This window comes from Tyto alba, unplaced genomic scaffold, assembly GCF_018691265.1.
Source record: "Tyto alba isolate M040663 unplaced genomic scaffold, T.alba_DEE_v4.0 Super-Scaffold_10, whole genome shotgun sequence".
Taxonomy (NCBI): domain Eukaryota; kingdom Metazoa; phylum Chordata; class Aves; order Strigiformes; family Tytonidae; genus Tyto; species Tyto alba.
In genome coordinates, this window is record NW_024881262.1 from 20,242,981 (window position 1) to 20,386,674 (window position 143,694).

The following is a 143,694-nucleotide window of genomic DNA, read 5'->3' on the forward strand; positions in this document are numbered from 1 at the left end:
AACTATCTTATACATATGGTTACTGTGTCACATATCGCTCATGCAAACCTGAAAGCAACCATCACATGCAAATTGATGCAGGCTCTTACCAAAAACAAACAAACACAAACAAAAAATCCCCTCTCCCCCTTCTGGGCTTTAAAGAGAGAACTTACTGTTACTTACTGTTTTTCCCACCACAATATGCAAATACTATTTTATTTTTTCTGCAGTAGGACCTTACAGTGAGGTCAAGCCCTGAAATGCTCACCCCTATGTTTGCAGTCAGGCATTTAGGTACTCTGTGGACCAGGATGTGGTCATTCTGTGTCCTGCTGTGATAGAAATACTTTTTTTTTTCTTTATGCTTGTGTATTTCAATGGTCAGATATCACTGATGGTTGCAGGGGTGGGGGAATATGTAAGGAAGACCTGAAAATATGTATGTACGATTCCTAGGAAGTGATGTTTACTTTAAGAAAAATATCTTGGTTCCTGGCTTTGGTGGAACACAATCAAACCTTACCAAGGCAAAAGTCACCATTTGAAATAGATCATATTCTCATAGGTATATAGAGAGTATTTTTCTGTAAGTTAAACATAAGACATGTTCTGCTTTCAAAGGTCTGATAATAAAAATGTAAATTTAGATTGATTCTAATGTAATGTACTCTTAATGTTTTTCTAAAACTTCTGACGCCCTTCACATGATTAAGGTAAGGGCTATATCAGATTACAAAAGCAGTGTTTAAAGAATTAAAGACTTGTTACCACCTTCAAGATACACATGTCAATGAAAAGGGTTACCCTTCTTGTTCTGATAGAAACGTCATTCAGGTGGAAATATTCTGTATGGATTAGTGGGCACCTGAGCAACTGCCACTATTATTTAGTGATGTCATCAATATCTAAAATCAGAGTACCGATAGAACCTCATAAAAAAAACCCCAGTAAATGACTGCTGAGCTCTTCTCTGCACAGAGTAAGTTATTTTGGGGGCCTTAGTACATCTGCATGTTGTTGTGGTTGGTGTAAGATGCATTTAAGGCTGCTACAATGCACAGACATGAACTTTCCAACAAGGTCAACCATTCTTCTGCACAAGAACCGTTACTTCACTGCCGGACTAACAGAAGATGTGTAAGATATGCATGTATGATAGCTGAGATGACCCAGTTAAGCAACAGGGTGGCTAACTTTTCCTATGCTGATCTGTCATTCTCCACCCACCTGTCTTCCTTCCGGCTCTGACCCACATAGAATTAACATTATAAGCACTTAACAAACCTCTGAACTAGTTCCTTGTGTAAAGCTCAAAGGCTAATTGCTAGCAAAACTTCATTTTGTACATTGTGTATGGAAATAGAAAATTTGCACTAAAAAAATAGTAATTGACTCTACTTTGGACAGCCACAGAACAGACCTTAGGCATGAAGGGAGGAGCTATGGGTGAATTTCTATATAGCAGATATCCCCACTGGGTCATAAATTGCACAAAAATGGCTCAGACTGCAAATTCAGCTTTTAGTAATAAAGTTAGAAGTAGAAATATTCTTATGCTAGTGTGTTGTAGCTGTAAGCTCACATTGTAAAATAAAGCTGCTTGATGTGAGAATTGAGATCAGTTGGTTGAGCATAATGTGCTGAATGAACAGTGGCGAAGGGTGAGTCGGCACTTATCCGACTTTTAGATAAAAATGTGCATTAGTAGGAACTTAGATGAAGAGAAGGCAAGAGGCTGGTGGTCCAGAGCTGCCATAAGCATAAGGCCAGTATCAGAGGAAGCACAAAATCAGTAATTAGAGAAGTTAGTCTAGAGCAATCTGCGGTAATGGATACAGTAAAAGTTGTTCTTTTCCGTCATTCTTGAAAGAAGAAATGCCAGTTCCTCAAAAACACTTTGTGGGGAAAGTTTTGGTTTTTGAAAACCAAATTTGTTGAAAAGTACTCTTGTAACATTTTCAAAATGAAAACTCTGTTTCAGTACAAATTTACTTGCCACTTCAGTTTTGCAAACAGTTTTTCACACGAGTCAAAACTAAATTTTTTCAAATTACTTGATCTCAACTGTCATAGAACAGAAGAAAAAACCCATATTAATATCAGAGATTGTCCTCATTTGGCAAAGGAAGTACATAGGAGGAGAAATAAGATTGAAATTACATTGAAACAATGTGGAAGCCGTATTCTTCTATATTAACAAACAGCAATCTTTCCCTTCTCCTATCATCGTTGTTTCATCTGTGACTATCATGCAATTTTGAAAAGGACTGGTTCGTATCACATACTCGTGTTGCAATCATTGTTTATTGTGTTGCTGTTATATAACATCTTCTCTAGGTGTATGTACTTAATTCTGATCAGGAGATTAAAGAATATGTGGTATATGAACATGCAGCATCCCAATGGGAAATGGTTGTAACAAACTCAAAGGGACAAGAACGGTGAAATTACTCTCACAGAAGGTAAACTAGCTCAGAGAAGGTATGTTACCTCTGTGCCTTGAGGGCATGTGCTGCATAGAGGCACCTGTAGGAGAGCAGTGATGATAGAGGGAAGTGGTGCCGGATGCAAGACGTGCATCACAAGATGCTGTGTTATTCAGAGTCCAGTTGAAGAGTCACCTAAATGAAATTCTCTTCCTGATTATGCCACATACTTCCTCTGGGCGATGTCGGGCAAGGCACGTTTTGACCCAGATTTCAATTTCGTCCACTAACTTTTCAGTCAGTCCCCTGGTGACCGAGACCCAGATTTTTTTTTCTGGCTGACCAGCCCAACTTTCGGGGGTACTACGCTGCTACTTACGGAGTCGGACATTTTCAAAACATCCTTCCCTTTTGCAGCAGCTGCCCTTCCCTGAATGACCTATATTTAACTCTGGGCTCATATAAGCGTTGCCTCAGGTGGCACCCTCATTTCTCAGGCACGCACTGCGACGAAAAAACAAAACATAAATAAAGAGAAACGCCTCGCATCGTGCCCGCCCGCGCCTCCGCAGAGGGACACGCCTCCCAGTGACATGGTTCAGAGGGGCAGCACTGACATCCGGGAGACATCAAAGGGTGAGGAGTAGGAAACGGAACACGCCGCCTTTCCCCCTGAAGCTGTGCGAAGCCAGGTTAAGGCCGCGCCGGCCGCCCCCGGGGCAGGCGGCCGCGCTCCGGCCCCGCTCCACGCCGCGACGCCCACCCGCGCCTCCCAAACCCCAGAGGAACTCCCGCCCCGCGCGCGCGAACTCAGACACGGGCGGGGCGGGAAACTCCGCCACAAAAAAAACCAAACCAAAACAAAACAAAACAACCCAACACCACCCCCCCCACCCCCCAAAAACCACCAAAAACCCATCAAAAAAAAAAAACCAAACGCGACTCCGCCCCCGGCCCCGCCCCGCCGCCCCTCACTGGGCGGGACGGGGCCCCGCCCTCTCGCGGCGTCGCTCCCCGCCAATCAGCGGCGCCCGCTCCTCCCGCGCGCCTTCTCCCTCCCCTCCCGCCGCGGCGGTGACAGCTCGGACCGCCCGGCCCCGCCCGCCGGAGCGATGGGGGCCGCCCGGCCGTCTCGCGAGAGCGGCGGAAGCCTCGCGAGAGCGACGATGGCGGCCCCCCCGCCCCCCGCAGGCGGCGCTCCGCCCCGCGGCCCTCCCGCCGCCACCGCCCCCGCCCGCCGCCGCGGCCGGATCTGTCTCTCGCTGGCTGGGCGGTGGGAAGGGAAGGGAGAGGAAGGTGGTTGAGGGGGGGCGGGGGGGCGCTCGGCCCTGCGCACTGAGCGATGTTTGTCCGCCATCGCGGCGGAGGAGGAGGGTGAAGGAAGCGCCGCCGCCGTGAGTGAGGGGCCTGCGCCGCCGCCTCGCCCCTCGCCGCCGCCTCCCCCCGCCGCCGCTCCTCCTCGGCCCGGTCCGGCCCTCCCGCCTTCCGCGCAGCCCCGGGGGGCCGCAGCCCGGAGCGAAGGTCGCCAGCGGCCTCCCCCGCCCGGCCCCCGGCCCCGCTCCCGGGGTCTGCCGCCCCGCCGCGCGTCCCCTCGCGCCCCCCCGGCCGGGAGGCGCCGCTGCTGCCGGGCCCGAAGATGTCGAACCTGAGCAAGGGGACGGGCAGCCGGAAGGACACCAAGATGCGGATCCGAGCTTTCCCTGTGAGTACCGGGCCTAGGCTGGGCCGAGCGGCCGCGCCAGGCCCTGGCCTCCGACCGCCCGCAGGCCCCGCGGCCTCGCCGCCCTGTCAGCCGCGCCGTGCGCCCGGGCCGGCCTCGGGCCCCGGGGGGCGGCGGGCGGTGCGGGGGGAGCTGTCAGCCGGCCCCGGCGGCCTCGGGCACCCCCCGTGCGAGCGGCCGGGCGGGATCCCGGGGGAGCGGTGCTCCCCGCCGCGCGGCCGCGGGGAGGTGGTGGAGGAACTGGTCCCCGCGGTTATCGGCTCCCTCATCAGTCGGGCAAATCAATTACGAAAATCCACGTACGGCGTTGGGGGGCGGGGGAGGGGGCTGCTTTCTTTGTTTTCAAGGAAAAGGCCTCAAAGAAGGAGTCGAAGGTTGTACGACTGCATCAACAAAAATAGTGAACCCCGGAAAGGGGGGGTGGGGGGTGGCGGTGGTGGCGTGTGTATTTATTTATGTCTTCTGGAGAGTTTCCTCTTGGTGCATTCATTTCACTCCCTGCTCTGTAAAAGAGGCTATAAGTCGTATGATTATAAGATTTAGGTGGCACAATGCCAGGTGTTACAGAAGATGTTACTATAAACATCAAGGCATAGGTAACTTTCATGCACGTTTGGTGGAGCCATAAGCATGGCATCCCCTTGAGTTAGAGGGGAATGAGCCAGATTATTAATTTGTACAGCCGTAAAGCTTGCTGTGTTTTGACAGTTGGTTCAATTAAAGCTTACAACAGAATAACAACTACAGTAATATTAATGACATTGAGGTATGAGAGAAATAGAAAAGCTCCAGTCTGCCAGAGGATGTCCAGGAAGCGTGTGTGTTCATCGCTGTATACGTTAAAAAGAAGATACTTAGTTGAGTCACTGGCTTCTAAGGTTTAGCGTTAACTTTTTGATGTTACCTCTGGTCCCAGCAGGGACTAATGTAGAACTAATGTGCCTGGCCTTTATGGAGAAACTGGATGTACCTGTTTATCTTATTTCACTGGCAATGAATATATCAATATATTTGCTTCATCAAAACTCTGATGAAATTAGAGAATTACATATATTCTCAACAGCTGGTTTAATCATAGCAATCTGATTTATACTGTTTTCCTCTTACTCTTTGCTTTAAATCATTTACAGTGGAATTGAGTGATAAAAGTCAAAAGAGCAAAACAGGCTATGAAATAATGAGTTTTATCTCATGGAAGTTTTTTGATCTTCAAAATGCATTTATTTCTTTTAACAGCCTTTTTCAAGAATGTCAGTTTTGTTAGGACATGGTGGATTATAGGAATAAAAAAACCTTGCTGCAATGTGGCCAGGGCTTTACTAACAAATAGTAGGAAAACCTGTACAAAAATAAACCATCACAAACCCAATATGTGTGTTTTATAACAAGCTACACCAAAAATACAGCAGTCTTCTAATTTGATAAAGATTCATGTATTCCAACTGTGAATATGTAGATATGGGTCAGCCAACAAAGGCACACTTAACAATAAGATGAACTTTAGTTTGTGTTTTACTTTTTTCATCACTTATGTAAATGAGCATATGGTGTTAGTTTGGGGGATGAAGAATGCTCGTACAGAGCCCTGCTCTTAAATAAAACTAAACATTGTAATTGGGTGTTTTCATCTGAAACTGTTTTTGTTAGCATTGTCTTTCTTTTCAGTTACGTAAAGAATGTCTGGGTTAAAAGTTAAAAAAAAAAAAATCTCTATAATAATTCAATAAATAAATAGTCATCAAGGCCTACAGACCTTAAATGTTTGGTGACATCTGTTGACTGCAATTTTTCAGGTGTTCCTTTCAATAGGCTTTCTTTTCTAAGCAATTTTGTTGTCAATCTTCTTGATAAAGTGTTTATAGGAAAGAAGCATGCGCCTGGTTGAGAGGTTTGGAGGGCTCCCTCTTTCATAATTGCACAAGTCAGTAGCTGTAGTTCATGTAAAAATCTTAACGCAAATTTTGTGGAGGCCTAAGTGGTTGTATAGCTTTGGTCCTGTCAATAGTGCCAGTGACTGCAAGTGGGATTATTCATGTCAATGAGGTTGCATTTGTGTGTGGGATAGAGTCTATATTTAGAAAGTGTACTATTTGTGCTTCAGCTACTGATCTTCACTCTTTTATCTCAAATTTGGTGGTTCTGCTCTTCAGTTCTGAATTAAGAGTGCTTCCAGAGGTGACTTTGTAGGCTGCTTCGATTTGTCTTCTTATTGATCATCTTTCCTCATCAGGTCTACCTGTTATAGTTTGCTTCTTGTGTGGAAGTAGCTGTTTACTATTATATAGTAGCCAAATTGGAGAGGTAAGGTTCCTGGAATATAGCAGTATTGTGGTAACTCCCTCCGTTTAGGTTCTGTCTCTTTAGTATTTTCTATTTTCTGTAATATGTTTGCTATTTCTGATAGTTGTATTTTACAGTAGCTAAAGGAAAGGAGAAATAGCAATTTGCAAAACAGTACTACTCCAAAGTTTTCTATCTTGCTAGAAATTAAGTAAAATTGACCAAAATGTTTTAAATCCACCCATGTTGTACCTAGAGATCTTAATGTTTTGGCATTATTTTTATTCTAGATTCCTTCTTTATTATTTCTTGTAATTAGTGGCAGATTATCTGTCATCCCAAGTGTCCGTTAATATTTGCTTGCTCCTGGTGCGTGCTCTGATGTGTTTTTTCTTACCTCAAGGGCAATGACTGAGTACGTGGTGTACTGTTTTCCTGAAGTGGGTTGCAGAGTAATCAAAAGTAGTAGAGGAAAACAGTTTTCTATAGATTCATGCATTTTTTTCTATCGTGAACAGGAAAACTGCTTTTCTTTTCCCAATTTAAAAACTAATTTACTAAAAAGTTTCTTGTGTGCTCCTGTTGGCCTTGATTTACTAATAATCTTTGCATCAGAAGTAGTCCAGATGAGGATGCATTCTTTTTTGAGACTTCAGACTTGGGCATTCTTTTAAATCTAGAAGGAATAATAGAAATAAATTTTTATGAAAGTTTGTTGTGTATTCAGTAGAGCAAACTGATGAGGTTAAATTTATGCAGTTAGGTAACGTTATGTACCACTGTAGAAGTCTTCCATTATGCTTTCAGTAACCGCTTATGGTACTTTTAAGGGCTTCATAATGTACAGCTGTTCTATATTTGTATAAGGTCTATCCAGATAGCATTCAGAATAGTGTTAAAGTGAAAGATGCAATAGCATAAGACAGCTTTTGAGTGAGTATAGGTTGTTTTTTCTTAAGCAATCTTTAAACTTTCTTGTTTCAAATTCATACACACTGCAACAAATAGGAATATGTTGTGGTTGGACACTAAAAATAACAAAATAATTTCTGAATTGTCGAGTAACTGTTGGCGATGTAATTTGGTTATAGATTGTAAGTATTTTTTTTTCTTTCAACTATTTGGAGGACTGCAGTAATATTTTTGCTGAATACACAGTATGTGCATTATGTGAAAGTGCAGGTTTGTTACTCCTACAAAACGTGAACTAATTGCACCTGTTTTGGAGAAGAGTTGAGGGTTGTTTTCTTCCCTTCCCTGGTTTAATGTACTCTTGGGGTCTCATATTGGCTCTTGTTGCTTACCTGTCAGTAAACCCATTACTGCTGGCTAGAGGAATACTGTAAAAGCTCTCAAATAGGCTTGCAGCAAATCTAATTTTAAGATTTAGTTGATCTGTGAAAAGTGGTGCTAAAGAATGCTAGATTTGCACTTAAAACTTCGGGAGAGATGTTATGTCTGTAATGGGGATCTAGGAGGTATAAGTTATTTTTCCTGCAAGTGTATTTGAGCTGTTGTGCTGTAACTGTTTAGGTAGTGGAAAACAGTAGCCTTAAATGTGTTTTGATGGAAAAGTTGTACAAAGTAAAAAATGCACATTTCTTACAAAAATGAACAGTATGTGAGAACTCAGAAAACATTTTGGGAATTAATTTTCAACATTTATACAAGTAACATTAAGCGGCATTGAATGAGCTTTTTTGCGAGAACTCATCCTTCTCTCAGCACGATACCTCAGTTGTCACCATAAAATTGGTTGGACACATCTTTCTGAAAACCAGCATGACCCGATGTAGGTTACTGGGTTTGATCTTTTTGTAGCTGGGGGAGCTAGGGGGTTTGAGGGCTTTTAATCGTTTTCATTTCCTGCGGAGCTATCTCTCCTCTCTAGAGCAACGCTACAAAATAGCATTTTGCCAGTTCTCAGAACTATTCCAGTAGATCAGTATTATATGATTACCTTGTGAATTCTGGAAGGCATTTAGAGAGATCCTACACATGCACTTGCAACAGAACGAGTCTTTCAAGTGTGTGTGTATATAAAAAAAAGCTTAACTGATTCATTTTATTTGAAATAACTTGTGCCCAAGAAAATTCTCATTTCATTTGGTCTTGTGCAAAAAGGCAGACAGCATTTTGTTTCTTTCAACCCTCTTTATCAGTTGATGCTACTTCTTCCTCAAAGTTCGTTCTATAAACTTAGAAGTAGCTTCAACTCTTTCATGAGAAAGTATTAAGAGTCATATTTTCATTGCCACAGCTCCTTTTTCCTCAGATCTAACAGCCACTTGTTTTAGGCTTTGTGTGGGCAGAAGGCTTTTTTTTTCTCTCTCTCAGGGAATGCTGACTGCTTCAGTGGTTTGTTTTGAATCTTGGGGATTGATGATGCAAGTTGATGAGGTTTGTTAAATTTATGCTTCAACTTATAATGTGTAGATCTACCAATTCAAAAAGTTGATGTAAATTTTGTCTTGAGCACCCTAGAGTGGATAGACCATAGAAAACACATTGTACTGTGGTTAAGTGTTCAGATTATGTAAGCAGTACATGTATTTCTGCTTTGTCTTATAAACCTTAGAGCATGTGCGCTATATGGGTGAGTGAATGGATAGGCATGGAGGATGGGATGAGGATAGACTTGGAGGATGGTTTACTGCAGGCTTCTTCAACTCTGATTGTAGTAATGTAAGAAATACTTGCTGTTTACTGGACATTCAATCTTATGAAGGCATTCTAGTTTTCACAGGTGTTTTTTTAATGAAATGCTATGAGCAGACTGATTGCCCTAGTACTACATTTAGAATTTTTAAGAGATGCTTACAATTTTTAAGGGATGATAACACTAATTTGAGGGTAGACTCTGAGTAGTTGTAGGTGGTTTTTGTTTGGAGGTTTTTTTTTTTTAATATGCTGTACATAGTTTATTTTAGTTGTGGTCTAACCTAATCTCATTAGAATTTCTGAGTTCTGTAGATGCTTGAGTTTCAGTTGCAAGTTTTCTCGATTTTCCTTGTTAGTTGGGTCTCAGGTGCTGAGCAGTCTTCTAGTTGGTATGAGTTTTGAGTAAGTGCCTCTGCATGGCATTGGAGAGTACTGTTCTTTATGTATCTTGCCTGTATTTGAAATTTGCTTGATTTTTCGTGCAAGAGTGTAAATTAACACCACTATCATTCTGTTAAGATTTTTATACTGGCTAATTCAATCTGAGTTTTTTTCAAGTGGCTTGGTAGGTTTCTCCACCCTCTCATTTTTGTGTGCATAGTAGTGCATTATTAAACAGGAATTACCATTTTTCCCTCATAGTGTCAGGTAGAAGGGTTTTATGAGAGTTTCTGTAAAACTGATCAAGAGTTTTTGGTATTCTACATAAAGAGTTATAATAATAGTAAGTAACATAAAAAATGTACGTTTTTTTTCTAGAGAAATTATTACAGCTTTTCAAAACGTTACTTTTTTAGATCTCTTCTGGGCAGGTGTACATGGTGTAAGTGGCAACACTTCCCAGAATTTCAAATATGTATTTTGAAGTCTTTAGCTTTGATCTGTAGGGCAGGTAGTCTTAATGCAGGTGCTCTTAAATTTTCATCACCACAACTCATCTGCAGCGTCTGATAATCTCTCTGTATGTTTTCGTGATAGACTGGGACAGATTTTCTTAAGTTGATTGAGTCCATTCATAAAATGCACAGTGATTCTCTTACAGTCCAAAATAGGTTCTTGACCTTAGGCATGTGATCACTGGATGTTATCTTTAGCTTCTAGTAGCTGTACATGTGGAAGACCAACTCTTGAGAAGTGAGCTCGTGTTTCTCATTCTGAGTCAGTTTTTGTGGAAACAAGTAGTAGGAAGGTACTCTAGTAGAGAACTATACCATGGCCAAGCATACTTTTTATCATATGATTATTTTATTTTTCTGAAGTTCTGTTAAAGCCAGTAGAATTTTTAAATCACTAGTGGTTCTTTTTTGAAGGTTCAAGTACTGGCATATCAGCAGGAGTAAGTACTGTTAGATGATTTAACAAAAGAACTTCCATATCAACATTTTTAACATATGCATTTTAGAGAAGGAAAGAAGTGTGTTTAATACCCGAGTACAGGCAGGAGGACAAAACTGTAATAAACAGTTACATTTGGATGGTGCTTGTTGTGGAGTTGCCTAGATTCTTTAATTAGTTGTGCATAAAATGGTTGTTTGAGGGATGAAACTGTCTTGCTTGTAGTTTAAATAAGGTATAATAGTATGCAAAATGTACACAGATAACTTGCTTTATTTGTTTATGGTTATGGATGAAGTGCATTTGTGGAAATGCCAATTTTTTGTTTAATAGTAATGCGAATAAACATAATCGAAGACAATAATAATTTAAATTATACATGTGAAAGATACAAAATTAGACTAGCTTGTATCATCAAAAATTCATAACATTCATTTCTTATCCTGCATGTACAAGCAGTGTGTGTTTGTTTCTTACATTTTGTTTGTGAAGAATCTTTATTGAAATAAATACTTTCTTTCTACTTTCATACTACTTTTGTTCTTAAAGTGTTGGTAGCATCTCAGCAGACCTATTTTTGATATTATATATGTGGATATAATTTCCATATCTAGCTCTGGATTTTTTTTTCTGTTGTACTCTTTTCAGTGTTAGTCTTGCTCTTCCAGGCACTGCTGATTTGTGCATCTGATCATCATGGCATATGCACTTTACAGAGCAAAAAATTCCCCAGAGAAAGGTTATTGTCGGCATGCAGCAGTATTGATTATCTGTAAATGTATAAGTGATTTATTAAGTGTATCTTTCTTCCCCTCACCGAAGTAAACTGAGGAAAAAAATTATCCTCTGTTGGCCTCTGTCTACCATAAAATTTTATCTTTTATTTACTATACAAGTTCTCAAGTTGTTATGCTGTTAGCATTATGGAAGAGGAGTTGTCATCAAGCCCCAAAGCCTCTAAAGGTCCTTTTACATTCTCCCCCTATCCCCTTCTTCCTTTGTCCTCCCCAAATCGTTCATTGTGTTCCTTGTTTTGAAATGGCTTTAGGAAATGTGTCTGCAATCTGTATAAATTGGTGTGCATTTCACAGATTTCCCCTTTAAATAGTGTCAATTTTTGAACAATTGTAAAATATTGTACTACTTGTAGGTTAATTGAAAAAACACAGAAATAATTCTTATGGGTTTTGCATTGAAGTTGAGTGGGCAAGGAATGGGCCATTTGTGGTTCAGGGAAGCTTTCTGAATCCAGGTCATCAAGGCCGGGAAGTTAATGAACTAATGGATTTTTTCACTTGGAGAGATGGTACCCCTGAGGAGACTTGGTGCCTTCCACAGAAAGTACAGATGTGCAGAGCAGCATTGCTTTTTTCCCTGGCAGTTCTTAACTGGGGTTGAGGCGCACAGCATCTCTGTTACTCTTTAAAGTCATTATAATGTTAATATTATACAAGTCATAAATATAAAAGATTTGCCAAAAGCCTCATGAAATTGCCGCTTTCTTAATTAATGGTATTTATTTCTATTTTGTAGTATTGGGATAATGTTCTTAAAATGAATAGAAGTACAATCACATACTGAATCAAAGTTTTAAACCATTTTGACTTAGGTTAAAAATAAAAAGAAGTATTTCTGTTGGTTTAGAGTTAGGAGTGATGTGAGTAGCAGGCTGGGGTGTAACAGTGCTGCTTCTGTGGACAGTGACCTGTCGTCTGTTATGGCAGTTTCAGGACAAACTACTGCACATTACCTGGAATGTTACAGTCCCACACTTGGGTTTTAAAGGAGATTAAGAGAGTCAGGGACCTAAATCCCATTGAAATTTGAGAAATCCAACAATTTTTAATCTTTGCTAATAAATCTGGTTAGGTTATAGGTAAACAAACAACTTTCCTTTCTGCTCTTAAGTCTTTAGTAAAGTGGAAATAATTTCAGTGGAAGAGGAATGAGCTACCTTCCTTCTGTAAGAGAAGGAGCCTTAGAAGAGCCTGCAAGTAAGCTACTTTGAGGAAATGTGTAGCTGAACTAACTGTGGCAGTTTGCTCATACTCCCATAATCCTCAGATTCTGAAAAACATGTCCTTGGCTGTTCTAAAATTTTATTACAGTGCAATGCTAAATGACTTGAATGAAATTGTTAGGATCTGGCCCTTGTTTGTAAATGGGGAAGAGCATGCCCACTAGTTTATAAAATTTTGTATCACTGTTTCTACTATCTGTCATTTCACCCTTGACAAGATCCTGTTTGACAGCTGCGGACACACAGTTGACCTCTCTAAGTGCAGAACTACCTGCCTCTCCCTGTGCCTTCTAAACCTCCAGGATCCTGCTGTCAGATGAGAGAGATGGTTTACTCCCAGAAATTCAGCTCTTCTTCATTCCATTTCTACTGTTCTAATTAGGTTCATATATTTTCTTCTAACACCAACTTTGTTTAGGATAGAAACCTTAAATCTATTGTATTTCTTTCAGGAACATATTTCCTGCTGTTACACAAGCCGTTCAGAATTTTTTTCCCTTACTTTAATCTGAATAAAGTTGTTTTAGGATTGCTACCTCTAAAGTGAGTCAAAAGAACTCGGAACTTCTCATTAGTCTTCAAAATATTGATGATAATTTTTATTCTTTTGGGGAGGAGAGATGAAGTAGGCAGATTTTTGGTGTCAAAACTTTGTATTTTATTCCTCTGTTTTTGAGTTAAGCAATCCTGACCTGATACACTCTTCTTTTTTTTTTTTTTTCCCCAGGCATGATATTTGCACCTTAAGTAATGAATACAGCTACTGAAATAAGCCAAAGACTTATTTCGTGTCTGAAAATGCTTCTGTTACCTTGCAAAGTTAAACATGAAAGATCAGACTTTCTGAAGTGTAAACTTAGATCTAGACTTCAGCTCTAACAGTTTTCAAATTAGTAAGTATAGACGGTTCTTCTTTACTATTGTTAGGTTGAAGTATTCTTAGGAAATAAGTAGTTTCATTATAGGTGTTTTATAATCCTCTTCCATTTTCAGGCACTATAGTAATGAGCACTGGTAGAAATGCCATTGAGTGTTTTTAAAAGAACCTTGGTTAGTAATACGGGCAATATCACTATTTTGGTTGTATAAGCACTTCCATTCTATAGCTGTGACAGCTATCTGTTGAACTAGAATTTCCTATATTTAGCCTTTTACCAATTCAGTTCTTCTAGAAGCTTGAACAAAACCAGTTAATTGTTATTTTTTAAATACAACTTCTTTAAAAAAGAGTTTCATAACGTGATGACAGGTGGGCAGAAGCTTGCACCATGGCTGGGGAGATTTACTCATTTACAGACAGTGCCTTTTGGTGTTTGAAAAGTCATTTATATTTGTCTGCAGATGCTTGGGGGGTGGGGCAGAAAAGGTAACTTAAAGGATTTCTGTATTTTTAATTACATACTAAAAGGTCAGCAAAGCCAGAAATTCTAGAATAAAGTCCCTACTGTAATTAGTAGCATCTTTGAGAATTTATGTTTAAAAGAAATTAATTTTAGTCTATTTTCTTTGTTTATCCCCAGTATCCAACTCTACTGGAGGACAACATCCTTCAGTCCTTGCTGACTAAAGCATGTGTGTATTTCAAGGGGTTTGGGTCTTGTGGAAGATAAATAATAAGACAGATGAGTGTATAAGAGACAGAGTTAAGCTTTGTGTAAGTAATCACAGGCACAGTATTTACTGACTTTGATTACCCCATGTTGTTACTTCACCTCCTGCTACGGTTTTTATACAGATCCTTAAAGACTGGTCTGTGTGACTCCGTATCTACCAATAAGTGAATGAAAAATGAGTCTGGTAAGCTATCATTCATTTTTCATTGACCCACTCAGACAAGTAATATTCTGCTTCTATTTGTATTAATAAGAGTTCTGTTTTCATCTATATTAGTGAGAGTGACTGTTTGAAGGTCCGTTTTGTAAGTTGAGCATAATAAATTGCAAACTGAACCCATTAAGTTGATTTTTAGACAGTGTAACATAGTTTGTGGACTACCCTTAATGGACCTGCAGGAGAGAAAAAACATAAGTCTTGTTCATGGACTTAAACATGTCATGTAGAAGTCTGCATCTTTAATAGAAAAATTGAAAGAATTGCCAAATTAGAGTTTCAAGGATATTAGACAATAGTGAATACTCATGAACCTTGTTCTGAATTAAATAGGTGCTGTTACATACTACACTTCTGCTGTTTACTGCTGACTAGATACATTGTCTTCTACAGTTGGGTTATGCTGTGAAACCATTTAATGAAAGACTGTTGACCTTAGTCTTTGTGTATATGATGTATAGTTACTCATTAGTAGTTACACTCAATACGAGTTAGTGTTGGGAAAGCGTATGAAGGTCTATAAATGGAAAGATGTCCACGTTCAGAGACTCAGGGCTGTGTAATTTTGTGCTTCAGTTTATATTTAGTTGTCTGCCTCTCCAGCTTGTCTCCATTGTTTTTGCATTTTTGAAAGAAATGAAACAAAAAGTTTTAGATCATGTTCTGCCTTGTGTTTATTCAGTAATTGATGAATGCTCAAATTTACATAGTTCATAGTCACAATTCAGATGAAACAGGTGTTTGGGAAGAGTTTTTTCTCATTTTTTGCCCTTTCCTCCAGGTAGTGTGTTCCACGTATTTACAACACTGAAGTTGAGGCGAGACATTTGGGAAAAACGAAAAAATTGTATTAATAAAAGGTGAAATCTAGAATAAGTGAGATATGTTGGCAGTTCAGGATTAGTCTCATTCATCTGAACTGTCTCCAAAAGTATGAAAGAGAAATGAGTCTCTCATCTTTCTTTAAATTTGTTCAGTCTCCTAAACATGTCAAAGCTTTTGCTGCAATATGACATTTTCTATTAAAGACTTGTTTTAAACTTTTCATATAGGCTGTTAAATTGCTACTGTGTGCTGCAGCTCCTGTCACGTCTACCTATGATGCAGACAAATGTTACTTCTTGAGAGGAGGAACAAATCTTTTTTCCTGGGTTTTAAGTTTACTAGAAAAGGAAGTTCCTGGAGGATATTACAGTTTGCTGTAGAGCTTATCAAAACCAACCAACCAAATTCCATCCTCTTCAAGCCCCCACCCCAAAGAAGCAATTGTTTTGTGATGGGACCAGCAGTGCTCTGAGACAATGCCTTGGAGGTAGAACGAATCTGTCAATCACTACACAGGAGGTACCACTCCTTCTTTTAAGGAACAATCACTTTTTAATCTACTTATCTCTTCTGCTCCATGCTGGCAGAATAGCTTTTCATTGCTGCAGAACCCATTTAAGCAAAGTGGAGAAGGAAAGGGTTTTACTGAAAATTCGGCAGCCCTTGTGTGCTTCAGTTGACAAAGAAGATTCCCTTTTTTGACTTAATTGCACGTTCTGGTTGCTTCTGCTGAGGTGAAGCCTCACAGAGCTGGGAAGAAGTGGATATTGCCTTTCTGCCACTGGCTGAGTACTGCCACGGAGCCCTGCCTATTCTACAGAGGCTTGAGCATTTTTTGGGGTCAGACTAGAGTTGATTTTTCTGGTGCGAGCCTTGAGTATTCCTTGCAGGAGGAATCTGGAGAAGTTTAGCGTAGAGACTGCCCACTGAAACAAGGGTAAGGCTTGAATGTCAATGAATGAGTGAAGAACAAAACACAGATAGAAAAAAGGTGTCAATGCCATAAATAACTGGCAGATGCCATAGGCAAACTATAGGCAGATTCCCTACCACCACACACACCCTCTGAGGGAGTATAATAGTGTAGTAGGCATTTCCTGACACTTCTAGGAGATGTGGATAAAACTGAATCGTCATCTTCAGTTGTTGTTACAGGTCATCTAGGAGCAAAAGCCTAGTTATTGGGACCACGTTTGGTAGCACTGTCTTTGATAGCACTGTGGCTCTTTCAGCAAATGGCCAAAGTGGAGTAGTAGCCCAGATTCAGGAGAACAGCAGTAAGTCAGGGTTCCCCATACGTTCTTCATGTTCCTTCTCTTAGCTTCCAGTCATGTTTTTTGGTGTGTAAACAGTCAAACTATTCAGATAACACTATTGAGGAATTTTGTGCCTCATGTTCTTGGTTGTTCAGAGATTACTTATTTTTTTTTGTGCGTGTGTGTTATGGAGTTCTTTGCTTCTTGACATACTGATGTACCTTAGGCAGTGAGGTGTAGCCAGTGTGACCTCTTCCAGATATGCTCATTGCTACATGGTGATGAGAACTTAAAAAATCAGAGAAGTCTGAATATTGAGCTTTCTGTTTGTTAATAGGAATACATTTTATCTGCTCTGTAGTTGAAGGATACATAGCTCCCTATCTTAGTATGTCATTTTTTCATATATACTATTGGATCAAACACTAGACAATATCTCTGTCACTGTAAATTCTTGTCTTTTATATTAACAATATTGGAAAGGTTTATAAAAGTTCAAGTAGTGATTAGGTTTTGAGACAGGAAATGTGCTGTTCTTTCCCTTTTCTGGATAACCTCCATAATGAAGGATCCAGAATAGGGATGCTGAGTTATTGTGTAACTGACTATTTAATACCATCTTGATGAATGCCCTGTCTTGAAATGGAGGTGAAGACTGTTAGTTTCGAAAGCCTCTTGGCTTCTTGGATTGTGGGTCAGTACCCCTGTGGTGGTGGTTGTAGATGGCAGCAGTCAGCTCCTGCTCATTTTGTCTGGATAGGAAATGGGGGAGTGAGAACAGACTGCAATTACTACATGCAAATGTTTACTCCCAGAGCTGCTAGCTAACTTTAATTGTCGGTATCCACTCACTTCCTTCAGGGTAGAGAGCATAAACATTTTTATTCTGTAATTTCAATGGATTCTCAATCCAATGCTCTGGGGTATTAGACCTAAAGGAATAAGGCAGGTGATGGTCACATGTTTGAAAATTTTGAGAAACATTGGTCTACAGTAATAATTTTTAAATTGGTGTCTTTCACTTGGTAGTATGTAGAATAGCGATAAACACTCTGCAGCTAGTTTGTAGAAAAATAGAGTAATAATTTTTGTGACTTTTTAAAAGTAAATATGTCCTGCAAGTGTGTTTACAGTGTTAAAACTTCAGAGAATTAGCAACAGCCTGTTTGGTCTGAGATCTTTGTGAGAACTTGATAGAACTCGCATAGGAACTCCTTCTGCGAAAAGCCTGAGAAACGGTGTCTAGTCACTAGTCTTGTGAATACTAGTTCATGTGCATCCTGTTTCTGCTGGTTGGTAAAGTTCTGTTGATACTCCTACTGAGATTCTGTAGGACATTTATTACCTCTTCTTTACTCCCTTCTTAACCATCTATTGCTTAAGAAGACTAAGTAGCTACTTTCAGTAAAAGTATGCTGGTGTAAACTGTCATGAATTCAGCCAGTTCTTAACAGTTTACTCCTGTAACTGCCTTTCATTACAATTCACAGCACTTGAAGCATTCATATATAAGAGGGAGCAAGTTCTGTAGCATTAAGGGCAAAATGACCAACTGACAAGAATATGAAATGAAGTTGCATTCAAAGGAAACAGTGTTGTAAAAACTAATTGTATAGAATGGAAATTACACCCCAAAGTATTTATTCCTATGCAAAGTAATCTCAATTTCCAGCAGTAGATCTGTTTGTTCTGTGTGAATATGGGAGTTTTAATATTGTTCTTTAACTGTAGCTGGTATAAGCTATAGAACAAATGTTCCACTGGTGACCACAAGCATTTTGTTGCTCACCTTTGTTATCCTGCAGTGTGTTTTAGTTGGAAGACTGATACTGGCAGTATTGATAGGTCGCACTCAGGGAGCCCTAGTTTTCTGGCTTCTTCAGTGTATAGCTGTAATGTGTATCGCCAAATCACAGAATGGTTGAGGTTGGAAGGGCAGCTCTGGAGGTCATCTTGTCCAACCCCCCAGCTCAAGCCGTATCATCTAGAGCCAGTTGCTTAGGAATGTGTCCAGATGGTTTTTTAATATCTCTAAGGATGGAGACTCTAAAACCTCTGGGCAATCTGTGCCAATGCTTGGTAACATTCATGGTAAAAGTTTTACTGATGTTCAGAGGGAATTTCCTGTGGTTTAGTTTGTGCCCATAGTCACTGGTCCTGTCACTGGGCACCACTAAAGAGAGCCTGGCTCCTCTTTCTGTACAGCCTCCCCTTAGGTGTATTTATATACACTGATTTGATCCCCGCGAGGCTTCTGAGCTACAAAGGCCTGACTCTCGCAGCCTTTCCTCATAGTAGCTGCTCCAGTCAGTTATCTTACTGGCCCTTCACTGGAGACTCTCCAGTATATCCATGTCTCTCTTGTACTGGGGAGCCCAGAGGTGGACACAATACCCCACATGTGTCTCTCAGTGCTGAATAGAGCCCTTGACCTGCTGGCAACACTCCTCCAAATGCACCCCGAGATACTATTCTTTGCCTCAAGTGTCCATTAGCTCCTTGTCAACCTGTTGCCCACCAGGAGCCTCGGGTTCTCTTCTGCCAAGTTGCTTTCCAGCCAGTTGGCCCCAGCATGTGTTGATGTAGGGGGTTGTTCCTCCCCAGGGACAGGGTGTTGCACTTCTTTTGAACTGTGACTAGAAGGGAGATGATAATATTTTGTATGAAGTTATATGTTAATACCAGAACCGTTGGAGCTTAGCTGTTCACCCCTTTTGATTTAACTAATGGTGATAAAGTTCCTCGGAAGAGGTGGTGGCTGCAGTGTTAGCCTCTAGGAGAGAGACGCTGAGAAGTACATTCAGGACTGTTACTAGCTTTACCTGCTGGTGTCATGCTCTTCAGGTGATAATGGCAATAGATTGCTGACAGGAATTGTTTGTTCAGTCTTGAGGATTTTAATAGGATAGACAAATATTATTAAAGAAAGGGCTTGCATCTATCTGATCCTGCACTGTGGCTATATGGTGGAATAAATGACCTTTTGAGTCCTCTGCAGACTTCTTTTTTGTGAAACAATTACACTTTCATGTACACTGATATTTTAGACTAATTTCCTCAAGATGTACTGCTACACTTTGAGTTCAGATGTTTGTGTTCAAGTTGCATCTTTGAATTATTAGCATTTGGGCAGCGGTTTGTGGAAGTTTTCCAACTAGCAGCTTCTTACAAACAGCTATCTCTGCTGCCAGTAACAGACTTCATCTCTCTCCCATTCCCCAAGAAAAGTAATGTTCAGATAAACTGGAATACATTAACACATTTCCTCTTTGGACACTGGCTTCTTACTATCTTGGTGAATCTGGATGTAAACACTACTGAAATTACTGGGGTTTTGCTTTTGAAAGCTTTTCTGAACCTGGGTGGTTTTTGTTTTCAGAGCACCATCAGAAGCAGTAGTCTAGTTTCTGCTTAAATCTGTTAAGAATAGAAGGCACAAGCAAAGCAACTGTATAACAACTGTGGAGTTCACTTTTAAAATACAACCCTTAGAAGAAATCGGGGAGTCAGCATGGAAGAGCATTTGGGCTTTGATCCTGTATTCATATTTGTGGAAGTGGATCACTTAGAGGCTTTGTTGTTGATAGTGATCTAGAGAGTTACATAAATCTTCACTGTTGGTTTAGATTGGGGGCTTAGGATCACAGTTCTCCAGCAGTGTTTTTAGAGATCCTTTTGTACAGAATTCTGAAAGGTGCCAAAATTATTCCTTAGGTGTTTGGGGTTTTTTAAAATCTGCATGCAAGCCTGACTTAAGGAAGAAAGATGAAAAGGGGTGAACATCTGAGTTAAATAATTCAAGGATAGGTTTGGTCATTGCAATTCTTGCATAACTTTGAGAGTAGTGATACAGGAAGACCTGTTCTGTTCAAAAGCTAAACAGCTTTTCAGCAGTGGAGAGGAAATAATAATTTTTTGCTAAAGCTTTACTACTGTGATTTACTGTCTGATAGAGTGGAGATATTTAAAGTATTAGAAGTCTTTGTTAGAAAACGCTGCTGCAAACAAGGTAGCTATGCTAGATGTTTTTTGGAAGGTGGTGCTCTTCTAACCTGATAACCCAGAACTTCAGCAAACCTGTTCCCAAAAAACCTCACAGATAGTAATCTAATGTAAGTCAGTAGCAGAATAGGAAGCTGCACTGAGAAGCAGAGTCCTTCATGCTTAATCTTAAAAGGTAATAAGTTTATAATACTATTTCAAATATTTCTATAACCCATGGAGATGTGTACTCCTTAAAATTACCTTTTATGGATCTTTTTTGTGCTTCCAGAGCAGCTTGTGGTATGTGAATTGTTAAGTGGCAGAAAGCTCTGTGTTGATGTTTGTATTCACTGAGTTTGAAGCAAATAATGTTACAAGCATTCCTTTTTTTTTTAATAGCATTTGGATTAAAAGCAGAAGAATTAAACCATTCACTTTTAGCTTTTTCTATCCAAATTATTACAGATCTGAATTATTAGATGTACTTCTTATCTATAATATACAAAAATGCTTACAGGCTGACCAACCCACAAACAGCAGTGCTATAACACCTCTTCAAATTAGTGGCCGGTGGTTTGCCTGTTTTTACAGATGGTACTTTTTTTTTTTTTAAATACAGTGAGCAATTAAATTGCAGTTGAGATAAAAAGGTTGTCATGTTGGCTGGGAGATTTTTGATTAGCAAGGGGAGAAAATGGCATTGGGAAGTGTTCGTTTGAGTCTTTGAAAACAAAACCTCATTTCTTTTGAAAGGAAAACTGAAAACGTTTTACTTGGGTTGCTTTTTGCAATTCTAAATGGTTGCCTTCATTATCAGTACTTGTAAAATTGCTTGTTCAGGAAGGCTTTAGAAAATAATTTCCCTGAAGAGGCTCCGATGTGGCAAATGCAAATTAAAAAGAAAATAACTGACCTTTCAATATTATACATAGCAGAATAAGCAAAAAGCAGGGGGAGATGACGCTCCACCTCTGTTACTTTGAGGTTTTGGTTTTGCAAGATAGAGAGCTAAGAATTTTTTAATGTGTTTTGTGATTTTGTTGGTTTTAGATATACAATGACATATCGCTTAAGTTTTGGGTACATACAGATTAGTTGGCTAGTGGATCTGGTATCAGGAGAGTAGAAAAAGTGTAAATAGGATTATTTTTATCATGAAGATATTTGTATTTAGGCAGAACTCCAAAAAGATGAGGAAGATGGAGTATGTGTCTCATTTTGATCTTGTTCAGTAGCCCATTCCTTCCCAAGGCAGTGTGAATGGCTTATCCTTACTGTGAGCTGTACTTTTATTTATAATGCCTAGAAAACTTGATATTTTGAAATTTTATGTAAAAATGTGCTTTAAATGAAAAAAAGTTCTGCTAATCATTGTGTTTGATTACAAATGCAGGCAAAGCTATTCTTCCATGCCTTTCCTCTATTCACTTAGTGTTTTTTAGGTAGAAGGGGGAGGGAGAGGTAGATCACAGCTGGTCATGATTTTCCTCTATAATGTCATACCACTATTTTTTACTCTTTGACTACTTTCAGCTCTTATTTTCAAGGCTGCTCTGACATTATTGGCAGACTCAGGGATATTTTTTTTGTCCACAGTAATTCTAGGAATATCAGTTTTTTTCCTCTCTTCAGCCTTTTTATTTAGATCTAAAATGCCAGATCAGTTCCTTTTTGTATAAGCTAAACCAAACTTAACTTTAAACACCGTGTTTCAAATTTGGTTCCGTTCAAGAGTGGGGTTCTTTCAGCTGAGTAAGGAAAGTTGGCTAAATCACAAACTAAGCAATACTGACATCTGATGTTTCGTTGCTATGTTTGTCACCCCAGATACTGCTTTGTCTGTAAAGCATCATATTTTGAAGCACCTTTGTATTGGTAGAGCATAACTGTAAATGGTTCACACTAAGCACTGGGTAGTAGAGTACAAAAGTTGGTTTACTGTTATATTAAGACTCTTTCTTGTGAGAGTTTCTCTCTGAATTTTTCTTTATTGCTCTAGTTTTTACAGGGTGTATTTACTGAAGTATATAGTGTCTGAATAACAGATCAAGTGGGTGCATATTCTGCTTAGTGCTTGATGTATATCCTGTAGCAACTTATATAACCATATTTGTGCAATGGAAATATATTGAATACAAATGTTAATTTTTTACATTTGTGGGGTTTTTCAGCAACACCTGTAAGTATTTAGATTGTAGGCAGGTAATTCTTTGGCCATTAGTACATTGTTGTAAACAAAGAATACTGAGGTAGCTCAAGCAGATGACTACTAAAGTTTTGTTAACTGTGTCGGGTGTTATTAGCTTTTATTGTACAAGTTGATTTGGAGTCTCGTTAAGCAGATCATTGTTGCTAGCAAAGGAAAGTTATCTGACAATCATGAACACTGTGGGGGAGGAGTAGGGAAGATACTCATGTCCATGATTACCAGCCTTCCTGCCTGCACATGCTCTGGAGTTGGGTTCTGTGGATTTGCAGCTCTGAAGGAGAAAAACATTAAACTTTCAAAAATTAAAATTTTCATAACTGTGTCTTAAAATCCCTACTAATTTAATAAATAATGTTTTCTTTTGATAAAATTTGAAAAAACTTGTGATAAAGGAATGAATACATTTTTGCAGAAACAATTACTGTTCCTGGAATTGCAACTTCTAAAGATAACTTTCTGTAGTGATCTTCCTTGATTCTAAATAATAATAATTGTTTCATTTTTATAGATGACTATGGATGAGAAATATGTGAACAGCATTTGGGATCTTCTAAAAAATGCAATCCAAGAGATCCAGCGTAAGAACAATAGCGGTCTCAGTTTTGAGGAGCTGTATAGGAATGCATATACAATGGTGTTGCATAAACATGGTGAAAAACTCTACACTGGACTAAGAGAAGTGGTCACTGAGCATCTAATAAACAAGGTATGTCATTTTATGAATTAAAATTGAAGTGTCTTGTATGAAAGAATCCTGGACAGTTATTTTAATGACAAAAAAAAAATCTAACTTTATTACGTTATTATGTTGCTTTGTGTTGGAAATTGTATTGCTACCCTTGAAAATGGAAGTTTAGAGCTAACATCAAGTTTAAATGAATTCATATTGCAGATACTGTTTGTTGTAAGTTGCTGATGGAGGGTGGGCCATAGGAAGTATTTGAAAGTGTCTAAGAGGAAACAACTTTAGTTGGATCATAGCTGTTGAGAGCTGGGAATTTTTAAAAAAATGTTTGTGGCCTTTTGGTGGTGTTTTGTGACTTTCTCAGAATAAATTTTGGTTTGTTCTCCAGTCAGTTTTTTCATATGTGCAACAAAATAAATACCAATGTAAGAACCTATTTGTTATGGGCTAATGAACTAATTCACAAGTTAATGAGAGAGTTGTGCTAGGATTACGCTATTTAAAGAGGCGGTAGGCAATGTACAAAAACATCAGCTCAGCAGCAACAAAAGTCCTGAGTAGTCTGCATTCTATCATTTCAGCCTTTTCAACAAAATGACATGCAGAAACTTCTTGTTTCTGAAGATGTCTCATCTGAGGAAAGGGCTCTTCACATCTTGTGTTAGTTAAACCATGGAACCACCTCCTCGGTGTTTTTGAGGAACGTTTAGGGTTGATTAAGTAGTATGTCATTGAAAAAAAGTTAAAACTCACTTTTTAGGAGTCCGGATAATATTTTGTGGTAATAGGATCCTAAGCCCTAAGTAGGGAGGATACCTTCCTTACTTCTTGCAGGGACATCCATAGCTGCCTATCTTCGAAAAGAGATGGGTGTCCACTTTGATCCTATATACTGGCTCTGGGTCCAGATGGAGTGTCAGGTTTTTGTCCTGTTATTACAAAGTTTGAAAAGGAAAGTCATACACCATCATATGTCTTGGATGATTACTTCTGGCTGAATTACAGAAGGTGGATGGGAGATTTATGTCTAAATAATGCATAATGCTTGGGGAACTTTTTGCTCATTCTAACTGGAGTTACTGCTGTGGCAGAGAAATGTGTTATTTCTTTTCTAAAATCTTAGTTTTCAAGGGTGTGGCCCAGACAAGTGTAGTATTAAACTGCTTTGAATATGGATTTTTTTTTACTGTTTGCACAAGAAGAAACATCCTGTATGAAGTGGCTAAATATTTTATGGCTCTATTCTATAACTGTAGCACATCTGTGACTCTCAAACACTTCTGTCTTAATAATCTGTGCAGTCATAGTCTGTACTATTCATATAAAATGTGGAAAAGGGCTAAGGCTTTTTATGTCTTGTTCTTGTATATGCCTATGTTTACAGTCTATTCTTAATAATAATCATGATACTAGACTTTCAGTTTTCCTAGACTTTAGTTTATCCTGGTTTAATTTGAGGAAAGCTTCTTATCTTTGTTCCTAACTATGCTGCATATTAAAAATTACCCATATGCAAAATTAATTATTCTGAGATGCTGATTGTGGCAAACAGACAAAAGAGCAGAAGATCCTGTGAGTTTGTACTGTCACTGCACTGGCTGAAGGGGTTGCACTGATACAAGTGTAGAGAAACACCTTTCTGACACAGCCATTGTATCTGATGCTTAAAAAAAACCCCAAACCTTCTCTAATGGTCTTGTATTCTGATCTTTAACATGCTTAATCATATTATATCTCTGTGTATGGATAACATATAAATAGACGACTTAAAGTTTTTTAAATAGAAGGGCTAACTACTGAGTTTTAATAGTTAAATGCTGTAAAATTAAAAAGACTAAACTATTCAGATGCCTGATGATGTCATCTATGAATTAAATAATCCCAGGAAGAGATTAAAAAAAAAGAAAATGTGACTTCTGTCCAGAAGTTCTGAACATTAAGAAAACTTCTGTAGGCTCTCAAAGCTATTCCATGTCCTTTTTGGTGGTTTGCTTAATGATGTTATGTTGAGGCAGCTATAGATAGAAGTATGGAAGAAACAGTTCATTGTTTATTAAGAATAGGATCGGTTCTATAATGGCATTTTATGATTGTGCCATTAGTACTTGTAAGACAGATAAAGTTTTTGTTTAACCTCACACTTCGTGTAACAGAAATTTTAGAGGAATTTTGTGTTTTCAGTGTTACTTTCCAAGAGCAATTCTCTGTTAAATGTTAAGTAGCTAATTAATAATAAATGTTCTCATCACAAGTGTTTCTAAACTTCTATTCAGAGAATCAATGATGGATGCTAGAGTTCAGAAGAGGGAGATTTTGCCAACTGAAGTTTTGTTCATGAAATCTACTAAATTTTATCAAAATAAAAATGTGCAAAAACTTAATTTTAGTAAAGGACTGCAGTCAGTTCAGGGAATCTCCTGAGGAGCCAAACCAAAATTTTGAATTGCTAGAATCCTTGAAACAGAATTGCTGTTTACTATCCATATCTGCTGGCTATCTTTGTACAAAAAAGTTACATTCCTCTAGTAGTCTAGTCATTCTGGTTAATTAAGAATAGATGAAGAGACTAGGTAAAGGCATGGTATTTGTTCAGACGTTTTTACAAATAGTTTTCAAGCTTGGAAAGCAAAAGTTTTTATTTTTGGTGTGGCACAGTTAAGAGCTATATTTATGCTTTATGCTTATTAGCTAGATGAAAGTTGTGCTTCCTCAGCATTTTTATTAGAAAGAAACACAGCACTTTAAAGAAAAAATTATTTAACTTTCCAACAAGAAAACATAGTACTGTGCACTGTCTTTACAGCCTGTTTAATTGTAAATAAAATGACAGGTGCAAACATGATCAATGTGAGATATAAGCATGTGAGCAAGTTACTATAAAGCATGCTTGGTTTTGAACTTGCGGACTCCAGTGGTGTGTAGTTACGGCCACTGGCTTGTGGCTGCTTGATGAAGGCAGTAGTAAGCCAGGTCGCTTGCACTACACCATTGACAGGAGCCAGCTGTCTTGAGCTACCTTGTTTTTACTGCAGGGTAAGGACATGCTAAAACTTGTCTTTGTCTGTGTATTGACATCATTATTAAAGTATAGTACATGTAGAATTGTATTTAAAAATGCCATTGAATAAAAAGTACTGAAACCTTTAATTCAGGCATTTAATTCTTGAGCATCTGGTGCTTCATTGTTCTGTTTCTTGTTTTTTGGCAATCTTGTAGCTTGATATGGACTCTCTTCCTTTGCACTTGAGCTTAATCTGTTGCTTCTTCACACAAACGCTGTAAAAGTGTTTTTTAAAAAAAACACACAGAGCTTAGTTTACAGCACTCTAAACCATTTGACAATAAGCAACATCACTTGTGTTAGAATAAGAAAATCTTGAAGTTAAGTTTGCAGGATAATACTTGTAAAGTTCCCTTCGTTTTTATGAACACTTCATAGTCTAATGAAATCTAAACCTATGACATGCAACATCATATACATCCTGTAAATTGTGTGTGTATGACAAAGAAATTGATTGATTTGTTGGCCAAGCCCAGTACAATTTTGTTGTTTTTTCTGTGCAGTGTATGTGAGAGCTTCAGAGATGTAAAGCACTGTCCTAAACTTCAGTGGTCTGAATGGAGGTACTAGAGCATTACTGAAAAGGAAGAGATGTTTGTGATATTCTCATGTTCTATAAGATGTCTTGATCTTACCAAACATTTCTGTTACTGTCGCTGAATGTTTTACAACGTGGTGATCTTTGCTGATACAACTGGGGGAGTTTGCTAGCAACTAGTGCATGCTATTTCAGAATAATAATAAATGCAGACATGCAAGAAAGCCTTCAGTAAGGGGGGCATGGAGCCAGTCATTATGGCCGTGTTGTTAAGTGCACAAGGAATTGTGTGGGGTGCTAGTGCAGAAGGTATGAGGTGACAGAAGCATGTCTACTCTGGGGCTTATAAAAATGTCTAGGATCCTGGGCAAGCTTTAAAATTTGCTGTCGTGGTGTTGCAGAGAGAAGGGGAGAAAGAAGATAGGAATCTCCTACAGAGAATTTGAAATTATTTCCATAACATCTATGAAACAGGGAGGAATGACGTGAGTTGTGTAAGAGAGAAATTAATTAGTGAGCATTAGGGTGCACTGTAAGCCTGACTGACAATGTATGAAGTGTTATCTGCCTTTATCTTCCCTTAATGATGTTTTAAGATGATCTTGTGCAAGTCTGCAGTTACATGGAGGGCAAAAAGAAGTAAGGAAATTGCCAGAAAGTAAAGGCAATTCAGAATCATCTGTATTCTTCAGTAGTTTTTTTCTTTCAGCAAAAAGATAGCTGCAGGGGTTAACAGACATTTCTGGTAAAGTCATAGTTAATATGTTAATTTAGTTAGAACTCAAAGATTTTAGAATACTATCTTTCGGACTACTTGGACTTCTGTATAAGATGAAGAAATTCTCTAATCAAAGTCCTGAGATGTTGAGGTGTTAGTTCAGAAAGTGCCATTCTATACTGCTGTTTCCCACAGAAGGTTCTGGCTGTCCTTACAGTAGTGGAAATTACATAATTAAACTATTCGTGCTGCTGCGTCAGACCAAACACTGTAAGAGAGAAAATATTAGGCCATAAGTCTGCTTTGTGTACACTTAATAGAGAGTTATTTAAAGGTATTGAAAGCTAATGCCAACAAACTGTTGTTAAGAGATTGGTGGGGGAGTGTGCTATCTTTCCATAAGAGCTATATCCAGTATAAAATACAGTTGGACCTGGAGTTACATACAAGATTTCATCCTTGCAAATACAAGACCACCTTACATAGGTCATGAAACTGCTAATTTATTTCTGAAACTATATATGGACAGCACTATTTAAGCTGGATATGCCTGCCAATTTACTGCATAGCTGCAAAGATTGTCACAGAAATCACTACAAGCTCAGCTAATTGAGAATAACATTCTGCTGATAAAAATCTTTGAGATCAAAATTTTCTTAAGGCTTTGGAAGAGCAGCAGCTGTGTCTCTGAAGGGCTTCCTTCTATAGAAGAGTGTAGATATCCAGGTTTTTTAACTTCCTGTAGTTTATTCCACTAAAGTGGTTTGACTCTGTGCCTTTGCATGGCTAAGATGTTTTGTGTGTTATTGTAGTTTTTCTCTAATATTGTTGTATTCATGGCCCATACAAGGAATGTGTTCAAAGCTTATTAACTAGACAGCTGTTGCAGGCAATAATTCGGTTGGCTTTTGTAACAAGTAAAGGAACGGCTTCCCAAATCTGTCTGCAGCTTAAAATAAACCTAGGAGAATGTAATTGAGATGCTTCACAGACTCTTAAAGTAGTTTTGTACAGCACCCATTCCTGGATTTAAAACACATTTCCAGAAAGCTACATGGCACGTACTGTATGGAGCATGGGTGGCACAAATCCGAGCATTCCTGTGTCTGCTTCGAAGCAAGTTGTCATTGCTACCTCATGGTACCATTTTGCTACTAGTTAGTATGTGATTTGTCGCTGGCTGGTCTAAGTAGGATTATAGTGATGGATGTATGTAATTATGAAGGCACACTGCCTCTGTGTTATTTAAAAAAAAAAAAATAATAAATCTTTGACCTTTCAAGAATTCTGTGATGGCCTCATACACTTGGGTAAAATTGATCAATCCTACGCTGGTTATCTGTGCTTGTGAACTAACCATGTTTTTAGTTTTGGTTTGGTAGATTTTACTAGTGAGGGTGATCTAACAAATAATGTTTTCAGTGTTTCTCCATATTGAGTAAAGAAGTGAAAGCAAGCATGTCATGTTTGTTTCTCTTGTTCTGGGAGTTTCTGTGTATTCTTTACAAGGTATGGCTGGTGAAGTTTTTAATGCACATTTACATTTTAGCTAAAAACTACATAGATTGGATTACAATAGGCCACACATTTGGGAGATCAAAAGGGTAAATGATGATCATTATCAGAAAGGATGAGGCAGCTAAGCAGTGCTGGTTATGACTTACAATTGCATATTGTGTTTTCCAAAAGCAAGGAGGAGAGGCCTTACTCAGATGTGGGGAGTAGGTGTTTGAAGATTTCAGAAACCTTTGAACAACCTACAAGCATACCTAGATTAAGTAACAAGGTGAATATTACGGGGATAAGTTTCCACAGCTTCTCGAGAAGAGACCATTGTGTTCGTATGATATGCCATGCTGTGTTTCTGGTTTGCTCATCTGAGTTTATGGAGTGTATATAGTAGTGTGGCAGACTGAATTTTTTGTTATGCTGGTTTTGCCTAATAACTTAATAAAACTTAAATGACAAAGTGAAGTCTGTCAGGTGGTTGCTTCTGATGTTGGTGCAACTTGTGGCTGCTTGTTGTGTGTGTTTTGTTTCCTGTTTGCATTCTCTATACTGAAATGTATGCTATTGCACAAGCATAAATGCAAATCTATAAAAGCAAAAAACAAAACCAAAAACATTCAGTTAGAACAGAGGGCAGAACATATTCTGCATGTTATGTCAAAAGTCAATTCACGGATTTTTTTAACTCTGGAATATTTTTTTACGTTCCCTCAGGTTTCTCTTTACATGAGTTTAAAGCTTGAGCACTGTAGTATATGCCTATTGCATGAAAATCAAAACATGAAACTGAATGTTCTTTTTATTAGTAAGGAGTAGTATTGTCAAAAAGAAATAAAACTTTAAGTTGATAGTACAAATGAATCAACTAGCAAATAAGTTCGTAAAAACAATGATTATTTTCTTTTGTTTCCTGGAGTTGTCTTGTTGGTGATTATGAACTGTTAGTAGAAGAGTCTGGTCTTTAACAGGTGACTGTTTCCTTTCAGGTCGGTTTGCTGTAACTTTTTGCTACCTCAAAATGTCTTTATAAATGTCATCATGGCCAATTTTCCACGTGTACTTGTTCCTGTTTGTAATATTTACCAGTGCTACCCAATATTCTGAAGTTACTTGTGAAAGTAAAGCTAACATTAATTGAAACACTATAGCATAGGAAATTAAACCTCTGAGGAGTTGTAAAAAATTACTTGTAGCATTTGAGATTTCGGGCATTCCTTTGAAATGTAATATCCATGTTTATTTTGTTGCTCTTGTTTTTTTAGACTGGGTTTTCTTACTTGTGTGAAGACCTATTTTTACACAGAAGTGAGTAGGGATTGTCAGCACCCAGGAGGACTTCGCAAGAATGTGTTTATAATATTCAGGTTCACAGAGAAGCAAGATAGTTTGTTTTTGTTTTTTTTTTTTTTTTTTTAAGCAAAGCGTGTTAAGATTTAAATGATGCCAGAGAAACTGACTTGGATTTATGACAATATACTATTTTTTTTTGCTTCAGGTGCGGGAAGATGTGTTAAACTCCTTGAATAACAACTTTCTACAAACACTAAACCAAGCATGGAATGATCATCAAACTGCAATGGTGATGATTAGAGATATTCTGATGTATATGGTGGGTATTCAGCATTTTCACACATTTAGCTTGATGCAGTAAGTTGTCTTTTGACAAATGCAAACAAATTAGCTGGAGGGGTAAAAAAGCAAGGCATGTTTATCAGTCTTCTTCCAGAGGTGACTGTCTGTCCCTTGTTTTGAATTCCGTGTGTGCATGTGAGACTATCACGGGTGTGTGACAAATTATAATTGGATTCTTCTTTCAGGTTATCTCATTATCTCTTAAAAAATGCATCTGATAAATGGTTGATTTTTGCAGTTCTTAAAAAATAATCTGGTCAGACTCACTCTGGCATGTTACAGATGCTACTTGCATGTTTTAGTTCATATAGTGGTGGTTGCTTACTGTGGTGAGCCTCCTCGAACTTCCAATGTAGTTGCTGTTCTTCAAGCTTAAGAGTTTGAAGAGGATAAATTTATTTAGGTAGTTTATATGTTTAAATTCCCAGAATGGTGGGCATGCTCTGAGGATGCAGGAGAGTGTTTTTTTGCATAGCTTCTAGCCAAAGGCTTTAACTTCAGAAGGAAGAGAGATGTGTGTTGAGACACTGTGGGGTTTTTATGTAAAATCTTTTTTTTCCAAAATATCATGCTGAAGATAGTACTTTATGCAGCATTAGACAGGTAATGGTACTGACTTTTTTTGTCAAAAAAGATGCTTAGCTGAGATTGAATTCTGCTGAACAATTGGAATTAAGATTTTGTAGCTGTTAAAGATTTCATGATATGAAATTAAACCTGTTTGTATTAGCTATGAAGAAATCCTGTTTGGTTAATAAGCTACAGAAAGTTAAAGAATATGGGGTAATTAGCCATATAGCTTAATTTTTAAATTATTTTTGAAAAATGAGTTTACTGGCTTTTGTGTTATGGGTTTTGTGATTTTTTTTTTTGTGTGTGTGTGTGTTTTTTTTTGTTGTTGTTGGTAGTTGGTTGGGTTTTGTTTACTTTTTTTTTTTTTTTTTTTTTTTTTTAAGTTGGGAAAAGACTACATATCTTAGTATCCAGAGGGCTGGATAAAATGCCTTCAGTGACACTTAATGATCTGTGTGTCTTATCTTGCCAAAAGGAGGATTGAAAGATTATTTTGAAGATGTACTATCTTTGCTATGAGAAATACTGGAATCTCTAATCTGTTTGTGAAGGACAAATACAAATCAATTTCTGCTAGCTGCACCTGGGAAAATTCAGGAATAGTTAACAATTAGAATAATTTACCAAAGCTAGTGGTGAATTGTCAGAAACATTAGAAGATGAAATCCAGAGCTTTCTAGTGGAGTAGTTGTTGCGTTTTAGTCAAGTAGTATGTATTATTTCAGTACAGGAAGTGCTGGATGCTCCGAGGTCCATAGGTGGTCAGAGTGGATAATAAAGTGTTATGTGCTGCTCTTAAGTTCAATACCTCTTTGATCCCTCAGTGTCAGAGAAAGTTAGCTTATCGGCTGTTCCAGTCTGAGTGTATTGATCGGTGTATTGAGGACCAAGAAGTCCCCTCTTTCAGGAAGGGTTACATGCTTCAGTTAGCACTTTTGGAGGGAGATGGAGAGCTGTTTCCTAAGCATTTTTGGTGTTCAAGAGGGCAATGCCTTGAGTTTTGTTTGAAGCTTGTGAGTGTTGTTAGAACAAACAGCCAGCCTTCTCTTTTCCACCAAAACTCCAGAAGATGGAGACCTGCAGCATTCCTACAAGTGCAAATTGGACTTAATTGGGTTATATTTTAGATTCAGAACAGAATAATGAACAAATAAACTTACATACCTCTGGAATATATAGTCTTTCATGTGTTGCTTGACAGTTCCTAATTATTTCACGTGGGTGTTCAGTTGAGTCCTCTACTTGACTAGTTATTTGCCTCCCATAGACTTTTTCCTTGTACTAAAATGAGGCTCAAAGAAACAGAAAATACACATCTACAATAACATATTTATAGTATTACAGTAATACATTTTTATTTCAAAATGATTATATAAACTTGTCAAACTTTAGGAGCACTGATGTCTATCTGCTAAACACCCATAATGTAACATGGGTTTTATGATTATAAATTTAATCTTTATTAGAACTATGTAATGCAAGGAGCTGATACGATGGGCAGACTCCCTCCTTTTCTTTGACGTGGAGGAGCATAAGACAAATTGGCATTAGAAAATACATGCTTTGATTACAAATTAAACTATAAACTATGGTTTAAAATGGAACTAGCCTCAAAGATTTGCAGTTTCACCTTTGTCACCGGGATGTCCTGTTGAGTCAAACATAATTCTGTTCATTGAAAAGAGACTAAGAGCAGGAAACTTCTAGTCTTGACTATGTGTTCTTTCAAAAAGTTTGAGAAGGCTACTAGTACAACAGAATTACAGAGCAAAGGAAGATGTGTCAAAGATGAGACCTGACTGCTCTTCAAAGAAACAATTCTCAAGAACTTTATAAAATAAGGAATGCTTTTTTCTTATTTTATGTCATTGAGCCTGAACAAAATGTAGTTTTATTGTGATATGCTTATGTCAGAAGTTGTTTATACCTTTTTATTTAAGCATAGCTAATATAATTTACACAGAAAATAGTTTATCTTGAAAAAACCAAACCCTGTTGTCCTGATTTTGGCTGCAATAAAGTTAATTTTCTTCACAGTAGCTGATGTAGCGCTGTGTTTTGGATTTAGGATAAGAATAATATTGATAACACACTGATGTTTTAGTTGTTGCCAAGCCGAGTATACTAACTCAAGGACTTTCCAGCTTCTCATACTGCCCGGCTGGGGGACGCTGGGGGTGCACAAGAAGCTGGGAGGGAACACAGCCAGGACAGCTGGCCCAAACGACCCAGAGGGGTATTTCATACCTTGTGGTGTCATGCCCAGTACCTAAACTGGGGGGAGTTGGCCTGGGGGCACTGTGGCTCGGGCATTGGTCCACGGGTGGTGAGCAATTGTATCGTGTATCAATTGTTTTTTGTATTCTGTTATTATTTTTTTTTTATTATTATTATTATTTTCCCTTCCTTTTCTCTCCTATTAAGCTGTCTGTCTCCAACAATGAGTTTTACTTTTTGAACCCTAATTCTCTTTGGTATCCCACTGGGGTAGGGGGGAGTGAGTGAGGAGTTCTGTGGTGCTGTACTTGCTGGCTGGGGTTAAACCACAACAGTCCTTTTTGGTACCCAACATGGGGCATGAAAGGTTGAGATAATAACAGATCTGACCAGGGCATGTTAAAACAAATTTGTTATAAGTATTCATTACGTTAGTTTAATAGTCGCTGGTCACAGTGTTGATTCATGGGCTCTTGGAGTTGTTGTGCTTGTTCTTAGTGTTACGTAACACCTTACTTGTCGTATATATTCCCTGTGTTGCTGCTTATCATCCCTGGGAACTGGATTAAGGTTATTGCTTTGCTGTACTATGTAACTCTGGTTTATAGTATGATAAAATTATTGGTTGTGGGACTAATTTGGTACTTACTCAGCATTGCCCCTGGCCAGTTTCCCCCAGTTTATATACTGGGCATGACACCATGTGGTATGGAATACCCCTTTGGATCATTTGGGCCAGCTGTGTCCCCTCCCAGCTTCTTGTGCACCCCCAACGTCCCCCAGCAGGGCAGTATGAGAAGCTGGAGTGTCCTTGAGTTAGTGTAAGCACTGTTCAGCAACAACTAAAACATCAGTGTGTTATCAACATTATTCCCATCATAAATCCAAAACACAGCATTACACTAGCTACTGTGAAGAAAATTAACTTTATTCCAGCTGAAACCAGGACAACTGTATAAACTCAGTCACCAGGTTAATTGATATGCTTGTGTTCCACCAGGAGAAGCATATGCAATTATAATGTTTATAAATAAAGGATAGCCCTATCCTTCTCCTCTTAGTTTGTAGGTCATCCCAATTACCCGTCAGTTTCAGGAAATGTACCCTGTTGGTACACAACAAGATACAGTCTGATGTCAGTGAAAGTAAAACATTTAACATCAATTCTGGTGTTACTTTCTTAAATTCTTGCTTCAGCCCAGTGATTGTTCATCTTAAACTAAACTATATCTGTTTGTTTTCCCGCTTATTTTCACCCATTGGCTCCCATACGATCTAGGTCAAAACAAACACTTCTCCAACCATGTTAACCTCTTTCCTCTGTTTAATTTTATACCCTTCTAAAAAAGATTTATTTTGTACAATGGAGTTTGTGCGTTGTTACAGTGTTTAATGACTAGAATACTTGCTGTTTGAGGTTTATGACCGGATTTCATTTTACGTGCAGAACCCCTGCCACAAGACACTTGTAAAGCTTGCCTTATAGTTGCATTTTTTTAAAAAGTGTATTACCTTGTCTCTTGTTTTGTGGTTGCTGTCTGGTAGAAGTCTGCTTGGTTTCGTGTCTCTTGTATGATGTAGTTCTAGTGTGAGGTTTTGCAACCTGGAATTGCACAATAAAGGTAAATAACTTCCTTGAGAGATTCCAGTTTCCACAACTGAATTTCAAGTTTACATAGTTCCACTGTATTTTGTAGTATATGTGCACTAGCTCTCCTTTTGTTTTACATGTTTAGGTTACAGTAATCAGTGCCAGAATAGATGTAATATTCTCTAGAAATTCATGGCACTGTCCGCAGCAAGCAGTGAGGTACCAAAGCAATGAAGTCATGTCCTAAGTAGTGTCTTCACTAAGTCAAGTCATGTACTAAGACATGTTGAAGTAGTGAAGTAACGTACTGCATTTGGGCATGTCTGAAATTCAGTCTCACTTATGATGGCAGCGGAGGTAAGCATACCTACAATAGTTTTTATTTAGCTACTGTAACAGTAGCAGTGGAGGTGCAGTTGTTCAGTCTTCTCTTCCAGCTATGTGAGTGTGAGTATTCTTGGAAAGCGTTATGGAAACTGGGCTCCACTGGATTTTGTGGTGTCCCTTCTTTACTCCTTGTAATTGATAAATTTAAAGCAATTTCAGGTATGCAAGCGTAGCAGTTGTGCTCTGGCTGCATTATAGACACATGGGTAGTGCCAGTGTCAGAAGCGAACAATTACTCTTGCAAATGCAGCTGTGTGTCTTGCAGGGAGCAGAACATTCCCTTCTCGACTGTGCAGCGCACAAATCTGGTGTCTTGATTTAGGCCAGCACTGACAGATTGGCTATGTGAGTTTTGACCTCGGGGCATTTGACTTTCACTGTTCATGGCTTACGCACAGGGTAGTAGGGAGAAGTGTTTTTATTTTTGGAATTAGAATCAAAGACACTTGCTATATATATACACAACAGTGTCTGCAGGCTACGTCATCCAGGTAGCGCATCCATGCAGAGATAGGCAAATGCATCTGGTGATACTTTACTGAAAGTAACTTGCTTTAGTTGAGATCAGAATTATTCTGTAGTGTAAGCAGCATTGTAGTTTATGAATAATTGCTGTCTGAAACTCCACCCTTGTCTCCTGAGAGTTACTCTTACCTTTAAGCACCTGCTGCTTCTCCCTCTGGGAAGTGATTGCTGTTCAGTAGCATGTAGCCTTGTCAGTCAAACCTGTTCCCAAATGGGGCTTCCTGTCTCTAAGATTTTTTTTTTTTTTTTTTTTTTTTTTTGTCTGGGATTGCTTCCAGTAAACAGTAAAAGTGATCTGTTACCAAGGGTAAGCAAATTGGCAGTATCAGAAACAGTAATGCTGCCACTCCTCATCATTTATTTGGGTAGAGTGGTCTGGCTTACTAAAGAGGCATTGCTGTTACACTGAGAAGAGTTTCTAGTGCAGTTACTATTGCATTTCTTAATTGCATTGTTTAGCAATGCCACAACAGAAGCGATGCAGATGAGTCATGACCATGGCTTTAATCCATTTCGATACCCTGCTGCCTGTGCTTCAGAGGCTTGAATATTCTTTGGAAATAATATATATATTCTTTTCTCCTCAAGTTATATATAGTATATTAGACACTAATTTTTAATTTTCTCTTTCATCTCTTTGAAAGTGTATTTTAAGCTTGTATTACTTCAGAATCACATTTATTTCTGTTCCTGATGTATGTAAATAAGGGAATGAAATAATCCTGTTTCTAAATAACAAAAAAAAAAGAGTAATGTATTTCAAAGTTCTAGACCACCATGTGTCACTAAACTGTCTTCATGAGACTAATGAGTAAAGTTTTTGCTTTGAGGCAGAGCTGAGCTTGCTTCATGAGCCACAGGGTAGGCATATCTGACCTTGTTTTTCATTTAAATTAAGTACCGACTGTCTGAAAGGAGTGGGTGGGAAATCATGCTTGAATTGTGGAACCTGATGTTTTGTTTTCCTCTGGTCATCAAGTGGCAATCTGGCTTATAACCAGTATCTGAATACTTTCGCCATGTAATTTCAGCTGCTAAAATGCTAAAGGGTGTGGTGTCTGCTTCCTTTTGATTTTTTTCTAATTGCAGAGTTTGTATAAATTTATAATTTTGTAATATTTTTCAAGTTTAGGGTGCTGGGTTTGTGTGGTAGGGTTTTGGTCTTACCTCGTACAACACTGCTGGAAATTATTCTGAAATTATTCTTTCTTCTCTTCCTCTTTTCTTTTTTGGGGGGTGTGTATGTGTGTGATTTTAATGGAACGTAACAAGGTTTCAAGATATTTGCTTAAATTGCATGAAAGTGAATTGCGGGGGGAGCACTCAACAGAAGTCCCGGGTACAATTTTTCAGTACCAATCCATAAATGTTTTGATGATAACTATTCTAATTTGGGCTTTAATTTTTATTCTGTTTTTCTAATGATGCTATTTCAGGAAATTACACTCAGTATTGAGGGGGAACTGTCTGACTAAAAGCAATGGTAGGAAGGTGCATGGGAGTTGGGGAAAAATTAATTTTTCTTAAAGAACAAAGAGTGAATGGAAGGCGTTTGAGTAGATAAGTAAAACCTCTTTCAGATTATGCCATTAATTTTGTCAGTATTAGGAGATTCCCCTGCCCCCAAACTAAGAAGTGGCAAGGCTGTAAATTTGTTCTGGCATGCTGTAGTCATAAATGCTGTGCTTACACTCTTAAGCAAAGTAGACTTTCTGTGTAAATGAAGTTTTAGAAAATGAGATTGATTTTGAATTTTGAGAGTATTCATTACTCTTTCTATGCGGAAAGGAGAGAGGATTAATTTTTTTATTTCTCTACAGTGGAAATATGACCAATCTCTTGCAATTTTGAATAACATGAGTGTACTGAATTAAAAATTTTATTGCTGTGTATGCCTTCATTGTAGGACCGTGTGTATGTGCAACAAAATAATGTGGAGAATGTCTACAATTTGGGCTTGATTATTTTTCGAGATCAAGTTGTACGCTATGGCTGTATTAGAGATCACCTGCGGCAAACTCTGCTGGATATGATTGCACGAGAAAGGAAAGGAGAAGTTGTAGACAGGTAAGATGTTTGTAAGTGACTGTCTTTTGTTGTGAATAATACCTGTCACTTTATATGAGTGAATCAAGAACATACACAAATTAATCATTACTCTTAAAGTTGCATTTCTGATCACAAGTAAAATTTCTAAATAATCTGGAATAACATATTTCTTTGTACATTAAGGTTTAGCATAATGGTAAATAGGAAACTTTGTTAATGTTTTTTTTTTTTTTTTAATGTTGTGGTTTTTATTAAAACTTTTGTCAAATCTCTCTATTACTGCCTTGTGCCAGAGCATCTGGTTATAAAGCAGAGTTTTGACAATTCTCTGCCTCTTGCTAGCCTGTATTTTCTCTGTACTGAGAGGTTGTTTAATTTTCTTGTACCTGTTTTGAGTTCTTTTTTTTTCTTATTTTTGAAGTTTTCTATTTTAATTCTATTTTCCTTTCTCATGTTTTGATCCATCTGTTTCTTGGTAGTTCAGTTGCATCTCTGAGCTTTTAAATCTGTTCCTTGTGTTCTCCAGCCATTTTAGTAGATGTGGAGTTTTGGGCCACACGCTACAGATACTGAAGCTGAAGTAACTTCAGATTTGAAAGTTTTCTTGTGCTTCTCCAGTTTCAGAGCAGCTGTTGGGTGTGGAGACATGTAAACTCCATGCTACTTTGGCTGCAGTTCTGTGACTAAGATTGTCCAACATGCAGTTTATGAAGAGAAAAATATACCCTGGCAACAGCTGTGTATTGTCCCCTACTGCCAGAAAGTGGAATTTTTTCCTGGATGCAGTTCTTTTGTTTTCACATTTTAGTGATGTGCTTCTATGTCTAACCAAATGCTTAACTTGTTGATAAGATTTTAATTTTGGGGGGAGCTTTTTTGGTTTGGTTTGGGGGTTTTTTTGGTGTTTTTTATTTGTTTGGTGGTTGTTCTTTTTTAAAAAAAAACAACCAACCAAAAATCCAGACTTCGCACAGCAACTTTTGTCTGTGCAGTGGAATTGAATGTGTCAATTCCAACCTATATGGGCAGTTTTCTTTGAAGTAGTATTTTTGGTTATTTTCTTTTATGTTGAAATACATTTTCAATGTGTTTTTGAGTTAGTAGAACTTGAGACCTGCTTCTGTATCACAGTATTTAAAATATTAAATATTGTCAGCACCTTAGTTCAGAACAAAACCAATTTTGCTTCTGTAATCTTCTTGAAAACCTGTCATGTATCAAACAGATTTAGGATGGACTTTCTATTACTATATTTTATTTAAGTTGATATTATATTCTGCATTGTTATTCTGCTGTGTAGTCTGTTTTACGAGCATGTAGATTTCTCAAGCTGTCAACAACTTACTTTTTGGCAGAGGCGCAATAAGAAATGCTTGCCAGATGTTAATGATTCTAGGTCTTGAAGGAAGGTCAGTCTATGAAGAAGACTTTGAAGCTCCATTTTTGGAGATGTCTGCAGAATTTTTTCAGGTATAGCAATGTTGTAGTATCATATTTGGAATGTTGTTATAACTGCCTGGAATTGAGAGTTGGTGGTACTTTAGGTGATTTGATGAGTATGTCCCTCTCCGTTAAATGAAATAAATAAAAAACACCTCACTCTGTGGGAAAAGTAACACAAATTTTGCGGAATTACCACAATTTGAATGTACTTTTGAGCTATGGGTACCAATAACATGTAAAGTAATCATCATGCTAATTTTGTGCTTGCTTTGGGCTATTTCATGTAACTTAGTCTATCTCCGCTTTGCCACCACCGTCTTTTGAAATACCAGTAGCATGAAAGGTTCAAACTGTTTCAGGCTGGGAATGGAGAGGAGAGACTGCCTGTCAAACTGCCTTTGAGGAAGCTTTGCTTCCTGTATAGTTTCTACATTTGTGAGCTGTTTTTTGCAATAAAATGAATCGAGTCAAGGAATCAAGTGTATCTAAGTGATTATCCAGTTGTTGACCAGCCACTGAATAACACATGTTAAATATTGCCTGAGTCTTCTTGTGAGAGTTTCAGGAAAAAAGCGAGTTGAATGATTGTTGGGTGTAATCATGCTCATCTATTGTTGGAAATTTATAGGAATTGTAAAAACATATTAAAAGGTATCTAGATAAGGTAATTTATCAGTCTCTCAGTTCCTATGCAAGATGGACTGCCAGTCATATCCTTTCATCTCCAAATTTCTTGAAAATCAGAAGCACATGTTGCGCAACTATTTTAAGTCATTGTATTTTGTTTTTCATTGGTGCTACTTAAGAAAAAAAATTAATTTAAATTTTATTTCTCAACTCTGGCTTAAAAACAAAACAAAAACCCACAACGTTTTCTCCAAAAGACTGTGCTGACCAGTATGGATAAAACCAGTTTGCTGTGAAATAATGTGCTCAGCATTGTCATTAGTGAGAATAATGAGAACTGTTGATCCTCACAACTCATAAATATGCCATAAACTGGTATTTGAAAGGAATTTTTGATTCTTTCCTGTCCCTATCCTTCTGTTTGCTCTGGACTTATGGCTAAAACTGTAGTTGCTAACTGGAAACTAGGTTGGCTTAAGGGTTTTTCAGTATGGAAAAAATACCATGTTCATATTGCATGTACCCCATTTTGTATGCAACACAATTAGCGTAATAGAACTTTGTTTAGCATGTGTGTAAATCTTGGGGGCATAATGATTTAATTTGTTGGACACGCTGGGTTTGATTTGAACTTGCTTATAAATGCTGATCTGAAATAACTAGTACGCTTCCTTTTCCCCTTTAAAACAAGTCTAAAGTATTAATTTGTGTTAATCGCAGATGGAAAGTCAGAAATTTTTAGCTGAAAACAGTGCTTCTGTATATATAAAGAAAGTAGAAGCTAGAATTAATGAAGAAATAGAACGGGTGATGCATTGTCTGGATAAATCAACAGAAGAACCAATTGTGAAAGTTGTTGAGAGGGAGCTTATTTCCAAGCATATGAAAACTATAGTGGAAATGGAGAACTCTGGGCTAGTTCATATGCTGAAAAATGGGAAGACAGAAGGTAAGACTGCATCATATGGGAGACAGAAATGCTTACGATACTGCTTATTGTTTTTAAACATAGAATAAGTAAAGCTTAACATTTATGTTCCTCTGTAACTGTAAAAACACTCCCATTGGCTCTCTTTTGCAAATGTCTGGCAGGCTTTTACAGGGCTCTTAGAACAGAGCCCATACATATAACATATTTCTGTTTAGTACCAGACACAGGTACTTTTTTGGTAAGCCAAATGTCTCTTCTTAAGAGTACAAAGCTATTGTAGTGGTTTTGGTTACCTGTTTTCCATGAACCACTTTATTACTTTCTTTCCTCTAGTACATAGCTGTCAAAATACATCTAAGTTTTTTGGCCCACAGGCATTTATTTTAAAAGTGCACGTGTAAATGACTGACGTAATAGAAGTATTGCAGGACCAATTCTTGGGGAGAGGGCTTTGTTTCAGAAAAATAGTTGGCTGTTTTTAAAGGATAAGCAGCAGCTTATCAAAGTAGTTGAAATGGAAGGGTTTGGCTTGATTTGGTTTTCCCAAGTAGAGGCTAATGTGGGACAGAATGACTGAATGAAAGTTACTATGGAAAGAAATAGAATGTAAGTTTCTAAAGCAGCCGTAATGAAGAGAGTGATTGTAGTACCTATATTTGGAAATTGGTGCTCATGCTAAAGCTGTGAGAATGAGGAGCAGACTTGCTGCTTAGATTAATGGCTTTTGTTCATTAAAGCAGCTTCACAATTACTAGGTGATAGAGTGACAAAGTGAACAAATTTCTTAACTGTAAGAAGAGAGAATTACTGTATTGAAAAGTGATGATACTATACTTAACATTTTTTCTTTAATATCCAGTTAAGATAGCCTTCAGGCTGAGGGCACAAGGATATTGAAGGGTATTAATAAGATACAGGAATTAGTTTAACTTTTATAGGCCTTGGTCTGATTTAGTTAAATACTAGAGAGGAAATACTTACTGCATTGTGAAGATAAGATTTCACAGAAATAGCAATCCATCCTTGTACATTTTGGATAGCCATTTTTAACCTAAGCCACTTCTCATTACTTTAGATGGATGAAACGAAGTAGTGTAAAATTATATGGCTGACTTTAAGACAAATATGAATTAAACTCCAGTTTTTACCAGTTTCTGCTTTTAATACACAAACGAGTGTCTCATTAGTGTTGTCCTATTTGCTTTTAGCTTAGATTTTTCTTATAACTTTGGGGATTATAGTCTTGGAAGCTAAATTCTTAAGCGCCACTGGAAAACATAACCTTACTGAAGCTTTATGTGCACTGTCCTTTAGTGCAAGCATCAACTTTTGCTGGCCTGGGGATCAGCCATAATAGATTCCATGCTATAGACAACCCAGAATAATTGAATGCAATCTTTGGGTTTAATTTTGTGGCTGCTGCAGTCAGAATGTTGTCAGGGGTAAAGGAGAGGGGACATAACATTCTAGTGCCTAATCTGTTAGAGGATGCTTTTTGTGGCTTAAGTAGCTGAACTTTTCCTGTTGTCTTTTGCTATGAGATGAATGAATTACAGAAGTATAACAGAGGGTCTCCTGCATAATATCTCATTCTTGTTTCCAGACCTTGCTTGCATGTACAAGTTATTTAGCCGTGTGCCAAACGGTCTGAAGACAATGTGTGAGTGTATGAGCTCCTACCTGAGAGAGCAAGGCAAAGCACTAGTTTCTGAAGAGGGAGAAGGAAAGAATCCAGTTGACTACATTCAGGTAGTTACATATTTTAACTCTCTTTTCTTCCATCTTTCCCACATTCCCCAGAATAGAAGTTAACTACATGATTGATAAAGTAAACCTTAATATTGATTCAAAAGGGATTATTACTGATAAGATACACTTAGAATTTTGTTTAAAATACACATTTTCTGCATTTTCAGACATGTTTAGAACTCTTATTTGAATTGCTTGGCAAGTACCTGCTCAGTTTTTGTGCTTTTGTTAGCTATTTTTATTAAGCAAAATATTCAGGCTAATTATCTAACTGCTGGGAACTTTTTGGATTATCCTATATGATATTTGCCTCGGGTGAGTTGTGTGTTTGCTAGCAAATAGCTTTATAGTGTTCTATATTTAGTTTAATTTTATATAATGTTAGCTATCAGTGTTTATTGGGACAAAAATCACATGACATTATTTCATGGCAAGATTAACTATGACTGAGAGGTCAATATGTTATAAATCATGACATTACTTGCTTCTTTCTCTGTCTCCCTGAGAAACAGAACACTTCTGCATGTTAAAAGATGTGAGTGTTCTGTCTTGTTCTCCATCTCTCACTAAGTGACACGTACCATTAATTTATCAAGATCACAAAACATGCTTCAGGAGTGTTTGTCATCTTTTCTCTCCCACGGTCTCTGAAAAGATGGTTTTAAATTTGCGCATAAAATCTTTAGAGTTCACTGACCTTTAAGGAAATGTAATACATCTTCCAGCTATAAAAACATTTAATGTGAAAATGTGTATTCATTAAATGTCAAGGGGTTTTTTAAATGTGTAGTTGAAGTCCTTGTGTCCAGTCTTTGAGAAGCATTTAATGCTCTATGTCTGCTATCATCTCTGCTGTTTTGTTTGAAATCAGTAACTTTGTTAGAATTGGTTACTATTAGAAGAAGCCATTTGAGTATAAAAACATTTTTGATTGGATTATTAATTTTCTGGCAATGCTGAAGCAAACGTCTTACCAAGCTTGGACAAGAATCACCTCTCCAAAGATTGTTAAAAAAAAAGAGAGAATGCCCTTTGAAATTTATTAAGTTTAATGATTAAGGACTGTTAGGGTTTTTGTGGTGGTAGGATTTAAAAAAGAAAAAAGGGGGGAAGTGGCAAATTATGTGGAAAATAAGTGTCTGGATTACTTTGAAGTAATTTTCACTCCTTTTAAATCCTGATGCACCTAAAGGAGTATCATAACTGAGAAAGAGTGAAAACTTAATTATAAAGACGTTATTGATGTTTCCTTCTACCAAGGCGAATAGCGAAATGAAGCTGAAGAACACTTACAGCAATACTGCATGTACTTTGGCAGACCTCATCCTCTTAGCCCATTAGTATGTACCCCAACCATCTCATGAAAACATCCTAAGGAAGGGATTGACATTTGACTGCCAGTAAACCCCCAAACAGGTTTATCCTCCACTTCCATTGACAGGATGGAAAAAGAGGAAAAATACCCGTGAATTGAGGAACCACCTCACTCATCTCAGCCATGTTAATATGAATCTTTCAAGGACTTAAATGGCATTAAAAGGACAGACAAGGAAGCTACATTATATCATCAAGAAAAAACCAACATAGTCCAGCACTGCTGCTGCAACATAACATCACCAAACCCTGAGCATAATTGGAGAGATGATTGCAAAGCATTGCCAGGGGATTAGATTTACAACTACTTATAATAATTTGAAGGGATATTGAAATGCTATTGTAATTTAAGGTACTAACAGTTTCTCCTGTTTAACACCAGGTTGTTCAGATGGTGTACTCCTGGAGAGGAGACATAAGCTAACCTTGGTAAACAGAGAGATAGTGGGATTTACTTTGAATTTAAAATTTCTAATATGCATTAATTAGCCTGTCTAAAGACCATTCCTTTAAGTGAGATGGTGAGTTCCTAAGAAACATTACTACTTCTTTGAGCAATTCTTGAATGGCTTCTTTAAGTAACCACGTATAAATAACTTCTTAAGAAACAGAGGACTTTAGGATCATTTAACCTGAACAGTTTTTGTGAGCAGTCGTTATCCATGATAAATTTAACTCTCTAGTGAAATTTTCTTCCCCCCTCCCCCAAATGCTGTCTTAGTTATGTCTAAACCCTGTGCATATCATATACTTAGCGAGGTGCTCAGGTGATTTTAAGATGCTTTGCCCTTCTGCACTCAGTTGTTTTAACTCTGGGTGAAGATGGTGCAAATACTAAAAATGATAAGAATCTGATGATTTAGCTTGGAGGAAGTGGTTCAGTTCAGACGTGTGAACTTCACACTGTGATAACTGGAGAGTCAATGCTTGTATCTTACTTTTGTATGTTCACAGTGACTCTTAAAGATCAGTAAGAAACATGCAACTAAATAATGCAGAACATGTCCCTGGATTGAAATGGAGGGAGGGGAATCTAATAAGGTTGGGTCTGTTGTTGCAGTGTGTTTTCTTCTCAGACTTGTTTAGTAGCTCTAGGGCTGCAGCTAATGGGTGCTTAGCCTCATCTTTCCTGTATCCTGTATTTATGATAGTGACTTTGTCAATATTATTTAAAGTAGAAAAGGCTTAACAAGTACAACAAATACTTAAAGTTGTGAATTTAAAAACACAGTAAATCAGCCTGTTTAACAAGGGTGGTTAGAAAACTTTTTTAATCTTTGAGTAGCCTATTACAGCAAACTGCACCAGTATGTGACACCAATGTTTTAGCCAGTTCATCTGAAAATTGCTTCTTTAAGAGATTTATGGCAGCTATAGATACTTAAAAATGGAAATGAAATTTCAGATACTTTAACAATGCCAAGCAAAGTGAGTTTTGCAGAACCTCTGACGGTAGATGTGGTCTTCTCTGACTTCATCTATTATTACTGTTTTACAGCTTACAACTTCCAATCAGTGAACTTTTTTGCCTTTTTTTTTTTTAAAGGGTTTACTGGATTTGAAGAGTAGGTTTGACCGCTTTCTTCAAGAATCTTTCAATAATGATCGACTCTTCAAACAGACTATTGCGGGTGACTTTGAGTACTTCCTCAACCTCAACTCTAGGTCTCCAGAGTACCTCTCATTATTTATTGATGATAAGCTGAAAAAGGGAGTCAAGGGAGTAAGTATAAATGAAATGAAAAGATCGTGCTCTTTGTTGTTTAAGCTTGAATAAAATTAAACTAAGCTACTTTTCTAAGAATTATTTTAATACTAAGATAAATGACAATACTGCCTTAAAAAATACATATGTAACACATTTGAGGTCTTAACACTTTATATCTAAACTTACAGAAATATAAGGCACAAGAAGATCTTGAGATGGTGTATGGCTTGTCACCCATCTCTTAAACAGTATACCTGGATTACTTCTGGCAGATGCCCCCTCAAAATAAAATAAATAGGTTGTAATAGATTCTGCAGCTCCCTTCCTTTGAAACCTTAAATTTCATTTCTGTAAATATAGTTTGGCAGTTATTCTCAATATCTAATAATTTCTTTAAAGAACTAAATCACTTGGGTAGGGGAAACAGTTTGCATTTGCTTCTTTTTACTGCTTTTACATATCAGAGGACTATTACCATGTCTGTCTCTTCTCACTTAAGTACAACTGATTCCTTCAGTCTTACCTCATAGCTTCTTTCATGAAATTTTTTGAGATACAGCACCCAGAACTGGACAGGATGGTTCAGCTTGAGGCTTCAGTGGCACTGAATAAAGCTGAATATTATTGCGTGCATCTTATGCTTTGGGAATCAAATAGTAAATTCTATTTATTTATAAAATAAATAATAAGTTTATTTGTTACAGCACTAGACAGGCTTTGCAAAATCAGTCTTAACTTTTAAGAGCTTTCATTCCAAGCTAACTTTTCATAGTCCTAATACTGATTTCCATTTGTGCTTTTTTAAAAATATTGTAAAACTTACCCAGAAACTATATTTATCCAGGCATTCTACCCATCCATTGTCTCCCTTCCACCTTACAATTTATTTTCCCTCCATTTTAGATATGTTTATTTCTCCACAATGTGCACTATTCTTTGGCTTTATCATTCACATGTTGGACCAGTTTTGTTGGCTTCTTTATAAGCTACTGTTAGACCATATGCTTGCTGTGAATTAACTTTAAGTATTTAGCTTGTATAAGACACTTGTGCTGGAAGGTTAAAGCCAGCAAATTATCTCTTTTACAGCTAACAGAGCAAGAAGTAGAAACTATATTGGATAAGGCAATGGTTTTATTTAGGTTTATGCAAGAAAAAGATGTTTTTGAACGCTATTACAAGCAGCACTTGGCAAGAAGACTTCTCACAAACAAGAGCGTTTCAGATGACTCTGAGAAAAATATGATATCTAAATTAAAGGTAAGACAGTATCTTCGTACTTTTTACTTCATTTTTTTCATAAATAAGGTTTCTTCTTATTTTACATAAGGGATATGTAGATGACATACATCTTGATTGCTGTTAAATACAGATTTGACTTTAACGCCCCAACATAAAATATGAAAGGCTTTTCTGAATAATTTGGGGGAAATAAAAGGAAGAAAATACTGGAAAACACTTGTGATGAGAGAGCGATCTAGGAAACAAACTGGATCTGAAGACAAGGCTCTGTTTTATCCTAGATTTTCTGTTGCAGTAGAATTTTTTTATTGCATGTGTTGTTTTTTCGTTGCCTCCATCTGCAGACTGTTGATAATGCTCATTTCCTTTTTGATTAAGTAGTTTGAGATAGATTGGAGGGAAAAAAAAAAAGGCAAAGAAACCAAAAAACAAAAAGGTCTTCGTATCAGTGTCTGGAAACATGTTTTCATTAGTTGGTTTAATTTACTGGTTAGATAGGCCAAAAGATGGAGAAGAAAGTAAAGCCTAAAGGTGAACAGTCCCTGAAGCAAGTTCTAATGCAGCTGCTTCCTAGGTCACATGATAAATAGCTAGGGAACTTGTGAACCAGAGTGATTTGATCATAAAATCAAACTGATCCTCAATTTTGACCTTCATATTATATCAGGGAGTGAAGCCAGCTTGCATCAGATTTCTCCAAATTATCAGTATTAATTCTAAATTATCGGTGTATTAATTCCTTCCCAGTTACCTCTTCACCTCTTCTAGCCCAGTGTTTTAGAAGGCACGGGACATACATTTGTAAGATGAATCAGTGGACTGGAACAGCCTTCTTTTCTTATGGATTTGCACACTGCTTAGAATGCCAAAGCTGACATGTTTCCCTTTAACATATATGTCAAAGTATGTGTGAGATAGACACAAAGTCCTGTATGTACAACTGAAATGCATGTGTTTGTGGATATGTATCTATATTTGCACATCTCCCGGATTCTCAAAAAGTCTAGTAATCTCATTTGGTAATCTGCAGTAAGCCTTTAAAATTACACTCTTAGGACAACAGGGGTTTTTTTCTGATATAAATAAAGTTTATTTCCCTTTACAGTATCATGCTGAAAAGTAGATGAAGGTATATGCCTCGATCTGAAGCTTTCACATATATATATATATTTTTTTTAAATGAGATAGGAAGCTAAAAAGAAATCAAAACTAGGATAATGGAGAAAAGAAAAGCAAGTTTTGATATGTGTAGGGTAAGATCCTTATTTGAAGTGTGAAACTTGTAAGTTCTGAAGGTAATGCAAATGGGAATCCCAGTAAGCAAATGTACAGAAGTCTAATTTTTGAGATTTATGAGCTAACTCTTAGTCTTGCAGTTCACATATCAGAAGCTCTGTTTTCATAGTGCTGGCACAAAAAGTTATCTTGTGTATTTTTAGACCGAATGTGGATGTCAGTTCACGTCTAAACTGGAAGGAATGTTCAGGGACATGAGCATCTCAAACACAACAATGGATGAGTTCAGGCAACATCTTCAGGCAACCGGGGTAAGAGCGTGGGGGTTTGGGTGCTTGTCCTTGTACTTCAGTACGAACTCTAGACCGTTATCAAGAATTTGTTAGTATATGTATGTGGAAAGGCCATGGTTAGCGTGCTCCAACTGTATTTCTTCTTCTCTGTTCCATATCTTACACACTTTGTTAGTATTTCCTGAAATGCAAAAGTCAGTTCGAAGGTTTGTGCACAGCGTGTGTAGGGCTAATTTAATTCCATAAAATCCTGTTTCAGCTCCAATGTGTGTCTGTGCCCTGAGGGCCGGGCTCTGCAGTGGCCACCAGGGGGCGGGTGCCCCCCCCTTTCCCAGCTGTTTGCCCCCCTTCCTTCTTCCCCAGCTGTGGCGGCCCCCCCCGCCCCTTCCTCAGCTGTGCACCCCACCCCGAGCTGACAAGTGCATTTCAGAAATGCCGTGTCACCAGCACAGTCTTCCCTTTCTCACTCTCTAAAGGCAATCTTGGTCGTGACCTGTATTTTATGCTAACAGCCAGACAAATGCTGCAGGTATTTGACAACCGTACAGTCTCATGTTTAACTTCCTGGACACAGTTACTGGCTTGACGAAAAGCAGAACTGCCATTTTAATCAAATTGCCAAATAGGGACTTAATTGTTCAATCAGGAAGTATTACACCTTGTTGTAAAAGCGGACCTGTGGAATATTGCATAATGGAGAGATTGCTGCTGTTTCAAGATACCAGTTTCTTGCTCTAAACACTTCTTTTTCTATACTGATATTCAGTAGCACTTAATATAAACAGCCAGGTAGCTCCTTATCTGCAGGTAAGTAAGTCTGTATATCAGGCATGCTTGGATTAGTGTCAGAAATCTGAATGCCAGGAATATGCGCGTGGGTATACTCTGTCCAGTGACCCTGGTTGTGCAAGATGATCTGAAATCTTTGCTGTCTTGAAGCAGTTGGCTGAAATCTTCCTCATCAGCATACTGTGAATCGTCATGAGTGAAAGAACAGGATGTTCTTAGAGTGGTTTCAGAAAAGGTTGTAGAGGATATAGATAAAAAGGTGTCTGTAGACAGGCAGCTTTATTATGGCTTTTTTTCTTTAGAGGCTAACCATGTTTTCCTTCCAGAATGCTTGAAATACTGATTTCAAGAAAAATTTGTTAGAGCATTCCCATTTTTTAGGTAGCATGCAGGACTTGGGGTGTGTGTGTGTGTGTGAGAAAGATTCACATACTTTACATGACAGTTTTCCATTAAGTGAGTTAATAAATGATGTCTCTATCTCCTTTTTAGCTATGTACAGCTAGCTTACAAGATTAATATAAAATTTTAACAGATATTCTCCTAGGCCTTATTTGAAACTTGTTTTTTTTCTTGGCAAGGGACCAGCAGTTCACCTGATGATTGCCTTTTGGTCAGCCTAATCATGGCCCTTTAATGACATTTCTGAACTACTTATTTATGATGGAAGGGTATATATTTCTACTAGAGTTAATAATATTTGAGAGGAAATCCAAACAGATTTTTGGTTTTTTTTATGTTACCCTTAACTTTCTGGTGAATACTGTGTTTTATATGAAATTGTCCATTCTACTCCTTTTTAAATAATTTGTGTACCTTGAATATGTATGTTGCCTCCTGGAGGAGTCGGGCATCTGCTCTTCTCTAAATAGTCCTACCTGCAAAGTCTCCTGCTGGATCCTATATCCTGAGATAGAGGTAGTGCCAAGGACTGCGTAGATGATTGGTTTGCTGTCAGTAAGTGGGAAGCTCAGCAGTAGGGCAAGTCCAAGCTAATAGATTCCGAGTAATTTTTGCAGCTGTGATCCTGAAACTTCCATGTGTTTGGAGTTTTGTAAAGATCGGATTACTTCAAGTCACTTTCCATTAATTCATACCATTTTTATGCTGAAAAGACATCTTGTAAAATAAAGTTCTTCCAAAACTTTTTCAAGTCACAGACTTCTCAGTGCTCTGTATAATGTATGATGTGAGGCACTCTAAATTAATGCTGTCTACTGGTAAGGCTAAGACCAAAAAAATTCAGGAAACAGTTGCCATTTCAACTAAGATGTTTCAGTTGCTGATAAAGGTATTTTCTGTATCTTTCTGTCTGCACTGATGGCCTTTCCCTACACTTTGGCTGGAGGGAAAAAACTGTTGAAGCTTTTTTTTAAAGTGATTCACAGGTTAGCAAGTTTTCTGTGTCTAAATGGCTGTTTGACTTTTGTGAGCCTCATGACATTGGTGATATGAAATTAGAAGCATGGCAGTAATGTTGGCTACAGAACAACCTTATACGACTCTTTACATACTTTTGCAAATTGTTCCTCATAAACCTTAATGAAATTTAATCAAAGGGATTTCTGTATGAGGAGCCTATCACCAGTCTGTCTAATTTTTTCAGAAGTTTCCTAGGCACAAGTTTGTTGATGTACACAGGCGTTTAACACGCACAATACAGTAACTCTTCCGTAGTCAGTGGCAGTACTACTCTGCTATTTATTTAATAGTGGAAGCTTCTGAGTTCATATGACAGATTTTGACCTTCTAAAATACAATGTACTCTATTTCTATGTAATAGGTTTATAACAAGCTGAAAATGGTATGCTTTGTTTTTTCTTGTCCATAATGTGTGTTCTTTGAAGGTATTAGTTACACCTTGTAGGGCTGAAAGTAGTCAATTTTAAGTTTAATAATATTCACTTATTTGATATGCCTAGTGAGGATTATGCCTCACTGGTAGCCAGATGTTTATCACCTACTAACACAACTACTTTATAGATGAGCATTTCAGTTGTAGAATGTTTCCTAACCACTTCTGAATATTTATAGTAATGGCTGTCTTTAGGGAAAGTGGCTAGGTTGTGTGTGTAAAAGTGAGTAACTGTTTACATTGCAGTCCAGAGGTAAATTGCAGGAAAAGCTCCCTATGGTTTAACATTAGATATTCAGTATTTACTCTCTGCTTCCAGAGAGTAAATTTGTCAGTTTCAAAATAACTGTTTATACGTCTAGCAACCTGGCTTTACTGCAGGTGGTCAAAAACCTGTTTAGAAAGAATTGTTACATGCATTATGAGTTCTGTTTATGATCAAACATTTAATTATTGGCTAAGAATTTATTGTGTTAAATTCTGTACACTCTTAAATGCCAGAGGAGAATGCTGGAGGAATTTTGCTGTACCATCTATTCTGATAGTGATGAATTCATTAGTCTGGCTTTGCAGAAATAATGTTTATAGATGTATGTCTCGTTCTTAATCTGTGAAAATCCTATACATTCTACACTGATACAGAAAAAATGGTAAAATGTGGTCCTGTTTTAAAATAGTGGATGTTTTTCTTCCAATTGTCCTTAGGTCTCATTAGGTGGTGTTGATCTTACAGTGCGGGTCCTCACAACAGGTTACTGGCCTACTCAGTCAGCCACACCAAAGTGCAACATCCCTCCAGCTCCCAGACATGCTTTTGAAATATTTAGAAGGTATGTGTTAGAACAGATTTTTATGTAGAGGTTTTAAGAAGAAACTTTCTAAACTTAACTTACAGATGTTTTACCATTAGAGTTGGTAAAGACATGCTAGTATACTGCTCTTCTTCAGTTCATGTGAAAATTAGAGAACGCAGTAGTCACATTGAGGCTTGAGTTTGTCAGAGTTTTTAATTAGAATTCTAATGAGGTAGTGTTTTTAAAAAGCGAAATTTATAACTTTCTTAAGGGTGTCCTTAATGGCTATGAAAAGTCTGTGTAACTGTTTAAAGCAATTTCCTCCTAGATACAGAATGTGAACTATGTATTATTAAGTTTTCAATTCAATTATATTACAGATTTTATTTAGCCAAACATAGTGGGCGACAGCTGACACTCCAGCATCATATGGGTTCTGCAGATCTCAATGCCACTTTCTATGGGCCTGTTAAAAAGGTAAGGTATTAAGATTATGAAAATACTCTATTTTTTTAAAAAAGTGAATGCACATTTGCAATAACTTCGGAATTTTGTAAAATAAAAGCTTACTCATTGATAATACAAGAATAGGAAAAGATGCCTTCCATCAGCTGTATAATCTGATTCTTCCTGTGTAGTAGCTTTTGACTTTTTGTTTTCCCCCCATTATAAATCTGATCTGAATGTGTCACTTAGCATCATTTTTGTTCCCTCGCAGATGAGTAGTAATTTTGATCTTAAAGGGACTTCAGTGGTCTGAGTGTGGGTTTTTTTGATTGTGAATCAGTCAAAAGTGAAATGAAACTTGTTTCTCTTTAGAGTAATTTCTGTTAATATGAAAAAGTCTTGTTAAGCCGAGTTTAGTCTGCTTTTCATATGCAGAGTACTAGCAATGTAGACAACATGTTTTTAAACAAGAATCTTAGTAGAGTTTGTAGAAGTACAATGCTTAATGTTTATGTATACAAGAAAATAATTTGCTAGTGATTTAGGCCAGTTCTAAAATGCTAAGCTAGAGTTAGTAATGGCATGATGCTTGGGAAAATAGAAGGCAATGAAGAATTAAAACAAAATTCTTACAACACAGAGCATTAATAATATGCATTTGTGAGGATGTTAAAATGATATTGTTGTAGGATAAATAGTTCAATAATTTTCAAGGTAAGAGTAAGAAAATGTCCTGGTTCGGGCTGGAATAGAGTTCCTGTTTGTTTTAGTAGCTGGAGGAGCTGCAGCACCCTGAGACCCCAGGGGCTCCCCAGGTCCCAGTGCCCTCACCTGTGTGCGGGGGTGGGGGGAGCACAGCTGGAGGGCTGGGCCCCGATTGGCTGATATTCCGTGTCATGTGACATTGTGCTCATATAAAGGCAGGAGAGGGCTGGGAGAGGCTGCCACTTCTGGGAGTGTGGCTGTGGTGACTTTGTGTTCGGGATTGCTGGTTGGGAGCAGGCGGGTGTCGGTCGGCGGGTGGTGAGCAGCTGTATTGTACATTACCTGCTGATACTGCTGTCAGTGTATTATTTTGTTACTGTTATTGAACTGTTTTTATCTCAACCCATGAGTCTCCCTTTGCCCCTCCGATTCCCTCCCCATTCCCAAGTGGGGGGAGGGTGGGTGAGTGACTGTGTGGCATTTAGCTGCTGAGTAGGCTCAAACCACAACAGAAAACTGGAGGGTGGGCAAGTAGTGGAACAGGGGCCAGAGAGGTGGTGGAGTCTCAGTATTTGACTGGACACAGCCCTGAGCATCCTGCTCTAGATGGCCTGTCTTTGAGTGGTGGCTGGACCGTGGGACCAACAGAGGTGAACCCAACCTCAGTCACCCTGTGATTCTAAGACAGCTGCTGGAAAGATGTTCTGCTTACACTGCCAGGTGTATGCTATTCTATCATTTGTGTAGACTGGTCTCCTAGATAAATACGTCATCATGTAACTTTCATCTTACCAAGGTAAAATATTTTGCAGTGGAGAGTAATCTAATAGTAGTTTTGGAATTTTAAAATAGGAAGATGGCTCAGAGGTTGGCGTAGGAGGTGCCCAAGTAACTGGCTCAAATACACGGAAGCACATATTGCAAGTATCCACTTTCCAGATGACGATATTAATGCTCTTTAACAACAGAGAAAAATACACATTTGAGGTAAGTGTTACAGCTTTCTCACCTGATTTTAAATAACTGTTTTGGACACTTTCTTGTCCTCTTGAATATACATTTGAAGACCAGGTGCCTCTCATTATATTTGAGTGTAGATCAGGCCAATAAATACAGGAAGCAGATCATAAGCAATGCACCTGGGAAGCAATCCTAGGGGAGAAAATTATTTGGCAACAGTAGTTTTCAGAAATGTTGGAGAGTTGTGAGTGTGGTTATTCTTAGGCCATACAGCTATAGAAAAGCTGAAGTTGGAATGCAGCAGGTGGCTCCATTTGCTCACTTTATGAGAAACTGAGTTTAGTGGCCAAAGGGTGGAGAAGTGTTTGTGTCCTGGCTTCTTAAACACTGAAGTGCTTAAATTGGCAGGCTGGAGTGAGCTGTAGCATGAATCAAAGACCTTTCATCCCTTCTCCAAGCTGATGAGCCAGAAAGGGCAATGAAGATGGTTCAGATAGATTCTTAACAAGGAGACCAGAGTGGGATTGCTGGGAAAGGTTGAAGTAGTCAGCTGATAGATGATGATGAAGGCTTTAGGAGTGGAGGAGGATCCTGCACTTTGAGGTTTGAGCATCATATTGTTAATATCAGTTAATAGTTTTGGTTTAGACACTGTCTTCTGTTTGAGAGCACTGGCAGCCTTGAAAAGCAGTATGGGTGCAGTTTGTAATGGAGTGGATTTCCATGTTTTCTCATCTACTTTTGACTGTGCTATGCATAGTAATTGATTGGCCTTTTTGTTTGGATTTTGTCTTCAGCTTACTTGGCATACTTCTAGCCTGTTAATAAAGAATGTTTCTTTGAAATAGTCTCAATTGGGATTAAGGAAGGCAGGGTTTGATAAGAGGCTCTTACTAAACTACTCATGGTTTAAAAAGATTATTTTAAAGCACAGAAAGTCCTGTGTGTTGTGAAATCTCTTGCAGGAGCATTACAGCTTTAGGTACTTTCTCCGCTGAATACTTGCGGGGAGGGGGACATGGACACACAGGGAGAAGAGGGGGACGTAACAGCTCATTTTTCCTTGAAGCTGGTGTTGAAATGGGGCTGGTGGCTACCTTATTCCACAAAATTGTAGGCTTTATGAGGTAGTAGAGCCTCACCCATATATGAATGAATAAATAATACTTTAGAGCAGTGAAAAATATAATTTTTAATACATGCTCTAAATTATAGTTTATTTTACTAAGACCAGATGATAGAAAAATATATCTGTGTGCTTTTAGGTTTGTATGTTTTGCTTATTTCTGGTTTGGGAGTTCTTAAACTCTTACTTTGTGTCTCACTGTAATGAAAACATTAAGAAGGAATATTTGTTTTGTTTGGTTTCTTTGGTGAAGTGTGTGGGAGTTGTAGTAACTCTAGCCAGGAAAGTTTATGAAAAATTAAGAGTAGAATGAATTTTATCTTTGTTCATTGATTATTGCATACTATGATTAATTGCGGAGTGCTGGGCAACTATTACTTTTCTGTCATATCAAATTAGTGCTTTTACTGCAACACAGCATGAGAGATGACTTGTGATGTGTGCTTGTGTGAGCATAAAACTGTCTGATATACAAGTGTTTCTGCAGGTTCACAGCTGAACAGATTAATTTGAAGATGCCTTCACAGTTGAACAGACTTTGCTGCTTTGTTTTGTATTCAGCGTGATTATTAATTGCAAACTTGACAAGATCCTCACAATAATCCTAATAGCCATTAAGCCATGTGATTGAGAAAAAATGGGATAATGATGATGTAAAAATTATGCATAAGGTGCTACAGAAACTTAAAGGATTATTACATAGCAAAATGCCTTCACAAAAATGTATGAATTTATTGTATTCCTATAGAACAGCGTTTTATTTATATATGCAAAAGAACGGGTGGCCATATGGGTCTAGGTTAATGCTACTTGAATCTAAGAGGAAGGAACTTCATGCAAGCCTTCAAAAGAACGCTAATTTTTTCAAATAACTCGATTTCTTCTGATCAAGTCTTATCTTAATACTTAACATATTTTTCTGTTAGTTTACAGCATATCAGTATTTTAAGAGGTGAAATGCACAGGTTTTTAACAATGACATCAAAAATAAGGGGGAAATTTTGAGGTTTTTCTTTAGGTTTAACAAACAAGAAATACAACTGCAGCTGTAGTAGAAGTAAAATTGCTGAATAATTCCACAAAAATGAGAGATTAGAACTTAAAACTGGCTTGTTTTCTCTTTTGCTGATATCTGCTTTGGAAGACAGACAAGTTGAAGTCTCTAAACAGATTTTTTTTTTTTTCTTTTTGTCATTTCAACAAAATGACATAATGTTTTTTTAGTTATAATTTGCTTACTTTCCTTCTAAAACTTTTTTTCTGTGTAGAACTGGACAGAAGCTGTTCCATACCCAGAATCATCTCTCTTGTAGCCCCCAGATAGATCTCATTTGGTAATATTTTTAGAACAAAGATTGTATAATCAGTTCTGCTTTTATGCACGACTATAGTGTGGTCTCTAAAATAAGGCATTTTTGGAGGTGGGAAAAAAACGTATACATTTTTCACTGCTACATCAAATGTCTATATAAAAATACGTTTAGAAAAATGATATGCTACAGACTGAAGGAAGAAGAGAGCACAGGAACATCTGTTATCCCCATTTACATTCATAGCTACACTTTTTAAATCCAACTTGAAGATTTTGTCTTCTTCTGAGGCAGCATATTGCAGTGCAATTCTTTCTGTGGTTCGTATTTTAATTCCAGCTTATAAATTCTAAAGCCCAAATGGTTCTCACACGTTGGTGGCTGAATCGGAATGCTACAGAGTGAAGTAAAATTTACACAGAAATACATAGTGGTTAGTATAAGGGTGTTTAGCATAAAAAAAAACCCTTGAATGCCATTTTAGCTTTGTTTCACTTTCATCAAAAGCAGAGTATATGTGTTTCCTTATAGAAATGATTTAATTTTGAAAGGATTCATTTTAGGTGTTGATCAAAAATCAAAGTTTGGGAACCTCTGTGTCACAGTCATTATATCATAAGCTGGATTTGGTTTGTGACCTTGAGGCTTTATACTTAACCAAAGTCCTAAAATCTAAGTGTCACCTTCCTTTGGTTTGTTAAATTTATGCAGATCAATCCATTTCAGTAAGACTTTTTGTTCTGACCATATAAAGGATTATAGTGTTTTAGGGATTTTTTAAATTATTTTTTTAAATCCTACTTTGTGCTGGATCTGGAAAAAATGTGTGAAAGTGACAATTATGTTTTAAAAAAAAAGCAACAAATGAAAAAACAGTAACTTTCTGTGAGCTGCTTGGGAAGAGGCATCCTGATACTATCAAATAGTTAAAAATATCTGGTTACATGTCACTTCTTTCAAATAGTATGAATGCTTCTGAATGCATGATGCTGAGAATACTCTTAAGTTTAAGAATGCTTTATTATTTCCCAATCATCCATAAGCAGTAGGTATCAAATTCCAAAACTTTTGCATTTTAGTTTCACTAATTTTTTTTTTTTAAATTTACCTCATTCAAAACTAATCTGAACTCATGTAAGAAACACAATTTCACATGATTTCACATCAAGTCAACATTGTTCATGTAATGTTGGATCTGTAGTTGTTTTTTTCATATTCTGTCTGAGCCTTGGCATCACAGAGACCTGGTAGTGAGGTGTTATATATGACATGCACTGCAATTAATGACAGAGTCCAAGTAGAGGCCAATACATCCAAATTATTTTGATTTCATGTTGTCAGTGGTGCATGGCCACAGAAGTGGCATTTTTTTTTTCTGGATTGATTTTAGAGAAACTTGAGTACACTCAAGAAATAACATCATTTAATAGAGTACTTAGTTGTACTCTGAAGTTTGATTTTTCTGGTCACTGTTTAAAGAACTTCTAACAAGTTCTTTACAGATCTTAGCATTTGATCATTGGAGTTGTTACTGATGCTTTTAGCCTGAAGGTCATCAGTTTGACTTGTGTGTCATGAGAATTAGGAATTAATGGGGACAGTGTAGGAGCTTGATACTGCACTTGGAACCGAACGTGGGGAAGCTGAGATGGTGACAGCTCTTGTGGACAGTTACACGGCTGTGAGGTTTATTTTTTCTATTTGGTAGTTTAATCTTTAGTTGCTAGAGGTCCCTCAAGAGTCTGAATGGGAATGTGAGTCAGCAGTGTCTGCAGTTTCCTCAAACTAGAAAAAGGAAGAAAATAGAGATAAGGCTAAAATGAACTTCTAATAAATGGAAGCTCAGTAAGCAAGTTAGGTTTGAGGAAGGAGTAGTAGTTGGGCTACTCCCAGAGCACGTAAAGACATTCTGCATCCAGTAAATCACTTACTAACTCATGATTGCTGGTGATATGGCTCTCAGCTGAACTCTGAAGAACAATGTTGTAAAAGCATGTACATAACTTGTTGCACCTCTGTCGTAGTCTTAAAAGATCATACATTTGCTGCACTATGATGGGTTTCTTTGTATTTCACCTGGAGAAGTGAAATGCCAAGGGCAACTGGGCTGTAAATAGTTTCAGGTTATTCAGAAAGGAGGTGTAATCAATCTGGAGTATTTCTGTGTTATGGTGAAACTAGACTTTGTTTGCTTCCATTAGTTTCAACAGTGCTGCTGAATGCAAAAGCACAGTTCTTTGTCAGTAATGCTCATGAGCATCATGGATGTTTTGCATCACTGAGTTACTTGGAAGGCTTGGTTTCACTGTTCCGCACACGTTGGAGATGGTGAACAAATCCTTACAGCCTTCTCAGAAATTACAGTGGGATGAAACAGCTGGTTGTTCATTCCTCTGTTTTCAGCTCCTGGTGACTATTTGCTTGACAGAATTCACTGTCTGTATGTTGATCCAGGTGGATCATTTTTCATAGTACATATTGAGACTTTGCTACCGAAATAATTCTAACCTTTCAAGCCTCACGACTGTCATAACAGTATTATTTTGCATGCTTGGAGGTGGATATTTTAAGCAACCAGTGCAGTTGTTTGCAAAACATGATGCTTACTTCTGCCATATCCATAAACTAATCAAGACATTTTTCTTTAGGAAATTCAACAAGAAACTGATATCCCTGAAAGAGAACTGGTTAGAGCCCTACAGTCCCTTGCGTGTGGCAAACCAACACAACGTGTTCTTACAAAAGAGCCTAAATCAAAAGAAATAGAAAATGGTCATATATTTACAGTGAATGATCAGTTCACATCTAAACTACACAGAGTCAAGATTCAGACGGGTAAGTGAGCTTTTATGTTCTATTGTCTTGCAGTCCCAAAACTGCCTTAAAATGTTGAATTATCTTTTACAAAACTGATGTCCATACAAGTAAAAGGAATAAAATAATATATTGTGTTGATGTTGTTGACGATGATTGGTTGCATCAAAATGAAAATTTAAATACTGAGAAAAGTATGGAAGTCAATTAAGCCTTTTACTTTACAAAACTTGTAAAGTAAATTATCTCTTAAAAGGAAATGTTGAAAGAGGAATAAAATTCAAATTAAATAGTAAAATTAAAAATATGCTGCTGCTTGATTCAGAAATAGGAAAATTGCCCCATAAATTGCTGTACTGCCGTGAAACTGAGTGATGTTTTCAGCCCACGATTCAGCAGCCATTTCCAAATGCCAGGTTTTGGGCAGTGATTTGGGTTTAACAAATAGAAGGAGCTGATTGGTACCATAACACTTCATTAGCTCATCAAAGTCCTGGTTTGTGTTATGCATAAGTAATCTTGATACCTTTAGTTTAGAAAGCGCTCTGGAAATAATTTCTTAGTTACAGCATTACTGTGGATATACTTCATAGAGTGTTTTGGAAGATTAGTTCTTAGTTTAGTACATCTAAAAATATTTTCTGACTTAGCAGATCTCAGTACATAAAATATACAGCATCACTGGCAGTGTTTTAAGTGCAACCATGGTAATTCACATGCTGTTTGTTGCACGTAATGTAGCTTGTTGGGCTCCTGTGCAGCACGCTGGGCCCAGGGGTGTAAGCGTGTAAAACCCAGTAGTGCCTACGTACATGACATTGCATGTACCCCTCTGCGTCAGCGGTAGCTAGACTGCCTTCATGCACATGCAGAGTGCTGTGGTGGCAACACATTTCCCATGTCTGGAGAATGTTTTTTTGCTGGTGACCAGGAGCGCAGCAGCCAGATAAGGGTGTTGAGAACCCTCTGATCAGGGACCAAGGCACTTCCTGGCTTAATTAAAATAAATTCCATGACAACTGTTTGAGCTTTAGTGGAATTCTGCTTTTTCATTTCCACTCCACAAATGTCTCTGAATATGATTTGGGGTTCAAGATGGTTTTAGAGCAAATTTAATACTTGTGGGTTTACACCAGATACACAGAAAGAAGATTTCTTACGTGTATCTTTTTAAAACCAACAAATACTTGGGGCTTTTGAGTGAAGAAGGGGGGAAAGTGGTGTAGCAGTGTGGGAGGAGTGCTTGGTTGTAATGATGCTTGGGTGAAAGGGTAAGAAAAGCTAGACATAAGGGCAGAAATAAAGCACGAATAGAGAGGAGAACGGAATACAAAGAATATAAATGAGTTGGAGAGGACAAAGTTGGACTATTTCTTCTGACTAATGAACTTTTAAAAGTATTTAACTAGTTTGCGAAGTAAGTTTTCAATCCTTTTTCTGTTTTAATTAATGAATTATTTCCTATATTAAAGAGAAAAATACTTAATGAGAGTGTGGAGGTTGGTGGTGCCTGGAAGCAGATTTGAGTACTGTTCAAATTTTAGCATAGCAATAATTAAATAACAGATTGTTACCTTGTCAGTTGCTATCAAAATATGCCAGAAAGTGTTAATATGTTCTTGTGACTGCTTTTCACAAAAAAGTCAAGTTTGAGAATGTCAAAACTCAGGAAAATATAACTTGATGTCTAGATGAAATAAATAGTAAAGCTAACACACAATGAAAAAAAATCTTGATTTTGCTAACATGCTTTACATTCTCTTTATTTTCTTTAAGTTGCTGCCAAACAAGGAGAATCTGATCCAGAAAGGAAAGAAACAAGGCAGAAAGTAGATGATGACAGAAAACATGAGATAGAAGCTGCTATAGTTCGGATAATGAAATCTAGAAAGAAGATGCAACACAATGTGCTAGTAGCAGAGGTATACTTGTACACAGCTTTGTTATGGGCTTGGGAATTCTTTTTCCTTTTCCTATTAATTCATGAAAGTTACAGAGCTCTCACTAGTATGATTCTGAAAGGCTTTTGAGAGATGCTGTTGTGCATCTGAAGACATCTAAGTCTTCACCCTTTGTTTTAGGATGTATTCATGGGTATATCTTAATTTTCCTTCCTTCTTTTAATGCTGTTATGATGTTATCAAATTCCTTGAAATAACAGTTGGCAACAAAACCCACTGTACTTAACATTAATTATTTTCTGCCTTGATCTTGTTACTGACTGGTTGGTCCAGGTTAGAGTGATTTGAGCTCTTAGCAGAGAGAGGGAAGGAGTCCTGCTGCTCCTAACTCCTAAGTTCTGACAGTGTCAGGAGTAGTATGCATTTTCCACTCTTGAGCTCCTGTAGGGCTGTGAAATTGCGAGGATTCTCAGGTTGTGACCGTGCCTCTGCAGAGGCTCAGTACTTTGATTCATACCCCAAAATAAGCAATCAACTGATGGGGGAAAAACTGTCAGAAGTTTGCAGACTGCTTCTTATGGTTCATGGTTGTGGCCAGTCCTTCCTAATACATTTTTCTGATTTCTTTGGTCTGTTAAGATAATTATTGATCTTACTTGCCCTGTGATCTTATTACTGGTTTTGATCTTACATTTTAGGTAACTCAGCAGCTGAAGGCCCGATTCTTACCAAGTCCGGTTGTTATTAAAAAACGTATTGAAGGACTTATTGAGAGAGAATATTTGGCACGAACACCTGAGGATCGCAAAGTATACACTTACGTAGCATAAAATGCGTTCAGAAAATTTGATTTATTCTTGGACTATACTCTTCGCATGAACTGGGAAGTTCTTTTAAATCATTAATATTAAGACGACCATCTCTTCTATTAAATTACAATACATGTTCTAGACCATTCAGATCAAGGCTTTTACTCCTTTTGAGAGTTTTCAACATCGATTGATTGAGCTTCAGGCTTTTCAACGTTATCCCTGTAGAGATCATCCTTACAATTCTTTGGGAAAATGTGAATGTGCCGCGTTTGTTTTCAATACTGTATGAAAACAGAAAAATAAAAACAAATTTAGAAAATACAGCTCATTTAAAAAAAATAAAATTGTTGGAATTTCATTTCCCCAGATCTTCAGTGTTGATGTAAATGTGTTTCTGTAGTGTTGCTTAGCACTTCGCGCATTGTATAAGTTGGGTTTAAAAGAAACCACAACTGGTAAGGCAAAATTCCCAGTTATATTGCTCTGCTTCAAATGTTTCTTTAACTAGCCATGTTTAATTTAAATATTTGGTAATTTTTTGAAGACCCGAGAAGCCAACTTGAGCATGTTTCACTCTTCCAGCTGCACTCGCTGTTCCAGCAACATGAATGAGGAACTTCTGGGGGCTCAGAAAAGACCGTAATAATTTTGGCTTTCCCTTCTGTAATTTCAGTTCTTCTAAATTAAACTCTATATTGATTAGGTTTGTTCTGGTTTCTTTATAGGAAAAAGGAAAAGATTTTAGTGTGTATAAACTGTATAATAATTTTTGCTGTTGTACTCACTGCTGATGGTGGATTGTACAGGGCGATGTTTTTATTTCACTAAATGTAGACAAAATAAATTTAAAATAAATGGATTTAGTGTACACAAGCAACTAATTCAAGTGTGTTAGCGTACAGGGTTGACAATCTTTTGGAACTAAATACTGTTCCCTGGGGAAACGTACTGGGATTATAGTTTGTTAATAAACATCATAGATGGATCTGTAGCCCCAGGGCTTCCCATCATAAGTGCATATTTCAGAAGATTAAAGTGAAGCCAGCGTGCACTATTTGTTTTTAAAAATGCATTTTAAACATGCAATAAACAATTGTTACTGTAATGAAATTTTTAGTTCTTACCCTGGAACTTTTTTCTTCTTGTCAGTATGCTGCAAAAATAGATTAAAAATTGCAGTTTAGTGGCATCGTTACTCTCAGTTAAAAATTGTTTGAAGTGTGCATTGTACTGCAGAGTTTTTATTAAACAGTATTTCTGCCATTCCAATGCACATAATACATGGTTTCTCTGCCATAGCTATTTTTCTATTTGAATTTGATGATTTTTTTTTTTTTTTTTTTTTTTTGATTTACGTTACTTTCTTCCATAGATACTGAAAAATTTAGTTGGGATGAGCTTCCCAATATGTAGAGCTGGAGTTGAAACAAAAAGAAAAATTTGGTTGTAGAGCATTAAGATGCTGTCAGAGCATTTCTTGATTCAGCTGTCTTAAACAAATCTGTGGTGGTGGTGTAATGTAGCAGTGTGACTGGATGGTGTTTTTCATGTGTCCCTGGTTTCACCCCTCTCCAGCCTGTTAAGATACAAATCCTGGCTATTGCTCAGTAGTAGGATATTTCTTCTAAAGAGAGGGACTGGAATTGGGGTGATATTTTAGCTTGACTATTCTGAAGCTTTTTAAGAAGCTTTTCTTTACACTTACTGCATACTCCCAGCACACAGACACATACTAAATTTTAAGTCATTAGAGGGAGGTGGCTGAGGGACTTTCCTGCCATTGTTACCAAGAATTTAGCCTCAAAAGAAAACAGCTAGGTCATCGGCCATTCTAAAAACGTATTTGCTGACTCTGTCAGCAGTCCTGTGTGTCTCTGTAGAGTATATGAAAACTTCATGTGATCGTTGTTTAGCCATAGAACAATACTAAATACGGGTTGGATTGAGATCTGGGTTTTGGATTGTGTCTTAAGTCATCAGAAACGTCTTCCTCAAAATGTAACTCTTCCGTGTATCAGTATGAAGGGTTTTCTATATATATCTTATTCTTTAATAACATGAATGTTGTGGTAATTGCATGTTAATGCTTTCCCATGTGCTTTTCAGGGAGAAGTGGGTTCATGCCCTTCTTTTTCCCTGTGAAGCTTATAGAGATATTAATATTGCTATCCCTGACAGGAGGACTTTGTCCTTAGCGGTGTGATTGTCCTTCCGCTGTGTGTCAGGGGAAGCTTTCTACCCCTGGTGGCTTTTGGAAGTGCTGAGCCTGGAATGAGACATGAATCACTGTATAAGGGTGTATTAAGGGTGGTTTTTTTACAAGCTACGTGGGCAAGAGTGTTTGCCAAAAGAATAACAGGTGGTGATGTCTGTCTTCGGTAGCAAATACTAAGAGTATAGTTTCAGTTATAAATTTAACAGAATTTTGAAGACACTAATTATTCATGAAGGGACTTTTTCCAAAATCACTTTTTGGAAATGTTCCCTTTGCCACTGAACAAGATCATGATGCTGAGAATTTAAAGATGGAGAATGTGAAAATTCTAGTCACAGAGAACAAGACATCGCTAGAACTCTGCTTAAGGTGAGTTTGATGCTCATGCCTTTATGCTGTTCGTGTACGTGAGTGAGATTTTTTTCACAGTCCATAGTAGAATTCTGATATGCCTTATCTAATTTTATTTTCGTTTTCTTTCAAGTAGGTTTTGAGTTTTATAGCTATTTGAAGATACATAGGCATGTACTTTCCTTGTAGACAAGCTTATTTTAAAGGATTGAGAGTACACTTCATGTACCATCATAACAAATGAGATTATCCTATGTGTTCCTGATCTAGTTCTTGCTCTTTTCAACATTAGCTACCTTGACAGCTTTGATTTGCTCTTTTTGTCTCCTAGAATTAATCCATATAATTTACCCATTTGCTCCAGAACGAACGCTAAGTATGTCTGTAAAGCAGACTGAGCCTTGGATGCGAAGCTGCACCTGAATGAAATGTCTCTCCTCTCCCCCTTTCCTGAAGACAGGCTTTGCCCTGTCAACCCTAAAGCTTTCAGTGTAATACTCTCTGTTCTTGATACCTTTGCTCATTGAGAATTGGCAGCTGCCATAAAATTTGCTTTTCTGGACCTATAAAAACAGGAGCAGGGCACTAAATATTCTGGATGACTGAAGTATTTTTATTTGTGTGTATTGCAATCAAATTGCCCAGTACCTGATAGGTGGCACACACGTACAGGTGTGTATATATGTATATACGTATGGTAATAGAGCCTGTTACAACGCATGGTGGAGGGGATAAGCTTGCATGGAGATGGGGTTCCCATTTTGTCGGAAGTAACAAAAACTGGAACTACTTGTGGCCTCTAGTCATGCATCCAAAACTGGCCAGAACCTTTATAGCTCAATCAAAAGCTCCTGAACTCTGCGTTGTTCATCACAGTGGTTAGAGGCGAGGTGGGCTCTGATCAGTAGCTCCCCGTTCCTTGGAGCCCCTGTGGCTTAGCGCAAGGATTTGCCTGTTGGGAACAAGGCTCACAGTGGTGTGTAGAGCTGGTGAGGGGCTGATTGTCTGGTTTGTGTCTGTACTGACGGCCGATTTCTGTTAATAGTCATTTTGATCTCTTGGATAGTAAATGAAATAACCAATATGCTCAGTCTGAAACATGAGTTTAATGGCTTCTCTGTCTTCTGGACTGTGTCATGAAATGTTTGTAAAACGCAGAACTTTATCCATCTGAAAGCTGGATAAAAGAACAGGAGAATAGTTCACCTTTCTGTCCTCCAGTCTGTGGGGAAGTGCTCGTAGACTGTGCCCACAAACTGGGTTGAATATTCTGAATCTTTCACCTGGCTTTATCCATGTTTTAGCCCTGTGTCTGGCAGGGCAGAAGTGAATGTTAAAATGTAAAGATGCTGTTTTAAATTAAAACCGTGGCACACCTTGAACAAGCAGCTGTGGTGCGCGGGCGGCGCGCATGGCCCCCCGCGTGGGGCAGCCGGGCGTGCGTTCTGTGGGCACGCTGGCTCCCGCAGAGCAGCGGGGCTTCCCGCCGCCCTGCGGCTCGTGCTCGGTACAACCCCGCCGGCGTGACCGGCCCTCCCGCTGCAGGAGGGTGCTGCGGGGTTGGCATTAGTACGTGGCAAGCTTATAAAACAGCTTCACTTCTGTCAGTGTCTGTTTTCTTCATTTCTTCTCCAGGACTGGAACTTCGATGGGAAGGGAGTCCACAGGCGCTGTGTCTGCTGTTGAGATGAACATGAAGTTTACGGATAGGAAAATATTTAAACGTACAGCAGTGATGTTTTATTAATTATTATTCCTTCTGCAGTTGAAAACGTAGCTTTTACTCCAGGTACAACAGTGGCGGAGGAGCCCTCCAGCCTTAATGACTGCTATTCTCTTCCTCCTCTTTGAACAACGTGTCGCTGCGGGTCACTTAATTTGTACGCCTTATCCTTCAAATGCTGGCAAAGCGTTGACATTTGATCTGTCAGAAGCTGAAGCTAAAGTGAAGGTGGTGCGGTGTGTTGTGTGCGCTCGGGAAAGAAGCATTTAGGCAGAGGAGTGACGTGTGTTTGCAGCGCGGGGCTGCTTCGCTGTCGGGGGGGAGGAAGGCGCGTTTCTGGGGAGAGCAAGGGCGTGCGTGGAGCAGAACTTCTGCGGAGATTGTGGTGGGTGTTGTCAAACCTTGTGCAAAATGTGATTTTTAGTAACCTGTATTCGTCATGTATTAAGATGGTAAGCTGTGCTGGTAGCTTTGTGGCATCCTGGGTGGCTCCCAGCAAGAGTTAAGTATTACTAGAGCTGACTTTTACCCCCAAAAGCTGCAGTGCAAAACTGCTTGAACATCAAGTCGCAACTGATGGAGACGGTGCCAGCAAGGTAGGGGAGGCTCTGCCTGCTCCGGCACGTCCTGGCCTGCGGGGCGGGTGCCGGTGGGGTCACCCGGGGGCCGGGGGGGTGTGTGGGGGTGTCCGTGTGCCCCCGTCACCGGCCGGGGCTGCCCGTGCCCTGGGGCCAGCCGCCTGCCCCCTGCCGTGCCAGCAGCTTCCCTCTGCTCTCCTCTGCTTGTTTTTCCTTCCTTTCTTTTCCTTGCCCCGACTACAGCTCTATTAAACACCCAGTAATGCCTTCAACAAGTTGCTCCTACAGTTCCTGGCTCGAAGCTTTTGAGGGCAGGTTTTAGAGTAGTAAGGATGGGGGCAGGAAAAGTAACTTCTCTTCCCATTTAGTGTGACACGTTTAAGGATGAGGCACATGAGGACTGAGAGTTACGGGCACAATGTCAGGTGGTGAAACAAAATAGCACTAGGTCTTTGAATTGCATCTGAAAACCATGAGTTTTCAATTCAGTCGTGAGACATCTTTTTAAATTGTAATGCCAGATTTTAGTTCTTTAATGTTTCTTACAAGCTGAAAAAAGCTTTAAGACTTCCAAAGGCCACAGAGAGTGTATGGATTAATTGGCAGTGATAAATATATTTGTTACGATTTATTATCTACTTCTTTATTTTCCCTTTTACCTAGTGTAACCACCTCTTTCGGTAAGTGTTACAGAGTTGGGGTAATCTAAGAGACGTAGCATGTCCTGCGAGTCTTGCGCATCATGAACTTGGAGTGGTTTTAAGGAAATTAACAGAAAAATACTAACGAAACCTGTCTAGACTGAACTCCTGGTGTCTTGAGCTCTTGTTCCAGGAGTTGGCCTGCAGTTGGGTGATGTGACAGCACTTGGACTCACTAGTTAGTGCCTTCATAAGGAGACATGGAATAGGGAAATCGGGGAGGGATTTAACCCTGCCAAAAGGAGTATTTCCCGAGCTGTTGGAAACGCACGGTCTCCCCTGTGTGTATTTCATGTTGAGTGATGTGTTTTACTAACGAACTATGATTTTGCAGTTTATAGAGGCTCTTAACATCAAGCACCACGTTGGGCAGAATCGCACTGACACTGCGGGTTGTTCCCGGGTTCATCGGGCAGCAGTAAGCAACTGCTCTGTGCCTTTGGATATTCACCACGTCCCGTGCAAAAGGCAGGGGCAGCACTAATGTGCTGAACAAAGGTACCTGCTGGTTTCTTTGATGCTGAGCTTTCATAAGAACCCTGTTACATGCATATTCGCCACGGGTGCTTGTCTCCTGCTGGCGCTGCACAACACTGAAGGTTTGTGTGAACAGTGCTGTAACAACAGCATGTTGACCAGCACTATTGCTGTGGTTTGATCTGTGTCTCATATCCTTCACTAGGAAAAATGCCTGTTGATATCTGTAGGAATTTATCCCAAATCCCAGGCTGCGTGATTTAGTGCTGGGTACTTGGCAAAGAGAGAGATTGCCATTGCTTGTTCCCTTGAAACAATTGCTACTCATTGCACTCTTGGGTGAAGCTGGGAATTGCATTTCTGCAGAGAAGCAGATTTCACAAAGAACCAAGTACAAGTTCTAGTTCTAAGAAGTCTTGATTCAAATTAAGCCTCCTGTTAGTCTTTTCTGAGCTGGAACTCAGGTGAGGAAGTAATGTCTGAAGCTGCACTGGTCTGCACTTGTCTGTCAGTTTGATCTGTGTGTTGTGATACAGGATAATATCAACATGGAATAATACATTACACTCAATCTGCTCAGGTAATAATGGCATCATAAAATGAAGAGCAACAGAAAAAAATGAGGCTTTAGCTAGTAATTGGAGAATAATAGACAGAAAAGAGAGAAAATACTATTCTAAAGGGTAGGAGATATGCTCCACGTTCTCAAATTACTGGGCTTCTGCACTTAAACTGCAGTTACAGTTGTGCTCTGAAAATCCAGTGTAGGTGTGGTCTTATTACTCAGGGATAATTATGCTTTCTCTCCAGGTGGGCTGGTAAGATCATCTTTAGTCTGATAGGGTTTTTACCCTCTTGTTTTTATTCTTAGTTATTTATTATTCTCTTTAGTTTAGTACCTGTAGCCTCTGTTGTGATCACGTTGTATTTATCCTGTATGTGGAAAGACACAGCATTGGTTCTTACTTTAACGAGCTTATAATTGTATTTATATCTAATGTGGATTTATTTATTTTTACAACTTTTAAATTAAGCCAAGTTTTTCAAGGACAGCCTCAGCCGTTTTAGGGAATTACACTCACAAACCGTGGTTCTGCAGTGTAGTATTTCAGCCTCATTCCACACTGAAGCTGTGAGGTTCAGGCAGGTACTTCTGGCCCTTCAGTCTTCTCATACCAAACACAATCTGACCTTTGCTTTCGCAGTTTTCACCTGCAAAGAAAATCTTGCAAATGCGGTGTGACTGTAACTAACACAGCAGTATGTGCCAGGGTCTCCAAACAGCCTGACATAGCATGCTTGCTCTCAGTAGCTGTTTATCCTAAAGCGAGACAGTGTTTTGCTGTTTAGGAGAGATGGACCTGTTTCACCTCCTTCATTCCTGGAACTGCTGACCTGGATTAGTTGTGGATAAGACAAGGAAATTCTCTGGAGAGATGATGATCTGGGAGCCACGTGCTCCCGTTTGCCTGAAGAGAAGCGGGGAGTGAAGGGGTCTCCACCAGTACGTGCAACTTCCATTCACGGTTTGTGAATAGCCTTTAGCAGTCCTGCTCTTCGGAGGAAAAATCACAATAGGAAGTCCTGAAGTCCTCAAAGTGAAGACATTCTAGAGCCTGATGGTGCATTACTATAGCCTTTGAGTTCATGTTCAGCTTTTTCTTTGCTAAGTTTACTAGAGCATGCCCCAAACCCCAGTAGTGCCTGAGTTTCTTAGACCTTGTGAGCCACTTCTGCTAATACTTGTTTGATGGATAGATATTGCTCCTTTTGAAGTTCTGGTAAAGATGAGGCTAATAATCTCCTGCAGCTTGTCTGTCACAGCATGTGTTATCAACTTCATTATGCAAATCTGCAATTCCAACATAATGTGGGATCCAGTCCAAGACTGCTTTTTAAAATTAGAGTTTGGGGAGTAGTATTCTGTATCTCAGGATGGTTGTCCTCAGGAAATGGAGTCATTAGAAGCCTTCACACCGTATAGGTCTGACTTGTTCCTCAAGCTGGGGCTTGGCCTCGTTGGCAAGCTCACCGTCTCCTGGTGACATGCTCTTATTAACACTCGGTAGGGTGCAGTTTCCCTCTGTGACTGCTGCTGGCCTTCCAAGAATTCTGCCTTCAGTTGTCTTCAACAATGCTAAATGTAAGCTGATTAAATAAACACTTCACTGGGCCTTGCAAGTCTCAGTTTTGTTTAGATGTGCTTGTGTTCTTTTTTTGGAAGTTTTTTAATTGAAGTGTAATTTATGTAAAAATTGGTAGGTTAAGTCTTTCAGAAATGAGTCCCTGAGGCTAGGCACTTAAATTCACATGTAGACAAGCTGACTCCCACCTCTTCCCACACTGACCTGGGTGGGAGTGGAGTTGAAGCTGGGGATGGGGGCAGAGGGCTCCCAAAGATACCATCTCAGATCAGTACTAGATTTTGTCTCTGTGTAGTCAAGTCTGTTGACTTGACTTTGTTTTCTAATACTGATTTCTGACATAACCTCCTATTGGCTCATTGTGTTTAGTGGATCTTGGTTTGTGTGTATAGAGTGCTTTAGGGTTTTTTGAAATATTTTAACCAAACTGAAAACTGAGGAAGAATCTTTCTGTCTGCAGGCACCCCATAACTTGCTGAGGACACATAGCCCGGGTTTGGTAGGAGCTGAAGACAAAAGCTACCTCAATCAGGTTGTATAAATCCAAATCTCACAAACTTTGTGTTTGTGGTGGGATGCCTGCAGCCAGGCAAGGACATGCAATGCCTTTTTATTACATATTCATTAGCCTTTATAGCTTCCTATTAGTAAAGCATATTTCATGGCTTTTTGGGGTGTGCAGCATGTGCCTGTTGCTGCGAGCCAAGTCATGCCACCGGCAGCAGTCAGTACGGGAACCTGGCTGCCAGCACTGAGGCCTGAACTGTGTAGGAGTTTCTGCAAAGAAACTTGTGCATCTTTGGTTATATTTGCTTATTTGGAAGGCTTTCTACTTCTCCCTGTGTTCAAACTGCTTGAATTTGAACCATCCAAAAGACTAGAGCCAACCTTCTGCCATCCGTGCTTTCTTCAAGATTTCCCTCACGTGTGGCTGTGGTTGCCACCAGCCCTGTAACTGGAAGGAGGCCGGTGTATGTCAAAGGCATCTATATAACCACATCTCTGGGGTGGCTTAGGGCATCAGGCGTGGGAAAGTTGATTTGGGCTTCAGGTACCCAGAGGTTCTCCGTTCCTCGCCCCAGCCCCTGCCTGGCTGCTGGATCTCGTGCACCCGCAGGGCGCAGAAGAGGGGCTGGAGGGAGGGCGGCGTTGCTGCGCGGGCGCTGCTATCGGCAGACTGGCTCTCGCCCGACGCCGCGACACACTCCAGCAGCATTCTCTCTCTCCCCATGGCCTTTCCCTTTGCTTAAGCAGAATGGGAACTGGTTTTGGGGTTAGCAGCTTTGGTATCAACTTAGTTCACATCACTGTGGTAACTCCGGTTTAATGTGAGGTTTCCAAGATCTTGTTGAAGTCGATATGTATTTGGAAACGCAATCCAGGCTCTCCTTTTCCTGAAAGATCATTCAGGTACCAGTGGTAAAAGCTTGATTGCCTCCAAGACTATGGCAGTTTTAACATGGGCTTCACCTGGGTCCCTCATCTCTGCGTCTTAGTGCTGCTCTCCCAGACTTGAACTTGCACCAAAGTCTATGTTGCTTGAGTATAACTTAATTGCTTTACTTTTGTGAACATAGTCCCTAAGTGTACAGGAAAAATGTGGTTTGATCCTAGTTGTCCATCTGACGGTGATAATGCTGTGAGGACGCCTGTTCCCTCAACTGCTGTAGCTGAGTTTCAGGAGGAACCTCTTTCATTTTAGTTTGCATTTTATCTCCTGTAAGTCTTGAAACTCTATCTTGTCCATGCATCTCCTAGCATAGTGTTTCTCACGGCCGGAGTCTCAAGTCGCTGGGTCCCGTCAATGGGAGGAGTTGCAGCCTGCTGCGCAATGCTGCTGCCAGGTCGGAGCCGTGACTCCGGCAGCAGCTGGGGGTCAGCCCTCCTGGTTGCTCTGCGAGGTAAGACAGGCTGCAGCCTGCAGCAAGCTTCCCCATCCATCTGCTCTTTATAACTGTTTTTTTTTTTTCTAGTTTTTTTTTCTGCTTTTCATTGTTGTGTGTGTGCTTGGATCCTGATTTGCAGCTTGCGGTGCAGCTCTCTGTTTTCTGTGTCTGCTGACAGACTCTTGCTGGATTCCTACTCTTTGTTAGCTGGTTAAAAAGAAGAAAGAAGAACCATTTGGGAGAGAAGTCTACTTAAATAAATGCAGTAGGTTAGATGGTTCTTTGCTCTTTTGGTCATTGGGGTTTTGCTTTCTTCTGAAGTAATGATGAATTGAAGTCACAAGGTTTGGAGCAAGAGACAAACTCTTTGAAAAGCTGATTATATTCAAGTAAGACATTAATCCTGATTTTTGTCTCAGTACTGTCTCTGCTGTAGATAATTGTCATCTAGAAGGTTAATTTAGTATTTTTGTCCTTGTTATAGGCAGAGTTTGAGATTAGTGTAAACCAAAAAAATATCTTAAAAGTTAGTAAGCCCAAGACATTGTATGTGTTTAATGAGGCCTGCTCCCAAGATGCTTAGGTAATTCACACCCAGTCTCTCTGAAGTTAATTATGTGCTAGTATACAAAGCCAAAATCCTTATAAAGTAACTTCCTTACAGATGTTACTATGAACTTACTAAATCTTGTGATGCATCATCAGTCTTGTTGGTATCAGCTAGAGAGAAGGGCTCTGAGCAACACCGAGGACTAGGCACATCTTAAGAATTCATTATGAAAAGGAATTTTTAACTATTTTGCTGTGCCTTTCCATTGTATGATTTTAAATGTATAGCAGACAGTATTCTCCGAGGCTTCATACAATAAAGTGTTTGTTAGTTGTTTAAATTTGGACTTTGTGCAGGGCTTTCTAATGTATATATTGGGTGGTAGATATAAATATTCATATTTGGCCTGCTCTTACACAAAGTTGGACTACCCCATCAGTCTCTTGTCTGTTCTGCTGTGTTGCTAGTCACTACTGTGTGGGAATGGGGCTCCAATATATTTTTTGAGTACTATATCAGAATTGCCTCCCCACCCCCAGCAGAGCGACTTTTCGCATAAGATTGAACTGCTATTTTTCTAATCTCTTAACGAAATCTTTCTTGGCATGTTCAGTAGGTCACTATGAATAATGTGCTTTTCCGTTTGGCAGCCAGACTGGAAAGCTGGGGGAAGGGGAAGCAGAGAGGTAGAGATCGGAGAGAAACCAGCACTTTCCTTTTCTTACAAGACCCAGCAAAAGCCAGCACTTTGTTCTGATGGCATTCATCCCTTTCCCACCCGAGACCTTGATGCCTCTGAGAAAAACAGTGGATGAAGAGGTCTAAACTCACCAGGCTGCAGCAGTGAGCATCACGGCATCCTGGCTTTACCCCAGGTTTAGGGGGCAATAGGTTGGAGACAAAGTGAGGGCATGAGAATACCCTTGTCCAAGGTTGGGGAACCTTCCCCATGGATGTTTAGATGTCAAAGCAAAGTGGAAGAGGAGCAGAATGCTCCTTATGGGACAGGGCTTAGCCAGGGTGGTGGGGCTGCCCTCCGAAGGAGGGGTTCAGGTGAAGGCTGATGTTGAGTTTATTTTGTGCTCCACATGGTAGGAGTGGTGGGTACCCCTCACCTGGAGCTACTGGAGAACTTACAGGTCTGAGCACCAGTCCTGAAACTGTTCTCCAGGCAGGTCCATCAGCTGGAGCTCCCAGGTGAGACTGCTTCCCTGTCCCACCCCAGTAAGCACACTGCTCACAGAGGAAGCACGGCGGCATGGTGGCAGGGTTTGGGATTTGGCCCTCTTTGTGCATAGGCTCTGGTTCTTGGCTGTTGTAAAACCGAGCGACGCTTCATGTGTGGCAGCTACACAGGTCCCAGCTCTGCGCAGGAGAGATGCTGGTCAACTTCAGCAGTCTCTACGGGAGGCACCGGCCTGTCTGGAAATCAGTTTGGCCCCGGCTGGTTACAGTGGGAGCTCGAGGGAGACATGGTGTCTGCATCGATTCCTATCCCCCTCTCCTCCCGGCTCACCAGCCCCTACTCTCTACAGCTGCTTTGCAAGAGTTCACGTTACCTGTACTTTATCTTCTTCGCTGTGATGCTGCTGCCCCCATGGGATTTTAAACAGCCGGGCTGATGCAGTTCAAGTAGGGATGGGGGCCGAGAGCTGCGCCAGCCCATAGTGATTGATGGGACTGCGCCGGGAAAGCAGCGCTCGCTCCCTCAGCCCCTGGGAGAATGCAGTTTGCCGGCGGTGGAGTGCCGGGGTCCTCCGCTCCATGGGAGAAGGGGGAGATGGAGGGTGGGTGCCGGGGCTGCGGTGCTGGGGCAGCCCCCGGGGGTGAACCCCTGGGGAGAGAGGGAGCGAGCGGGTGGGGGACGCTGTGGGGCAAGTGCTCTGCGACTGAGTAAACGCACGTGCTCTGTGTTTGCAGAGGCGCCGCAGAGCGTCTCTGAACTTGTCACCCAGCTCCTAGGAGTCTGGTAAATCCTACATCTTTGTGTGTGCTCAGTCACCTTCTGTACCCCGAAAAACTTCTGGGATCACACTGCCTTGTGGCAGGCTTGATGACCTGTGTGAAGTGTTTCCTCACTTGGGTGGAAATGGGTGTTGCTAGCTGCAGTTGATCCCCTCACTGCTTTTTGGGAGGGTACTTTAACCAGTGACTGCCCTTTTACCCTCCTAATGCCATTCATACCCTTATAGATCTATAGTATATCTTGCCACTGTTCCTACTCCAGGCTGAAGGCCCTCGTTGGCTTGCTCCTCTTACCAAAGTGGCTTCTTTCATGACTCTTGTCTGCCTCCTCCTGCTTTCTCCCTAAATCTCCACATCCATCTTACTAAAAGGGCAGCTGCAACAGCACATACAAGATACAAATGCACCGTGGATTTATAGGTTGCCATACAATGTTTTCTGTTTCCTTCCCTATTCCTTCCCTACTAATACCACTGTTCTGGGCTGCTGCTGGCCACAAAGCTGCTGCTTTCACCCCACTGCCTGCCCTGCCAGCGTTGCTGGGCCGTACTGGGAAAGCAATTGCTGGGATTGTTTCCCACCCCACACCATGTTTACGTTCACTCATGTTTATCTGCTTTGACCAGACCCTGCTGGCTTGCCTGGCCCTAAGGCGGCATGGCCGGGGTGGTGTGTTCCTTTCAGCACGCCGTGGCCATGCCCAAGCACTGTTGCCTCCTGCCAGAACAGGGACCCCGAAATGCAGTGCGTGCTTCCAGCTACCAACCGAGCCCCGATGAACTTTCTTAGTTTCAGTGTTTTCTTGTAGCGGCAACATTCCCTTTTTCCTCACATGCAGGAAGGCAGATGACTGCTTGCCTTTGCCCTGTAGCAAAGAGCTGATGAATCATTTCCTTTTCCATATTTTAGTAAAATTGTGTTGTTCAGAGCTCATCTAGAGTGTTTTAATGTTTCGAGCACTTGCACTCTTCTCTCTGCTCTCTTCCTGCAATTGTCCGAAGGCTGGATTTTTTTGTCTTCTTCCCACCAGTTGTTACTTGCTTAGCAGTGTTGTGGGTGGGTTTGTCTCTATCAGTGCAAATTAATTTTTTTCCTCATTTTCTAGTCACCCTTTTTATTTTTATTGTACTTTGGTGTCAGTGCAGTTGTAAAGCATGAATATGTATTTCTACCAGCCAGAGTGATCTTCTACATAAAGGAAACCAAGGCAGTGCTACTTATACCTTTAGAACTTGAAGATTTTGCTCAGTTGAGTATAAAGCTAGGGTTGTATTAAAAGGAAAAAAAAATAGTTCAGACTTTTGCATAACTGACTCTTATTAATGCTGGGATTTCTGCATGGTGAGACACTGCTTTGTGTGTTTGGCTGTTTGAGAGGGAAATTGGTATGTCAGCAGAGAGAGATGTGTTGCTCTTAATTAAATGGGGCTGGATACATCATTAGAGGCCCCAGTTTTGATTTAAATACTGGCTGCAGTGGGGGTAGTTCTGTATAGAAAATGGAGATTGGCTTGACTTGTATGTATTGCTCCTGGGTTGGCAAAATAAGGAGATGAAGGGACAGCGTGATTTATTGTCTAGACACTAGAAGAGGCCTTGGAAAGAGGTGCATTTTCAGCATTCCTATTGTAGTCTACACAATAAGCTAAATTAAGTACCAATATGTAAACCCAAGGAGCAAGGAAAAAAACATGGAGTTTGCTTAAGGGTGCTGATTACATAGATATCTCAGCATTAAAAAAAAAAAAAAAAAAAAAAAAAAAAAGAGGAGGAAAAAAGAGGCAGGCAGGGCACTGAAAGGGGGAAAGCCTGGTACCCAGCGAGATACCTGTGTTGTGAAGTGCGTAACTAGGAGTCAAGGTTTTTTCCCAAAGCTCCTCTTTCCTGATGCTGATTTGTATCTGCCCTTATTGTTATCTGTTGTGTTCACATGTTGTTTTTTTTTCTTTTGTTAGTCTGTTTTCCTTCCTTGTTTTTAAAGAATAGCTTATCTGTATGCCCCAGAAGGGTGTGACTCAGAAAGATCACAAGCTTTTTACAGTGAGCTAAAGCCAGACTGCTGACTACAAGAAAATACACTGAGGTTTTCAACCACGAGTGCCACATTGCCTTTGCAAAAGGCAGCGATCGCACCGAGATGCTTGCTGGTGGGACTCGGGCGGATCCGGAGAGTCCTTTTCCACCACTGACAGGCAAGTGTACTTACAACATCATCTCATCTTGGAGAATCTCTGCTTTTGTCTTTCATTGCTCTTTGTCTCTGCTGCCCTATGCTGTGAAGGACAGGAGCAGTGGGACACAGAGGTGTTCCTGGACGTGTTGGTCACATGTACACAGTGACCAGAGCTTAAATCTTGGAGTTGGAAAATGAGCTTTCATCTGAGCTCTGCTGTGATGTGAGTGACCTGGGACCTGTCACATAAGGCCTTGTCACTTGTCACCTGCTTCCTTGTGTACATTAACTGTGCATACATGCATATTTCATTGGGTTATTGCAAAGCCTGTGGAAGATTGAACTCATTCTGTCGAGGTCTTAGAGTATACCCTTCGTGTTACTGAGGCTGCAATAGGAGAAGGAAGGCACCGATTTGTCTGTTTTTATTTTTTGTCAGGAAGCTTTGCAATGGATGATGGAACAGACTCTCTGATGATTGTGCATCTTCTCGCCAATTCGGGACACTCATTGCTTCTGCAGCAAACTGTGGATCGGCTTTTGGAGTGGATCTGCCCAGATATTCACCTTTTCCTGGTGTCTGAGAGAGTTACTCCATTGAAATATTATGAGAGATATCATAAGAGAAGCTGTGGCTTTCCTGGAATATCTGTTCTCCTTTTTCTCCATGAGGACTTGGGAGAAGAACGGATTTTCCAGGTCTATGAGCAGTTCCAGCGTCCGCCCTGGCGCTACCAGTGTGCCCAGATTGCTAATGGGCAAAGCCATCCCTATGGCCCAGCTCACCAGGACTTCTACAGCCTGGACAACCAGATGCCTGTGTGGGGCATCAGGCGGGTCCACTGTGGCCCTGAAATCCTGCGTGTCACCATCTACTGCAGTTTCGATAACTATGAGGATGCAGTGAGACTCTACGAGATGATTCTACAGAAAGAAGCAATTATGCAGAAAAGTAACTTCTGTGTCTTTGTGCTGTACGCAACCCCAAATATTGCTGTGCAGCTCTGCCTGAAGCAGCTCCCCATTGGGGTGGCTGCTGAGCCGAAGGAGTCGTCAGCCTTGCAGTTCAAGGTGCAAGAAATCGGGCAGCTGGTGCCTCTCCTGCCTAACCCCTGTATTCCTATCAGTAGCACCCGGTGGCAAACACAAGACTATGAAGGAAATACAATTCTGTTTCAGGTATGTGTCCATGGTGCTCTGAGAGGAGGTTTTTCATTATTATTTTTTTCAAGGAAAGCAGAACTCGTTCAAAATGGAAATTTGGATTTTGCTTGTTCATGTCGTCTTTTGAATTTGTAAATGCAGTAATTGATATCTGACAGTGCTGTGATGCTGTTGATAAATAGAAGTGCAGGTCTTTAGAATGTTTTTATATTGTTAAATTAACATCATTACTGCTTGCCTGAAATTGAAAGAATTAATTCTTTTTCAAGCAGGCTAGTTTAACATCTTCCCTTCCGTGCCTGAATCAAATGATTGTAGCAGCCTATTCTTTTTTCTGATAAGTCATTATGTTACAAAAGTTTCTGGAAGCAGATTTTTAGCATCCAAAGACAGATGCATTGTAAGTATAGTGTTGATACAACATCACTTGCAATAGATTTTTGTGAGCTCTTGAGTAAATTGCGGTTGGGCAGAAGTGCCAAACAAATGTGTCATAAGAAATCTCTGCCTTTATTGTTCTAGTGTGTGGTTCAGAGGTTGTATGAATACAAAAAAAGTCTGTTCTGAGGTGATACATAGTGGGAATTATACATGTGAGCAGGAGGGCAGTTTAGCTCAGTGTGCTTTCTTTCCATTGTAACAACCCCTCCCACCTCTGATTAGTTAAATATCCAAATTATAAGAAAAAATAATTTGCCCACACTTTGCTTTTTCTTTTGCCTTCCAGAGCTCATTTGTTACAAATCAAGTTAATTATTCTGTACGGCCTATTTTTATGCTACTCTGAACACTAATTCTCAGGGCAACCTTTGCGTAATTCTCATTTAGTAACACTTTATAAACTGGTTTGCCACCCACTTGAACTGGAAAAGGCCCTGAGCATCCTCATGTAGCTTTGAAGTAGGTCCTGCCTGGATCAGGGGGCTGGCCAGGTGACCTCCAGAGGTGCCTTCCTAAATTACTCCGTGGATCTTCCTGCTGTAGATACAAGGTCTTTAAGCTGACAGATGTACATAAATTCACTGTCAGGAAATTTGGAAGTTTTTTGGGGGTGCAGCTGTGCTGCACTGTGCTCCTGGTGAAGGAAGCTGGAGTCCACTTGAACTTGAGGATGTATATCTTGTGTCTGTGCTCCATGCAGCATGCCGACAGCCTCGCACATGGCACTTTATTCTGCAGCTATTTGCCTCATACTGTAAATTTTTACTCTAAGTATCTGCAAAATATTTATTCCACCCCTCCAATTTTCTGCTTTATTGCAAACCAAATCCAAGGGTTTGCTTGTGGACTGCCACCCACACAGAGTTGTCATTCACCCCGGAACCTGCAAGAACCCTTTTCTTGTTTTTATTGGGGAAGAGACAACCCAAGCCACCTAGTTTGATAAAGAAATAAATAAACCACATCCTTTCCTTTTTTTTTTTTTGAGGAAGCTGCTCCCTAATTACTGTTCTATTCCACGTCCTTTCTCTGAGTGTTTACAGGGAATCCCTACTGCTCAGATTTTACAAGTTTAGCCCTAAGACTCAAGTAGGAGAATAGGACAGTTTCCATGTGCTGCTTTGTAAATAAAGGCATGCAATGTGTCTCTAGTCTTGCAGAGGACTGGTGAGGTGAGTGTCTTGCTCTGGGCTGGTGTCCCCAGGAGTGACATGCTGCACAGGAACAAGAAGGACGTGCTCAGCAGGTCCTGGCCCTGCTGGCCTCGCTGGTCTGAGAGGTATCTCCCTCCTGGATTAGTGTTGCCCAGCCATCAAAGGAAAGCCATTTGATCCAGAGCTTCCTGAGCAAGATTCTTTCCAAAAATACAGCTGGGCAGGATTTGCAGATGTGAAGGAGCTCCAATAGATCTGATGCCTTCAAGAATGTTCTGGGGCAGGCACAGCTATCTGTGTGGGCCGTGTTTAGGTCACCTGCAGCAAATCTGTCACGTGTGTGCATTAGTCCTGAGGGCTAGTCCTCGGAAAGCTGCCCACAAGCACCACCCACAGTGTGTGTGTGCTGCCCTCAGGAAAATCCCAGAGGTGGAAGAGCTTGACACATACTATGTGGCAATTTAAGTTATTTTGTCTGGACTGGGTTTCAGGCACAGCTGTCTGCCCACAGCTGGCCATAGGCGGCTGCCTTGGCAGGAACAGCAAGAGGACGAGTGCTTGTGTTACACCCCACCAATACACTCCCGAGCTGCCCGTTTTAAACGCGAGAGTCTTCTGAACCCAGATGTGGTAACTTGCAGTGACATTCCTTTCCAAGTGTTTATCCAGCCTCCCCTTGAATCCATGTGAACTTTTTGTATCCACAACATACTTTGGCAGGGACTTCCTCAGCTCTAGTGCCACCTTCCTTTAACTGGAACTGCCTCCAGCTGGCTTCATTTGATGGCCTCTGCTTCTTGCATTGCAAATTGCAGGGAATGGAAAATACCTATCTGTTTCTCCAGGTGACTCGTGGTGTTTTAGCTTTTTATCTTCTCCCTCCCAAACTTGTTGTTTGTTTTTTTGTTGTTTTTTTTTTTTTTTTTTTTCCCCCCCGGTTTAAAATTCTCAACATATATGATCGTTCCTTTACTGTACTGGCAATTACCCTTGTTGTCCATTTCTGAGCTTTTTCAACTCCATGATACTCTGTTGTGTGTTTCAGGTGAGGGAGAGGCACCATGGTCCAGCTTTGGGACCAGAGCTGCACCATGAATTACAACATTCTTCATTTTATTTGGAATAATTCTTAAGATTTCATTTGCTTTCTAGACTGTTGTCAGGCACTGAACTGATGCTAGAATGGTGCTGTCACAGAAATGAGACCCTGGGTTATGATCAACTCACAACCTAGCATTTCATATGTGGAGCTGGGATTGTTTTTCTCATGTGCATCATGCTACACTAACTATTCATCTGCCGTCACTCAGGCTTGTAAGACTCCTGTTCTGCAGTGGGGCTCTGGCTGACTCACGCTGCGGGTGATTTCAGCACAGCGAGGCTGGTTGAGAACATCATTAGTTGGTCAAACTAGAATGTTATGTTAATGGGGTTCTCTGTAAATCTTCTTCAACAGGTTCAAGACAGCTCCAAGCCCCGTGAAACGAATGTTGGGCTTTCCCATCAGCGTAACGCAGGCAATGAAAAAATTCTGCAGGACTCTGTCCCCGTCCCTCTCCCTCTAAAGCGGAGTAATTCTGGGTGGAGAAGCCAGGAGGTCAGAGCCACAAAGGGTAGAATAAAATCTGACCAAAGCGAAGCCCTTACTCCCGAGCAAGTCGGTGGAAGCCTCCACAGGCACTTCTCGTCTTACAGTGGTCCAGCAGCCCGGTCGTGGTGGGATGCTGCCTCCCTCCGCAAGCAGGCAAGCGGCAAGCTGCAGGCTTCTTTCCAGGAGAGCCGTGTTCGTTGGCAGGTAGCAGAGACCGACGTGGACACAGGGCTCGTCGTGGCGAATCCTGCGAGTGGCCGCTGCCCGCTGAACCGCTTCTCCAGGGACCTGCGGAGCAGCCTCCTCCAGCCGCGGGCGCCTGCGGAGGGGGCCGGCAGCACCCTGCCCTCCCAGGACAGGACCCAGCCGCTGTTTGCTGCTGCCAAAAGGAGTAAAGGAGCAGGGCAAAGAGCTTTGGGCTTCCACTTGCAAAAAACACGAGCCAGCCCCGCAAACAGGGCGGAGGATGAGGAGGAGGAATTCTTTATATGACTGAAAACAAACGTGCCAGATGGACTTGTCATTTCCAAATGACAGCAGAGCGCTCGTGTGTTCACTGTGCCTCCTCGTGCTGTGACTGCTGATGCTCAGCTTACCTCTGTAGCTGTGACAACATTTCAGTAGTGGGTTCACCGAGGTAGATGCTTACTTTCCATAGAGCAATGCTAAGCAGGAAAAATAACACTGTATTTGCAGAAAAGTTTGTTTTTTTTTTTTTTTTGCAGAATAGATTGGAGGATTACTGTGTAGTGAATAGGAATAAGCCATACGACTCCTAGAGCTGTTCTAAGATGCTAAAAAATAGCCAGTGACATCTTCAGATGGGGTTAGAAGGTGCAGTTTGCCTAAGCTGCCCAAGCAGCTGGGTGCCCCCAGGCATGGGGGATCATCATCCCTCGCCAGGATGTGTTGGAACACGGTAGTGGCATGGGCACAGTTGTTACGCTGATTTTCCTCTGTGTTCCTTCTCACTTCCCCTGTTGCTGGTATTAAAAAGCTATCAGCGTCGATTTTATGCAGCATGTGAAACATAAGAATGTTGTTTTAAAGTATTTTTGAAGAAAAAAATTTCTAGAAAGACCTTTTCCCCAAATTAGTGCAGTACGAGCAGAAGGCAAACACTTGTAGAGAATAGTTTGAGCTATGTTTATGCTCCAGTAAAACCTGCTGTTGCCTGTTCATATGACACAACAGAAAAATACCCAGCAAGGGGCCAGGCTTTGTTAGACCAGTGTGCAGTTATCAGCAGGCAATGCTAATTGGGTTTTAATTAACAGAAGATAAGAGAAATTAATAGTCTTGGAGACTGCTGAATGTTGGAGAGTAAAAAGGACAGGGGAAATGAAACAATGTTTCAGCACCAGATGCTGAAATAACTCTCATCTTGATCAAAAGTTTTCTTTTCTCAAGTGGGATTAAGTAATCTCAAAGGGGAAGAGATGAGAAGGGCATGACAGAGGAGTTAAATTATTAAAAGAAAGGCCAAATCTGATCATACTTACCTTCCAAACAGCACAACAAAGAGATATTTTCTCCTTAAAAATATCTGAATCCTGCTTCACATGAAAGATAGAATTTGCTTGGAGCATGCCTTCTCGTTGCTGTTCCTCTAGGTTGTAACTCAAGTTTGAGAGGCGGTGGCTTTTTGCGGCGCAGGGGGAGGCAGAGGGTGATGGGCAGCAGCAGAGCCTTCCTGCGAGGGGGTTCTGCACAGTTTTATGGGTATTCACGTGCACGCGTGCCAGCTGAGCGCAGCCCACGTGGTCCTGCACGAGCTCCGTCACCCGGGGGACCCCAAGCCCCCGCTGCCGGTGGCTGTGCAGCCCCGCGGGGCTGGCGAGCGGTGCCGCTGCTGGACCCCAGCTCGGGCTTTGGGAAGGCCCGGCGCCTCAGGGGAGTTTGCAGGTGCAGCCGAGTTGGTGTGAAGAGCTGCGGGTGGGAATAGGGCAGTCCTTGCTCTGTGCCTCTGCGGCCTCACAGGCTGTGCTGCCCTGGACGTGATGCTCACGTACCCTTTGGTTCAGGGACCGAAACATGCAGAGAGATGAACTTATTTCACTGGACACATACAATACTCCCTCATCTTTTCATAAGCTCCGTAGAACGTTTGGACTTTTTAATAAATCATACTGTGATATTTTACATCTATGAGGGTGATTATTTATTTTTACCTGGAAATGTAGCCAGTGCTTTTCAGAGCTGGAGAAAATGTTTGGTCAGCTAGAAAAAGCAGGAAAGAGGAGATCTTGCCAGGGGGTTTAGGGGCTCACTGTGGTATGTGCAAGGGCAGGCTGGGAGGGATGAGGAGAGAGGCAGAAGTTCAGGGTAGGGCAGCAGTCTATAAAGATGGGGTTACTGCCCTGGCAGTGGGCATGGGCAGGATAATCATGAACTCGGGAGTAAAGCCAGAAGTGGAATTCCTGGGAAAAATGGCTTTAAAGAGAGATTTCACGGCCTTCTCTCTACTCTCTCATGCCAAAGGTACATGAATGTGACTATTTAGCATAATCTCATTTTGCCTAAGAGAAAGAGGGGTTATTTAAGAGTTAAAAGGTCAGTATATAGCATGGGGGAAAAGTTCCATTGTTTAAAACAAAAAAGAGAATAATATTATACACAAGGTCCACCTCTCTGCAGCATATCCCAGAGGAGAACTGCAAGTCAAAGGAAAACTGCTCTGAAAATATTGTTTATAACAGTGAGAATATAAAATCCATGGTTTTTAAATGCAGGATACACCTAGCATAAATGCTGTATTACACAGGAAGCAGTTGGGCCAAAGGGTGCAGTTCAGCTCTGGATGCATTCAGTAGTGGAAGGCAAAGATTCACATTTTCCATAGACTGTTTGTTATATTTGCAACCTTTATTTTACATTTTTCCTTGCATACTGTACCATTTCTTTCAGTTTGGGGTTTGTTTTTTTTTTTTTTTTTAAAAAAAAAAAAAAAAGCTAATAAGAAAGAGCACATGTTGACAGGGGTCTAGTGACGCTCGATGCCCCACATGGCGTGTGATTTTCTCACAGGTGAGCAGCCGGACCCGGCGGCCTCTTGCGAACGGGCAGACATGTGAGGTGGGGGGGGTTGGCAGGGCTGGCGGGGAGCTGAGCCGGGGGCTTCTCCCTCCACCAGCTCCCATCCCACACGCTGCTCCCAGCAAAGCATGCTGCAGAAAACAGGCTTGGTGGAAAACTGAAGAGGCAGTTTGGAAAATTTATGCTTACAGGTATGATGGCATTGCAACCCTGAATGAAGGGAAATGAGGTGGATTTTTTTATCATTTGTATGTGTCATACTCAGTGTAAATGATTTAGTCTGGAAATGGTTCTGACCTAGCTGTGACCATCAGGGGTGATGGTGCTGTAGATACTGAGCTGCTGATTTCTCTGATGGACAGCAGCCAAGGTGGTCAGCACGGGTTGGCACCCACTAACCAGGATTTTAATTTTGAGATGTGCACTCTTTGAGGGTGGTGGGCACTCTGTGTTGTGCCGATCTGTCTGTTGGGCAGTGTCTTATCCAGAAGCAGGAGCACGACCCTGGGACTCGTGCGAGCCATGCCGTTGGGTGACCCCATTTCCAGGAGGGAGCAGAGATGCTGCAGTGACTGTGCTCACGAGGGATGATGGTGAACAGTCCCAGCCCGAAGGGAAAGGCTTTTCTCCTGGGCTAGTTGTGCAGTCTGGGAGGTGAGGTGGAGGGGAGAAATCTGCTCTTGTGAGAGCTGGGCAAAGCAGGAGAGCTCGCTCTGGAGTCCCTCTTAATCCAACCTGCAAGAGGTGGTTGCTGTTGCTTTTGTTGTTTCAGCCCCTGGCTACAGAAATAGTGTCTTTTGTCTCCTCTGAAGGGAGTGCAGTGGGATTTCTGAGGGGTGAGTTGCTGGGAAGGAGTGGGAGCGCTCCCGGGTGCCTGGCTACGGGCACAGGGGGGGATGCTCTCCCCACGCCTGGCACGGTGCCGCGGTGCAGGCGGGCACCCAGGCAACCCCGGCTGTGGCAGCAGCCGCCGGACTCGGGAGCGATGCCACAGGCTTGGCCTCTCCTGTTAAGGAGAAGTTGGCAAGCTGGATTCTTTCGGGGAAGCAAATGCTGAATGTGCTCTTCTTTCCCAAGTTTTGGGCCAAATTCAACTTTCATGAATGCCTTGGTAAATCCTGAGGTAGTCCAGCAAGCACAGCCGAGCTTTCCAGATTTACACTGGTGGGCCTGGGGTAGGAGTTTTTCTTCTCTCAGCTCAGGCAGGATATGCTTCATCTGTGTTGGTGGTGTGCTCTGTGCCCAGGCCAGATGAAGCTCCGCAGCCGCGCGGTGGATGATAAAATGTTGCGTGTATCAGAAATCCTGCCCTGGTAATGGGGACACAAACCAGAAATTGTCTCTTTAGCCAAAGAGGAGTGCAACAGCTCCAGCTCCCGAGGGCTGTGTCGTGGTGGGCTCCAGGCACCTACATGCAGTGCACCCACAGCCTGGGCATCGCCTCTCTGCTCCCGTAAATTGCATGGGAAGGATGCAGAGTTGCTGACTGATGGGTCCCTCCATTAATCTGCACATAGCTGTAGCAATAATGTAATTTTTTCCTCTGTTGCCTCTCTGCTTTATTACTTGAGTCCAGTCAGATGCCCCGTCTCCTCATCTCTTGATCTTTTCAGTTTGCCAGATCCCCTTCTTTTATTTTTTATTTATTTTTCCCTTTTTCCCCCATTTTTTCTTTTTTTTTTTTCTTTTTAAAATATTTTTTCTTTTTCCCCTCTTTCCCTCTGCCCCCCCCCCCTTTTTTTTAACTTTTTACACCTTTTTTTTCCTTTTTTAAAATTATTAGTATTATTCTTTCGTTTGTTTGTTTTGCTTTCGTTCCCACGCAGCCTGGCTGCCGCGGCTGAGCTGCCCGGGTGTGTGCGGGGGCTGCGGGGCCGGGGCGCGGGTGGCCGGTGGGTGGGGGTGGTGGGTGCTGGGGGGGGTGCACCCATCTCCGCCCGTCCCTGATGCACCAGCTCCGCCTGGTGCCCGCACACGGCATCTTTCCTCCGGCGGGTCCGCGCCCCGCGCTGTGCCCCGGGGGCTGCGGCCAGGGTCTCCGATACCCCTTTCCTTCAGCCCCCCACATCAGCCCCCCCGCTGCCTCCCGAACCGCCCGGAGGGCCCCCCCGCCCCCCCGCCGCGGTCCCCGGTGCCCCCCGGGCTCGCCCCGGGGCACCTGAGCTCCCCACCGAGCGAGGTCCCCCCGCCTACCAGCGTCTGAGGCTTTTAATCCTCGCTGCCATTAACATTAAATTAACCTGATATAGCAGAAACCAGTAGAGATACTAATAACAAATAAAGGCAATTTATCTCTCATTAATCCGTTTTCCCTGCCAGCAAACTAGTTAATTAAGGAGATCTGTCATGTAAGTGACAGGGAAAAATAGAGTCCTTCTTTAACGTGTTTTATTGTTTTGATGGCAGCCTCAGACATCATTGCTCTGCAACTTCATATGCTGCGTAACTGATGAGTGTACAGAAGAATTAAGATACAGTACTGGCATGCCTGTTACAGAGACGTTTTACTAAAAAAATGCTATGGCAGATCAACTTTTTAGCTGTAATCTCAGAAAAAAGTAAATCATTAGTTTTAACTGGGGGTAATTTCATTTCAAAGGTTATAAAAATAGACCTCTCTTTTCATGAATAGTTGAGCACCAAAGGATTGCTCTTGGGTTGTCATGACTTCATCCTGTTCCCTTCTACGGAGGCAATGGGGCGGGGAGCGGCACCTTTGCTGTGGTGGGGCAGAGCAGGAGGAGATGCCGAGCGCTCCGGGGTCGTGGCTGCGGGCGCTCTGTGCCTGGCTTGCAAAGCAAAATATGAATGAAGCTCAAAGGCCCTTAGGCTTGGCTTTTCGATGATAATGAGGAACAGGAAACTTCTGCTGAAACCAAAGCGAAGCCAAGGAGAGGTCTGGGCTGTAAGAGGGAGGTAGAGGGTTTGGGGGGTCCCCATGGCACCCTCTGCATGTGGCATGTGCCCTTCTGTCCCCCCCCTGCCACTCTGTGTGGGTTGGTGGTTCACCCCTCTCAGCACAGGAGCAATGGAAAGGTGTTTCAGGATCAGGAGGATTCTCTGTGCCCCTTTTTGCCAGCAGTGCCATGGATGCTGCTGGTGGGGGAGGAAAGCCACTGCCCTCTTGCACGCCAGGATCTCCCTGCCCGCCTGTCCGTCCGTCCGTCCCTCCTGGCACCTCCTGCAGCCAGGCTCCCCTCTGCAGCACCTGCATGGTGGGGGTGGGAGGTCTTGCTGCTGGGTTTTGCTAGTGAACCCTGAATAAACCTCCGAATATGTCAGGTCGGTCTGACAGGCCGGCTGGCATGGGACACGTGGGAGCAGAGTGGGAGCGTGCTCGCGTCGGGGCCGGGGGCTCAGCTTGCACGGAGCTGCCCAGCCTGCGTGTGTTCCTAGTGAGGCTTCGCTTTTGTTCTCTTCTCCAGCAAGCACTTTCATGCCAGGCTCGCCAGGACTTTCCTTTTTGTTTTCAGGGAGATGAAAACTCTTAATTCCTTCAATATTTTGGGCCCTGATACGGTAAGTGCCGAAGTCACGTCCCTACCTCAGGGCGCTGCTTGCTTGTGGGCATCAGGGAACATGGGAGAGGGGCTCAGCAGCAGGAGCTTTCCGAGGACAGGGTAGGATGTACGGGAAGGACCCGAGTGCCCCGTGTGGGCCTCAGTAAGAAACCTGGAGTATGATGTGCTTCCATTCAGCAAAACGCCTACCTGGCTGTGAGTGCTGTCCCAGCACAGGGCTGGTCTGTCCCTGTGTGGCTCGGTGCTGCGGAGGTGCTCAGCTGCTCTGTAACCCCTGCGGCCAAACACACGGTGGAGTAACACGAGAGAAAAAAAACGCCTTTTGAAAGGCCTGCCTGACACCTGCAGTACGTTCCTCGGGGTGGTAACCCTTGGGCAGGCCCCTGTTCTGCCAGGCAGGCATGCCTGTGGCCCGCGCTTCAGCAGCAAGTGCTCTCCCGGACCTGTCCCCTTCTTGGTGCCAGGCGTTCCCCAACGCCTTTGTTTTCAGGAAGAGCTGCTCATTTTCAGTGCCACGTCTCAAGCTGAACACTCCAAATCCTTAGCACCTCATTGGAAAGAAGTGTCAGGGGTATATCCCTGCCCCCAAAACGTAATAGCAGTTATGCAGAAGAACAAAATACAACAGCTGTTACAATCAGCAATTTCTTTCCTGTTCCCATGTGGTGGGTTTCATTAAGCACAGAGGATGCACCTGATCAACCCGGATTAAAAATTCCATTATCCTATATTTTACAGGAGAAACAGGAATCACGCCCAAGTTTCAGAGGGTATCTGGATAGAAAAATCAGCATGTCTGTAAGCAGTCAGTTACGGGTCTGTGGTCCTGGGCACTACTAGGAGGCACTGATATGCCCACTGATTTTCTCAACCTCCTCTCTCAGCAGACTCCTCCCAACACCACAGCTGCATTGCAGTTTGCTGTGATGCTCTTCTAATGTTTAATTCTCATAATTTGAGAGAGGTTTTGAGAAGTTTCCATCTCCCACGGAGCACTTGCATTAATATTCCAGTTCAGGATCTCAGTTCTACTGCTGATTACAGGCAAGGACAGATCCGATTCCTATTAGTGTGAATTAATATTCTTGAAGAGTCCCAAAAGCTTTCTTCTCCCCTATCACCATCCTTCAGGCACTGGCAGCCCGGCTATGTTGGGAGGTGATTAGGTTTGTAAATTTGTTCCTGCAGACACTCAGTGACACCATTAGTTATCTCACTTGTGCCGCTGAAATTGTGACAGCCTCACTCCTTTAATTGGGATCATCTCAAGTTGCATCTTGGCATCAGAAGGAGCCTTGTAGGGCACAGGCCTGGGTAGGCACCGAGCAGGCAGGAATCGCTGGGGCTTTTCACTGTCACATCTGGTAAAAGATTGATCCTCATTTTCCAAAACTGGAAGATAGGATGAGAGATGGCCCTGATGACTGACTGGAGTTGGAAGATGTCCCCTGAAGTAACCCCTGCTCCTCTTGGCACAGCTGGGATGCAGTGCCTTGGTGTGGGGGGAAGAAGAGAAAGTCCCTCCTCCTCTTGCCTTAAGTTTGGCTCACTGCCGTTCCCTTGGGAGCGGCAGGAGAGACAGAGGGAGGAGGCGGCATCCGAGGCATCCCAGCCTTTCTACCACCGTGTCACTTGTGCCCTTGAGTCACTGGCTGTGACGTGCTGGTAACTGGGATGGTGCCTGGTGGGTGTGGTGATGGGGACAAGTGGAAGTCCTGCCTCATTTCTCTGCACTCAAGCATCTGGGATGGCAAGGGGTGTAGTTGCAGCCCTGACTCCTTGACGGCGGCTTGCCCTGTGCCTGGGCCACCTTTGTCTCTTTCTTCATGTGGTGGCAGCGAGTGCTCCCGCTGGGCTGGAGGGACCAAAGGTCTCTGCAGAGCTCCACGCAGCCCCGAGTCACCCTCGGTCCCCGCAGGGCAGGGAAACACCCTGCCACCGCTGCAGGCAGCGCCTGTCAGCCGAGCGGCTGCGGTTGCTGTGCCGGCTCCCGAGTCTGCCCCAGGGAGAGGGCTCTTGTGCAACACTGGGCTGCCCTCGCTGCTGCCCAGGAGCGAGCCCTGTTCAGATCATCTCTTCTTGGCCCCAACTTGGTGCTCCAGCATCACCACTTCTCCTTCCCTGTCCCCTGCCCCACAGATGATGCTCGGCGGGTCTCGCTGCCGGGGTGTGGGAAAAGGGTCCAAGCAGGACTGGGGGGCTGGGGGTGGGCAGGCAGGTGGCTCTGTGCCTCTGCTGTGGGCAAAGGGCAGTGCCCTGCCACTGCTGTGGTGTGCCCAGGAGCAGGGAATGGGGTGACCTACTTGAGGGGGAGCTCAGCCTTCAATCCCAGTGTTGGTTTGAGCACCAGTAAGGAAAAACCTTGGGGTACGCAGCAGCCTCTGCAGTACCTCTTTTGGTCTACATGGAAGAATTTTTCTAGGACTTGAGAATTATGGGCTGATGGGATGGGTGACTGCAGCTTAGTCTGACACTATATTTATATGAAACAAAACATTAAACTGCACGGTAATCTCCCCTTGGATCTCCTAGTCGATCTGTTTCTGTCTGCCAGTGACGTGCTGCTTGGTCAGAGGCTGCAGACACGGGAGGGCTGTCAACAGCCTCTAGCTGGAGTCCATCACACTCATGGCCTTCACAGGACTGACTGAATTGGGTGCCCAGGCCATAAATATTCATCTGTGATCCTTTCTTCGGGATAGAGAAACCCATCCTACCACTGGCCTCCCCCAGGGCTGCTCCTGGCTGTCCCCTGCTCTGAGCTGCCGTACCGCAGTGGGAACCTCCTTGTGCTCTCTGTCCCTCAAGCCCATCAGCTGCGGAGGGAGTCAAGGCTGCTTTGGGGGAAAGAGGGGCAGTTCTGAGAGCGGGGAGGCTGGAGAGGACAGCCCCTTGGCGCTGGGAGCAGGGCTCCTCCGGAGCCGGGGCTGCCGGTGAGCCGGGGTGAGCACACCGGGGCCCGTGGCCGCAGTGCCTGTGCCCGCCGGCAGCGTGTGCCAGGCCTGGGTGCGCGGTTGCTGTCATTGAACCTCCCTGTCCCCGTGGGCTGGTCTTTGACCTCACCGTGGAGGGAAGGCTTTCCTCCTCTGCGTTTATTGCTGCCGAAAACTGGAGCTGGAAGACCATGTACTGGGGTTAGCGTGGCCGGAACACGGTAACGGTTATTGCCTTGCCCTAGATTTTGGCAATGATCCCGCCTGGCTTGTTGGAATTCCCTCTTCAGCTAGCTGCCGCGGCTGAGCGAGCACTGCGGCCGGCAGCGTGCTGTGTGCCTAGCTGTGCTCTCCAGCGGTGCTTTGAGTTGGGGAGAGCAAACCCTGCCCAAACCCCGTTGCGCCCCGGGGAGCGCGGGCAGCTGCCCGCCCCAGCCCCGCCGAGCAGCAGGGCACCGCGCAGCCTGGCCCCTTGTGGGTGACGGGGAGCGATGCCTGAGCCCTGGTGTTCCTGTGTTGGTTTCTGAATCTGGAGCTTCACTGGCATGTAGCTGGAGTGGTGGAAATGTGGTTTGTGTTTTTGCTTTTGCTTTACCAGAATTGGCTTAAAGCACCCCAGGGATTCTCAATTAAAACAAACAAAGGAGATTATATTCAAGGAAACTCCCAGGACAACACAAGAGATGTAATTCTGAGTGTGCAGTGAGTACAAAGGGAACATGTTTTGGCCATCTCAGTGGCTGGAAGTTTTGTTTCCAGTCTGGCAGTGGATCTAAGCAAGCGGATCTTAGTTGTGTTCCTCTCCCTCCCTTATTTGTTGGTTGTGTTAGATGGAAGCATCCTCACAGGGTAACCACATGTGTTAGGAACCGCACCAAGAGCTGCTTCTTTCAAACGCAACTGGGGAGAAACTGATAATGGTTGCTGGCATGGGGGTAAGTAACTGGGATGATGTAAATGAGCGTTATGAAACCTTGTGCGGCAGATCAAACGCAGCATTTCACGGCATTGATACGCTGCTTCCTTACCCGCTGGGTATGGTGGTCGTTGTGTTGGCCTGTGTGGCCTCCTGACAGTCCAGCCAGTGCTTAAAAGCGTAGATGGACTCTCCAGAAGTGAGATGAGTTGTTGGAAGGTGACTAATCAAATTGGTTCTGGCACCACCAGAAGCATCTCGGTGGGTCGGATGCCGAATGCCGATGCCTGCGCTCCTCCGAGGGTCCTGCTGGGTTCCCACTGGCCTTGGCGAGGGTGGTTTGGCCATCAGCTTGTTTGGCTTGTAGGTTCAGTGGCTTCACACTGAGGAGGGCACCGAGCTCCCAGCCCCACAGCCTGGCTTCCCAAAACCTACAACCCCAACCTATGCCAGGCTGTGAGGGTTTCCAGCCTGCCCATGTGAGCTGGGAGACCAGGGGAAGGGGTGCAATGGGACCAGAGGTTCCCTGGAAATTTCACCGTGGCTTTTCATCTTGATTTAATTCAGAGCTACTGGGCTTTGTGGAGAGAATAGTTGATTGCAGAAATGCCTCATGCTGATGTTTACCAGATATTCTTTTCAGATGGGAAAATCATTCTGTGTCACGAGAAATTTTGCAAATGTTACGTTTTGTTGCAAATAAGAGCGAAACCAGATTTCAAGAGGTTTAGGCTTCTCCCAGGCTTGGAGTTTTGGCCACCCTTAGCTGCAGCTCTCTGACAGCCTGCTTGAGATGCTGAGCCACCTCGTTCTGTCACGCGTGGCATAAGGTATTAAAGCAGTTGATAAGATACGTGCTGTGGAAAGCCAAGCGTTTTTTATTAAGGAGGAGCAAAACTTTTACTTCTTGTAGCTGTTTTGATTCAGCAATTGTCTTAGTGGAGACTTCTTTTTTTTCCAGTTTCATTGTTCAACTCTGGTAATAACCACTGTTGTGTTTGCAAGTTTTAAGTGATGACAGGCCAAATGCCTCCCCAGCATTTCATTTCTTCCTGTGTCAGTGTGCTGGCTTTGCCTGCCGTCAGCACCAAGGGCTTTCTCTCCCTTGCTCTGCTCGACACATAACCGAGCTGTGGACAAGCCCTGTCTTATACCATGGTGGCGTGGGATGCGGGGTCCCTGTGCCTCCCCAAATGACCATTGTCTTGAGGCGCCTCTCATTCAAAGAGATTACATTCAGTCTGCAATTCGCTGGCATCGGTAAGGCGGGTGCTCGACGTGGGGGTCCTTAACGGACTTCTTTGCGCTCCTTCTGTGCCCTGTGTTGTGTTTGATTCCTGGGTTTAGTTTGCAAAAAAAAAAAAAAAAAAAAAAAAAAAGTGCTGCCGGGGCGTTGGCGGGAGCAGGAGGCGTGCGGGTGTCAGAGGTGCTGTAGCCTCGGCTGGCCCGCTCACGGAGCGGGGTTGCCAGAAGGAGGGACGGTGGCGAGGGGACGCGCCGGGGGTGGAAGGGGCCCCTCCCCGCGCACCGGGGCGGGCTGGCCACAGCGCGTGCCAGGGGCGGCTCCTGCCCCTCCGCGTTGTCCCCGTGCGCCGCCGGCACAGCCCGTCCCGCCAGGCCCGGCCGGGGCACCCCGCGGCGGCAGCTCGCGCCACCCGCGAGGCGGCACACACGGCAGCGGGGGGCAGGGCGCTCCCGGGGTTCGGGCTGCAGGGCGGGAGCTGCCGAGTCACGGGCTGACGTCAGCCCAGCGGCCCCCCCGCAATTCCAGACAGCCCCGTCACGGCCGGGCGAGCGGCCGCTTGCACAAGCTGGGTTACTTAAGCTCATGAGTGATGTGGAAAGCCGTGTCCCAAAGAAAACCCTGTGTGTTTAGCCAAAAAAAAAAAAAAAAAAAGGGAGGAGAGGAAGGAAGGAGGACCCATAAAACACTTTCCTCCAACGTCTCGCAGATTCACAGCCCTTGCCCCACTTATCTGGCTGCTGGGTTTTATTTTCAGCTGTTTGACTCATGAGAGCGTGTCTCGGAGCGTTTGGAAGCGTGTGGACTACTTCCGTCCCCCCCCCCCCCCACTCCGGTGACTCAGGCCGCTGGTGAGCCAGCCAGGTAGCGCTTCCACAGCCTTGCTCCCTGGGGAGGGGGAGGAAGGGATGTGGGGAGCGCGGGGGGCTGCCTGCGCCCCAGACCTGCTGCAGTGCTGCCTGGCAAGGCGCCCGTGCAGCTTGCTGCAGTCAGATAATATGCAATTTAGCAAAAACAGAGCGGTTGGGATATTTCTGGGCTTAATTTGAGCTTTTCTTGATTCTGGTGTAACTGTGAGATTTGATAGACTCCTGTTTTTCCCATGTTCTGCTGTGCTTTTTATGGCAGGAGCAATGACAAACCTCAGACCGTCATCAAAACCTGGTTTTGAGTTGTTTGTGAAGGAGACTGTATTGACAATGAAAATACTCGAGTGGTATTGCAAGGCCGAGGTTGAACGGAGATCTCCTCCCTCCACAGCCACCACAGAGAACTTGGACCTCCAAGAGGCGGGTGAAGACGGCAGCAGTGGCCGCCCACGAGCAGCTGACCCACGGTCCATGGAGTGGGTGGCCTCCTGGATACTTATCTGGCTTTCTCAGTTTGTTATTCTGGGTAGGATTTGTCTGCAAAAGAAGCTATCATGGTTTTGATCCAATTACAGCTTGTAGGGTGATTATTTGAGAGCATTTGTTCTATATGTTTCTCCTTTGTGTTCCGTCTTGCTCGACCTACACACAGAAATGCGTGTTGGCAACCTCAGCCTATCCATGTATTATCATTAATCCTCCAGCATATGTTTTTACTTTATGAAGGATTGCACGGTGTTGTTGATGGTAATGGGAAAAGAGATGTTAAGGGCATGCAGCAGCCCCTTTTAACATCTACAACATCTTGGCCAGTTTTTAAAAGCCAAAGCAGTCACCCATTGTATATTCTAAAAGCTATTTGTCTGTAATCTTAAATTGTAATAATAATAATAACCTTGCTGATTCAGAGGATGTGTGGGAGAAACAGGCCTCCTTGAAAATTTCCTACGAGGCTTTGCCAAGCTTGAAGTGATTTTTTTTTATGATTTTTTTTTTTTTTTTTTTTTTTTAATGACTGAAAGCCATTTCTCACAGCGGTGGGTAATGGTTCCAGCTGCGGCATGTCAGGGCTGAGCACAGGATCAGGCTCTGGAGGCTGTATGGCTCTGTGCTATATCCTTTTGCAAAGCATGTAGGAGGCAGCCCAGTAATGTCCCAGAAAACAAAGACCTGGATGTGATTGCCCTTCGGTCCAGCCAGGCATCAGCAGAGCAGTCCTGCCCCCTCTAATCCCAGCTGTGCCCAGCTCCTGCGCATAGGCGGCTCGCAGAGCTCTGACTTGGGCTTGGCCTTTCCTCAGACCCCTAGTTCATCCAGCACCGGGACTGAAAAGCCGCTCATCCTGCTGGAAAGGGTGCAACGCACCAGTTTGCTCCAAAGAGGCGGCGGGCTAAAACTCGGTTACCTCTGCAGGCCCATGGAGGTCTCAGCTGCATAAATGCAATTTAATGCCTTGAAGCCCAGCAGGGGTGTGGGTGTGCAGTGAGAGCTGGAGGGGGTGCGGAGCGTGCCCCGGGCTCCAGCTGCCCCCGGGACACTGTGCTGCGGCGCAGAATGGATGAGATTGTCACAGGCACAGCCGTGCGGTCACGGTTGAGAAGGTGCTCGTGTCCCCAGCCCCTCTCCCAGGGCTTCCAGCCTCCACAGAAAATTGTTCTGTAGAGTGTAATTTCTCATGCTTATTCTTAGCCTAATGGTCTGTATTCCGTTTGGGTTTTGGAAGTTGGATGAAAGTCAATTAATTTGAGTTTAAAAATTCAGTCAATCGAATGTGGTTGATTGATTGAGTTGGGTTTTTTTGACCTCATGCTTCATAGGCATTTTGGTGGTGGGCATTGTGAGCGTTAGGGACAAAGTGAGCTAAACCTCTCTACCGGCTAGGAAAATAGCATTATTCCCATTTTATTCAGAGGGAAATGAAAATAAAGGGGTTTTATACAGCTTTCTCAACATCACAGGGAGAGTCACTTTAATAAAAAACAGATCTCTCATCTCTTAATCTTACACATTAACTGTAACAACATCCTTCTTCCTTAATCCTCCTTTCATACACTTCAAAACTTTGCACTAACAGTTTGTTTTTATTGGGCATGGCCTTGATAAGTGATTTCTTTGAACAATAGCCAATTCACTAGCTATTGTTCAGTGGTAATGAGCTGGCTTAACATAAATTCAACAATATGCCAAGACTTCGCACCTGAATAGGCACCCAGAGGTCTGAACCCTATGTCTGATATCTGAAAAAAAAAAAAAAAATCCTCATTATTGTTTGGAAAGAAGGATGAGAACAATTAGGAAGAGGGCGAATGCAATTGTATGGCATAAATACAAACTGCAGTGATCTTAGGTGCTCAGGCTGGTTTCTCTGTCTTCTTATGCTGTACCATCGTTCCCTGTTTCAGTCTTTATAATTCATCTTTGTCAGAGGGATGGTGAGATGATGGTGTTGCCTTTAATGAGGGATGCCATGAGGTGAGAATGGCTTTGTGAAGGCTGGTCAGTGGTGGGGGAAAGGGAAGGAAGTTTTAGCATCTGCAGGAGGAGGAGGGGCTTTTGGATAAGAGTGAAGAAGTCCTCCTCCTCGCTTAGAGGAATTATGAGCTATTTAGTGTATCTTGCTTCCTTCTAAAGTAGGAGTTGGGAGGCCAGCTAGACTGCAGTTAAGGCATTTGGTGAATCTGAGCATGCCTAGACAACAGGGTATCTCAGAGGGATGTGAATGGTGGGATCAGAAAAATATCATAAAAGTTTTTATCTCCATGCTCCTTATGTGTTTACCTTATGTGTTAATGGGACTATTTCTGTCTTTTTTCCTGCATTTGGAGGTGCTTATTACTACAGGCTTCTGGAAGATCCTGGGGAGTGGATGGTCCTACTTTGGCAGGAGCATTGATTGGGCTTGGATATTAAGTTCTAGCAGTACTTAGAGTTTTCACCCATCCACTAGTCAAGAAGCACTCGTTACAGCTGTGTACAGTGCAGTGATTTGGATATTAGGCAGGTAGGTCCTAAAGTATCTTTGCTGTGCTTGTCTCAGCTAACGTCCTGATGACGTTGCCTTTCAGAAGTTACACAACTGCAGTCGGCTCGCCTCCTCCCTCGGGTGCTCTGGTGCTGCGGCAGCCCCACGTCCACCCGTGGGTGCTCTCCTCCGGGTGCAGGCGCTCAGTGCCCGTCCCCAGGCTCCTCCCTGCCGGCAGCAGAAAACAGATGCTGATCCAGCAGCACTGGGTGTTGGGGCTGCCCTGGCTCACGTGTCGCCCTGCAGTTGTGTTGCACTGTTGGTTCTGCAAAGCATTACTGTGACTGATTTTGTTTGTTGTTCGCAATAATTTTCTCCTGGGGTCATAGATTAGGCAGTTTTGGTTTGCTCTTTCTTCAGTCTGGTTTTAATTACTATGTGACCTCCTTGCCGCTGGTTCTATTCTGCACTTGCTGTATTGTAGTCGTTTTGCTCTGGGCTGTATTCTGAGAAAAACTAGGACATACTCAGTGCCTTTAGTAGATGTTATGCCTGGAAGGTGTCCCAGTGCTGTAAGAAATGCTCCTGACTGAGTAACAGAGGCCAAGAAATAAAAAGTTATGATAGCGTTCCAGTTAAAACATGGGAGTACCTCATACAATTTCAAAGTGGTTTAGCCTGTGTCATCACAGTACCAGAAGAAAGGTGGGTCCAGAGTACTGCTGTTCCCAGGACATTGTTAGCTGTATAAATAATCACTTGAATTAGGAGTTTTCAGTGATAGCCTAAAACCACGCCTTCTGTCTTGCCTGTGTCCTTTGCTAGCCTGGCTGGCAGACAGGCCATCCCTCCTCTGTAAGAATTACGTGCAAAGGACATCACTGCAGGCTCAATATTTATCCAGAGACAAGGCATTGCTGGACTTTTTCTAATGGGTGTAATTTTAGATCTAATGTTCTGCTCTGCTTTCTGTGTCTGTATTTGTTTAAATCTCTTCTATGTGTGTTTCCCAGAGTGATAAGATCTCAGCAGCACAACCTCAGCAACAACAATTGAATTTAGCCCATCATCTTTCAAAAGCCTCTGCTGTCAGCAGCCGGCAGCGGTTCCTCCTCGCCGGGTAGAGTTGCTCCCTGGGAGGGCTGCCCGCAGCAGCGCGCTCCACGGGCATCATGCTCACGCAGCAAGAAGCTGGAACGGGCCATCCGTGAGGGCAAACAGCTGAGAGAGTAATGGAAGTGTTAAATGAGATATGGTTGCGCCTTTTAAACCCTCACCTGGGTTACATAGAAGGTCAAACATTTGTACAAGGTAAACAAATCCCGTGTCTCTTAGCCCCGCGTTCAGAGGGTGTGATGGATATTACCTCTGAGTCAGAGTTATGGGATATGCAGCAACTTACTCCAAAGCTCTTGGTTTGACCCAAGAGCTGGAAATATCCTTCTGGAATAATAGGGATCTAGGTGGGTAAAGGCGAAGGAGAGAGAACCTTTGTTGGAGATGTCTCATTTAATTAGGATTTGCTGTAGGTGACTTTATTGCCTAAATCAGCCAGGCTGCAGTATGCTTTTGTCAGCATGACTTCTCTTGACAGGAACTGGGTCTTCTGCTATATGTTTGTAAAGTTCTTCATTTAACAGGGCTCTGACTTGCGGGTGAATATTGAAATTTTATTGTCTAGTGCTGAACAGGCATAAACTTGCTATTTTATCATCCCTACTGAATTATTCTTAGAATGATGTTGAATAAAATACTAACTTGTCAGCACAACTTCATTCTTATTGTATTTGTGCATTGCATCTAACCTACAGACAATGGTGAACTTTGCACTGAGCTGTGGAAATGCTCCTACTCTTTGTCTTCTGTTTTTTTAAACAAAGCAGTCCGCGAAGTCTTTATCTAGAGCCATAAATGCCCCCCAATAAATCGATGCATAGCCCAGCTTTGTACGACTTGCATATTAATTTGCTTATTTTCTGTCTGAACAAAGGATCTCAGGAACCCACAAACATGGTCAGAGTCATCTTGATCCAATTTGCTACATAGTTCTGCTTGACTGTGCAGATGTTTTCTGTGTGTTTGGCAAAAGAGGGGTCAAACCTTGTATCTGGGCCTACTATTCTTGGCAAAAACCCTGGTTTTAATCCTTTTCGAACATGAATCTTCTGAGAGCTTGTTTTGATTTATTAACCTGATTGTTTGAACACAGAGAAACAATCTGGAACTGTGACCTCTGCTCAGGAAAGTGCACGCTCAAGTATTTCTGCTCTGAACCCCTCCAAGCTTGGTGTGAAGTGTGTGAAGGACCCTGATGTGCACAGCAAGGCTGTTCAGAGACACAGGTGAGCTTGTGCAACTCCCTCTGCAAGGCTTGGGCATGGTTGGCCCTTGTGATCTGCGTGGGACACCCGCACGGCGCAGTTACCCAAACGAGGTCTGATGGAGGGCTCCGGTTGTGTCGACAGACCTCTCCGTGGCTGAGGACCCCCGGCCCGGCCAGCGTCGCGTGGGGCTGTCTGCTCCGGAGCAACGCTCCCACGGGCTGAGCTCGTCTGCAGACCGCGGCAGGGCCCTGCGCTCACCTCCGCGCCGGCCATCGCCTTCCGCGGGACGTCGCCCCACGCAGTTTCATTAAATAACCCTCTCTATCCCTCCAAAGAAGACCTGGGGATCACCTCTTCCTACGCGCTTTGGGAATGTGTGGTGATGTAGCGTCCCGTTCCCCATTGGTTCCGTGGCGGTATTTGAGGGGTCCCCAGCGCGGGTGCAACACGGACGCGGCGCGGAGAGACGGGCACCGTCCCTCAGAGTGTTGCAGTGAAAGTGTATTTCCCCAGTGAGTGGCAGGATGAATAATGCTCTTAACATTTTCTGCGGAGCTCCGCAGCCTGTGTGACGAGGCAGCAGTTGTCTGGGTTGTTATACCTCCCTTCCTGTTACTCACTGAGTTACTGACTAATTCACACATTTCTGGCCAACGCTTTTCCAACTTGGCTGCCTCAGAGAAGTCACCTCTGATGAGGGCGGCTGGGTTTCAGAAGATGCTAGGGAGTCCTTGCTGCCAAGCAGAGTCAAATTTGCAATCGCCGGCTTACATTTTCTTTATAATTGTCAACTCTGTAAGCATTATCATTGCAATTGGAACCAGGTTTTTTTTTTTTTTAATCCCCTGGAGCTGATCTGCGTGTGCTGCAGACAGCCCGGAGGGACCCGGGAGCAGCGAGGATGCGCGTCGGGACGGTCCCCAGCCCGTGGCAGAGCTCTCTCTGCGGGGCCGACCGCCGTGCAACTGCTGCTGACAGGGTAGAGTACACAGTGGGTGTCTGGGGAGGTGTCTGCTGGATGCGGTTAGTGCTGCTTCTACAAGCTGGGTGTTGGAAAAGGAAACCGATGGAAACAATAACGGGAGCCAATAAACAGCCTTGTATACAGCAAACTTTTAAATTCTCCATTTCATAAGGAATAGAAATTGTTCTGGGCCAATATCATAAACGCCCATCTCGGAGTGCTCCTCTCCACGCTGACAATGACCAGATGTTTAGTCAAATCTGACTAACCTCTGTTTCACAAGTTCAGGCTTTTCCTGTGCTCTGGGCCAAACCCAAAGCTCATGGGTGTGATGGAGGGCCTCTGTGGGACACGGGGGCTTTGGGATGTTTTCAAAGCTCTGAAGTTGTTCATATAAATATTGTAAAGCAGTTCTCAAGCAGGTCTCTTTGTGTTTTGAGCGCTTTTCACTTCTGGGTTTTGAAAATGCATCAGATGTAGAAATCAGTAAAAACCCAGCATTGTGTGTGACACTGGAGTGAAACCTGGGGATGGGGAAAGAGAGAATTAAAAACGCTTAGCTCACGCTACTTGCATTACGTCTTGAATATATTTCTCTCCCTCTCTTCTCCAGAGAAATCTCAGTGGGCATCACAGAGGTAGCTGTGTTTCAGACATTAGCCAAAGATTTTATGTGCTGACTTAAGGAAAAATAAATCTTGGCCTTTTGTGCTCTTTCCCAAAGTACATGCTGCAATTTTATTTTTGATTTAGGGATGATTTTCCATGGCTTTCAATTATCAGTCTTGACTGATCCTGGTGTGGCTTTGTTACCTCAAGGGAACCCTTTTCGTCATGAAAACTGCCTCCAGTGTAAGCTCCACGGGCCTGCGTGTGAAGTCCAGAGAGGCAGGAGGTCTTGTGATGTTTCCATCTCATTTCTGAGCAGAGTGGAGCTGGCTGGCCAGTGGCACAGGGACAACCACTGCCTTTGGTAACAGTGAGTTATCATTCAGGTGATTTCGAAAATCCTTTTTTCATGCGGCAATGTTTTGCCTGGTGGAAGTGGCTCCGAAGGAGGAACCGTATCCAGATTTGGATTCATCTCTGTTACAGTCTGATCTGCCTAATGGTCAGGACTGAGGGATCCTCAGCTGGGTTGAGACTGAAAAGCTCTGGGACAGACGTTGCATTTCATGCCTCAGTTGCCTCCTAGTCAGCATATCAGCATACAGAAGCATGGTGTGACTGGCTTGGGCTCAGAGCTTGTCAGGGAAATTTCTCTTTTAATCCATAAATGTAGGGCATCTGTCAGATTTATTCTGTTTTCATTTGTCCCGTAGTGTCTACCATGGCCTCTTTGAAGTGGTAGTATGGCTTGGTGTCCCTTTGACAGTTGTCCAACGTGTAGGTGCCTCCTAGACACGCACAATGAAAATCCAGGATATTTTAGTACAAAACTTCAATGCCTAAATTTCTCTTAATTCACATACTCATCTATAAAATCTTCAAGTATTTTCATGTTATTCTACCTCCTCTCCTGCTCACCACATTCTCATCTTTTGCCCCCTATCGTAACAAGGCTCAGCAGAGATAGTGGAAGGCTTGTCTATAGCCTCTGCAAGGTCTGGGTCTGTAAGCATACCTGAATTATTTTTCACCCACCTAGGGAATCCTTAAACTCTTAAATATTGCATATGCACTCCAAACAGCACCTTAAATTGCCTCCTTTTCTATTAAGCTCCAGTAGAGACAATTTTGGGAGCAGGATGTACATGCTTTTTTGAACCACCATGTGTTTTCCAGAATTGCAACCTTCATGGCTACAGCTCATTTCCAATGCAGGAGAGCCACGTCCAGGAGCTCAAACTGTGAAGTGATGGGCATAACCCTCATCTGCCCTATGTGTTTCTCCCTGTAGATGAAGATCAGCACAATGAAGCTGGCTGGTGCCTCCAGGTAAGCTAAGAAAAGGTTTTGCAGGTCAATAAATAGCTGTCTGTTAGAGAACCTTGGGGTGGAGATCTTCGTGGTGGAGAATGAATCACGAACGTGTGGGCTACCCGGTGTTCTTGTCTAAGAAAACAAACAATTTGTTGCAAATCTGGACAAACAGTGATTTTTTTGAGCAGGACTTGTTCTAAGCCAATGATGACAGCATGTCTCAGCCCAGGTTGTTATAAGAAATTCTACATTCAATTCAGCTCTCTTAATAGACTGCCTACTCATCTGCTAGGAACAGAAATGATAGTAAATGCTTTGTACCATTTTTTCCCCCAGTATTTCACATAACAGTCCCGGCACCGATGGCTTGTACTGGTGCATCCTAAATTCAAACCGTAGAAGCAACGTGCTGCTGTTGACATGGGATTGAAAAGGCTGGTGGTTGCTCTCTTGGCAAGCTGCTTTGGGTCCCTTGGTCTCTGTACAACCCCATCCCCGAAAGGCCAGGCGATGCCTCTTGGACATGCAGGGCTGTACCGGGCAGCGGGGACCCGAGGGGACGAAAGCTGCAGCCCCTGCCACCTCCTCCAGCAGCACCCAGCCTGTGCACCGAGCCACCGCGGGACGGAGGAACACCGACCTCAGTAGCATCAGGGGAAACTCGAGCTCTCAGGTGGCGATTTGATGTGGACCAAAACACCCGCGTCGTGCAATACCAAAGCTTGCAGACAGCACAAGTGAAAAGTAGTCTCCATGTACTTGGTCTGTTGATGGATCAGTGTTCCCCTGGGACGGCTAAAGCTGCTTCTAGGTCTGGCCCAGCCTCCTAGCAGAGCGGAATGGAGCCATCAGTACCTATTTGGTTTTCACTGACTTCTGAAATGACCTGTATCCTATGGAGAGGGAGATCTTTGTGTACCCCTGATGTTAACCATGGTAGGATGAGTCATTAGTTTTGCTTGTCTCTGCTTCCAGGCAGAGTTTCTGTGTGTGGGCAGAATGAAACCTGGTTCGAGGAGTGCTCATCCCTCCTCAGGCCCACGAGTTGGGTTGCACACTGTTCCCTCGGCCCTGTTGTAGTGTGACGTACGAGCTGGTGTCACACGTAGCTCTCCATTTCTGTCCATGTGGCTTCTCTAAGAAGAAGGATCTCTGTCTTAGCACTGACTGTAAAAATTAGGAAATGTTGATGTTTTATAGCTTGGCAGGCACGGAAGCTGAGGCTTGACCGCTGTGCCGTGAGGGGACAGCATGTCCTCCCTTTCACTTTTTAAAATAGGTTGATTTGAACACTATAACAGATTAAGGCACTGTGGGTGTTTAAACTTTCAGGATGATTGATCACCTCTCAGAGAGAGGCAGATGGTACTGTGATGAGTTCCAGATCCTTTCAATTGAGCATCTCCAGGGAAAGCTTTATGGACCAAGCTGGGGGGAGGGTGCTCTTCATTTAATTATTTTTTTAAAAACAATGTAGGATTTCAAATGAAATCCTCTTGGCTCATAAACAATAACTAAAATTTGACTCAGTTTAAAATAAACTGCCTGAGCCACTCTAGGATGTGGGCCAGGCAAAAGGACCTGGGTTCACAGTCCCCCAAAAGCTTTGGGAAGGCTTGGAGTGGGTCAGACTGTGCTGTGGTCTCACCCGAGTGTTGCTGCGTGGCCCCTGAAGGGAGCCCAGGTCTCCTCCCAGCCACGTGGCCTTGGATGGTGACCACTGCCAGCTCCTGGGCTCTGCCAAAAGCATCTCCGTTAATGCCCGTGTGGATTACCCTACTTACAGGCTTTTGATCCCTGCAATAGGAACATGTTCTCAGACCCACTTAGAATATTCCAGTGGCAGTGCTGGAGCCGTTAGCCCGGTAACGCCATAACGGGGCTGACGCTCAATGAGCTGTCATTCATCTCCATCAGTGGAAAGCAATGAGCCAACTAATGAGCAAAGCTCAGCAGCTTCCCAAACACGTGTTACCTTTCTGCTAGCCTTGGTCATCTGAGGAGGGGGAGAATTGATTAGAAAGAGCCGTTTGTCCTGCTTCCTGGCATAGCTTTTAACGCTTTTCCGCAAGTGTGCCGTGCTGCAGGCAGCCTTCCCTTCACCTGAAGCAGGTTCCCCGCAAGCATCCCCTGTGGCTTGGAGCAGAAACGCGTGTCTCCGTGTCAGGGGCTGTGTCTCCACGTTTCTCTTGGTCCTCGTCATTTGCCAGAGAGGCTGGGAAATCACACGTTGGCTTCAATTCACAAACCGTTAACTGTATGGGCATTCAAGAGCCGGTTAGTTTTTTTTGCAGGCGGTTTCTGGGTTTTACAGTGATGTAAAGTTTCTCCATAAGCCAGTTGGAAGCAGCACCTGGGTAAAAGCCCGTGCTGTGTCACTCTTCCTTGAAGTGCACTCCCAGCCTGCCCCAGTCTGTGTTTGGGCTGTTTGGCTTGACTTCTGCAATTAGTTAAAGGTTATTGTAGGTTTAAAATGTTGCCTGCTTTGGCAGTATCTGCAGTCCCTTAAGGCAAAGATGCCTGTTTATTGTTATAACACCATCTAAGCACAACACAGAAAAGTCCCTGTAGAAAAGAGTATTCAGTGAAGTGGATTTTTTTTTTTTATAAAGAAGCCTTGGCTGGCCTCTGAAACTTAAATGCCATTGGAAACTAATACTAAGTTTATTTTTTTTTCCTCCATAAATCACATCTCAGAGCTTTTGTTATTCTGCTCTCATCCTGTTGTATCTTCCCAGCACTGATAAAGAGCACTTAGCTGCTGTCCTGGATCCCCAAGGGGTGAGCAGAGCTCCCGGGGATGCTGGCAGGTTTCCCGGGGACTGAGCAAGCCCATGCTCTGGCCCTCAGGCACCGCGTGAGATTGGCCGTGCCGCTGGATGAGGCTACAGTCAGTCTGTTGTGGCGCTTCTGCTGCACAAGCCTACTTGCAAACCAACTTTGCCAGCACCATGTTGGGCTGGGAAAAATGCTGGCGAGTAACAAAGTGACTTTCCACGAGCTGCTGATCGGTCTTCACCGGGGTCCCTCAACTGTATTTTGTGCTTTACCCGAGCATCAATGGTGTTAGGACAGTCTGCTGGTGCAATCTTGTTTCTCTATGCTGGAAAATGGAGGGAAAACCCCTAATAATCTCTCTCTCCTGCTGGCCTTGGTTCTCCCTAGCACAGCAGCGGGGTGGCTGGGGCTGCACGTGCACGGGGCTGGGTAGTAGCATGCCTCTTCTCCGGCACGGCCACGAGCTGTGCGGGCTGCTGGGCTGCCTGTGGTCCTTGGAATGTGTAGGAGGGGAAGGAGACGGCGGCATCACGCCCCATGCTCTGGGGGCTGGCCTGTCACCCAGCCCACTCGGGGCACCCAGGGGTGCCTGCCTCTGCTGGGGGGTCTGCTGGGAGCCACCTCATCCCAGACCTTCGGGAACTGCTCCTCTGGGGCTCAGTCCTTGTAACACTAAATACCCAGCTACCAGATAAGCCATCTCCAAAAGGAGGAAATCCCGTTGTGGGATGGGCTCGCACATGAATTTAGATAAGCAAATGCCCCAAAATCTATTTTGGGCTTATCTTCAGAGGAACTGGAATATCCAGTTCAGTATGAAAATCCCTGCATCCCTCAGTGTGAAATGAGGGATGGCTGGGAAGCCATTTATTAGGTCTATTTGTTGGGTTGTTTCAAGGGTTTGAGTGCTTGTGCATTTTTATATGTCAGAGTAAAACCATATATATATAAAACCCATATATATATATAAAATAAATATGGGTTGGTTTTTTTTTTTGTTTTGTTTTTTGTTTTTTTTTTTTTTTTCTTGCAGCATCCATCTTTGAAGCTTTCCCCGCACTCCGCTGGGGCCGTGCAGAGGAGGAGCCAGCCCAGCATTACTGTGTGTCTTCGTTTCACACACACTGATGTGAAGATGCTACTGACAGAAGAATTCAGCCCCCCTCCCGCTTGCGCCCGGGTGAGTGCAGGTGGCAATCCTGCTGCTTGGAGGGAGGAACCACACTTTGCCAGGCCCCGAAAAGTTTGCTCGTTTCTGATTACTCTAAGCCAGGTAATTCTGCATCATTGGGATAAAGTGGAATAAATACTGATGTCTTTTTAATTCTTCAGATCACTGTAGAAGACACTGATGCATCATTCCGATCTTTCCCTACTATTAACCAGCAGGGTAATCACAAATGAAATGGAAATATCTCTGTACAGATAATGCCTGACTGTACATCCTGGGCACTGCCTGCCTGCCTGCAGTATCTATTGAAGATTTTCCAGTGATCTGGCACATGATGAACTGGAATGATTTCTGATTTCAATCCTGACCCCCCTCATCATGCATGCATAATTTAGCAAGAATAATGAGCCAGATCATCATGTCTGGTATGATACACCAGCTGATGAAGTGGCCTATCATCTCTGCAGCTAATAGCACATCCTGGTGCGAGCAGTGGTTTGAATGTCTTGGCTTTTACTGAGAGCACTGAAACTTCTGAGTGGATTTATTTCACTTTTCTCCTTGCATTTGATGTGAACTTTATGCTAATGCATTTCAACTCTCTTGATGTTCCTGTCAATATTCCAACTTTCACATCTTTGCCAGTGAGGGGCAAATCAATTATGTTCCTAAAACTTCACAGGATTGATGGTTTCAAAGCAATTGCTTGTAAACACATTACTCAAGGAAGACTATTAACAGAATATTCATGGTATAGGTTTATCTTTCAGAAGGAAAAAACTGAGGCTTAAATATCTGTGCACTTTATCTGCCATACTTTCCCTTTTGGGGCTCTATAACTACTATATGAGATCCTAATATTATATAAAATTCATCTTTTTGAAGAAAGAGATATTGATGAAATATCTGTCTAATTTCCGAATTATACTGTTTTTTTTCCTACTTTGTTAAATGTCAGCTGTGGTAATGATCTCTTTTGAGGATGAGGTTTTAATAGCAGTGTATATTATACTAGTATTTTCCTAAAAGCATGAAGTGGAATTTACACTTAAATTATCATTTGATTAAGACTGGGATTATGTGAACTCACAGTAATGATCTTTCAGTGAGGATAATTTCTCTCTGAAGGAAAGCTGGGAGGAACCCTCCTGGAATAGGCAGGGTCACAGTGTTATTGTAAACCTCCCATTGTTTCGAGAAGGACATGGGACAATATTTGTTGGAAATACAGTGCCGATACGTGCCGGTAAAGTTACAGTGTATCCATTGCCCTTCCTTATTGTGGGTTGCAAAAAACCCTTTTGACCTCTTTTTGGTAAAGGTGATTCTGAATATTGTGATTTTTAAAGACCTTTTAAAGACTTTTTATAGAGGGCAGGAGAGGTGGGGGTTCGCCTGCATCCCTGTCCTCGGCAGTGTCCAACCACCCTGCTGCTTTCTCTGTGTCATTTCAATCTTTTGCCCCTTTGGGTATGTGGTTTACCAGCACTGTGCTGCAGCCCTGAGCCTGGGGCATGATGCTGCAGAGCCTGTCAAGCCACTTGCACAAGAATCGGCTGCTGTGCCTTCTTCGGTCTCGCTGGTTTTAGAGAGAAGCTGGTTTTCTCTCGGCTCTGTTCAGATGTCATTTTCAGATCTTCCCTGCCTGAGAAGACCCTGTAGGTAAACGCCTTGCTGGCATTTCTCCACTCAGAAATATATGGATGCCTTGCATTCCCCAAGTTACCGAAGCAGAGTTTCACTACTTTGCACTGGGGAATTACGGGATCCTTTGCCATTGTGCATGCTGTGCCTGCAACTCCATCAGATGTCTGTCCCATGTGCTGATAATCAACCACAGGACCAGCCGGAATTTTACAGGTGTCTGAGGGGTGAGTACCTTTGCAGCTTGTCCTTCACAGCTTTGCTGGCTTGTGCTAGGGGTGTAGCTTGTTGCAAACATAGAAACTTCTTTGGAAAGATCTTGGCAGATTACATCCTTTGAGAATGATGGTTGTGCCATGGGCTTTGTAATAAATTAACTTTGATACAAATATTATTTTATTAAGTTTCATGAGAGAACTAAACAAAATGTTTTTGGGGTAGTTATGTCAGTGTTAAGCCGCTTTCCCATGTTAATACGCCATAAATTAAAAATGACAACATGTTCTTTGTTCAGAACCATACACAGACTGTTGCACAATATCCTTGCTTACTGCAGATGAGCATTAATTTCAATGATTTTTGTCTTGCCATGGTTGGAGCTGGATCTGATCAGAAAACAGCCCCGCTGGGTTGGGGCAAGGCCGGTGGTTGCAGCGGGGCTGGGATGGCAGCAGGACTGGCCACGGTAGCCAGGGAGGGCTGCACTGGCTCTGCTGGTGGCCGCCGCTGCGGGACCGCGGTGGGAGCCCTGCCAGAGGAGGAGCAGGTCTCAGCAAAGGTGCTGCTGTGCGTCCGCAGTGGCCGATGGTGGGCAGTGGAAATGTCTGGCAAGTGTGGTGTTTCCTGTGGCAAAATTGCAGCTGGGGGATTAGGCTGGGGATCAGTGGGAGCTCAGCAGGGAGGGGACATCTCTGTGCCCTCGTCAGCTGAGCGCCAACCCTTTGCCATACTACAGTACTGGTTCGCCGGTGTCTTGGTCCCTGGGGTCAGCTGGCAAGAGCTGCGTTCATCTCCTTGCTGCAGTGGTTGCTCACACAGGCTTGTTGTGCCATGCTGTCCCCTTGCTTCGCCCTGTGGGACACAGTCCAGCAGCGCAGCCCCCTTCCAGCTGTGAGCACGGCAGCGGCTCTGCTGGCTCCCAGGGCTGGTCCTGTAACGCCGATGTTCAGAAGGAACCATTTGACTGCTGCCAGCGTTTTGATGCACAGGAGACCTCTAGTCTTCATAAGTCCCGAGCAGCAGCAGTCAGCAAAGGGCTGCAAAGTGGGACGCTGGAAGTCAGCTAGCCAGTGGGGCTGTGACGCCGATGTGAACATCTTTGCCCTGACGCTTCAGGCCAATGATTCCCAGATTTACACTGGGGTGTCCCCAGAATTAAATCATGTGCATGGAGCTGCTCTTACAGGCAGGCAGCAGGCTCTGCTCAGAGTAAGTCTGTCTGTGTAGAGCTCCTTAAGTCTGTTATTCAAATTATTTCCATGCTCTGCACAAAAACACTGAAGTGATGTAAGCATACTTGGGCATTAGCGGTAGCCCTAGGACCTCACACTGGCTGAGACCCTGGATGCCACTGGTGTTTTCAGCTCATTTCCTGTGCTTGAAATAAATGCCAGAAGTGTTGAGGGACACGGGCAAAGTGCAGGAGGGTATCAAAATGAGTTGCTATCACCTATGTGGTGGAGCCTTCCAGAGGTAACAGGGCCGTGCTGTGCTTGCAGGGTAGTACAGCCCTTACAAAGGGCCAGGTTCCTCCCTTTGCTTGCTGCCGGACTGCTTGCAGGCACATGTTGAACATCCTTCAAGTAAAAGTCAAACAAAGCTGCCCTCCCTGCTCAAAAGCTCCCAGTTGGTCTGCTGGCAGCACGCTGCTGCTAACTGGAGCTGGCGATGCTGAGTACCAGCAGATCTCATAGCAGTGCAGATGGAAACGCCGATGCGGGAGTGAGCACGTGCCCTGGGCCTTGCTTTCCAGCTCCAAGCTGATGCGGTTCAGCTGCCAGTGCCAGGCAGAAGCCAGGGAGAGCCTGCAGCCCAGGAGGCTGAGCTGAGTTTCCAGGGGAGGGGTCCAGCAGGCTCTTCTCCAGCTCTGGGCACCACAGAGGCTCCGCAGCTCTCGATTCCCTGCCCGGGCTGTTGCTCATGCACACTCTCAACTCCACAGTCTGAAATGCAGTTTATATGCTCTGTATGTTTTGTTTCTTTCCACTGTCTGTCCTTCAGCAAGGTCCTGCAGTAAGCAATAGCAGAAGGCTCCCAGTGTTTCTTCTGTAGTCAGTGTCCAGGAGGGATGAGATGTGTGCTTCTCCCTCGAGTGTCGCAGGCAGCTGCCAGACAGACAGTTCCAAAAACTGGCTCTGTCTCTGGGGAGATATGCAGTAATGATGGGTCCTTTCAAGGCCACTCTTCCCAGCTGATATCCCTGTGCTGTGCTACTTTCCTTCCTATCTCTGTATCCCTAACTCCTCCTCTTAACTCCCTGTCTCTCCCCATCTCATCCCCTGTCCCACAGTCAGGGGCCAGCTGTGGTGATGTGGCCAGGCATCCTGCTGCAGAGGCATAGGATGTGCTCTGATTGAAGAAGGTACTGAAATACAAGCAGATATAAACAGCTCCGTGCACATGTTTTAATTCTGGGGACATCCCAGTGTAGATCTGGGAATCATTGGCCTGAAGTGTCAGGACAAGGATGTCACATCAGCATTACGACCCCACTGGGTAGCTGACTTCCAGAAATACTGAAGGCTGCTGAGATCACCCCTCCACAATGCCAACGTGCTGCTCCACTTCTGGATAAACCAATGTAAGGTCTTAACTGAGTCAAAATAAAGAATTTTCTTTTTCCTTCCCATTCCTGATGCAAACATTTCTACCAAAACCTTCCTGAAAAACTCAGCCTCGGGGAAAGGCCTGGCTTAAAAAAAAAAAAAAAATCTCAACATGGTTTATTTCAGTTGCTCAGCTTGACAAGCACCTGAAAAGGAAAGGTTTGGCAGCAGAAAGCTCTGGGCAGTTGGTGGCTGCAGCTACCTGCAGCGCCTGGGAGCGGCGAGGAAGCGGCTGGCTGGAGCGCGCTGCCTGCCCGGTGCCCAGCGCCCAGGTCGGCAGCGCAGCGCGGCTCCGACTTCACCAGGAATTAAAGTAAAATGCTATCAGGTTTCCCTTTCTAATTCTTGCTTTTTGGGGGAGCACACGCAAATAAGCATTTAGCATATGGCATGCAGAGCTTTTAGTGCCTTTTGAGAGATTTCTTTAATACCAAGCCTGACTGGAAGTAGGTCAATTGAAAAATGAGTAAATTACACTTGCAAAAATGCATTAGGAGCTGCGGTGTGCATAAATCTAACTGTCATTAAACAGAGGTCCTAACAAATTAGAAATTACAGTTTCAGATATAAAAGTTTTCCAGTCTGTGGTCGGCGAAGCAGCCTCTGCCTTGGGGCTCTTTGACTGCCCTGATGTTGATCTTCCACCTCGCTTGGAGACCTGCAGGGCAGCTCACGACATGGCTTCATGTGTTAGATCTCCTGTCATTTTTTTTTTTTAAGGTTAGATTATTCCATACACACTTGTTTCTTGGTGCACTCTTTATAAAAAGGATTAACCTTGCTACCACCAGCAAAGCCCTATTCAAGGACAATGAGTACTAGGCACGCTTCTGAAAATCAAAACCTGCAGCTTATGTTGATATGGTATTTGGGCATCACCAGGGTTTTCAAGTTGGAAGCCTTCAAAATCCTTCCAACCTTGGTCACTGAAAAGCCAGACTCTCAAATTTAAAACTCTTACTCTTTTTCTTGATAATAGGGGGGTGGGAAGGGTCTCAGGGGAAATAGAGTTTCAGCAATGAAAATGTAAGCCTGTTTTTATTTTCTTTATAGAGAAAAAAAATCATAACACCCTGAAAACCCAGCCTTTTAAAACTATAGTCTGAGTATGCTCAGCCAGAAACACTAGCAAATCTGTTTCTCAAAGGATGTTCTTTCAATCTCTAACAAACATTTTAAATACCAAGTCTTCAAGAAAAATCAAAGCAAAGCAGTTTAATGTAAATATGTTGGGTGAATTGTGATGACAAATACTTTGAAATAAGCTTTTTAAAAAACAAGTAGTGTTTTCTTGTTCTTAGTCTTGTAGTTTCTGGGCCAAGCACCTTCAAACTGCAGAAAATCAAGATTTTTTTTTCCTCCTCTCTATTTCCTCCCACGTAATTTGAATGTTGTTCTCATTTCCCCAGTGTGGTTCTTGTTCTGCTGTCTGCCAGGCATGTCTCCTCCTCCAAACACATACAAAACTGCAATGTATTTCAAAATAAATGTTTATTATGCCCTGGCCCCCATGCTCATCTAGCTCTCAGATTCATCTGAAGGTTAAGAAGTACTTGTTTTTCTTTAAAAAAGTAGCAGACTAGTAGTCAAGAAAATAGCTTTTAAAAAGTGACTCCCTTTAAGCACTTTTCCGGGTGCTTTTCTTACTGACCATATGCACTGTCAGATACCCAGGCAGGGAAGGTCTTTCAGATGTGCTCCTGAAATCGGTTAGATAAGCGAGTTTAAAGCACGGCATGTAAGTGCTTGTCTGTATTGCAGATATACCACTAAGCACCGTCACTGGGGAGTCCCGAGTATGGCCAAGGGCAATTGGGAAGGAAGATTTTTAATTGCTACCGAAGTTCTTGTTATATTACTTTCACCAGTGGTAACAGTATGTAAGCCTGGAAAACTTCTGTTTAACTCTTCATTGCTGCTAAAATTTTTTCATGCTTGCATGGTGAGAAAATTCACCCTACCTTGCTGCCTTAAGTCCTCTTGTAAAGCAGAACCACGCTTTGAAATGTTAAGAGGTTCCTTCCTTGTCTGTCTTCATCTCCTCCTCCCTTTCCCCAGCTGTTCTGCAGTGAGTTTGTCATCCTGCTTCTTGCTGCATCAATTTCTAATGCAAGGCTGCAGGGTGATGCCACCGCTAAATTCTTTCTGATCGAGGGGAAAAAGTATTTAGCTTTGTTTTGTTCATAATATCCTAACAGAGGAGCAGATGTGAAAACTGCAAAGGCGCTTACAAATGCAGCTGGGGTCCTGGACATAGCATCCCTACGACCCCAAAGAGCAGGAGCTGCTTGCTCTCCCAGAGTAATGGTTTGTGGGCTCTAAAGCTCTGGAGTCCCGAGTGCTAAACGTATGATAGTCAGCACTGGAGTGGGGAAACTCAATTACAGTTGCAGAGATTAATGTCCTGTCAGCTCATAGGATTGCTGTCTTTTGTAACTGTGACCCACACGAGGCAACAGAGTCCCTGTAATAAAGTTCAACTGCTTACCAACACCCTGCTGTCACCTGTGTTCTTATGCCAGCTGCATTTTTTGTCAGGGGTTTCTACTTTCCCTGTCTTTTGGGACCTTGGTCTGAACTTCCAAAGCACTTTCTTGTGCCTGAACCTAGGGTTTGTATTTTATTTTATGCCTTTGGGGAAAAAACCCTGGTTTTGGGTGGGAGAGGGGGCATCCTGCACAGCTGCATTTTACTGACTGTCAGGCTTATATCTTTAATTCTTCGCAAAACCATTAAAAAGAAAGCTATAGTAATTCTACTCTAGGTTAAACACTGTCTTAAATGCAGGTAGGGAACTACAGCTGTAGACAGATAGCAGTTTCGTTCTATTTTAGGTAAATTTTCTCTCACTTTAAAATCTTTTATCAAATCGTACACAGATATTTCTATATCTGTTCTTGTTTTCATGTTAAATCATATATTTTAGGGCATGATTTTATATACTACTGAGACAAAGAAGGAAGAGGTAAGACTGTGTCATGATGCAAAAGTAATTCTGCATCCCCCACAATGCAAGTAGAAGCTGAGGCCTGATGAAGGCTCCATTTCTGAGCAAACTCAGCAAATTTCTCCTGGGACTGGAACAGAGGCACATGGTGATGGGGACGAGACTAGGGCTGCATACCAAATCACGCGCGTGCCGCCAGTGGGTTTTCATCCTTGTTTGCATTGGGTTTTCCAACCTTGTTAATGAAACAAACACTGAGCATTATGAGTGTGTAGAATCCTAGGAAGAAATAAACCCCCTGCCCAGGAGCTTAGCTGAGGCTTGAGCTGCAGGAGGTGGCTTTGGCCAATTTACGGAGAGATGCAAATGAATGGGAATATTCTCTGACTTGTAAAGGCTTTGCCACAGGAATCCCCCGCGGGTCTGAAGCTCTTTGGCAGTATACAGAGAGTCTACAATCCCTATACATATAAGCAGCAGATGGCTATGCCTGTGCATTCAAGGCATCTTTCAAAAATCACTGCTATGATGTGACTTTAAACTGATGCTTTCCATACTCTCACAGCCTGGCAATGGTGGGTGCTGCCTGTATAATGGAACAGGATTGTCCTGGGGAAGATTGAGATAATGGCAAATGAAAAAGCAGTTTTGCTTGAATATAGCAGAATACCCATCTGGAAGGACAAGCAGTTCTGCTGCAATCAACAAGGTCAGGCCTGTGTACCAGTAATGTGTCAAGTGCAGGACTATGGTCTTTGGGTTTAATTTTGTTTTAAACTTTAAAACTGTGACTCTTCATCTCCTCGGCAGCTGTAGAATAGCAAAGCTCCACTGACTGCCATGGACCTCTGATGATTTGAAGTGTGTGCACGTTGTTTTGCTGAGGAAGGTGAGGGTGAGCATCGCAGAGGCACCTGGAGCACGGTGATGCTCAGCAAGGGCAGTGGCCCTGGAAAGCAGATCTGTTCTCTGCCTCACTGCCTGGCTTGGCACTGCAAAGTGCGGGCGCTGGCCTGGGTAGCTGCCTCAGAAAGATTTATTAGTTTCCCCTCTAAACAGGGATTAAGGCATGGTGGTGCAGTGCTGATCACAGTTTGGATGAGGACTGGTCTCTGCCTGTTTTTTTCTTAAGTCACCTCTCAGAGCCCATTCACCATTTCAAAGGAGCAGAGACAGGTATGAAACCCATGGGAGCACCTTTCTTTTTTTCTGTATGCAAGTTGCTTATTATCATTATACATTTTGCCACTTGGATTATACATAATCAGAAATCGGAGCCAAGCAAAATCAGGATAATAAACACATTACCACAAGCAAAATATACGGAATACTTGTCTTTGTGTTCTTTCAGTTAGCTGTTTTGCACAGGGTATTTCAACAGAGCAATTTATCGTCTTCAGTTACTCAGCATAACTGTGTTAGCAGAGGATGAAGTAATGATTGTTAATGATGGGTAAATCACTGTCCAAGCTGGTGAATCCCACATGTTTTTGTTACCTATTAAAATTTATCTGTTGAATATTCCTCCACAGGGGACTAAGGGAGAACTGGCCCTGCCAATACAGGTAACAAACCATCTTGTGTCTATTATCAGCAGAGGTTGTGCTCTACTTAAAATCTAACTTATTCCAAATGTCACTTCCAGATGATCCGAAGAGAAGTGCTTACAGATGTCTGAGTTGAGGAGAACAGCAAGGGAAAGGACATTACATGCATCCATCTCATTGGGAAGTTTTGTCACATTGCCAAAACCCCAAAACATTCGAGTTGCCAAACCCAGTTTCTCTCGCCCTCTAAATCAGTTCAGTATGCTGTGCAGAAAAGCAGCCTGAACAGCAGTGTCCTTGAAGGAGGTAGTATGGCTCACTTATTTTTAATTGAAAATAATGAACCAGATGTTCAGCATATCCTGGGAAACTCAAAACGCATCCCTACTGCTGCAGGGCCAGACCTGTGACTGATGAAGTGGGACCATGAGTTTCTTAGGGCACTTTTCTCCCCTGGCACTGCCTGGTTTCTCCCTCCCCTCCCTGCATGATGTCCAGCAGGGCTGGGTGTTTGTACTCCAAAACTTTCCCTGCCCCATCCTGCGCCCCAGCACCGAGGTGACTCAGCCCCTCTGCAGGGCAGCTCCTGCCTCCCTCCCTATCCGCGCCTGACCTCACATCCACTCAGACTCACTCCACTGTTGCGTTTGGGCTTATATGCTTATTTGGAATCAGAAAAAGCATAAGCAGAAAAAGTAGCTGCTGTAACAAGTTACCTGACTTGTCCTTTTCTGTGTGGCTTGGCTGCTGCCCCAGCTCACCAGAGCAGCGCTCGGCAGTCCCCAAACCTCCCAAGCTCTGGCGTCTGGTCGGCTTTCACAGGAGCAAAAGCCAGCCTTTTACAATGAGGAGGAACGGGAGCTTGTGGTAGATGTTTGCATGCAATAACGTGCTCAATGGCTCTCAGTCTAAGTACTGAAAAATGCAAAACACCCTGGAAAAACTGCCCGTCTTTGGTACTTAACTTTTTGGTAATCACGTAACAAGCAGCTAATAACTGTAATAACTTGGTTAAAAGTACATTTGTTTCCTTTTCTACTGCTTACTTAAGAGAGACGTTAAATCTGACTTCCCAGCTTTGTTTAGAAAACCTTTGTAGACTTCTTATCTGCATAAGAGATATAGCAATTTACTTCACTTTTTCTACTGTATTTCAGATTTAATATCTAAAATGTATTGATTTACTATTTGAGTAATTAGAAAGTTAACAATTATCAGGTCCTACTAAGTGTAAGACACCGTTTCACAGACATACTTTCAGTGAGACTTGTTGCATTAACTTGCTGAATCACGTGTGGTATATGAGCGTCATTTGCAGTGAGTTTTATGTCAGGCAGCAATATCTCCTGTTTGCAGTATGAAAGTGGTCTGCAGACTTGTGTCACCAAGGGAGGGTGGCAGAAAAGCTGAAAAGTGGCCCTAATGTCTCTAGTGCTAACGCCTGACAGCAAGCGAGGCGATGGCTGGGGGGAGCGGGCTGCCCAGGCACTGGGCAGGGGTAGTGGGGGGGACCAGGAGCATGGAGGTTATGTCAGAACTAAAACACTCGTGAGAATTTCAAGGCCCAAATAGCATTATGAACTTTGGTACATAATTTTTATGCATGTACACATGTATAAAAATGTATAATACAAAAACGCATTATCAATTCTAACGTACATACAAGGTGTCTGTACCACTGACACCTTAGCCCTAGTCTTCTGTGTGAAAATGCATAAGCTCCTCTGTGGACTTCAGCTGATCTTTGGTCCTTCATCTAGCAATCAAGTATATTGTTTAATTTTTTTGGACAGTACCCACAACACTGACGGGCACTTCATAAATATAACTAAATCCATCCTGGCAGGCTTCATCTCTAATTTTACATTGTGGTTTTCTGTGTCAGATGACACCTCTTTTTCCTAACTGTTTTAACAAAAGCATCCAGCATGATTCAGGTTTATTCTCTTAGCAATCATACTTGTTGTGCATTCAAAATAACCTCCTCTGTTGTCTGGAGGGCTGTACAGTGCTCCTGAAGCAGCAGGTGAGATGCTGGAAGCTGAGATTCTCATTACAAAGCTGGTGCAATCAGTCCATCTGACTTCTTAAGACCTATATGTGGGTTTTCCCCCTCTCTGTGATTAGGAGTGACTCATTGACTGCAGCTTCCCTGAACTGCTCTGGAGAAGCAGCCTGCTTACCTGCAATAGCTGCCCCGCTTCTGCTCCTCCCGCAGGCTGGCCCACGGGCCAGTACCTGCCCGGCCTCACCTAAGCCTGGCTCCCAGGGCAGGCGGAGCCGCCGTGCCTCCCCAGGGGATCGCCCTCTGCCTCCCCCGGCACTGACCAGCTGGTGGAAGCAGCTTGCTGAAGAGGTGCTGCGGTTTTGCTCAGCCTCTTGGTGCTCATAAAGCCCAAGGTTTTACTGGTTGGTTGGTTGATTTGTTTTGCTTTTTTTTTTTTTTTTTTTTTCTTCTTCTCCCTTTTAACTGTGTTTTACTCTCCTCCCTGTGTGTGCTCTTCTTTTGCAAGCTTGTAAAGCAGAAACATTCAGAAACATCTGGAGCTGCTGGGTGAGAAGAGAACCATATCAGCAATTGGTCTGAATAGGAATAACAATGTTGTTGACGGGAGGTCAAGGCTATGGTACATCATGCCTAACTAGCCTGTTTACTTTCTATAGTTATTTCAAAATGTTTCTTTGCTTTTTTTTTAAATGGAAAATCTGGGGGTGGTTCTTTCCTTTCTGCTTGTAATCTCTGGATTTAGTTAAACCCACAAAAATGCTGAGAGAAATTGCTTAATCCCACTGAAGTCTGTCATCATCTTTCAGTTCAACATAAATTTTTGTTTGATTTTTGAGGAAACTGTCATTTAAAGTGTTTTTCAGGCCATGACAGAAGATGGTATTTGTATGTGTTATGGAAAGCTTTTTAATAAGTACAAGTAACATATTGCAAAACCAGCATCCTGCTCATGCAGTTTTTAGGGGTAGGTCGAGGAAATGTCCTAGAGAGTTGGGCTGAGCAGGCTCTGTGTGCTACACTTGAGCTAGCACAGGTTTCACCACACATGACAGCTGAGAGTACATATCTGTGAGGGTTTTGCTTTCTGCTGTGTGTTATGCTTTTATATATCAAAGATCTCGCTCTTAGTGCAAAGCTCAGCTTCCAGACTTCATGGCACTGCTTCAGCGTGCTCCAAAGAGATGCTTACTATGTTTTTCCCTTGTTAATTCTTTTAAAATCACCGTTCTTTGAAAATACACATTGTATTCTGGGTGGTTACAGGTTTGTGTCCATGTATTTGTCAGGACAAGATCTGTAGCATAACAAAATAGATTTATAGATGTATATAGACCCTGGTTTCCCAGAGGAGTTATCAGTAAGAACCCCTTTTTTGGCCAAAATTCCATGACGGCATCCATCACTGAACTCTGGAAGTCATTCTCATACAAATGTTCAAGTTTTTTCCATCTTACAAGTTTCCTAAACTGCTCTGGTATAAACAGCCTTTTAATTAGATCTTTCTCACAAGTCTGTTAATTTATTAAAAGGGCCATCTGTACTATCTGAATATGCACCACATCTCCTTCCACCCTTACAAAAGATCTACTTGTAACTGTGGCAGGTATCTGTGTTCAGGTTATCACCTAATATAGAAAAATTAGATCTTCTTGTACATAGCACTTATGTCCTTAAGGCTGTATTTCAGACTCATAGCTGACACTGAACTGAACTTGCTCTTGAACTTTCTGTCTAGCAGCCTGAAAACGTCTGGTCTCTTGTGACCAAACTGAGTAAGCAGCAAAACTTGGTATTTGTTGTTGTTGTTAACAAGTTTTAGCAAAAATGCCAAGAAACTTCTGTACCTTTCATGTTCTGAATGTGGTCACGATCCATCCCTGGCTACAGCAAAATACCCATGTGCTTGTACAACAGGTTTCTCATGCTTTTTCTCAGTTGAAGCTCTAATGATAAGGTAACTCAGTGTAGTGTGCCAGGCTGGGGAGACACCTCTTGAATGGAAAGCTTGTGTCTCTTGGGGACAGGTGCTGTATAGAAGATTGCTTAAATCGAGCTGGTTGGGAGGTTACTCTCAGTCTTTCCCGAGAGAAATATGCATTTTCAGTAAAAGGTAGTGTTTATTTTTTTAAAAAAGAAAAATCCAACACTTGGTTTGGGGGAGCAGGGGAATTCAATTCTCCATCAAGGAAATCAGGAGGAGACATTTCCTCTGGGAAATATTGATGAAACATTGATACTTGTCTGCTTTTACAAGGTGGCTTTGTGCCAGTGTTCTGGCTAAACCGCAGCGGTTTGACGCTGCCCTGTGGCTGACTCCCTGTGGGGTGGGTGCTCTGTCAGGACCTGGGCACACACGTGCAGTAAGGAGCATGGGGCCTCTGAACCCAGTTTCACAGCTGCTCATCTGAGCAGGTTCATGTGGCTGATTCCCCATAAGAAATATTTGAGCCAAGAGCGTTCTGACCTCCCATGCTTCCAGGGAGGTTGCATAAATTTGACTTTTTATGTTCCAGTTTAGGACAAAGCCAACTGGAGTTTCAAATGGGAGAAAACAGCGATTCTTGAACTGTCACCCATAGGTGTTAAGGTCTGGGAAGTCAGGCCTGGTAGTACAGATACACAGTGGCCCTAGAGAGAGCCAAAGCCTGAGCCAAAATATTTTTCAAGGACTGCAGTAGAAATGGACTGGGATGATTGTTCTTCTGTCATCAGCTCTTCATTAAAGAAAGCACTGTCATTCTAAATGAAGAGTGAATAAATGCATTTGAAAGATATAGCAGTTCAATACATTGGCTAAAGTCAACAGCAATAGCTCTGACTTCGCCTCGTGCAGAGTGTTTCCACGTTGCAGAGCATAACGGCAATAAGCTGTGTTTAATCACCATCTGTGTGCATGCCCCCATGAAAATGGTCTTGTCTGGGACTCCCAGCTGGCCCCAGCCCCCAGTCGAGGTGGAAAGTGTCTCCCTTGCCTTGTGGGGCTGCGTGGTTAAACCATAAGGGCACGGGGGAAGTGAGGGGGAAGTGAGAAGGAAGTGTTAAACTTTGGGTTGGAAATCTGTAGGAGCCAGAACATCACTGGCTTGCTTGGAAAGGTCTGGGATCAAGCACTGGCATCCCACCTTGTTCTCTGTGTCTCCGGTCTGCTGCTGGGCAGCAGGTAAAGATTGAGCTTTTCTGCCCAGTGCTAAAGTATGAAATGACTCTTCATTGTTTTTCTGTAGTTTTTTTTGGCTGTTTTTCTGTTGGCTGTGGGTGTTGTGAGAATTCACTGGGGGCTTTGCAGCACTGAGGTATTTGAAAACAACTGTGGAAGGTGTTCCCTACAGCTCAGAGGCACGGCATAACAGCATATAGTTGGATTATTTTGCCTTAGTAGGAATCATACACCTGGGTTGTAACAGATAAACCAGACTTGATTCAGCGGGCAAACAGAAGGCTGGCAACATCACTCCCCTCATGTTCCTCTTGGAGGTTTGAATAGAAATGGAATGCTGAGTACAAATACCCTTTTGCATGGCAAATAAACTAGGTTTCTGTATGGAGGATTAACATAAAGCTGAAGCTCTACTGATTTCTCTTGAAAATTTCTTAGGAAGACCTGTTGCAGTCAGCTCTTAAAACTAACTTCACTTACAGCATCCTATAAAATTATGTGATAAATGAGGAACATGTGTTCCTTTTGTCTGTCTTACTCTGCCCTACTTTAGCTCCTTTCTTTCGCAAAGCCTGCTTTTTGCAGTGTGTCTTAGCTTGATGTAAGGGCTCATTCTCAAATCTACATTGTTTCCACTCTAATTAAGTGTGGAGAAAATATTGCTCAACAGAGCCTAAAAAAATGAGCATAAGAAAAGGCTCATCTAGATCATTTTTGATTGATTAGGTTTTTTTCTTTCTTTTTTTTTTTTTTTTTTTTAATTAACTGAGTTAAAGTAGTTCCAACTTGTACAAATTCTTGTGAAAAAATGGAGCCAGCATTAAATGTGATAGCCAGGAAACACCCACTACAAGCCTGACGGTGGTGATGGTAAAAGCCTGGCAGAAGCCAACACCAACTTACTCTTGGTATTTGTAGAGGGAGTGCTTCTTGCTCCCCTAGGCAGTAAGAATTAACTCCCCCGCTCCTTCCTGGCAGTGTCTGTCTCACACCAGCTGCAAAGCCAGGATGCCATGTGGTGAAAGTTAAGGCAAAAGGTACTTTTGGGGACTCTGGTGTCCGAGGCTGAGAACAAACACTGTGACAAGATGAATCCACTGAGTCATCTGCCCTGGGAACAGTGTGCGCCGTCACTGGCTTCTGGAAATTGTTATAGCTGTTAATTTCCCAGGACAATCCCTCGGAGCAGTTTGCTTGCCCTGACAGGAAGCATTTGCTGTGAATTTAGGCAGGAGATTAATTGCTTGTATTTCTAATCAGCAGAGCCAGAGGGATGACTTGGATGACCAGCCCCTGGCTCCCGGGGTCTGGGTGCACGGGCAGCGTAGCAGGGAGGGAGATCATCTTGCTGTTTGGGATCAGATGCTGCAGCCTGGCGAGACCATTGGTACATCAGTCCCCGTGGCATCTTCCCGGCTTCCTGGCAGGCTGCATTTACCTGGTGTTGAGAAATGATTGGTTTTACCCCATGCACCCCTTCTGACAACCAGCTAAAAACTGAAAAACAAAGCTTCTGGCATCAGTTTTGGGTGGGCTCCAGCTGCACCTCTGAGGGTGAGTGTCCGTCTTCAGGGCCTCAGCAGCTGACTTCAAACTGGACTCACCCAACGCTGTGCTCCTGCTAAGAGAGCAGGGATAAACTTCAAGGCTTTGTGCACCAAGGAGATCTTCACCAGGAAGGAAATGAAAGGAAAAATAAACTCATGCTTTCAGAGCAGATGAGAAATCACCCTGTGATCCAAGAGCCAGGGTTAGCTGTACCCACACACTGAATAGGAGGAAGGAGAAATAATTTCCTTGAGCCTCCTTTTGTGCTTGTTAAATAATTAATGCCTCACTAGACCTATATGAATAGTTTAAGCTTGAGCACCTGGAAAGCTCTGGGTTGCATGTAAGCCAAAGAAAACATGTTTTTGCTATTAAAAGCACTCTCATTTTATCTCATCAGCCTGTGCATTTCTTGCAGACCATGCTGATGTTTGCAAAAGTGAGTTTTCTTTTCTCTGTTCTCCTCACATGCAACTATGTAGTTGGACAATGGTAACAGAAAGTTTCTGGAGAACACTTGACCTCACTGGAGATAAATGTCCCATTCTGGACACGGAAGGTAAAAAATCTCTTTTAGCTTCTTTCAGCTTGCGCCATCCTCCCGAATGGCAACACCCCTGAGAGAACATCAATGTACAACCCTGGGTGGCTGTGGATTTCTCCACCAGACCTGGCTGGTGGGGTCATCAGGACACAATGCTGGGAATCCCCAGCAAAGTTTCTGAGCTGACAGATGCCACTGTGGGGAAAGAACCTCTCTGTTACAAGGCAACAGGAAGGAAATCTCAAGTTACTGCCAATAACACAAGGGCAGAAACGTACTTTTTTGTGATGAACTGAAGTAAGAATGGGGCTAAGAATGAGTCTATCCTTTTTTTTTACAGTATTACTTCATGGAGCACTTGCAAAAGATACACTCTTCTGCAGAGTTTGATTTTCCTTAACTTGAGGAATTTGTAACAGGGAAAGCTGTTGCTCATCCAAGGTGCCACTGGCTCATGACAGGATGTCCTCGCTGTAAACCTGTTCTTGTAAAACACCAAAAAGGTGTATTAAGAGTGGGTGAAGTCTGTTGGATGCTGTGCTGCTGTCAGTGCCCGGCTTTGAGTAGTTCTGCACTCATCCTTCACCAAGATGTTGATAACAGAGCCAGAGCTCTACTGGCAGAGCCCGTACCCCAGCTAACCTGTTAGCATTTTATGCAAGGTGAATCATTATTTTTGCTTTTGGGGATTGTTTTTTTATATAGTTTAAGCGTTAATACACTATTTAATATTGGTGAATTAGCAGTAGAATAAAGAAATAAATTGGTAAATTAACCCTTTCAAACTGAGGTGTCCAGAATCAGCTATAAAGTGCAGCAACTTCATTTCTAAATGCTATGGAATGAATGTCAGCCCTGTTTTTCATTAGCCTTTCCGTGTGTGACTAGCCCTTGCCGTCCAAGTCCAAAAGCTGTATCTGGAGCCTAGCCGGAGTGGTGGGGTGAGGCAGGCGGGGGCGGCTGAGCCAGACCAGTGCCCAGGCTGGGCAAGGGGAGGAAGAGCCTGCAGGGTACCCCATGGCCCACACTGGAAGGGAAGGGGAGGAAAGAAACCTGAAGCCTGTCCATGATGAGCACCCCGCATCTTGGGCAGCCTGTGCACAGGAGTGATGCAGTCTCTCTGCAGCGACCTTGGGAGATGGATGTGGTGGTGAGGGAGGCACGATGTTGGAGCAAGAACTGCTAGTGCGCTGCAAACAGGCTTGGGTATGGAAACAAACTGTCATGATTAGATGTTACTTGGTTTGAAGAAAATATTCCCATTCCATCTATGTTTCTGGTAACAGCTGGGCCATCCACAGGTTCTGCGGCAGGTTGTATTTACCAGCATCCTCCCCTTGCCTGACTAGTCTCACCTGTGTTTACGGCAGAAGGAGAGAGAGATGTTAAGGAGAGATCCAGCCTTTAAAAGACACGTGTCTCCCCGGTCTCTTACTCCCATGCCTCTGACAGGAATATTTTCTTGGTTTTTCAGGTGCACAGCTGTTGTAGATAGCCCTTGCTACCCTAGCTGTTAATTTAGCGAGCTAAACAGAGCTGCTCAGCACCTGGAAAGCTGGCACAGAGGACTTTCAGTGCAGCAGTGGGGCTGGGAAGAAGCTATCCTTCTTTTGATTGTTGTTTTCTCCTGCAGTATTTCAGCTGGGAACAGCCTTGACCTGCTATCCTAAACAGAGAGGACCTGTGGTTTTCCTGCATGGTTGATGAAAAGCACATTCTGCACGGCATCCCTGGGGGGGTGAGGGGAGCTGCGGCGGGGGTCAGAAAAGGGAAACCCAGATTTCCTCACCTACTCTGAAAACGGAGCTAATTACAGGAAAGGGCGAGGCAGCGGAGGGGAGCGTGCTGTGCGGCTGCACCCAGCGAGCCCCGATGTGCTGGGGTGGGCAAGGCTCTCCGGGCAGGAGCCCAGCGTCACCCTCAGCTCTGCTGCCCAGTGGGGCACTCGCAGCTCCCCGGGACCCCCCGGGAGAGGCTGGGAGCCGCTGGTTCGGGCAGCCTGCCCGCACTGCTGCTCCCCGGGCACGGCGGGCAGAGCCTGTGCCTGGGGAATGGCCCTAACGCAGAGTTATTGCGGGGCTTAGGAGAGCTTGCCATGGCTCGTGCTCCCTGCCGTGCCTGCTGCTGTCAGAGAGGAATAGAGAGAGATGGTTCCTGCTCCCCGAGCAGGGAACCTTTATAATTTTGGGGTTTTTTACATGATTAATGGGACTGTTCCTATGTTTATTGCTACAAGGTCAAACCATTTTTTTTCATGGGGTATGCTAATGTAATCTATTTTTTATTCCTTCTCAGCCACCTCTTTTTCAAAAAAATTCTTAGAGATTTGTTTGGTAAAGTGTTGCAGATATACTTCTATGTGACATATTTATGTATACCATCACTGATCTGAATGCAGCCCTGCATTGCAGTAATAACCGATAGGTTGTAATGTTTATAAATGTTGCTTTGAGATTTAGATTTAAGAGACAAGCCTAGAAAATAGATCTTATTATAACACACTGTAACCAAATAGGGTCCCAATAAAGAGAAATAAAGAAAACAAATTTTATATCTGGGCATTAACATTCTCCCAGATGTTGGGTACCATCTGCCAGGATATTGTAGCTCTAAAGCTGCATTTGTAACACCTATAAACCTGGTGATTTCTTCTCCTCTTTCTCCCCTTCCCATGCTTTTGCAAGGGAAGGATATACACGATAATAACTCGGGGTGAGTTTTTTCTGTTGGTGTACATGGAGAACAGCGCAGCGCATTCAGGGGGGCTTGGCTCCGCGAGTAGGACCGAGATGAGCACGGCGAGGATGGGGAAGTTGGATCCTCTCTGTCAGTGAGCGGGACAGCCGCGGTGCCAGCTTCCCACGGCGGGTGCCACGGGAAGGTGAAGCCGGGGAGGAAGGTGCGTCTCCATCGGCATTCCCGCCTCTGGGCTACCCCGGCCATCAGCGCTCCTGGGAGGGACTTTTGCACTTTATCTTCTGGACTGTTCATATTTGGGATGCTCCCAGTTTACGCTGGCAATAAGGCTGCTAACTTTCATTATTGTTTTCATGAGACCCATACAGGTGGTGCACGTGTTTAAGTACAGTTCACATGTACTGCTTACAGATGCTCAAGGTCTCGCTTCTGACCTTACTGCTACATGCTTGTTATGTCAGCTGCATATTTAGATTCCCTAGAACTCAAGTTTCTATTGGGGAAAAAGTATTTACTGAAATATTGAAAAGTTTTATCTGGTTTTGTTTTCAGTCTGAATCCCAGTGATTCCTCACAAAGATGAGATTTATTAGAGGCTTGAATGCTCAGCTGTGTGCATTATTTCCATTGGATTGGAAGCAGATTGAAAACTGGAGAATTGGACACTCACATGGTCCAAGAAATGAAAGGTACAACTAGCACTGAGTTATTTTTTTTCCCCTCTGAGTTATGCTGACAGCAGCCATAACATTAAGGCTGAAAAGTTTATTTACTATATAAAGGCCATATTTTCCCTTCTTATCCCAGCTTTTCTTGGCTTCCATTGCTTGGCAGTATCCCCTTAACCACTAACACCCAGAGGCGTGGTATTAAACTGGAATGAAAAATGAACATGCAGAAGAATATTGGAGATTTAAGTGGGTATGGTTCTAAGAAAACCAGTGGAAAATATGTTTACTCCAAGCATCTGTAACACCTAATTGAAGCAGTGATATTTTCTGTAAGAACATAGGGAATGCTTTTCTGCTTTCTCTTTGGCTTTGAATTTCACTTTGAATCAATGTGACATAATCCATGGAATTATTTTCTCACAGCTGCAATGGAAACTTTCTGCCAATAGACAAGGATGTGTTAATCGGGGTGAAAAAGCTTACATTCAGTCCAGCTTTGTTGCCTTCTGGAGTCTTTGTTAGGAACTGTTACTTCCTCTTAATTTATTGAAATCTAGTACAGAGTAAACACTATTATTTTTGAACCATTAATGTTGCTATAAATTTGAATGGCAGACTGTGATCAAAAGGGAGTTGATCTACAGCTGTGTGTGAAATCACTGCTGATACTAAATGTGACAGAGAATGAAACGTGTATTTATGTGCCCATAAAGGATGATTTAGTGCTCCTGGGCCTGCAGTGTTGGCATCACCAAGTGAATTTTTGTGAATCTAATTTAGAAGAACATAAAAGAGCCCGTATCACCTTTAGGGCATCTGCAAATGCTGCTGGTTGGTAGTCTGTTGTTTATTCATATTTCTTTTCCCAGGCATCTCTAATTTGAAGGCTGGGTTCTGCGCCGGGAAGAGGCGGTGGGGTGTGAGAAGGCCCTTCGTGGCGGGGGAGGCTGTCGGAGCACTGCGCGCCTCTCCCTAATGCTGTGTGTGTAGCAGTTTTAATTAAATACAGCTAAGCCCTCGTCAGCAGTTTTAGCTCATTATGGTCCGTTATTGGTCTCGTGGTTCTCCAGTGCTGTTCCAAAATAAATAAATAAAAGGCACTATGTGTCTTTGACGGGAACACATGGGCAGGGAACGGCCTTTTCTTTCCCACATCCCCGACCCTCCCCTTTTTGAGTCAGGGCAGTCCTGCAGCAGCTGTCTGCGCTAGAAGCTATAAATTTAAGCCTTCAAATCTTTTTGACTGTATTAATCTATATTTATACAGGTCGCTTATCTCCCCGGGGATGCATTGCAGAACGCGGGCAGGCAGTAAGCCCACAGCACACTCGTGCTCCCCAGGGAGCCGCAGGCGTCTCAGACAGGTAAGGGACTCCTCCAGCCTCTCCCCTCGCTGCGGCTGCCCGGCCAGGTGGGCTCGTCCCGCCGCTCAGGCATCCCCAGCACTTCATCTCGACATCCCTTCGCTCCTCTCTAACCACCCGAGGAACCGCCAGCGCTGCCCCGGGCCCCCGCTGACAGCCCGGTGCTTCGCCTGGACCCTGCCCCTGGGCACCGGGCAGGGCCAAGCCTGGAGCGCTGCCCGCTGCGCCGCGGGGCTGCCCCAGCCACCAGCCACTCGCCAAAGGCGGGGAAAGGGGTTCCCGCACATCGCTGGCCAGCCCGGCCCTCTGCTTCCTTGCCTTTTGTTGCATGTGCTTAAACAGGAGCTGTTTCAAAAAGGTACTTTTTTTTTTTTTTTTTTTTTTTTTTCAAAATAGATTCACATTTTTCAGAGACATTTGAAGACATAAGTCGAACAAGATAAATTTTAAAGATCTTCTAATTAGCACCACAGGCCTGATTTGTGCCATATGGAGGAACAGAGGAACAGACTGGAGCTGAGAGAGTGAGACGGGGTGGGTGATGCACCAAACGGCCTCACTGGCATGTCACACCAGTGGAGATAACCCAAATGGGGAGACTTAATGGGCACTGTAACGTACACGGTCGTGGCCATCACAACAGAGTATGATAGTGCCACTGGGGTGGCTGGAAAAAAATAGATTTTTTTGCATTTAACCAACTGTATCATTTTACAGTCATGTTTTGGAGATTAACATTGAACAAAAGAGGCTACTGGTGTAAGTGCTTGAGAGACAAGGACTTCATCCTGCAAAAGGGTTATCGAAAGCCCTGACTGAAAACAGCAGGGCAGTGTTCAGGCTGCATGAGCAGGGCCAGCAACAGGCTTTGAGCAGAGGTAGTTTCATGAATGTATCTGTGCAGAAAATGGTCAGAGTAGAAATGGCCCAGTTGCCTGTTGGCTCCACTACTGCAGGCAGTGATGTGCCAGGCGGTGCCTGGCTTTCACAAGCCTCTGCAGAACAACAGAAATGTAATACTCATCTCGTTATGGGGACTAGTTTCCAAACTTTTCTCAGTGAACAGTTGAAAGAAAAGCTAATGTCCCTTCCTGGACAAAGTTTTACTACTCTTATTTTGGCCAGCTATTGGCCTGAGCAGTGGACATTGTGCTGGGTGTGGGGTACCGTGCCCATGAGGAGGTGGCCCCACAGCAGGCTTACAGCATTTCACGCAGTGGGGAGTGCTGTAGGGATTTGCTTAGTCTGGCAGAGCTGCGCACTGGGATGGGAGGGGGTGGGCTGGCTCCCCTCACTCCCCATCCCTGCCAGTGTCACTCCGAAGCATTCTGTGGTGGGATAGATTTTGGCCAGGTGAGAGGGGGGGGTCTGACCTGCTGAGCAACCTGTGGTTGCCAGATCCGCAGCGCGGGGCTGCTCGGGAGGACGCAGCCCCCAGCAGGGATGGGAGCGGGACCTGAACATCAATTCTCTCACCTCCCACCATGCAGGGCAGGGATTTATTCCAGGATTACTCCCTGGGCACAGGCACAGCTCCTTAAGGCACTGGCAGCAGGACATGGCAGAATTCAGCTCCGTGGGGTCTCCGCTGGTGTACACAAAGAGCAGGCAAGAGGACAGGACTGTGGTACCTGACACAAAGCAAAAGCAGAGGTGAAAAGATTTAAAGAAGGTGGTTCAGAATCTATCTCCAACTTCCCATGCATTCAAAGCTGAGCTGTGTTCCATTCTCAGTCTTAAAAGCTCTTCAAGCCCTGCCCAACTCCGAGTGCAGAAAGAGCCCTGATTTTGCCACTCTTTTCCACCTCTCAGCCCTGTTGTGGTTTTTGTTTTTTTTTTTTTTTTCTAAGCAAGATTAATCAGAATGCAAACTGAAGAGCTGAGAAGGGCAGAGTTCTTCCCCAGCTCCCACCTGTGCCTCCTACCTGTGTAATTGCAGGACTGGCTGCTGGGAAGCACCTGCTGGGTGACAAGTCTTACTGGGGTAGCTGGACTTTCATGGCCCTGTAGATACCCAAACACTGATAGAGATTTCTAAAAATTATTTTGAAAATATATTTTTACCATTGCAGGTACCATCAACCTTCACTGGGGCCTCTGGGCTGGGCTGCAAAGGAAGTCCACAACATTAGGCATGAAAATAGTAAATATTTACGTAAAGAAGTAAAATGTTATAATTCCTTTTCTTTTCCAATAAATGCAAATTAATGGCAGTTCAGCGCTGTGCTGAAATAGATGGGGTGAGATTGTGAGAGAGCTATTTTTAGGCAAAAATATGCAATACTTTAATTATCACCTGTTCATTTGCTTTTTAATGTGAACAAGGCTTCAACAGGCTCCAAAGAGCATGTGCCTGCTACGCACACCCACCCTGCTCTGGATTGGCCCCGGGTGTCCACAGGCAGGTTGTTAAACAAAGGCAAGATCGCTGCTCAAGAAGCCAAATACCACCTCCTGTGTTGGTGACAGTAGCCTAGAAAGAGGGCTCCATGCTTTCTGATAGTGGTAAGCTAACAAAGGAAATTTGGAAACCCCCTGCTTTGCTTGTTTCCCACGAGATGTTAATGGGTGCTAATAACCTCACCTGCTTCTGTGGTGAGAAACAGCAATCATGTGCAGTAACAGAAGGTGGTCAAGATTTGGGGTTTTTCTTCCCCAAATTCACGATTGGTTTTGGAAGGGGAAGGGCTGCTGTGTTCGAGGGGTTTTCAGAAGTTCTCTGCAGTGGCCTAATCCTGCTGCCACTGATCTCAGCTGGGGCAGAGCTGCTGAGGATTACTGGAAGTCTCACCAGCAGCATTGGTGAGGTGTCCGGTCCCTCTCCTTTGCAGGAGGTATCACCTGGGTGTTTGGACCTAACTTGGCCCAACCACATAGCTCCCGAGAGCCACCTCTGGTTCTCTACATTACTTTGTATGAATATGCAGATTTACCTTGGGTTTTCTGCAATTCACTATCAGGGAAACAGAATAATATTCCTCTCATTCACTTTTGTATTGGAGTTTAAGCACCATCCTCAGCCATGTGCAAAGACCTGCATCCTGGAGCTGTAATTGCACCTGGGACCTTCCCAGGCCATAATGCAGAACAATAACCCGTCACTAAAGAGCTCTATGTGTTCAGTCAGGACCAGACCTGCCGTCCTCCTTCCAAATGAAATTACTGCTGCTCTGCTAGTGCTGTTTTTCCAAGTGTATGCTAAGGCTTGCTATCAATTTGAGCAAGCCTTAATGTTGATTCGAGTTTTCTTCTGAAATATCCAACAAAGCCAAAGAAAGACAAAGCCAGGACAGTGAAGCAGAGATTAATGCACTTAAACTGAAGGAGAAAAACAACAAAAGACCCAGGGTTCTCTTTAATTTGCAGGTTATCTGCATTTTGAAAGAGTAAACACAGCCATGCTGAAGATGCATAAACACAGCTTGGAGAGCCATTGAAATCTAGGTCAGGCTTTCAGCTCTGCCTGGGGATCTCATTACATGAGTTGGGGAGAATCTGTGCTGCTCCAGGAGCCAGGTGGAGAACACTTCTGAACTGGTATAATGAAACCAGAAGGCTTCTGCACAGCCAACAGCAGCTCCGCTACAGTGATAAACAGGTCACATAAGCCATTGCTGGGCTGAAATTGCTAAATTATTACCGAATCACATAGTCCAGTAACAGGGAAGGAAGTCTTCATTTTATTGTCTAGCAGCTGCAGTTTACAATTGTGTTCCAAGCAGGACCCGAAGCATTTGCCAGAAGTAACTAACTCACCTTCCAGGTGACTGGGGGGAAAGTATAGAGCTGTCAATCTGATAGTTGTTAACAAAATACACAATTTGGGGGGAATAAGAAAAAAAAAAAAAAAAAAAAAGGCTTACGTTGATCCATGTTCATTTGATTTGCAATCTGAGTACATGACTTTGGCACAACATGAATCTATTCTGTATTTGAGACCCAGTCTGTGTTTGTATTTTAAGCTAGTCTTCCAAGCAAAACATGTGAAAAGAGAACATTTAAACAGGAAGGGTTTGATATTTTTTTTTCCCTCATAAATTTCTGTAGGTCTTGTTGCTGCTAATTACTGGAGATCTCGGCACAAGAGCTTTTCTTTCTAGCAAACCAGCTTCTCATGTTTCCTGCCCTTCAGTTAATCAGTTATAATCTCCCGCTCCATTTGTTTATTTAACTTTTAAAAAGCTAATTGAGTGTTTGTGACATGAGTCGGCCTGAGACTACGAAAGCAAAGTCAGCTTGCGCGTACCTGCAGAGCGGACGGAGGGCGGGCTCTGGCACTGCCCCCAGCCCACCGCCGCATCCTCTGGACGCTCCTGCCCCGCGGCCCCGTGCCCACGGCCGTGCGTGGAGGGAGGGCTGGGGCCAGGCGGCTGGCTCTGCCCCTGCACCTTCCAGGGAGGCTGCTTTCCCTGGGAGGCGGCTGCTCGGCGCCCGCACAGGTAGGGCAGGGGCAGCTGCCAGGGCTGATGGCCTGCGGCCTTGGCCACCCGCTGCAGAATCCCAGCTGGTGAGGGGGGGTTAGGATCCAGTAAGGCGGGGGCGTGCAAGCCTGATCCTCTGCATCTTCTGGAGGGGCTGGAGAAGCAGATTAGAAAATATAAAATCAAGGAGATTTACTGCAACCTCGTTTGTGTCTCTTCTCTGTTAATTGAAGGAATGTGTGGTGAGAGTGGTGGAGTCGTGCCCTCTCTTGTTCTGCTGTCCCCACGTCCCCTCCCTGGCACGGACATGCTCTTTGGAAAGGCCAGGCACCTACCTCTCCCTGCGAGCACGTAGCCCAGGACAGCAGCAGCACCCACAGCTCCTTACTCCCCCGTGCCCTGGCGCTGGATTTCACAAGATGCAGACCGGCAGGTATGGGTGCCAGGGCTTCTCTGCAGTCAATATTGCTTTCCGTACACAGTGCCCGTGATTTCAACCTGTGTTCCAGAGAGGCTGCTCCCTGATGGCCCCTGTCTCCACAGGCAGCATCTCTGGTGGGCAGCCTGGCATGCGTGGGGCCGGGGCTCATATCTGCCTGTTGGGTTGGGCTGTTACTAATGGTCTGTTGGATCCTCTGAGCAAGACTAGGAAATGGCTTTTCTCAAAATCTGTATTTAATTGATTGCAAGTGAGGTTCTTTTGACTATGTGTTTTTTTGCCTTGACCATGCAAGAATAACTCACCCACACTGATCTTTTTTTTTTTTTTTTCCTCCTCCCATTAAAATGGGTCCCTAGATCACATGAGGCTTTGTCCCCCTTAGACCCTTCTGTGGCATCACATGTCTACAGGCTCAAAGGATACGGCCAGTGGAGAAATCCTCTTGCCTAAGGGGAGTTTCTGAAAGGATGGATCTGCTATAAGATATCTTAGTCATGCTCATGCATGCATATTATTGCTACAAAAGATATTCTTTTTGTGGTTTTTTTTTTTCGGTTTTGGTTTTTTGTTTTGTTTTTTTTTTTTTTTGGCTACTATGTGCTCCTGGGGTTGTATTTCAGCATCAGAGGAAGAGGCTGTAATGCAAAGACTCTTCAGAAGGTCCCACTTGAGTTCCCCATATGACAAAACTACCATTTAATCTCAAGCCATCAAGTACGAGGCACTCTCTGTTTCTAAAGTGATTTGAGACATTATTCCCAGTTCTATAAAAATGCAGAATGGTGCTGCTGTTGTTCAGGAGGTTTGGAGGAATTAGTTCATCATTTATAACTTCATTAAGGCCATGGCTGCTGCATCTTCCTTTGCACCAGGCTCTTTATTTTTATACTTATAACATTGCAGTTTATTTCTGTGGCAACAACATAATGTGATAATTCACATCCATAATCACTTCATTGTTACTAGAAAAGGTAAACCTGTGACGATCATTTTGAAAAAAATGATCTGGGTCTAGCTGAAATAGCAAACTATTAAAAAAAAATTCAGTTAATTTCTTGAGTATTAAGTCATGAGATATTGAACTGAGCATGTGATTTTCCTCCTCTCACTGCAGAAAAGTTGCCTGCTGTACTGAGGGGCAAGCCTCCGTAAGCAGGCTGGAGAACTTGAGGCTGTGGATTGAATGAGCACACAAACACTCTCATTTGTATTTTACTTTAGCTTTGCCAGTGTTGTGCTTTGTTTTCCCTTCCTTGAGGACTCCAATTACTCACGTACTGTTTTCCTTCATTTCAGTAAGTGATGAACAAATTGTTTCTACATTCCAGGTTAGTTTCTGCTGTCCCGGTCTTCTGTTTACATGTGGGTAATGTAGATGCTGCCCTGCTCGTCAGGAAATGACTAGGCTGCCTGACTCCAGCCTGAGCTGAAGCAGCAAAGCCGCATCTAGGTCCGTGGAATCGCTATGGCTTACCACTAGCTCTGAACTGGGATTTGTCATAGCATCACTAGTTATTCAGTGTTTTTGAACATGTTTTATCTTTCACCTGTGTCCAAAATCTCAATGCTGCCCTTCACTGACAAGCTTAGGACATAAGGTGGGCTCTGCTGGGACAAACACTGCATGCTATCATTGAGGAACTAAGGGAAAAATGCCCTTCCCTTCGTTCAAATCCCAAATCAGCTACAGGGGGTCTTTCCTAGTTCTGCCTGGTGTGGGGTTTGCTTGCTTTAATTTTTTTTAGACCATAGTAAAAGTTTTTTTATTTTCTTGTGCATGCACACACACAAAAATATGTTTAATTCTATGAGTGAGAATCCTGCTTGTATGGTGAGACTTACCTACAAAGGGTCTGTAGGACTCCACACTTGTCTGGTCTTCAATGCCATGCCTTGCTTCGAATGATCCTCTGTGTTGATGAGTTGACTAAAACCATTTTAGCAGAGTACATGGCAGAAGTCAGGCTACTGGTAATATAAAATGAGCTAAGAAAAATACTCTACATATGCTTTCCTGAAGATCTTATATTTCCTTCATAAATAGAAATATGAAAGCTGGCACTGAGAGAACACAGCAGGCTCCCAGAGAGGTTGGTATGGATGGTGTATAAATTGTTCTTTGGGTTATATGATTTTCCATGAATTACTGACTGCATAATCAGGTTGAGAAGTTAGACTTCTTTGAGAAAGGTAAGAGCCATGTGAGCCATTTGATCCCACATGTGCTCATGAGCACTTTAATCCTGGCTTGAAGCAGCTGAGAGAGTGAATATCACTTTTCTTCATTGTGTGTGATGTGGGTTGAGAGTTGGAATTATGAAACCAAACTCCTCACCTGCTGCTTTGTCTCATTATCTTTCCATAGGCCAAAAAGAACAAAAAGCCCCACATCCAATAATGCAAGCGTGGGCTTGCCTTGGCCCTGTGTTCCCTTGCCAAGGGGTGGTGAGAGGTCTCTTCCCAGCCCCTGAACACTCCTAGGACGTGACCTACAGCTCAGCTGGCCTGGGTCTGCCTGCTCTTCATGTGTGCTCCTCTTGCATGCGGTCCTCACCTGCACTGATACGTGGCTTTGGCAAGTTAAGTTTGTGTCTGTATATAGACATTCTGCAATCCACTAATTAATGTATGTTCTTAATTAGAATACAGTTATCAAGAATTGGCTCTGATGTTATTTTTGGCAAAGTTGGATAGGCCAAATTTGATTTTGCTCTCTTTTAAATTTCCTGCTTTTCTTGTTGCATGATACTGCAGTCTTTTAACAGCTGTTGGAGTCACTGTGTGACATGTGCTCCTTGTTGCTCTGTATGTTTATTTTCTGCTTCATATTCAGCGTATTATCAATATTGATTCTCAAGATGGTTTTGTGCCATTTCTAGAGAGACATGCAAATCACGCCACTTTCCATTTAATATTAACTGAAAGTCCCTGGACCATTATCATCTGCATGGCAACCAGCAGCCCATCTGTAACTAACGTCAATAGTACAAAGTGAAAGAGCCTGACTTTTACATGATAGATACACATTGTGAAAATCCTTATCAAATCTGGATGTGGGCTTGGTGGGAAAAGCCACCCTCTCCTTAACACTAACAGCATGTCACATTATATTTCAGCTGTGAATAATGGACAGCAGTGATTCACTCTGCAGCTAGTCTCATAAAAGTCCACTCCTTATTCTCTGAGATGAATAGGAGTGATATTTTTATAGACAAGTGTTGTTGTTGGTAAGTCCTTTCTAGGTCAGTTTAAACCAATACATGTAACCCCTCCTGGCTGACTCCCAGCTTCCTGCAAACTGGCAGATCCACTAGTCAATTCGAACACCGGCACTGGAGCAGTGCTTTGGAGGGGACATGCTGGAAAAGCCACATCATCAGAGTTGGGAGTTGGGTATAAAACTGCACCTAAGCCAAATATCAAAACTCAGGAGTGCTGAGATCTACTCTTTAAGGGAAAAAGAGGAGTGCCAAGTGCTTGCCAGGAAGGAAGAAGCCTGTTCATCTGAACGCTAGCCACAGAGGGGATCTTCACATCTTCTGATGGTGTTGTGATTTAACCCCAGCCAGCAACTAAGCACCACACAGCCACTTGCTCACTCCCCTCCGGTGGGATCAGGGAGAAAATTGAAAGAATGTAAGTTGGTTGAGATAAAGACAGTTTAAAGCAAAAGCCATGCACGCAAGCAAACCAAACCAAGGAATTCATCCACACAGACAGGCTCAGCCATCCCCAGGACAGCTGGGCTCCATCACGTGTAATAGTGACTTGGGAAGACAAACGCCACCACTCCGAATGCCCTCCTGCCTCCTCCTCCCCCAGCTTTAACTGCTGAGCATGACACCATACGGTCTGGGATATCCCCTGGGGTCAGTTGTCCTGGCTGTGCCCCCACCCCAATTCCTTGTGCCCCCCCAGCCACTCACTGGTGGGGCGGGGTGAGGAGCAGAAAAGGCCTTGGCTCTGTGTAAGCCTTGCTCAGCAATAGCTAAAACATCTCTGTATTACCAACACTGTTTCCAGCACAAATCCAAAACGTAGCCCCATACTAGCTACTATGAAGAACATTAACTCTATCCCAGCCAAAACCAGCACAGATGGTCTTCTGCCTAAGGGTGAGATCAGTGCAGACTCCCTGTTTGGGGTTGTGCTTTCCCTCGAGTTAATGGTGCTCCTCTGCTTATAAGAAATCAGCACAATATTAATTTTGCTGTGTCTTAATTATTCCTTTTCTATTTTTCTACATATATATGTAGGCTGCTTTTATGCTTTAATGCAATATTTTCCATTAAGCAGTCCTATGCAGTACAACAAAAATAAACACTCTTATAACAACATGCGTAAGATTAAACTATTAAAATTGCTCAAAGTATACAGTTCATAAATTAAAAGTGCTTATGCTCATACTTTAATATTGATTGCTGAGTTTATAAAAATAGAAGAATTTGCCCTTAGGAAACAAAAATCATGGTTCCTTAAGATTTTCTTTGTCAGGAAGCCAAAAAGACAACATTACATGGAAATGTCGCCATTTGTTCATGTCAAATGTAGTTTATTCAATTAGATATTTTATAACTTTACTGAGTTATATGAAGGAGGTTAATATTTTTTATTGTTTTTCTTCATGCTGTGCCTCTAATACACACAAAGATAACTTAGCCTAGTAAAATATACAGTGTAATTTGGTAATGTGTTTATTGGATTGCAGTAAAAGGCTATGAGAAATTATTCAAGATTTTTGCTTCTTCAACTAAAATTATCTTTTTTCTTTTTTCTTTTTTTTTTTTTTTCATAATCTTGCAAGCTTTTTGTTTTCTGGCAATGCTTTAAAGAAGAAATTGCTAGAAACAGAGTTGGATTTTTTTCCACAAGAGTCAGGAAAGAAAGACTTTTTGGAGAAGAAGGCCTTGAGTTACTCATGTTTTCCAAAATTTAATTGTCTATGATTCTGAAATACATCTGACATGTTGCAGAATGATAAATGCAAGAAGAGCCTACATTTACAGTAACTTCCCTTTGGAAATTGTCTTATGGAGGGTTCAGATCAGTTATGTTTTATGAATGTGGTTTCATGGTAGTTTAAAAAATATTCATTTTTCTTGTGGAGTTAGCTTTCTGCCAGATTGGAGTCCAGAGCTCCACTCAGCTTGAGGGGTCAGATAAATGCCACTGCTCATGCAAGGAAGAGAGATGGGAACATGTAGCCAGTGCAAGGGAAGGGAGAGGACCAGAGTGACATCAACTTTAGGTTCTCTTAAGCAGTGGTAGAACGGCAGCATAAGCAGCTGGAAAAAGCTATGGGCATGCTTGAGAGTTTTACTGAACTGGGGCAATGGTACCATGCCCTGTGCAATGGCCTTGCCTCAGATGTAAAGAGAAAGGGGAAGCAAGGCCGTTTAGCTGACTTTTGGCTGAGAACCACATATGCGATCCATGGGTACTTCCTGAAAGTTCACTGTGTGAATCCACGGGAGGTGATGTTTCTCAAAGGGACCAACACCCTCCCTGGAAAAATTGCGGAAGTTCAGAAAAGGTGAAAGTTGAACATGGCCACTCGCTTCCTCTTGTGTAATTTGATTAGCTCATCCTCTTTGTCAGCAAAAGTTGCCATCCCCACAGTGTTGGTTTTAGAGCTTTTTTGAAGTCTGATATTATATTAGGAACTGCTATCATGTTTGAACTCAATTGAGGACATGAAACCAGCTGCAGTTTGGCAAGCCATATAGACTGGAGCTAACTTTTGTTCTCTCTTAATTTACCTGCCTGTGATTTTTTTTGTTCTGTCCAGGATTTAATCACAGCTTGCTCATGAGATGCTAAACACGTTTGTCTGAAACCGTGTGGGCTGCTGACCGATGGGCAGCAGCAGTATGTCACTTGGTCTGGTTACTCGTCCCCATGGCCAGTCACAGATGCTCTGCTGTAACATGACAGATCCCAAGCCTATGGCTTCCCTTCACTCTACTGCACCTTTGAGTACATGAAAGGAGCGTTGAAAGGGCCTTTTGCAGCAGGTACAGCTCTGGGCTGCCCCAGCTGGTCGGGAGCTAGTGGGGCTGCCATGTAGAAACCCTTCCATTCAGCTTATGGGCTACATGAAGAAAGCAGAAGTGCTGGAGATGACGGTGTGCTGTGGCACATAGTTTGTGGAGTGGCCTCTGGGAGGGACGCTGCAAACTGAGATGACTCAGAGTGGCCTGGAAGCTAAATCCAGTGTCACTAAGGATGTAGGTTCATGAAATGCTTAATCCAGTTTACATGCAAGCTGCTTCCAGCAGAGGTGGCCTCCCCACATCCCACGTGCATGTTCCTGCCCTCTCCCTTCTGTTGTCTCTGGGTGTCCACGAGCTGTAGGTTCCTGTTGCTCATCCAGTACAAAGCATCCAATGTTCTGTCTGTTGTAGGTTTGGTTTGTGTCAGGCCATAACTATGCATATGACAATCTGACCTAGGAGGCCCTATCTGGTAGGACAGAGGGAGAAATACTACTCTGCTTGGTAGCCTCTATGTAGGCTGGATTGAGTAAAAGGAAACTGGACTGCAGGGAAACCAATGTGAATAATGCTTGGGGCTGAATTGGTTTCAGCAGCTCAGGAGACTAAAAAACAGAAAACCATTGGAAACTCCTCTTAGCTACTTCATGTAGGAACCATACAAAACCTGGAACCTTGCACCAAGCTCCGATGAGCAGGACTGCAGACAGAGGAGCCTTCTTTTGGAAACATCACTCAGCAGAAATCAGCTAGCCAAAGGTGGTGTTATGGGGCTTGCTGATGCATTTATACAGGTCAACAGTCTGGAGGCCAGGAAGGAGCTCTGGTTTCTAGATAAATGCTCTCTCTCCCATTCACTTTACTACTGGTCACAGCTCCCTCCCATTCCCTGTTTTGGGACAGGGATGTCCCATGCATCTGAACAGGGCCGGTGGTTGCACAGTGCTCGCACAGTGTTGCAAGGGAACAGAATCACAGCATCCTGCTCCTTCTCCACTGGCATCCAAAATAAACACCCTTTCATCACTGCACTTTTTATGCTTTGATTTTAAACACAGCTTTTCCATTCCAGATGTAACCACTTCCCAGGATTATCACCTCCAGTTTCTGCAAATGGACGTTTGTTTCAGGAAACAAGCGGAAGAGCAGCGTGCTGCCGGGGTAAGTTCCCAGCAGTCTGCTGTATGAGGGCTTGCCTCCTGAGCATGGGATTGCATCTCTGCGTTGAGAAGCCTGTGGTGATTACTTCTTCCAGTCTTGTCAGATGACTGTAGTTGCAGAGCACTAACAAAAGGTGTTAGAGGACTGCTGAGAGGAGCAATGGCTCATAGAGATTTTGGGAGGTGTAGATGGGATTTGAAAGTGAGGGATAAGGAGGGAAGCGGAAGGGATACAGTTCCTGGAGTGTAAAGAATATTTGGCAGATGTGGGAAAGATGGAGAAGATTTCTAGGTTTTATCTGTAATGCAAATATAAAAAAAAAAAAAAAAAAGTCTCAGAGTAATCACTACATAAAACTGGGGATAAAGGCAGGAAAAAATACAGGAGCTCTCCTTCCAGCTCTTGCTTCTCTGTCCTGCTCCTTCTGTTCTCTCTGTGCTTGGTGTTGGCATGTTGCAGCTCTACACTCTTGCCTGCAGTATTGCTGTGAATCCCACCCATCCTCCTCCTTGCATGGCTCACAGTGTGGGTGCTGCTGGGGGTGTTTTCTGACACGCACAAAAAAAGGCTTTGCCTGGGTGGGTGCCCACCTCAGGCAGGTGGACCGGGAGCCCCCTGCACTTCTTCCAGGAGAAGTGTCATGCCAACAGCCCAGCACCAGGCACACAAACCAACGTGCATGTGGGATTTGCAAGGTTTATGTGTGGCAGAAGCGGGGCTTCCCTGTGAAAGCATGTTGTGGGTGAGAGTCAGATGATGAAGAGAGATTTGGGAGCTTATCTGCTGCCCAGACAACACATCTTCCCATTGAAACCCGTGGGCTCTACAGCAGCTCCTCTGTCGTGGCCCAGGGATGCGCAGCCTGGCCAGGCCCGTGGTGGCACGGCTCCGTCCCGCAGCTCCAAATGAGGCAGTTTCCACAGTTTCCAGCCTCGTAGAGGGACAGTGAGGGGAACAAGCGAACGGCACAGAGTACAAGCCCTGGCAGATCCGAAGAGAGGGCTGCACAAGTACCGAGCAGTTCTGGACTCCAGACCCTGCAAACCTGACACTCAAAACCGTTATCACATCAAGTAAATACAGAAAAATAAATTAATTTAAGTGGCCTGGAGTACACAGTAAGGTACTGCGTGTACTGTCGCTGCACTCTTTAATGAGTTCCTTCTACAGTAAATTCTAATCTTTTTTATTATTATTTTTAATTATCACAGTTCCAGGAATGTTATCCTATTTCACACCGTCATACAAAATGCCCGAGGTCATGATTGAAAAATCTTATGATAAGACTCATATCCAGTTTATAACCTGATGTGTTTCTGTCTTTAGAGTGTCTGATAGTTTCTTTCTGTCTACATGCCTTTTCTTTTTTGTTCTAACATCTTCCTTTCCTCCCCCTGCTGCAGTACCTCTGTCTGCAGTGCCGGTTTCTCCTTCACAAGTAGTTAATGCAAAAAAAACACAGTGCCCCATATCTGGGCAGGTCAGCTTCAAGCACTCCTGAATCACAGCTTCAGCTGATGTTTATGGTGGCTAACAATGAAAAGATTTTTTACACTGATGATAATGGTGTATTTTGCACTGTAAGATAAACCTTAGATGTAAAAATCATTATTTATTTAATAGGAACATCAAAGAATAACACTGGAGAAGGGAACTTCAAAGTTTCCCAGAATAATCAGATTTCTGCTATTATGTGGGGTATTTTTTTCTCTTGACTCTATAATAACGATTAATAAAAGTGCAGTTATCAGAAATCGTTGAAAGCATTACCAGATTGATCTAAAAAAAAATATTTTTAAAAGGAATGAAGTCTTTCCTTAGAAGCTAGAAATCTAGTAAGCAACAGGTCTGCAGGGCGAACAAGAGAAAGAGAAGTCTGACTTGGAGCAGTGCTTCCAAAACCTACTCCCGACCCCAACAAAGATTTGATTTTGGAAAGGAGGAGAAGTACCGTTGGGAAATCTTGTTGCTCAATTTCCTACAGGACTTGCCTTAATTAAATGCATATTTAAATAATCAGTAGTGCAAGTCTCCTATAGCATCATTGTGCATTGTGCTCCAGTGGTACAGAAGCACCACTGAGGGCAGCCCCATCCCCTAGCATTGCATATTCTAGGTAGAGTGTGCCACAGAAAAGACATCCTTTGTGGCTCTCCCGTTACAGATTTGTCTGAACAACTTTCTAAAGCCTCTGATGACTGACTGTGAAACAAGGCCCCGGTTGATTAAGGAACCGAGTGGCTTGGCAGAAGAATGGGGTCCTTCAGTTTAAATTCAGGCTAGCTTCCGCTTTCTTAGTCCTTTCCATGGCTCGCAGAGAAATCCCTCACGATTTTTTAACCCTTTGCTCTGCCTGGCTGAGCCCTGGGAAGATGTGGGCTGTGTGGGTCACTGTGAGCTTATTTTGCTGGCAGCACCTCATTGCTGGGCCGACCCTGCGGCCCCCCCGGAGCCCCAGGGTGGCAGGAGAAGGCTCACCAGGCAGGGCTTGTAGGTCGTCTGTTCTCCTGATGGGCAGACAGGAGGCACTGAGGGGAAAAAGGAGGCATCTAGCAGGGAGCATGAAGGTCCAGGTGATGCAGTCTGTGACTGGGAGGGAAGCGTGATGGTCTCTGTCTGCCCCAGGTCTGTGTGCAGTTTTCTGGCCCCCCTCTGTGATCTGCCCATGTCTGATGAAAGCCAGGGCAGAGAGTCCCCTGCTGTGTGTGTGACATTCCGTGAGCAGGCATCTGTGTTTGACATTAATAGACTCAGCTATTGCTCCAGCCCAGGCATGGTTGTGGCCATGGAATTGCCAGGTTTTGACAACAGCTGTAAAAGCTTTCTTCATCTCAAAAGAGCAAGGTTAATTTCCTATCCCACTATAGGTGTGTTGTTTGCATGCATGTGTGGTGGGAAGGAAGAACAGTTCCTAAGTGGGTAGGGCAACAAACAAGGCCTCACTGACCTGGTTTCTTGTCCCACAGTTGACAAGGGTCTGCTCGATGACTTCCAGCAAATCACTTCACCTCCTCATGGCTCAGTTTAGCTACTGTGAAACAGAAATAAAGGTGCTGACACTCAGTAAAGTTCATACAGTGATTTCCATTAGCAGAGAGTATGGGAGGTTATACCAGTATTATTATTATGGCATGCATAAGGAGAATAGGCAAAAATGGAACAAAGCAAGAAGTGGAAGGGGGAAAAGGATGGAGATTAGACCGGAAAAGACTATTTTACAGCAGTGACAGCAGGCAGGAAAAATAGTTAGGTGACAGAATGCCTATTGACTAGGAGAAACCAGTGCTGCCTCTGTATGTTAGGAGATGTGGGTGACCTTTTATTGTCCATGTCTGATGTCCTCACCTGGGCAGATTTCTTGACAATAATGTGTGTATAGCAAAGCCCTTCCCAGCCTTTCATTTCATTGCTCAGTGTTCTCAGGCAGTGCTCCACAGTCCTCTGTAGGCAGCTGCTGCATGCATGGCCCGTGGTCCCAGCTCACTGCTGGCTGCTTGTGCTGCCCCAGCTCCCCAGCCTGAGCTAATGAGCCCTGCGAGGGCTTGCAGTGGTGCTCACACAGGCACGTGGCTTCTGGCTGGCTCACAGTATGGCTGTAACTCACTTGGGCATGCCCGCATAGGGCCTGTCGGCACCCAGATGGGATATGGCTTGCCAAATGACAACTGTTTTAAAACCTGGCCAGTGAAGAGAGGTGACACCCCCAAACGCAACTTAAGCTGTGTGCAGTTAGGTGTCCAGCAGCTCCAGCCAGGACATCACCCTGACAGGGATGGCCACTGCTGTCACTAATCTGACCGGGGCTGTATGCAGCACAGGAATGTTTCAGGGTAAGCTGAGGGAGGGATCACTGAGTTTAAGCATTCAGAGGTATTGCACTGATTTGGTCTGTTCAGAAGATCCATGCCTCATCTGACGTGGCAGGAGACAATTTATCCTTCTGTAGCTTAACCAGAATTGTTCCCTCTAACACCACTAACCATTTCCCTTCTTGTAGGTAGGGGATGTGTTGTGATCTGCATTCTTGGCTCAAATAAGGTGTACTTTCTTCCATTTTCCTCACAAGAGCAAAAATGGAAAGAAGAATCATAGAACCACAGAATGGTTAGGGCTGGAAGGGACCTTACAGATCATCTAGTCCCAACCCCCCTGCCATGGGCAGGGACACCTTCCACCAGCCCAGGTTGCTCAAAGCCCTGTCCAACCTGGGCTTGAGCCCTTCCAGGGAGGGGGCAGCCACAGCTTCTCTGGGCACCCTGTGCCAGCGCCTCAGCACCCTCACAGGAAAGAATTTCTTCCTTAGACCTAATCTAAATCTACCCTCTTTCAGTTTAAAACAGTTACTCCTTGTCCTATCCCCACACCCCATGATCAAGAGTCCCTCCCCACCTTTCCTGTCCCCCCTTTAAGCACTGGGAGGCCGCTCTAAGGTCTCCCCGGAGCCTTCTCTTCTCCAGGCTGAACACCCCCACCTCTCTCAGCCTGGTCTCCCAGGGGAGCTGCTCCAGCCCCTGATCATCTTTGTGGCTTCCTCTGGACCCACTCGAGCAGGTCTGTGTCCTTCTTATACTGGGACCCTCAGAGCTGGACACAGCACTGCGGGGGGGGGGGGGTCTCATGAGAGTGGAGTAGAGGGGGAAAATCCCCTCCCTCGACCTGCTGGACACACTTCTCTTGATGCAGCCCAGCACACGGGTGGCTTTCTGGGCTGTGAGAGCACGTTGCTGGCTCAGAGTCAGTTTTCCATCCACTAACACCCCCAAGTCTTTCTCCACAGGGCTGATCTCCATCCACTCCTTGCCCACCCTGTATCTGTGCTTGGGATTTCCTTGACCCATGTACA

The 143,694-nt window shown here is 42.9% G+C and overlaps 2 protein-coding genes across 2 annotated transcripts; both read left to right on the top strand.

Annotated features, from left to right (window-relative positions):
• The first annotated feature begins 3,613 nt into the window (after window positions 1-3,613).
• CUL3 (cullin 3) lies at window positions 3,614-63,002 on the top strand. The gene is made up of 16 exons (XM_042796556.1): window positions 3,614-4,110; window positions 23,037-23,234; window positions 30,535-30,648; window positions 37,871-38,031; window positions 39,369-39,483; window positions 40,804-41,032; window positions 42,618-42,763; window positions 45,684-45,860; window positions 46,935-47,105; window positions 48,527-48,634; window positions 51,966-52,090; window positions 52,435-52,531; window positions 54,059-54,193; window positions 59,251-59,437; window positions 61,193-61,338; window positions 62,016-63,002. The coding sequence occupies exons 1-16, from the start codon at window positions 4,045-4,047 to the stop codon at window positions 62,145-62,147; spliced, it is 2,307 nt and encodes a 768-aa protein (XP_042652490.1). The 5' UTR covers window positions 3,614-4,044; the 3' UTR covers window positions 62,148-63,002.
• A 13,722-nt stretch (window positions 63,003-76,724) lies between these two features.
• FAM124B (family with sequence similarity 124 member B) lies at window positions 76,725-83,384 on the top strand. Its single transcript, XM_033005357.2, has 3 exons — window positions 76,725-76,911; window positions 77,332-78,071; window positions 81,108-83,384. Exons 1-3 carry the CDS (start codon window positions 76,857-76,859, stop codon window positions 81,732-81,734), a joined length of 1,422 nt encoding a protein of 473 aa, XP_032861248.2. The 5' UTR covers window positions 76,725-76,856; the 3' UTR covers window positions 81,735-83,384.
• Window positions 83,385-143,694: the final 60,310 nt, after the last annotated feature.

Coding starts and splice junctions, on each gene's coding strand:
- CUL3 (XM_042796556.1), top strand. CDS start 4,045: ATGTCGAACCTGAGCAAGGGGACGGGCAGCCGGAAGGACACCAAGATG. Junction 4,111..23,036: donor TGCGGATCCGAGCTTTCCCT/GTGAGTACCGGG, acceptor TCATTTTTATAG/ATGACTATGGATGAGAAATA. Junction 41,033..42,617: donor GAAAAATGGGAAGACAGAAG/GTAAGACTGCAT, acceptor TCTTGTTTCCAG/ACCTTGCTTGCATGTACAAG.
- FAM124B (XM_033005357.2), top strand. CDS start 76,857: ATGCTTGCTGGTGGGACTCGGGCGGATCCGGAGAGTCCTTTTCCACCA. Junction 76,912..77,331: donor TCCTTTTCCACCACTGACAG/GCAAGTGTACTT, acceptor ATTTTTTGTCAG/GAAGCTTTGCAATGGATGAT. Junction 78,072..81,107: donor GAAATACAATTCTGTTTCAG/GTATGTGTCCAT, acceptor CTTCTTCAACAG/GTTCAAGACAGCTCCAAGCC.